Here is a 144,179-nt window from a genome sequence, read left to right as displayed (position 1 = left end):
CTTTTTAAAATTGAACTTGAACAAACTTTCCAATGCAGCCGTCTTCAATGTGGTTTTAATACAATAACGAAAACAATAATGTAGCCTGAATGAAAAGGTCTAGAATTAGGCAAGCTGTGATTTAGTTCAGGAAATGTCTTGTCAAAGAGTACATAAACAAAACTTAGAATCTCACCAAGCATTAATGGCCTATTTTGGTCACACTCAAAAAGTACTGAGGTTGGATAGAGACGCCTTAAACATCATTGATGAAAGGAGAAGCAAATTTTAACTTCCCTCTCTCTTTCTCTATGCACCCCTCTGAGAGTAGGGCTGAATGATTTTGGAAAATAATCTAATTGCGATTTTTTTTTACCAATATTGCGATTTAATATGCAATAAATTTTTAAGCTCTTTACCTTCTGTATTATTCACAACGGACCAGCAACAAATCATTGTATGGTATGACCAACATAATATTAGATAGATTAAACAACACTGTTCTTTCTTGTTACCCAGGCCTGTGTGATGATGAAATTAGGTGATGCATAAATTGCATGAATTATTATTATGAGCAATGGTGGAGAATAAATATCAAATTATAAAAATATGAGAAACATAATTTGAGAGTCAAGTCATGGCATTAAATAATAAGATATTACATCATCGAGTAGGACTACCTACAGACCACAAGAAAAACTAAGTTCACCAGTGTGAACTGTTATAAAGTAAAAGCTCAATACAAAACCACAGTTCAACCACCAATTAGTCCTTATCTCAGTTCAAATGCCCTAGGAGTCTATCTCTCATCAAAAACCTCAAACAATACTCCGTTTCAGGTTCAGTTCAAAAGCTGGCCGACAAAAATAAAACCAAGTGACGCCTCTCGTGTTTAATAGACAAGCTTAGTAATTCTTTGACAACACTGGAGTTCCCCGCCCCTGCAGCCTCCGATGCTGGTGAGCAGCACACCACTGGGCCTCTTTCAGACTTGTGCGTTTGGTTTGAAACGCCGTATCACAGATATTTCCTGAGCTGACTGGTGGCTGTGTGTGTGTGACACACGCGCTGATCGCCACAATATGCTTACCTTACTACACGTGTCTTTCTGTTGTGCATTTTTCCTGTCCATCATAAGTCAAGGTACAGCGTAACGTGCGGAGGTGATGCTTCCTCTGCAGACTGGTTTACTCTCGCGTGTCATGTGACCAGAGCATAATCGCAGCCTTTGCGATTAGAAAATCTTGTTTTATCATATTGCGATAATATCGGCTAATGCAATTAATCGTTCAGCCCTAACTAAAAGCAACACTGTGTTTTGGTCTGCTAACAATTCCCTCTTTGCATCTCTTTGCCTCTCTCACTCTCTGAGATGCCAGCCATAATGGCAGTGCCAGGCAGGTGACGGTGATGCCAAGCTGGAATGACACGCGCGCACACACACACAAGCATGCACAAACGTATCCCTATGGACGCTCTTAATTAGACTCCACCCGTCCCCCACGGTCCCTGTGGCAGGCGAGACAAAGGGAGGCTCACTCGTTTGGACGTGTGAGTGTGTCTCTGTGTGTGTACGTGTGTGTGTGTGTGTGTGTGTGTGTGTGTGTGTGTGTGTGTGTGTGTGTGTGTGTGTGTCTGAGGGGCCTATCTTTAGCAGATGCTCATACCTCTCCCGTCTCTCTGTGTGCGGAGCAGTGGTGCTATCATTAAAGTGTCATTGAGAAGTGGCACCACTTAATTTTAGCTGCTCTCACTGGGGGCACTGAGGGAGACGCTGGAGACGCTGGAGACTGAGTAGGGAGGGAGGGAGGGAGAAGGGAGGAGGAGGGGGAGAAAGAAATGGAGACTGAGAGGTTAGATGGAAGGGATTAGGAGGGACAAAGCATGTAGATTTAAAAGAACCTTGATAGGAAAACTTAGCCCCAGGCTCAACTGTGCTTCCACTGGAGCAATGAAAAAGTGAAAAGTGTTGCTTACCTTGATCATGTCATAGGGTTTGCTTAAACTGCAACATCTTGTATTCTTGCACGTGTTTGCTCCCAAACAACTCTTACACAACTCAGTTTTCTGAATCAATCTCCTTTGCTGTTGCTTTGTAATGAAGTCTGTTTCTGCATTGGCATAGATATTTCATTGCCCCCCCCACACACTTTTCATAATACAATGTTGCATTTAGAAAGCAAATGCAGTGGTGGTGCCCTAATAGCTGAATGGTTAAGGCATGTAAGACATACCCACAATGTCTGTGGTTCAGTTTCAGTTACTTTTTATAGCATGTCATACCCCCTCATTTCCTGTCTGAAGAAAAATGCAGCAAATATAAAACAAGCATATTTTCTAATGCTTCTTTTGTTGACACGTTGCTTATGATGAGCATGCACAGTGCTTTTCACCATTGCAATGTTTCAACCTGAACATAAAAAAAAATCCACTGCTACTGTGGCTAACCATGCTTGCTACCCGCAATTCCCACATACTCTGATTCCCACAGTATACTCCTCCCAGGGGATTCAGAAGGTGTAACCAGTTCTCTGAGCAGAGCCCACGCTGCATAAATCGAGCTTCATCATACTGATTCATGTTTTCTACAAAGTGAATGAAAGAAAGACAAAGAGAATGAAACAAAATATGAAGGACGGGGGAAAAAAGAAAGAGGGAGTTGGAATGAAAGAGGAAAAGAGTGAAAACTACAGTGAGCAAGGGAGTATATTACACCTCTCTCAGCAATTTCCCAAACAACTGATTGCCCTGAGATGCGTTACATGAGACACACACACACACACACACACACACACACACACACACAGCATCCTGGTGGCGTCGGGCTCAGTAATGAATCCATGTCTCAGGGACGTCAGCTGAGAAGCAGCACTTCCTATGGAGGACCTAAAATAACCAAGTAGCCGAATGTTTGGAAGAGAGAGCAGACAGACAGTCAGAGATACCTGTCGAGTGATAGATAGGTGAGTGTATTTTCATCCATGACAGAATGACAATCAAAAGTATTGCAAATGCAGAGGCATGTTATATAATTATGTATATATGTGCATATAACATTTTCATAGGGTCTTCCTGAGTATTCTCATTGATTTATTGACCTTGACCTTGGCATCCCCCTTTCTTTCCCTTCCCTCCTTCACATTTGTCTGTCTGCCCAATGTGTCAGTAAAATGTTAGCACATTGTCGTTGTCTTCAAGAGCAGGTACAGACTTGTTAATCCAGCTCCCATCCACCCTCCACTGCTATTTAGATTTTGTCTGGAAGGCAAATGTGTTTTCATAAGGCAGTTGCCAACACATACAAAACAGTCTTCCACAGTCTCCACAAACTGTTACTTTTACTGGAGGGACTTTTAAAACTTTTTTTAAAACTCCCTATTACCACATAATCTTCTTTTTCTCACCTCTCCAGCCTGCCATCACCTCCTCACTTCCATCTCTATTCAAGGACTTTAAGTTTTTAAAGCTGTTTGATTTTGTGAAGTTTTACAACTTACTCAGCTTTGGAAGAGGCACTGAGCTGCTTAAACTATTATTATTGTTTTTTTAAATTTATATTTAAACTTTAGCTGGCGTGAGCTAAAAGCTATAGCTAAGCTATGTCCTCTTGATGGACCCCTTGAAAACATCTTAATCCACTCCTTTTCTTCCAATAGTGCTATTAAAACACACAGTATCTGCAGTATCAGATGCAAAAGAAAAGCCAAAATGAAACCGGATCTTTTGGATTCTGTTCCAGAGATAAGAAGACTTCATTCAAAATCTCATTAACAATTGTAACAATGCTTATAATTAAATATACAGCCTTTGAACAGAAACTTTCTCAACAGCATATTATGTGGCTCACTTCATGTGTTTAGATAAGGACAGTAGTTTATTTTTAAACAACCTCATTTCATTACTGTTTTTTAGTGACCTTTAACAAACACCATTTCCATAAATCCTAGACTCGCAGGCTTAACGTGACAGCTCAACAAAACGGGCTTGTCTATGTGGGAGTCGAGGGTCAGGTGTGTAATAACAGCAGGACAGAGAGGACAGAGACGTTTTTTGGCAGCATAAATTACAACTACAAAGTTAGAAAAATTACTTTAGCTGCCACATGGGAGCTGTAGTTTTTTGTTTACAAAAGTAATCATTGTTTAACTTTACTGAAATTACAAAGGCTACAGTTTCAAACAGAGAGTGCTGTAGTGGATGTTAACTTGTCTTAGAATATGAAAAGGAAACCAGAGGAATTAGTGTTTGGTGTTACAGAAGCCAGTGGAGAAGAGGCTAGGCTGCATGTGACGCCATGCAGGTTCCCGCGGGGTCTTAAAATTATTAAAAATGTCTTAAATTTCATTACCAAAGTATTAAATTTCACTACCAAAGTATTAAATTTCTTTACCAAAGTATTACATTTTTTCTTGTCCTTTCGTAGAATTTAATTAATGCCGTAACGTCATAAATGAATACTTTGTGTGTGTGAGACTTTATAATATACTCCGTTTGGTGTGACTCTGATGTTATACGGCAGTACAGGTAATGTTACTGTTTACGTCAGTGTTTAGCTTTACGCTCTGAACTGTGAAGTGTTCGCAGTGCTAGAGCTTTGGGATCCAGCTCGCGAATCAGTCAGTTGTTAGAAAAGAAAAGAAAACGTCTCTGACGTGCTACTAACGTTAGCTCGACGACTCAGAATGATCAAGTGTCTGAAATTCAGAAAGCCAGAGATACGAATGAGACGAGGACCATATCTGTAGGCTAATGTTATGTGAATGGAAACATCAAACTAACGCACATTAAACTTACATCACCCAGATGCGCCAATCGCTGGAACGAGGGAAAAACAAACCGGAGCCCAACTCCTTATCCCCGCTGCTTTCAAGCCAATACTATATAATACTATATTTCAAGCAGCCTTTAGATGCTTTAGAAAAACAGAACAGGATGAATAATCACTGAAGCAATTGGCATATTATATTACATTACCTTATCTAGCCAAGGTGTAACTAACTGCAAAAACTCATACCACACAATTTGTTTGTATTTTTGATTTCACCCCTTAAGAGTTCTTAGTGCACAAATATTGGATTCATTTCATAGGTGTCATTTACGCTGTGGATACTGGGGACATGTCTCCATCACTTTTTTTTAAAGCATATGTTCTGAAAAATGGCTTGCAACAAGAAATGTTTTAAAAAAACCAATAAAAATACTTTGAGAAAGGTTTATTTGCACAATAAGAAAACATGCAATGCAATTTAAAGATAAAAGAAACAAATGTGCATTGTTCAAAAAAGTTTAAGCTAAAAAAATCTGAATCACTTTATTTAAATAAAGACAATTCTACCAGAAATTGGTACAGAAAATGTCCAGTACTCAAAAGTGTTTAGTACTCAAAATTTTCTAGGGGACCCCCATTTAAAAATATTTCAGCATTGAACACACCCCAAGCTTTAGTGTGTTAAATATGTATTGTATATATGTATAAAACAGCTAAGATTAGCCAGTGTCACCCAAAAGTCTCACCTTGAGTTCTGCTTGCTTAGACAGCACCTCAACAAACTTTAATTGCATTCTCCGTAATTTCATGTGTCTCAGCTCAGGAAGGGTGTTTTTCTGGATGGCGTTTAATAGCATACAAACTGACTCTAATGAGATGGAACCTAAGCACAAATCAGGGGGACCTAAAGCTTGTTATCTGTCTGCTAGAAAAAGCATTTTCAGTACAAAAACGATATTAGCACTTGAGATGATCCTTTAAAATCAGAATCACTATACAGTATTATTAATACAAAGCATGTCTTAGTGCTCTTCCCAACCAGCATGCCCTTCTCCCTTATTTTAATACACACTTCCCATAGTCTCCTTTCTCTCACCTCTCCTTTCAACCACCCACTGCTCCCTCCACCCTCATTCTCTCCTTGTATGACAGTCACTGTCATACAGTTTTGGCATCTGAACCACCTCCCACATGTCTCCTTACTTTATCCCACCCATTACAACTCCATATATTCCTTTTACTCACTTTACATCTCTGTCCTTCTCCTTTTAAAAAAAAAAAATCTCTGCCTGCATGCTGTGTCTGTGTCTTGTCTCATACCATGTGGTGTACTCAATAGGGCAGCTGACTCCAAAGTCACATGAATCTCTGTGTGTTGTTGGCCAGGGTTTGATTGTAGTACTTTTGGTGCTGGGACCCCTACTGTATTTTAGCCCTTTGTTCCCTCAGCTTGGGATCCTTCTTTAACCCTCTCTGTCAAAACCTTTCTGAGTTTTGCCCAAATCTGCAGCCATTTCTACTTTCAACAATGTGGCTCTTTTGTAGGAGGGTTTGCTTGAAAGCATTTTAATTAACTGTATATTATAGCAAACCAAAATGGTTTTGTGTGTGTGGATAACTATGACCTGGATGACTGAGAACCTTCACAGACATGGTTTTGTGTGATTTCACTACAAATGTTTAATTTATTAAGAAGTATATGTTAAAATATAAGCTCCTTGTACACGTTTTTACATTGCCTCTTTTAAGGTCTCAGTCTGAAAACCACATTGCTCACTTTTTTCACCCCGAGTAAAGGTAGAGAGGCAAGGAAGACAAACATATTTGAAGCTCCATTATTCATTCATACACACTTGTTTCTAGATTGGCTTTTATGAAACATTCATATACAGTAGAATAGAAAACTAAACAGAAAATCAATTAATAGAAAATACAATTTCTTTTCTATAAAACATAGTAATGGTGAGACCTGAAATTGTTATTGCACTAAAAAACGTCATTATCGTGGAAAAGATAAACCTATTTGCAACATAAAATGTAAACAGTTTATGATTAATCTAAATGACACAAAGTTTCTTTTTGCAACTTTACTCACCATTTCTACATGTTTCTTAGATTTTGGTGGGAGTGTAACATAACCTAGAAATGGGAGCAGTTCATCAAATTGTTAGTGTGTTAGCAAACAACTTATAACCTACACAACCCCACTTTACATAGAGCACCATGAGTATCCCACTGGAGTCATGTTTCTAATCACCTAACAAATGTGTCCAGTATTCACTCTTTTAGCTGGTCTCTTCCTTTGCTAGTCACTTGTTAACTTCAGCTTTCTGCCATTTTGTGCTGGGCATGTACTGCCTGAGCTTGTTTGCCTGAAAGGGCAACTTACAATTTACAAGGTGAGGGAGAGGGGTAAAACTCAAGCACACTGTCTAGCTGCCAGAAAAACCAAAGAATGACCTAAAGGCTCGTAAAGCCAGGTGTTGGCACCGTGATCGACCCTTTCACTTTACACAGAGTGGTTTGATTCACTGAAAAATATCAGTTAATGAAGGTCTAATTTTCTAAAAGGCACGACCAGTCCTCAAAGTCACAGGGCTAGTTACAGTAGTGACTGTACCACAACAGTGATGACATCAAGGAAGTGTAATGTAATAAGTCTTCAGATGGTGTTTGACTGCTGTGTTTGTGCATTTGGACCACTAATTAATGGTCCAAAGCATTTCCATTGTACTCACAGCAAACCAGCATTTAATCACTGAGGGTGATTTGTCATGGCTGCAAACATCTGTCTCTTACAAGTATTACTGCACTCTACATCCTCAGTGTGTGTGTGTGTGATTTACAAAGTGGAATAGGGTCATAGGGTTTGTGTTATGGGTGGATCACGATAGTATGCCATGAGAAGAGATGACAGGAAAGGAGAAAAGAACGCACTGTACGAGAAAATAAGAAAGAAAAACTGAAAGGTGAGGAGAAAGCATCAAAAGTATATAATTAAACACTAGAGAAAACAAGGAGAGAAACAAGAAAAATTAGTGAATAGGACAAAACAAGAAGGCACGGGAAGAATATTGCAGATGAGAAAAGAGGTGAGAAGAAAAAGAGAACCGAGAAAAAGGCGATGGGAGGTGAGAGAGGAGATGAGCGGGGGACCTGAAGAAGGGATGAGAAAGAAGAGGATGAGGAGGAAAAAGGAGTGAGGCCCTCTTCATTTATTGCTCCAGTGGAGAAGAACGTAGAGCTCTCTAATGGTGCTGCCGTGGTAATAACAATAAAAACCGGGAGAACAAGAGAAAAAGAGAGACGTAGAAAGAGAGACAAAAAGAGAGGTTAGGACAGAGGGGGAAACATAAAGCATGATTGTTTTCTTTCTACATTTCCATATTTCCCCATCTAGAGCCCCCTCTCTCTTTCTTCGTCTGCACCCTCCACCCAACACACACACTTTCCCTCTCTTCTTCCTTTCTGTCTTTCAGCTGTTGGCGCTGTGTGTCCTTGCTCTATGCTTTGTTAGGCAGGGCAGTGGCACTGCTGTAGTTGCTGTGTCAGGACTTTCTATTGGTGGTGATTAATGTATGGAGATGGACTGATTGTCACCAGCCACCAACAATATTCTCACCTCCGGCACAGTGGAGGTGCACACAGGGGGTAGGGGCCATGGAGACAGGGTGTCAGCAGCAGTGAATGAGAAATGCTTGTTGTACTTGGACAGATATCGTACACGTGCACAAATGCATACGAAAGTGCTTTCCAGTCAATAAAGGAAAAAAAACAAATAACGTCTTTCTTAACTTCTAATTATGAGAAATGATCATCATGTCGATCTCGTCATCATTATGGTGACAAGGCATATATCTTGTAATTATGAGTAGTTTTCTTGTAAGTCTAAGATACATGTTGTTTCTCTCATAATTATGAAATCTTTATCTCGCAATCAAAAGATTCTAAGTCATAATAACAAGTTACAGAAGTTTTTTGTTACAATTGTGTTACACAAAAACATATTCAGCAATGCTCTTGGCTACCTGATCGCTCTGGCTCAGTGAGCTGTCTTACCCGATCTTTTACACCATCATACTTGCTTGTAAGTTTATTTTAATATTTTTTTTGTATGTACTTTCTTTTTCAACCTGCAGTGAGGTTACAACTTGAAAAGCAATACTATACCCAACATGACAAATCTCTCCTTTGGTGATCAATAGGCAGCCCTTGTGTTAAAAACAATCAGTCTTAACTAAAGATGTGTTAATAGCAACATAATTTGACACAACAGACAGTACCAGGCCAGGGGTGGCCTCATTATATCAGATTTTTATGAATGAATCTAAAAAACTGTGTGGTGCTGAAAAACAGAACTATAAAATAAGATGGAGCGCTGAAAACAGTTATTTAATGAGTGTAATTAACAAGTAAAATTTGTGCAATATCTGAGTAGCAGCTTGGCATTTCTGCCCACACTGCATATGTGTGTGTTGTGATTAGGCTACTGAGACAGTAGATAAATTAGCTATGGGAAGAAAATTAAAGTGCAAGATATACTGGATTGTCCTGTGAGAGTTCATGTAGTAAGTAGCCACACACACACACACACACACACACACACACACACACACACACACACACGCATGCACACAAACACACCAAACCTTCCCTCCCTTCCTTCCTATCCACCTTCCCATCCATCAGGCCATCTCAGGGAGCTGCCCGCAGTTCCACTGGCTGGTTTAATTGTTAATGCTAATTGCTATTTATTGGCTGAGATGCAAATGATAGGCTGGCCAAAGTGAAATTTTATGAGGAGTGAACTCCCCCTCTCACACAAATTGAAAAAGTGAAACAAGAGGAAGAGGGAAATGAGGCGAGAAGAGAAGTGCTTAATGGCGGCTCTTTAATGGCAGAGAGCAAAAATTAAGACTGATTTAAGACACGGAGCTAAATCCCCCCCAAAATCTACTGTGATCCCCTCTCAGGGAGACACTCATTTGGCACAGGAGGAGAGTTGACGAGAGGAGAAAAGAGGACAGAAGAGGAGAAATTTGAAATCGATTTAATCTTGAAAACTTGTTGTCAATATTACTTATTAAAATCTGTCAAATCCTTTGGATTTTTAATTTAATGCGAGAGTAAAATTAACGTGTAGTTCTTGAACCTGAAGCCATGAAAAGCCAGAGAACAAATAGATACAAGAAATACACTATTGAGCTCTGGGTCCTGAAATAAATAAATTAGATAGATAGCTAGACAGACATACAGACAGACAGACAGACATACAGACAGACAGACAGACATACAGACAGACAGACAGATAGACAGATAGATAGATAGATAGATAGATAGATAGATAGATAGATAGACACCACTTCCCACTTGATAACTGCATAGACAGTGAAATAATTGTATTACAGGAGAGCATATGGAGAATGACACTGGGCTGAGGTCGAACTTCGCCAGCGGCAGCATCTCACTGGCTCCCTATATACCAACTGAGTGTGCACTTCAACATCATCCACTTTCTAATACACTCTAAAAGGCAAAGCAGTATTTGCACAGCACATTATCTTAATGTAAGTTTGAGAATGTGTGGAAGGCTTGTTTCACAATATTTGTGGGGTCCAAAACCCGGGAGCCTGTTATACTTCTAACAGCTTTGTGGGGACCAAAATACTGGAACCCATAATTTTAAAGGGATGTTTGAGGGTTATGACCTTGTTTTAGGGTTAGGTTTAAGGGAAGTAGGTTAAGGTTAAGGTAGTTGAGATGGACAAGGTTACGGTACAGGTCCCCACAAAGATAGTGACAAAAGGTTGTGTGTGTGTGTGTGTGTGTGTGTGTGTGTGTGTGTGTGTGTGTGTGTGTGTGTGTGTGTGTGTGTGTGTGTGTGTGTGTACTCTACCAGAGCTTTGTGGTCCTGTGTGACAGTGTCCTCTTTTTAGGCTTCCTCATTTGTTTTCCATCCTCCAGTCCTCCCTCATCTCCATCCCTCGCTCCATCACTCCGTCTGATTGAGGGGTCTTCTCTTGATCCTCAAGGTGTGATCGCCCCGCCAATTAAAGACCAATCCAATCGCATCTGAGCTTCTGCGTGTTTATGTGTGGGAGAGCAGCGTGTGCATGTGTGTCTGCATGTGTACACTTTTATGTATGAGAATGCATGCACGTGTGTGTGTGCGTGTGAGATGGGAGATCTGGGAGGTTAATGCAGTTAGGGTTATTTCACAGTCCATTAAGAAGCTTATGTTGACCCCCTGACCTTAAACCCAACAACACAGAATCCATTATCATGACAATAGGACTGTGTGCGCATGCATGTGGATGTGTGTGAGCGTGGACTCCATTTGACATGGTTATGCCGTGTGGAAAAACCTAAGTTAGCATGCATGAGAGACGTGATCAGAGCGGGGGAGAAGTAAGGAGAAAGAGAAAGATATAGATACCATGACAGCAAGAGAGAACAACTTCCAGTTGTCTTGCTCATGCTGGAGGTTTGGTGAGTAGATCCTGTAGAGTAATCTGAACCTTTATAGTTTACAGAGCTGTGGAGGAAGGACAATCAGTGGCCATGCAAAAAAGAACAGAAGATGCTAACACTACACCTTTTTTTGGTGGTGAAAATTTTGAGCGCAAAACCGAGTAGTCACTATACGTGCTGGAGTGAGGTGTGTGATTGTGTGTGTGGTGTGTGTGTGTGTGTGCGAGTGCGTGGTGTATGTGTGTGTGTGTGCTTGTGTGTCCGTGTGTGTGTGTGTGCAGTTGACAGATGAAGCTATAATGGGAAAAAGAAGTTTGTCAGCTGTGAAGGCAACCTAAGTGACTGCTGCAAAAAAAAGCATGACTGTAAAAAGAATGGCATTTTTAACACTTTGTCTATGTAAAAGATTTCTGTGAATCTTTGGATTGTTATATTAATTACTTTGGTTTTTCAAAACCAGTATCATTGGTAATATGATATTATATTACTTTAATACTTTATTTTATTTCAAATCACAAAATGTTCATTAAATAAACAGGAATTTTTTTTACTTTCATGTGGCAATGCACAATCCCACTTTGACTAAATAATTCTCTTTCTCACAATTGCTCTCCTTTAATTAATTTGCTTCTATCTCTCTTTCTCATCTCTTTATCCACTTATTTCCCTAACATTAGGCGGCTAACCCTGAACCTCACCTTGCCCCTCACTATCCACACCTCTAGGATGGTTATTGATCCACACATGCACAAGCACACACACACATGCACACACACACACACACACACACACACACACACACACACACACACACACACACACTCACGCACGCATGCACACACACACACACACACACACACACACAGAGGCCTTGCCACTATGTCCATGGCTAATGGGACAAACAGGGCCAGTCTGGGTCTTGATGGGTTACAGTTTGGAGGACTATAAATAAACTTACAATACCTGAGGGAATGGCTGAATTGAATTTATTACATTTTCGGTCACAGCTTGAAAGATTTTATTTGTGATGAACAAGATTCGCACACAGAATTTAAGGCTAGACAAATGTTCTGACACTATCTGGAGATACAAGTCAGCATGATAGTAAAAAGAAGCAAAACTGAAAATGAACAATGATTGAACAAAATAGATAAACTCATACAGCTGTTACTTCATCAACCTTTTCTTTTTATTGTGTAACATTAGCTCTCTTTCAGCAGAAAACAACTTGACAGCATGAAATCCCACCAAAGACGTTTACAAGGTTCATATTGAGGAGAAAAAACACTTCCCTTCTCTGCTCACCCTTCTGCCTCCCCTGTGCACACAAACCTTAGACTTAGATGTATACTCTATAGACACACCTCTCCCCTTCCCCCTTCACCTCTCCCCTCAGACGTCCTGGAGTTGAGTGTGTGTGGTGTGTGTGCTAAAATATCAGTTACAGTATGTTACACCTTGTGTGGTTATATGTGTCTGATGTTATGTAGTGTGTGTGACAGCACACACAGACAGTTGAAATTGATATCCCCGGCTGTGTCTTTGCGTCCCAGGCAATATGTTTGCCTGTACAGGGACTTATCAAACTGATGGATGGGAGGGGGCAGAGCCCTGGGGACCCCTGCCTTAATCAACCACACACACACACAAACACACACACACACACACTGCACTAACAACTTAAGACAGTATAGCCCTGTGTAAATGGGTCTATTTGAGTGTGTTTAGAATCAAAAACTTTGAACAGCCGTCATGACCACCTGCATGCATTATCATAAAGCACACATGCAAACACTGTTGAGTGGAAGTAAAACATGCGTAGGTGTGCGTGCACAGACACACTTATGAAGCCACACATGAGCATGTAAACATACTGCCCACACACATCCTCATATATACATATGCATATGTTCAAATATGCACAGAAAAAGAAGCATACGCTATTCTCCACACTCGTGCACACAACCTCCTTGTGTGCAAACGTTCTACTTGGAAGAACCTCTGAGAACGGCAGTCCCATGTAGGATGAGAAGTACCGTCAGAAAGAGACAAAAGATGGCAGCAAGGTAACGGGAGAGAGAAAGAGCAATGGTTTTAGAGTATAATGAAAACATTTGCATATGATCTTAAAGTGTACAAAAAAAGTTTGAGATCTGACAAACGAGGCAGATAGTTTTTTTTGCAAATACAGAAATTCTCTTACATATTTATTAGGCTTTAATTTTTACCCAGTTTTCCTGCAAATCTTATATTGTATGTGTTTAAATCAGACTTTAGGATTATCATTTAAAATATGTTGTTTGCATTAAAATATCACCACAGCATATTTATATATGATACATTATTTAACAGTAGTTAAGCAAAACATTCCCAATGTCATTCCTCAGCTAGTTGTCATGAGCATATTTCTCATGGCATAAAGACTCTTAAGATCCTAACGTGTGGAGTGATTGTCATGTTCATCTACTAACCCAAAGCATTCAATAATATTAATTTAATTCCTTCATCATTCCACTATCTGAATAAATCCATCCCTTATTTTAACTTAATATAGAAAATTGAATTTCAGCTATACATTAAGCTGCCATGAAATTTCTATTTGAAACATTTGTCCTCTGCGCCCAAGTGTGTCTGTGTGTGTGCATGCAGGCCAGTGTATGCACACACTAACTCTGTTTTAATGACTCTGGAAGCTGTTTATCAGTGAAGGGTATACAATGCTCTGTTGTCAGTACTGTCCAAAAAAACAACAACATTGGGACAAAGAACACACACATATATAGATGACGGCACTCTCTAAATTGTCCTTCACACGGCTCTCCCTGTATATTGACTGTGTGTCTTTTTTCTCAGGCTGACGTTATTGTCAAATTGTTTCTCAAACGGGACACAATTGAAAAGGCAGACAGTTGTTCAATGGCTCGAGTTTTACCATTGATTACCAATAGGGCCGTCTATTCGTCTGTCGGCTGCAAAAATGGAGAGAAACTCTGCACTACACTCGTCCCACAACCACTCTGTTTTTATTTCAACACACACACACACACACACACACACAAAAAGTGCACATGCATACACACAAACACAGGTAGACATTTATGTGTGTGCATGTGCACATCTCATTTCATTTAAATATTGCCCCTGTCCCAATGCATTCTATTACTTAAAGTATGATACCCACAGATCAATTGAAGCCAAGGAGACACCAAACACACATGCACACACACACACACACACACACACACACCAGACTGTGTGTAGCCTGCAGGCAGATGGTATCTGCAGTAGATGCTTGTTATTCTCAACAACTCTGATATGGAGATCATTAGCACAAGGAAAACACTAAAATACGTTGAAACACCTGAAGCGCATACGCAAGATAAAACTTTTCACTTTAGAAATCACCATATTAAAGCAGCTGTGTGTGATTTTTCTCTGTAATATATTGCTGCTAAATCACTGAACACACATGCCACAGCTGAAAACAACAGATATGGAGATTATAAGGGTGTCAGGAGCATTTTAAAACGGATGGAAAAGCAGACATGCAGAACCTAGAAAATGTTATTCAAAATGTAAATTTTAAACATAAAGAGAAAATTTCCAAGATAGAAGGTCCCCCATGATGTTCCCCTTGAGACACATATCATTGGTGTTCAACAGTAAAAAGAAATATTGGTGTACCCACAAACTTTTGTGAAAATCTGTAATATAAAAAACAACAAATTATTGAAATGTGCTACTGTAGAATGTCCTTGGAGTAAGCCAGTGAAAAAAAGGGATAAATATAACTACAGTGTACATTATGCTTTGTAACAGGAAATTATGTTTTGTTTCACGTGTATTAGATCTGAAAACAACTAATGTGCTTTACTTTCATGACTGCAAAGATGTGAAATAACTTAACAATCAAAATCATATCTTAAACCACAAATCCACCCTAATCTGTGTGATTTTAACATATTTTGTAATGTCTTCAATTATCTTATCGTTTTACAGTTTTAATTGTCTATTTTTTCTGTTTTTCTTAAGAGGTCTTGCTGCACAAAAGAAATTCCTCTTGTCTGACAATAAAGATTTGAATTGAACTGAATTGTTAAATCCCAACATGCAATGTACATTGTGTCCTGTGTAATATTATTCTGGTCACTAATTTAGTATTTAAAGCAAATTAGAATCAAGATATATGAAAGGAGATAAAGTAGCATAAAAACAAGAAAAATGCTGTGAAGAAGAGGATGAACATTATTTTTCTCCTTCTGTGTCCCTTTCTCCTTGGTGGCACTTCCCAACAGTAAATAAATTAGACAAAGGAAGTGTGTGTGTGTGTGTGTGTGTGTGTGTATGTGAGTGAGAGAGAGAGTGAGTGAGAGAGAGAGAGAGAGAAATAGCGCAAGAAGATAGCGCAAGATACATTACAAGGCCCATGGTGTGTGTGCGTATATGTTTGTACAAAACCCTCACTGCTCTCCTGTGTTCCTCCCTCTGTCTGTTTGTGAGTGTGCATGAAAGAGACAGTATCTGAGGGAGCGTGCGGTCCTAGATTGATGTATACCGCCGGCGTGGCCGTTTCTACTGAGAACGGCCACACTCCTCTGCCTAATGATGCCACATCCATCCTGGAGCGCAGAGTGCTACGCGGGTAGGTGTGTGTGAGTTGCGTATGTGTCCACAAGGCGTCTATCCTGGGGGCTACAACGCAGCACCTTACACAGCCTCTGATCACTCTTTATTTGGCACCGAGCATGTGTGTGTCCTCGTGTGTGTGAGTGTGAGAGTGAAGGGTCCTATGCGCCCATTAATAATAAATATAGATACCCTTGTCAGTGAATTACATCCTCTGATCCCATATCCTCCTCTCAGGGAAGAGAGGTGAGGAGGGAGGAGACATGGGAGGTGAAGGAAGGGAGAGATAAAGTGAGGATGGGAGAGGAGGAGGAAAGGAGGTGAAGTGGAGAGAGAGAGAGGAAGGTGGAGAGGGGGGTGAGGAATGGTTTAGCATGGGAGGAGAGGGGGGAGTGAGGAGAGAGGAAAGAGAGTGAGGATGTAGAGGGTGGAGGAGAAGCAGGAAAGGGCATGATGAGGAGATGAGGAGTTTAAATGGGAGGAGATGAGTTAGAAGGAAAGGAAAGGGAGGTAGAGGACATGGAGAGGATTATGGCAGACTTGTCTTGTTAAAAGCCGGTCATAAATGTTTAACTTGACCAGAGAAAGGAAGAGGAAAGGAAGATCGAGAAAGGGAGGTATACGTGAGTGTAGAAGGAGAAGAGAAAATGGAGGAAAAGAAGTGATTAGATGGAGTTGAGCGAGACAGAGGAAGTGCAGGAAGCTACAGAAGAGAAGGGAAGGGATGCAAAGGTAGTAGGTAGGGGTGTGTGTGTGTGGGGGGGGGGGACTGGAGAAAATCGGGGGAAATCGGGACTACAGAGGGGACTAAGGGGTTTAGGGATGGATGGGGGGAGGGAGAAGGGACCAGCTGACTGATTGTGCAGAGTGTTGGAGACTTGAGGAGAGGGGGAAAGGGAAAAGAAAACAGAGGACTGAATCCATCACTTTGAGGGAGGAAGAGAGAGGAAAGCATTGGCATGCAAAGACAGTGAAAAGAGTGTTAGAGAAGATCAGAAAAAGAGAAAAAGAGGCATGGATAAGGCAATAAAAATGAGCTAGAGATAGAGTGAAATGCAGAGAAATAGACTAGACAGACAGAGATGAAGAGAGACATCAACAGACAGAGATTTGTTGGATGAAGATGTAAGAGAGCAAGATGTGATTGAGTGATGACGGATGGAGGAAAAACAACGGAGTGAACGGCGGCAGCTTTGACCTGTCATCTGTCTGTAATGAAGGAGGGAAGGGAGGAAGAGAAGAAAGGAGGAGTGACAGTTTGATTTTCCTAGCCAGGCGTTCATTCCCATATTCCCTGGCAAGCTCTCACCTGATGGAAAGATGGCAGAAAATCAATAGTCCATGTGCGTAATGGAGTAATGACTCTGAGTGTATGTGTGTGGATAATGATAAGTGTGTGTGTATCTGCCCGATCCCTAAGCAATCACACACAGCTTAAGCCAGTCCCAAGGGTTGGGGGCCACTTTAACTAACAACTTCATTACTGCAGCCCCCCACACACACACCAGCTCACACTCACACACCAAACCATGACCTAACACAAACACTGTTGATCATCGAAAATAGAATTTTTTCTTTTTACAAATATCATTCAGTCAGAAAGTTTTACAGGGCTTATACGCACACACATGTACACACACACACATTCACCCACACTCACACAGACACACACAGTCTCACACATAGACACAAACAAATTTAGGTTGTCCCTGGTAGAATTATTCCTGGTGCTTTTCTTTCAGTTACTTATTTAAATTAATTGTTATTATTCCAGCTCTCGTGGCTGTGCTGTGTTGCTTATTTAGTGTGCTGGACTGTTTCTTGTTTTCATTTTTCTCTTAGTTGTCTTACTATGTCAGCTGTTTATTGCTGCTGTTCAGCTGGTTGTCTTTTACTATTACTATTATTTTTATTGTTTGTTTTTGTTTGTGTTTGTTTGTTGTTGTTTTTCTCCTCCCCAAGCCCCACTCTCTGTTCTATTGCATGTTTTGTTGCTTTTTGCAATTGGTGTTTCCCACTGCTTTTCCCTGTTGTCCCCACCTTCCATCCCCCTTCTCTTACAGGTCTTGTCCTTTCTCTGTGCTGTCTGTTTGTGCCCCCCCATCCCCGTGTCTGCCCCCCTGTCCGGCCCGCTGACAAATCAATACATAATTAAATAAATAATAAAACAGACAAAGGAGTATATTAATACTCTCTTGTTAAAGTAAAATCTGTCTGGCATAATATGGTATCCAGGTCATCATACTTTATACCAGGCTGCTGGGCAGGACAGGTTTAAAAAAAGAAAAAAAGAAAAAAAAAGAGGAAAGTTTTACAGTTTGACTTTTACTTTGAAAAATTTGATTTGTTTGTTGATTTGTTGAAATTTGACATAGAGTTTACTCCACCTACAGTCATCAGTGATTCACAGTGAATGTGACACGTTTGTTATCATGGACATAAAAATGATAAAATGTAATATGAACATACTCAAATACTTTGGTGGTGAGAAAATTACTAATTTTAGGGTTACAAATCCAGTCCAGGTGTATCAACATGGTGTGCTTTCCAGTGTGTGTATGTGTGTGTGTTTGTGTGTTTATCCAAACGGCTCTCAAAGTGTTTCCAGTCTCAGCCAAGTTGTTCTGAGGCTGTGAAAACATTCCCAGTTCTGGGAATGCAAGGCCCTGGCACACACACACACACACACACACACACACACACAGATGCACCTCAATCAACCAATTAGGTCATCAAGGGGATCTCTCATCACAAAAACAGGCTCATTGCCATGTCCAAATGATGGGGTGCTGACATACAAACACACACATGCATGTGCACACAAACACAGTCGTGATCTTCGTCTGGCTCCAAACTCATGAGACGCTGATCCACAGAATACACATGCATGTGCGCACAGTTACACTCACACCGCCCCTCTGGAAACTCAAACACACGTGGCCCCTACTCATTATGGGTCCACTGATCAAAAAGAATGATGCTCCCTGTAACTATCTACCAGAGGATGGTGAGAAAAGAGGAATTTGGACAAAAGGCGGCCCGTTGCGGCTCGGCGGCGGCACAGACCGGCAGCTCATGGCGGCAGCCCCCTCTGTTTACTAGCGGCTAATTAATTCGCCACATATGCTGAGAACATCTGTCGCTAGTGACCTGCCGGGAGAGCAGAGGACGCACTGCTGCGACGGCCCGCTCCCCCCCCCCACTCTCATTAGCACACACACATACAGTTTCATATACACATACACGTACACATAGACATGGATGAAATGTATGCACTTGTGTGTGCAGACTCACATTGCTTTACATGCCAAGATATAGCCTAACTATGTTGAGACACATACACAAACTTTGATCTGTCTTTAGTTTAGGATTGTTTAAGTTGTTTCCCTGCAAGATTATTAGAAATTAGAGAGAGTTGAACAATGCATAACACATGATGACTATACTCATGAATATGTATATGACTATACATACAGGAATCACCGGTGCAGTTATCTACAACATCAATTTTGACTACAAATGCTCAAATATGTACTATATTTTATCTCCATAGATATTAAGAGATTTTGGGGAAGCGTTTTGATTTCTGGATATTTACCTAAAAGGCACGATGATGCTGAACAGAAAATATGAAGCATTAACTTAAATTCATAGTTGTCCAAACAATGTAATATTTGTATTATGCAAAGGTGTAGTCCGTTAAAGGACAGCCAACATTCAAAGTTGTCAAAAAGCTATCTGATGTAGGCAGATATTAGTAAAGACAGATTCAAGGACTTTCATGATGCCTATCATTTTTACTGGTTTTATCTAAATTTCTAATAAAAATCTAAACAAATACAAAACATTTCAGAACATTTTCAGTTTATGCATTTCAGAATAACATTCCAAATTCCAAAATATTGATCCAAATTCTCATGTGGCCCAGTGTTTGTGTGTATTTGGAGAGTTGTAGCTGAAACACAGTAAACACATAAAATACCAATCAACACCACAGTTACATTGATCCTAATAAAAGATGGAGGAAAGAAGACTCTATTTATCATAAACACAATACTTCTCTCATGTCACTGGCTGTGCTATGTATATTTTATTGGTGAAATAAAAAAATTTAAATAATGTAAAAATATTGCCAGATCTAACTAATTTGGTACAACATTTTGTTCTTTGCCTTATGTCATTGACTTTGTTTATTAGTTTGTAAGTAAGTAAGTAAGTGTAAACTGTATGTTTTTGCACCTGTAATTCAGCGCCTCTACAGAATCAAACCTATTCCACAACTTCAGTACAATGTTGCACGCCTTTTGTCTGCCGCTCTGCCCTTCATGCTGCGCTGTGCCAAAGCCAAAGTTGGTGAAATAAAAAAGTGAAGCCCTGCGAGTGTGCAAACCGCAGCACCAGCAGAAAAACTCCCACCAACCAATCAGATTCATTAACCTCCACTATCCCACATCCCCCCGGGGGGACCTACAGAGACAAAGACAAACTCTCTCCCCCTTGTGTCCTGCGTGTCCCGCTCTTTCCTCCTCCCACACCACATAACACCCACCCAGTCCCCCCACCCTCTCTCACACGCCACCCGACAACCAGGTTTCAACACAGGAATTAACAGGAACATAATTAACAAAGTACAGGTCTAACTTCTTGCCACAAAATATTAAAGACAGAGAATCATGAATATGGGCCACTTTTTGAGGAGTTTGCACTCTATTAAAGTACTGCCAGTCAGGAAATTACTATTAGTCTTAGTTCTCATAACTGGGGAGTTGGGCTGGAATGACATTTTGATTATAGCTACCGATAGCTGGTAAGTAATTCCATTATTATTTCCATATAAAGATATTTGAATTTCATTATATTTATTTAAAGACAGTCAGCAGTTCAATTAGGTTGTCACCTCACCCATCCCAGTTAATCCGGTGAGGTATTAATTAGTTCTCCTCAACCTTCAGCTCCACTGAAGGCCTCTAAGGCAGCCAGCCGGTCAGTAAACCAATCACTCAGTCAACTACTCTTGCCATAACTCAGTCAACCGACCACCAAACAAGTCAACAAGTCAGCCACTCAGTGAAGCAGCCGACCAAGCATCCAGTCAGTCAAGCAGCCACGCAGCCAGTGAGCCCCCCCCACCTGTCCCTGCTAATTTGGTGAGGAATCAATTAAGCCTGTGTTTGCTGAGTTCTCCTTGCCTTCAGCTCATCTGCTCCTCTCTAATGCAATTGTCCTGTGTGCTGCGTGCAGAGCGGCATAATAAAGTGATAAGGCTAATCAGGTTGGCTGCTCCTCTCCTCTCCCCATACGCACACTACACTTATTCTATTAGATGTGTAATGAGATTCTGCACTCCATCAACACGATGCCGCTATGTGCGTGTGTGCACGAGAACAAGTGTGTGTCCTTACGTGTGTGTGTGTGTGTGTGTGTGTGTGTGTGTTTGTGCCGGAAAGTATGAATGTGTGTGTGTTTGAGCGGGAGAGCTTCTGTTGCAGAGGAAATTTGCTCCATTTACATTCTATCATTAGCTTGAAACAAATGTGCCCTTGAGCTTAGCGCCCCTGTCTCTCTCGGCGGCAAACACTTTACTTTGGCAGGCGATCATAGTAACATGCGCATGCACCAACAGACGCGCACAGACTCACGCTCCTGAGTAAGACACTTCAGTGTATAATCGAATACAGAAATGCACAAACACGCGCTTAAATGAATCTAACGGCACAAAATATTACTCAAATGAACGTGTAATGCTGCATGTGCGGGTGTGAGATCATTAGCTTAGGAATCATCTTACTTTTCATTATGTGCGCACGCACGAAAGCAAATATGAATACAAACACACACACATTTTCACTTCTATCCATCCACTCATCCCTTCATTTATCCATCTAACTACCACATCTTACCTATCACACACACACACACCAGTCCATTCAACCAACTACCAACTGACACACACATACACATACAGCCCCACTCCCCTTCATCCAGATAAGGAGAGAGAATGATGGTGGCGTAGATGTAGAGGACACGGGGCTCTATGATGTGTAGAACAGTTCTGGTCAATGGGCCAGATAATGAGTTGCCATAAACAGCAGCAGTCTTCCACTGTCCAGCTCAGCTCATTACCGTAGCTAGCATATGTAATCAGTGTGTTGCTGGGGCGTGTCTTAATGTACTCTACTCTGCTGTTTCTCAAAGACAGGGTTGGGCCCACAGGGTGGGTCACAAGAAGGTATGAATGGATCAGTGGATCATCCTCGGGAAACATGGTGATTGGTATTCAAAGCCTCGAACGCTGGCCGAGTTATGAGTCTTCCCAGTTCCTATTAATGTAATTTAGGCTAAATAAGCTACTAAAGAGTACATTATGTGGTGCACTATAATCCATTTTAGTTGCCCATAATGGTTGTATTTGTAAGAAATTAAAATTAAAATGGAAAACAATGTTGAAGCATGAAGTCAATGTGGCTGAAATGGTTTTATCTCAAGCAATATATAAAGCACAAGCTTATATATTCCCTCTTTTGTGATTGACTTCATTAACATAAATCAGTGTGAAGACAACACAACAGAGGGTACGCAGTATTTGGGTATTTTGGAGGCCAGAAAGCTGTCGCAGAGACATAATTAGAAAACGCACACACACACACACACACACACATACAAACACAATATCAAGCTGTGCACATCCTCATTAACTCCTCGAGTATGATAAAACATGGTTCTATCTCATCCCACCCAAGATTCCATAAAGAGGAGATAGTATTTCAAGCTGCCGACACTAAATCTCTAATTATAACTTTATTTGAAGAAAACAAGGGAGCACTTAATAAGCAAATGAGAGTGATAATAACTGGGAATATGGATTGGACCTAACAGACTAGATTATAGGGGTGAACCCCTGCTGAGAAACAGAGAGAGAGAGAGAGAGTTGTAAATAATGTGAAAGAACAAGTAAATTATGAGGCTAAATACTCAAAGCTGTAATTATGCCTTTCTTTGAATAGACAGAGATGAGTGGGTATGAGGATGATCGGATGAAAAAAAGTTAACTGCCTTCCTCATTTGCTGTCATTCACACACAACAGACGTTCATTTTGCATTTCTATGTTGCCTCATACTTTTTCTTTGTAGGTTTTTCATTGTGTTTTGTTCACCCAGATTTTAAAAAGAGACAGTTAAATTCATTCAGATGTGCAGATGAAGATGCAGGTTTATTTAAACTCATAAAAGGGGCCCTCTACTGATTTTACAGGTGAAGATCAGTTCACTCATCATGGGGAGTACTCCTCAGGCTGTGAAAACAGTACAATATAACAATTCAATACAATTTCTCAAGTCTTGGAAAATAACCTGATCGTGCCATTAGGGTTATTTTCACTTAGAGATTTTTAAATTTTTAACAGAAAGACTGTGGAATAGACTGCGGTAAAGAAGCATTATGGGAAGTGTAGGTGTTTTTGGAGCATACTAAGGACTAAATTTAGGATATCCTGGCCTTGGTGGCATCGATTTGGAGCGTTCATTTATTAATCTATCTCTTACAAGTCCTCCTTTATGGGAATATAACACTGCATCACTGGATTTCTTTAAAGGCAGGGTAGGTAAGTTTGAGAAACTAGCCAGAAACTGCTGGATTTTGAAAGTATCCAACAGAGAAACTCCCACCTAATCCCTTCTGGGCTCCTTCCAAAGCCACGCCCCTAAAACACGTGAATGCGCGTTGCCGACATCACAGGAGGACGAGGACAGTGTGACGAGCAGAGAGCAGCGGCTCACATCAGGGATAAGAAAACATCTAACTTTATCATTATGAAAATAAACAACTAACCCGGCTGTTAGTACTCACTATCAAGCTAGCATGTTAATATTGGATAGGTTTAAAAAGACCAGTAATCAGTAATGAGCTGGCTAGCTAAGTGTTAGCAACAGGTAGCTGTGCCAACAGCTGCGGGAACATTGGGCAAAGCTAAAAACAGGCTGATACACATTTTCCTGTTTCCATCAGTTACACTACACGAACGTGTATTTCGTGTAAGACTCATAACATGTACGTTGTTTTGCATGTTAGAGCTTCCATGGTGACAGCATTATTGTCTCTGATGAGGACTGCACCTCAGAGCCAAGCACAAACCGGGACAGGCCCGGGGTCGAGGCAAAGCAGAGGAGGGAGGGGTGCCGGGGTCCGAGGAAGAACAGGCAGAACGGGGAGGACGAGGTGCAAGCTTCACGCTCCAACAACAGCATATTAACAGGTATATCTATACATATATATTTTAATATTAGTCTATTATCTCCCAGTGTACTTGTCTCAAAGTTTCTCTGGTGTTTCCCCCTAAGCCTTTTGATTGTCAAAAATGAAGTGCTTTTTAAATGTAATCCATCACTATTGTTATTACTTTTTTATTATTGTTTACTGATTACAACAACTAACTACAACTCTGCTTCAGCCATCGGATCATCTGTGTCATGTACATTGACCTGGTGTGTAATGTGGACACAGAAGTCCTGTTAGAGAACAACAAAACCCTGTTCAATAAAAATATCTGATCATGTTGATGAATGTTCTGTCCTATTACACCGATCTTTCCAATTTGGGGTTCTAACAACTATATATTCCTTTACAGGCCAGAATCTGAGGACTGTGTACAACCTCCAGACTACAGTGTTTCCATGCACCACACAAGGCTGATCTTCCAGAACCAGGACAGAGTAACAGACAGTTCGTAGTGTGGCAATGTGGAGCACTTGGTCACAGAGTCGTGATACTAAGTTGCTGTTTCTGGAAGATATGCAACTATTCTCCTGATCCACCAGGACAATACAGAGGTTTAATCCTAGCAGGGTGTAAGATATAATGTCACCAACTGCTACACAAATAATTCCCTCCACTGTGTGAATGAATACCTGTACATTGTTTTCTTTTTATGCCAAGGAGGGTAGAGAAAATACAAAGATATTGTTCCCTGTTCTGGATAATATTTTCATTCTTTTTTAAATAAAACATTGAAAATGATAAAGCATAAACAATCAAGCAACTACATTTATGTTTTATGTCTGAAATAATGACATCCAAATGTGATATAACACTTGTTTATTATATACCACTAAAACTACAACCTAAATCACAAATAGATCTTTTTTTTTTTTAAATCAATAAAAATAAGTATATACAGGAAGAGACAAGGTGTGTCCAGATGTATCGACTGATTATGAAGACAGTTCAGACTTTACTCATAGCATCGTATCGCTGCTGTGGAGATGATTAAATATATCACAGTCACCTCTCTAACATGATTACCACATTTCAAAACCAACCATATTACTTTTTGTTTTATATTTTGCTAGCAACACAGTTGGGGCAGGGACACCTGACTGACCACATGGGGTTCCATGTTGACGGGGATCATCAGGTCTCCTGGTTCTGCTTCTAGGCATCTCCTCAGTAGTAGACAACCAGAGGAGGAGGATGGCACTCCGGAGGTCTGCGATGTAACTGTAGTCCTTCTCCACCTTCAATGAATACAAGCTCCACTTCCTGGACTTTTTTTTGTACACCTTGCTGTACCTGATAATACAGAAAGGAGGATCAGCTTAGCGAAAATTTTGCCCACCTGACATTGTTCTCTTATAGAGTAATTAGTAAACTATTTCCACATAAAATGCAATCAATAACAATAAGTCAGCACCATCTATCTGTATTCCTCATACTGTTTAATATTTTTTGACTCATCACTTATAAATGTATTGAGTAAAATGCACAAGAGTACTCACAATGCAACATACCGAATTGTGTCATCAGCTTTTCTCCTGACTGGTCTGTGGACACGGTGGTTGTAATCCAGGCCAGCCAGCATGGTCCGATCAGTGTACTGGTGAGAAGCACAGGGTGTTGGGAGACTGCAGGTGACCTGAGGGCGCAGTAGAAATAATACATACAGGATTTTTTACTTCTGGTAAAATAAGTAATGGCATAACAGCACCAATTACAGTAAAAGGTTTTCACACAGTAGGTTTAGCTACGAACAATGTCAAACTATATTATAGGAAGCTTATACACCAGAAACACAGATACTTGGGGACCTTTAGCCATCATTGTTTATGTATACTAACGTTGAAATGTCTTTCTCATAACTTCAAACACACAGCTAAATCATTTGTAAAAGAGTAACATACAGATAAACAACGCCTGCAGACACAAGATAATTACACAAACAGATTAGATACAAGGTGTAAAGATAGGTATAAAAATAGTATAAAAATAAACCTAGATGGTGAATATCTAAACCGGCGCAGTCTACACCTACATTGTCTTACCTTATATTAGCATTGGAAAACACAGCTTGTGCTGCTATTTTCCAGCTCACCTACAGCTAGATATAATTCATCGTCTCTACTCTGGCTCCTACACCAGCCTGCACTCGGAGCAACCGTTAGCTGTATGCTAAGTAGGTAGCTACGTTTGCTAGCGATGAAAGTAACAAATTACCATCAAAATGATAAAAGCCAGATTACCTGTCCAGCAGAAATAGTTGTCAATCGTTGAAAAGCCACGCAGGTATTACCTCCACCGGTCTGACCGCTTCGCTCGTCAGGTCTGACAGAGCTTACCGGGTGCGCGGCAGGGGCAGCTCCGTAGCAGCCAGGTAGCAGCACGGCTGGTAGCCATGGCAGCGAGGAAGCGTGAAAGTCACCCAGCCAATCATTGCATTCGGTCCGAATGAAACGAGTGGCTGCCGCCCTGAGAGGACAACAGACAGCCGATTTTTATTCTCTCTTTTTCAGAGCACCTAACTTTATAATATGCATTGGTGTATAAAGACAATTCAACAAATATGACAAAAAGTGTTTCAGATGCAACTTGCCTACCCTGCCTTTAAAATGTTAAATACTACAGTAAAGTACCTAATTTTCATAATTAGCCTGGAATGAAGGCATTTTACTATAATAGATAATATGATGTCATTCATATACATAATAATGTATTTTACCTAAATATTAATATATTATGACCGAATAAAAACACTGTAGTTCATTGTTGGAGAACTGTTATAAATCCTCCAACCACAAACATCGTTTGTAGCTGCCCTTTACAACTACACATAAAAATGTTTTCTGATCTCACGCCGCTATCAGCAGGGCCATATCATTTGCCATTGCCTTCCAAATGGAAAAAGAAATCTGTCTTATGATGTGACAGGGCTATGGATAGGTTTAGGCAGAAACATGACTTGCGGTCACTTAAGTTAAAGTCTGATGTTTTGTTGACCCATCAACCTCGCCCCCCCTCCTCTGACCTCAACCTTCAAGGTCTCCGTCAGGACCGTCAAACATTCTTGTGAACAAAAAACAGTCTAATCGACAAAAAATGACTCCACCTACAATTAAAGGGTCACATGATACAAAATGACCCCCTTATGAATTTGCTATATACCTTGCAGGTCAAAACGAGTTTGGAAATTTCAGTGTGGACAGCCTCTCCTTTCCCTTTGTCTGTGTTTTTTTTGTCCTGCACCTATATCCAACTAAGGTTGGATGGTCACACTATTCACCATTTTTCACAGGATTATTTTACCCATCGCTAAAAGACACACCAGCCATTTAAAGGCAAATTGTTATTCATTTTGACAGCCTGACAAAACGGCAAAGACCTCAAACCCACAACATGATTAAATAATGTCATGTGTCTTAACCCACTGTGCTGTCTGAAAGAATACCAGCCCTATCTAATCTTGTGGTAGAAGTCATTGCAGTTGTAGTTATGAATTAGTGGTACTGTTAAGACTTTTTCACCCCAATTTAACATACGATCCAAGCTCTCACCAAGGTCTCCCTCCCTCTTTGTCTATCACACTCTCTTTCACTTTCTCTCTGTAACCCCTTTTATTCAACTCCGTCTGTTTCCACACTGTTACCAAATCTCTTTAGATTTGTCTGGAGCTACAGGATATGAAATTGACTTGTAAAGAGGAGACAAGTATTCACAGAGGGTTTCGCCATTCAAGGTTGATTTCATTTTATTCGCTATCAGGGCTGTCTGTCTGTTTGCATGTTAAAGATATGAGCTGGGTGTGCATGTGTGTGTGCGTGTGTTGCTCTGGTGCTTTGTGTCTCTGCCATTCAGCCAGCTGTACATATGTCACACAATCTCACTTTCTATACATGGTTATATTTGACATATGCTTAACGGGGGCCAGGGGGATCACTCGCAGCGTTGTGTGCTTATGTAGGTGTGTGTCCCTGAGCAGCAGTCTGTGCTCCTGCACCAATCCAATGAAGTTGTCTGAGATGACAGCTTCATTATCTTGTATAAAAGTGGAAAAAATGGAGGCTTGTCTCTCTATCACTCTGAGTGTAAGTATGCTGAAAAACAAAACCTTAACACAGGCCCACCGCACACACACAAAGTGGGACAGACAGCTTTATTCTTTCTTTTCTTTTTCTTTCCTAACTTGTCTCAGGTGTGTGGTTCAATCTCTTTCTCACACTCTTTCTCCTGTGTGTGTGTGTGTGTGTGTGTGTGTGTTTGTGTGTGTGTGTGTTGGCAGCTGGGACCAGTAAGTGATGACTGTGTCTAAATGTTGATCACTGGGAGATGCTCTGTTGTTCTGAAATGAGGTGGTAGGGGAGATGTGTGTGTGTGTGTGTGTGTTTATGTGTGTGTTTTGGGGGGTCGCTGGCAGATGTCAAACAGTTGAAGCCTCACACAGCCGTGCTGACAACTCTCTTAGTAACTGGGCACCTTAGGGGGGCCAGACAGGTGTGTGTGTGTGTGTGTGTTAGAGAGAGAGAGAGAGGGAGGGGAACAGACGTGACCTACACCCCTCCATCCCATCCCATCTGCATCCTGACATCTGACAGGGGCATCACACCAGGCCAATCCACCAATCTATGTGTGTGTGGTGCCTCATATCCAATAGAAAGGTAATAGTATGTAAATGACCCCACACATGTCATCCATGGGAAGATGGGGATGGACACACACACACTTTCTTCCCCTCTCTTTTACACACACACACACACACACTTCATGCCCTCAGGGTTGGGGGAGTCTCGGCCCCTGTCTGATTTCTTTGGGTCAGTTTCTCACACTTCTGACAGGGTCACACACCTCTCCTCTCATTATTAACCTGCAGTAAAACGCCACACAGCCAAACATTGAGTGCATAAATTGTTGTGTGTGAGTGATTTCAAGAGCAGAGAAGTGTGTATGAAGAGAAAAATGACAAACTGTTCATGTGTATGTGGGAGGGAGATTGAGACAGGTGGAGATGGAGTAACTGAGGTGTGTGTAGGAGTGACAGATAGAAAGAGAGTCACTCCGTTGTGTGTGCGTGTGTGTGTGTGTGTCCTCGGGGCATTACCTATCACATTAGCGATATGACAGACTGCCCAGCCTCCTCTCTCATTTCCTGTCAATCAAGCACAGTACATCACATCATTCAGCCAACAATACCTCACTTTAAAGAGAAGAACCACCCAATTACAGTTTTAACATGCTACCCCTGTGCTTCAGGATAGTTTAATGTATATCTGTGAGCATTCAGCACCATTTAGTAGCCTTCACCTTTACGGCTCCCATCTGCAGCCATATCCCCGCGGTGATTTCTAGTCCCACATAGGCTGCTTTCACTTTCATTTGGTTATAATATGCAAAATTGCCATGAGGGAGAAGATTGTTTGTGAAAAAAAATGGATGCAGTGAATATATTTAGGTTGTCACCTGTTATTGAGGCTTTTGTACAGACTACAAACTGCAATAGGGGAAGAACAGAGGCAAGGGGATCAAAGTGACATGAAAACACACTGCAGAAAGAATAGTAAAGAGTCAGTGTGTGTGTGTGTGTGTGTGTGCAGGTGTGTATACACACATGTCCAGGACCTTACTTTCTGCTCCCATGATTCACAGTGTGCTGTAGAGATAAAAAAAAAGAAAGAAATCCCCTCTAAATTCCATCAGAGTTACTGACAGGATTATGGTGCGTGTGTGTGTGTGTGTGTGTGTGAGGTGACAGGTGATGAGAGTCCTGCACTGTGGTCACTGCTGATATACAATAGGATTATGATCAACACCTATCTGTGTGTGTGTGTGTGGTCTTCTTTTACTATATTGGTGGGATCCAGAAGCTGGGAGCCCACTATTCTTGTGGGGTCCAACAGCTTTGTGGGAACCAAAATGCTGGACCTCACAAGTTTAAAGTAAATGTAAATGCTCCGTATTTGTATATCGCCTTTCTAGTCTTTCGACCACTCAAAGCGCTTTTACACTACATCTGCATTCACCATTCACACACATGTGGCAACCCGCTCTACCTCCTGAGCCACAGCAGCCCCTGGGCTGTTTGAGGGTTAAGACTTGGTTTTAGGGTTAAGGGTAGGGTTAGGGTTAGGGTAAGGGGCTAGGCAATGCATTATGTCTTTTTATTATTCTTATATAACTTGCATTGTTTATTCCATATTTCTAGATTTATTCATGTCAACTGTATGTTTGTCTACGTGTAGCACCTTATCACCAAAGCAAATTCCTCGTATGTGTAAAACACTACTTGGCAATAAAGCTCCTTCTGATTCTGATGTCAATAACGGGTCCTTACTAAGAGAGTGACACTGTGTGTGTGTGTGTGAGTGTGTGTGTGTGTGTGTGTGTGTGTGTGTGTGTGTGTGTGTGTGTGGAAGCAGAGCAGTGACCAATGGGAGACTCTCAGTGACTACATCTGTCTTTGTTCCCTCTTTCTTTGTCTTTATCTATCACTCCATCTATCTCTCCAACCATCTGGACCTTCTGTCCAACTCTCCCACCCATCAGCCCCCAGCCCCTCAGCCCTAACACACACACATGTTGAACAGTTCACATGTTTACATGTGTGAATTTCTCAACATATGCACAGATGTAATGGGTAAATATGGCTTAGACACGTGTGTGTGTGTGTGGTTTATGTACAGTAGAAATTATTTTTTTGTTAAATGCTAAAAGTACACACTTTGTATCTTATGCTTCAAATTAGTATAAACTAAACCTAATTCCAAAGATAAATGATGAACATTGACAGAGACTGTTGAGTGGACACACACTGCACGGCCAGAGTGCACATAACAAATTGGACAATGTGAAGCTGGACAAGTGTGCGCTTATAAAGATCATTCTAAAAATGCTACTACGCCTGCCCAACAAAGACATATTGAAGGGACAATTCAGCACTTTTTATGTGGATGTCCAATAAGTAATGATGGTAAATGCATTGGACTTAAACAATAAATTGTTCAGTGCATACTATATTGGCCCGAGAATGCTGACTTCACCAAGTAGATCTTCTTGCCACCACTACCACCGTCATTTAAAGTAGTTGGTAGCATGGCACACCTACAAGCTCCTTCAGCTTGGATTTCTAGCTTCTGCCTCTGGGTAGCCCGGAGATGCCTAGATGGTGCTGTCCTCGCTTGTATTGCAAACTAGCTGCTTCCAACAGCAAAAATGGCATCCCAAAATATCAGTGCAGAGGATATTATGGATGAGGATACATTTTACATTGTTTTGACTGACTCGGATATTCAAGCCAAATTTATTCGAGCCAGAGATGTAATACAGCAGTGCTGGAGATCTTACAGATCTTACGGATCCTACAGATCAGGGCCTTTGTAGAGCGTGCAAGGGCCTGTGCAAACTTGATGTGCGAGGCCCTGCTGCATGCGCATGAATCACTCTCCCATGCAGATAGAAATTCTAGATCTAGTGCACGTGTAATCTCTGTGCAGTACATTTTTAACAAGTCGAATTGCACAGCATCATCATGCTATGAGCTATGACTTTCTGCCATTCTCTTCTTTCAAAGGAAAAAAAAATCAACTGTAAAACTACATGCTTTACATCAAGTCAGCCCAGCTGTCACTTTATTTAGGCAAGTTGAAGTATGACAGTGTGTTACAATTCAATATTTCAGGTCTACAGCCTACATTTCATTCAGATTTTAGATCATTTTTCAGACTGTTCATTACACATCACCTATGGTGACAGTCACATGCACATGGCTATTCTAGGTCCAGTGCAGACTGTGGAATACTGTAATATTTAGGCAATACATTTTTAACAAGCAGGCTACATTAATACAACATGTGTACATTGTCTCAGCTAATGCCCTGTTGCTATAGTCTTTCAAAGGTAAAAAATCAACTGTAAAAACTAGCCCAGTGGCTTTACACCCACCGATAACAATTCAATATTTAGAGAATACATTTCATTACCATATAGGATAATTTTTTCCCTCTGGTCAGGTCATACACTGCCTTGCCTACTGTAGTGTGCACTGTACTGTAACTCAAACAAATGAAATGGACTCTGTCCGACTCACCACACATAAATGGATTAAGTGAAAGTCACTTTCCTTGCCTTCTTGGCAACTCAGCAATAAATTCCTTGTAATCCAGCTTGAATGCAACATCCTTTTCAACTGATAGGAGGGCGACCCACATACTGTAGTCTGTCCTGAGACATGGATGTGCGCAAGTAGTTTCAACTCTGAAAAGCTTTGCTTGCCCAATGCCACTTTTACTGGGATAGTCAATAGGATTCTGAACGCAATCTCACAGGAAAGGTTCCTCCAATCCTTTGAGGCAAATAAGCAGTCAAAAAATTTAGATAGTTAAAAAAACTGCAGGCCAAGTGCAAGGCCCTGTGTGGATGAACACTTAGCCCAGTCCATGCAATGATTCTGCCGAAGATAAACTGGAAAACACAACAAAGCCAATAGGGCAGATGACCGTTTAGTTGTCACCTAACACTATATTTTGGCCAACAAAGTAATAGCTGTCGTTATGGGCTAACAGGCTGAGGTGATGTTGGACTAATATTGTAATACTGAAGTACAGTAAAGAGAAAATGTGTAAACATTAAGTCTCATTCGAAGCCGAGTACTGGATGCCGGTTTTTCATGTTGATTCTCGTGGAACGTTTTACTGCAGCGCTAGCGTTAGCTTTGATGTTACGCAGAAGCTGTTCTGCCAGTATGTGTGTTTGTATGTTGCTGCTGTATGTAAATTTACTTGATACACATAACCTGACAGTAGCGATATAGCTGCGTGTAAAAAAGAAATGGTCAAATGCAGGAATTAATTTGCTTAGTAACAATGCGTACCATCCAGCAACTAGCATCCACAGTGCAGTAGAGGCCCACTAGATGGGTGTGGGCGTCAGAAGCTCACGTGCAGCCGCATCTGCATGGCTCCGCAAGCAAGAGAACTTGGCTTTCTCTGCCAATAAAGTACGTACTAAGGCATTTATTGCTTAAATGGACTACACTTACCATCAACAATGTCTGAACATCCACATAAAAGGTGCTCAATCATCCCTTTTATGTACACGCAACACCATGTTTAGTGTGTACATGCATTGTCATTAAAACTTAAAATCTACTGTATCTGATGTGTTTTTATGCATACACATACAGTATATTTAGTTTGAGTCTCTATATATTGTTATAAAGACAGTGGCTGCACATGTGTGAAAGTGTAGCAATGTAAGTGTGTGTGTTTGTGTGCCTGTGGCCCCCCAGGCTCACTCCATCAACCTCCCTTCACCACCAGCTGTCTCCCCTCATTTACATACTCTCTCCTCCCACTAATGGAATTAGCCACAAGTTTCCTGAGGTGAGGCAACACACACACAGACACACGCACAGACTGATAGAGACAAATGTGTGTACTGTATGTGTGTGTATGCGTACAAGATATTTTGGTGGTGATGTGATTGGTGTGTGTGTCTACTGGGGATGGGCTGCGAAGGTCAATCAGAAGACACACAAAGATCGTGGCTCAGTCCAAAACTACTCTGAGAAACAATGAGAAAGTAAAATGTGAATTATCAGAGCTTTCCTGCTCAACAAAGACATGATGCCTTTCAGTTTAGAGTTTATAGGATTAATAAACCAATGACAGCGAGCTAATGAGCAAACTCGAAAGTAAACCAATGTTTGTTAGTTACTGTATCTGTAATGTTATATGCCTGATTTTGTACTCAGACACTCAGAATAAATTTGCACATTTGATATGTATATAATATATGTAACAGATACGATATGTAACTCCAAGGGTCGGTCCAACCAAAAAACAACAAAGCAACGATGACAAAAAGTTTTACCACTTGAACAGTAGCTGTTTGTTTGGAAGGGGACACAATTTAACAACAATTTAAGTGGAGGCCGAATGCATTTCTAGGCCTTTTTCGCAGAAGACACTTTGACATGTCACAATTGGAAAAGTACAGGTGTAAGTAATAAAAGGCTTACTGGAACGCTTGAATAGAAAGGAGCCAAAATTAATATTATTACTAACAACTATGCTTTTCCAACTAGGGTGGCATGGTGGTGCAGTGGTTGGCACTGTTACCTCATAGCAAGAAGGTTGTGGGTTAAAACCCCAGCCTTTCTGTGAGGAGTTTGCATGTTCTCCCCGTGCCTGTGTGGTTTCTCTCTGGGTGCTCAGACTTCCTCCCACCATCCAAAGACATGCAGGCTAGGTTAATTGGTGTCTCCAAAATTGTCCTTAGTGTCTGACAAATGAATGTAATGTAATGCACAAAAATTACTATAGTATCACATTTTTAACTATTAATGTTAACAATGTCTCAATTTCTGATTCAGTGAATTAACAAATGTTCAATAGTATAAACAAGTGTTAACATAGTGTCTAAATATGTATTATTGAAGTAAATTCAGTCACTTAGAAATGTAAATCTAAATGGCATATCCTGTCATGTTCGGGTGAGCAAATCCTTAAGATGAACAATTTGGACTTCTTAAGAAAATGTACTCATGTGACTGAGCTGAATGGCAACTGAACCACAACTTTCCTTCCTTCTCCTCTTCCACTCTCTCCTTACCATGACCTTGAGAAAGTTTCATAGGTCCCAGTCAGCGTCCTCCGCTGGTCTTTTCTCACCTCTTTGCGGTTTCCTCAGCCCCTCTCCACCAACGGTGCTCTGTTTCCTTTTGTTTTGTCCTCCATCTCTCTGTCAGCAGGTCCCGTCCATCAATACAGAACTGTCAGTCACTAGAGTGACAATTGGCAGCTGTCGATACAGTGTAGAGGGCCTCCAGTCTGTATATAGGCTTCAACTCTGAAAATGCTATCAGCAGCCAATACATAAACACACCCCCACACACACAAGCACATGCACAACTTGATATGCACAGAAGCACAAAAACACACACATACACACACCCACAGACCTTATTCTCTTTGCATCCTCATCACACTTCATCATCGCTGACGCAGGAAAATTTGGTTTGGTAGCAATGAGATCAGATCAGATGAGGAAACAAAGAACCACCTTCTGACTATTCAGTCTTTGGCAGCACACACACACACACACACACACACACACACACACACACAGTGCATTCACACACTCAATTGTACTGATAAAGGTCTTTGACACAGACTGGAGTCACTGACACATGGCTCCCCCTACTGGAGACCTATAAGACCTTTGGCAATGACATTCCAGTCCCTGGTTACACTGTAGCACATTAACATGCATTAATTGATTCAATCATCCATCTATTCATTTAATCACTCCTCCCTCTCCCTGCCATCCTTTCCCCCCCATTTTATCAAACACTTCCTTCATTCTTTCCTGCCGTCTTCTCTTATTCATTTAGTTGTTCTTTGTAATTCTGTGGTGCGAGATCAAAGCATCTTCCTAGATTCAGTGTAGGAGCTGAAAAATGTTAAGTGTGTTTAGAAAGGGATGTCATAAAAGTAAAGTGTAGGTGTCCCAGTACTTTTCTCCATATAGTGTACATATATATTTACTAGTAACTAACAAGAAACAGCAGTACAGAAATGCCAAAGAATATGTTTCAGGTGTAAGAAACGGTGTTGCAATTACATAGTTTGTCTGCTAGGGAGCAAGTTTATTTTAAATGTAAAATGTCCCCTCAGTACATGTGTTAGTTGCAATTCTGTAAAAAGGTAGGTTAAAGTTGAACCAGAAAGTTGGCCTGTCTGAAAGCAGTGTAGCAGCGAAGATGTGAGACACAAGTCTTAGACATATGTGATTGGAGTGTTTATGGAACATGTTTGAACATATGGAACATAAAATGACTTCTGTGTCTGCCTGAACTACCGCAAGGCTCCATTTGCTTGTGTTCTCCCTTCGAAACAAGTGTAGCCAGGGGGTGTGTTTAAAACCTTTATGATCCTCAAACTGCCTGTGTTTCTCTCTCTATTGTATTTCATATTAATCCTATTGCACTTTTTAGATCTTAACAAATAAAGTGGTCAGTCCAAAGTTACTAGAATGATAAACACTCCTTTTCCTTGAAGTTGCATTCAATAATGACAGTTTATGTTTGCATTTTCATACCGCTACATCCCTGCAAAAAACATTAAAACACTTCTGTTGCTGCCTAAGGCCGTACATTTAAAGAGCTGAGTGCAGCAGACCCATATAAAAATAAACAGGACAGAGAAATAAGGATAGAGCCGACAAGAAGAATATACTGACAGGAGATGAGAGGGGAAATGCCTGTCTGTCTGCTTTCTCTCTTTTACGCACATGGCGTCCATCCGTATGAGAAATGTGATTACAAATGAGAGTGTGAGTGAGAGAGCGGAGTGCCACAGCTGGCATGGCATCTGGCTTGGCATATCGTTGCCCGGCCTCACCCGCTGCCTGTGCGCTCTAATGTGGCTGTCGACAAGCCCATTAAGAAGCCATTACTAAATGCTCTGTCTCTGCTCCTCTTCCACGCCTTATAGAACAGGCCCGGGGGGATGCCAGCAACATGGAGGAGAGGGAGAGGAGAAGAGAGAAGAGATGCGCAGAAAGGAAATAAAGAAAGGAATAATAGGTGGATGAAAAAAATGAAGATTGTGGAAGATTGTGTAGATTTTATGATAAAACTTTGGTGTCCTGTGTCTGTGGCTGTGCCAGAGACAGAAAGTGATGAAAGCAGAGACTCACTTTATAGTTCACCATCAAAACAGACAACTATGTGAGGAAGTTCTTCCCTCAGGGCCTCATAGGAGAAGGTGTCAGTTGAAGTCTTCACTTACAGGAAAAGTTCAATGCCGGTCTAAATAATTTAGACTGTAATTTTTAATCAGTTACAAAAGTATTTCAAAAGGTGTCAGAATAGAGAAAGATGATACATTTGTGGAAGATATTAACATATTTTTTAGAGCTGAAACAATAAGTTGATGTTGACCAGTCACTGGTTTTAGCCTATCAAAAGTGAACATTTTATGGTTTTCTTAGTATTCTGTGTATTGGTCAGACAAAACCAAGAGCTTTGAAGGTGGGCTCTGGGACATTTCATTAACCATTAGACCATCGTTATTCAACAAAGGTTTTTGGCTCTCTTGCCTTCACCCCCACTGATAAATAAAGCATGGTGTACTGGAGAATAGTCGTGTAACATGTTTTACTTTTAATGGACTTGCATTGAAGCACACGCTGATCTGCATTTAACTGCGTATGTAAGAAATTGTTACATTTCATAGACCAAACAGTTTTTCATGAAAATAATAGATAGATTCATCAAATTCATGTCCTAATTATGTAATTATAAAATGATATTTTAGCATGGTGTGGTCTCAAATTTATGTGACATCTATAAAGACACAAAACCCTGGCATCCTGTATCATGTCATAAAAATACTATATTTATAATACTTCCTCATCCAAACTGATCGTAGTATTTAAAAATGTTTATAAATGATTTTGTTGACTGTGTTAACAATACATTTATGGTTGTAAAATCGCCAAATTATTATGAAGTACCAGTGCTGCTTTATCAAGATATTTGGCCTTTTATTGCTGGAGACGACACTGAATGTCTGCTATTAAAAATAATGAATGTGATATGGGTGTTTCTCTCCTGACACAAACTCTGTTATGATACAGAATCAACAGACCTAAGACACAACTACGTCTCATGCACACGCCCGCCCACTGCCAGAGTTGTCTAGGAACTTTTTTTACTATGGAACGCACAGTGCATCAATGGACGAGAGACTGATTCTTGCTGTCTGTGAGTTTCCTGAATTATTAAGTGTTTCCTTAACAGTTATATAGTTATGCATAAACATGTACCCTTCTTGAAGTCAGGATAGGATGTGCCCACAATGACCTTTAGTGCTTTGTCTTATTCTTAAAAAATAATCAAATAATTTACACAGCTGAAGCACCACTCTTTAACACCAGTCCAAAGCTAAACTAAACACCAACAGAGATCTAGTTAGCATACTCAACTAAACTAAACTCACGTGTAAACTTACTTCTTAACAGAAATATTTTGGAAGTTAGTAGTTATATTACACTGAACAAAATTATAAATGCAACACTTTTGTTTTTGCCCCCATTCATCATGAGCTGAACTCAAAGATCTAAGACTTTCTTGATGTACACAAAAGGCCTATTTCTCTCAAAATCTGTGTGAGTACTTCTCCTTTGCTGAGATAATCCATCCACCTCACAGATGTGGCATATCAAGATGCTGACCAGACAGCATGGGTATTGCACAGGTGTGCCTTAGGCTGGCCACAATAAAAGGATGTGCAGTTCCATCACACAGCACAATGCCACAGATGTCGCAAGTTTTGAGGGAGCGTGCAATTGGCATGCTGACTGCAGGAATGTCCACCAGAGCTGTTACCCTTGAATTGAATGTTCATTTCTCTACCATAAGCCATCTCCAAAGGTGTTTCAGAGAATTTGGCAGTATATCCAACCGGCCCAGGACCTCCACATCCAGCATCTTCACCTCCAAGATCGTCTGACATCAGCCACCCAGACAGCTGCTGCATCAGTTGGTTTACATAACCAAAGAATTTCTGCACAAACTGTCAGGAACCGTCTCAGGGAAGCTCATCTGCATGCTCGTTGTCCTCATCGGGATCTCAACCTGACTGTAGCTCATCATCATAACCGACTTTAGTGGGCAGATGCTCACATTCGATCGTGTCCGGCACTTGGAAAGGTGTTCTCTTCACCGATGAATCCCGGTTTTCATTGTACAGGGCAGATGGCAGACAGCGTCGTGTGGGTGAGCGATTATCTGATGTCAACGTTGTGGATCAAGTGGCCCATGGTGGCACTGGGGTTATGGTATGGGCAGGCCTGTGTTATGGACAATGGACACAGGTGCATTTTATTGATGCCATTTTGAGATATCGTGACGAGATCCTGAGGCCCATTGTTGTGCCATTCATCCACGACCATCACCTCACGTTCAAGTATGATAATGCATGGCCCCATTGTTTTACACAATTCCTGGAAGCTGAAAACATCCCAGTTCTTACATAGCCAGCATACTCACCGGACATGTCACCCATTGAGCATGTTTGAGATGCTCTGGATTGGCGTATATGACAGCATGTTCCAGGTCCTGCCAATATCCAACAACTTCGCACAGCCATTGAAGAGGAGTAGATCAACCACAGGCCACAATCAACAACAAGATCAACTCTATGCGTGAGGCAAATGGCGGTCACACAAGACACTGACTGGTTTCCCGACCCCCCCGGCCCCCCAGTGAAACTGCACATTTTCAAGTGGCTTTTTCTTGTGGCCAGCCTAAGGCACACCTGTGCAATACCCATGCTGTCTGGTCAGCATCTTGATATGCCACACCTGTGAGGTGGATGGATTATCTCGCCAAAGGTGAGGTGTACATAGAGAAAGTCTTAGATCTTTGAGTTCAGCTCATGATGAATAGAGGCCAAAGTGTTGTGTTTATAATTTTGTTCAGTGTATTTAGTTATAGACTTTTTCAATAATTTCTGGAAGATCTTAATCTTAATTTTTTTTACAGCCTATTAAGAAAACAGTTGTAGCGGCAGGGATAAATTGGGAGGAAAAGCCATTTTCCATGGTTACTACCCATAGAGTGCCTGGTGTTTACTTACAGTGTGCTTGTCTGCCTGTCTGTTCACATGAGGAGCACAGTGCAACCCCATAGAGCCAAACGAATATGCAGCTGGAGTGTGAAATAAAAACAATATAATAAATACAATAAATCTTTGCTTTATTTGTACTTCTCTTCATTTTCTCAGGCCAGGAGGAGGTGTGTCATTCTTGGAGTGCCTGACTTGGAGTACACAGGAGGAAACGTATCAAAGACGTTGTAGGTGGTGAACACTGTCTTGAACAGCTGGAGGGGAGGAGAGGTAAAGCAGAGAGGACACAAAAAGGAGGGACAGAGAGAAAAATACAGAAAAGGGGGGACATTAAGTATGTTTTGCCTTGATTTAGTTAAAATAGTTCAAACATAAGGCAAAACCATAGTTAGCTGAAGAACACTGAGGCTCATAAATGGGAATGAATACATTTTTATTCACAAATACACTCACCAAGACCGCGTGCAACTTCCTGCTGTGTGTGTGTGTGTGTGTGTGTGCGCGTGTGTGTGTGGGGAGCGGTGAATTGCTCTTTTCATGAGTGACTGTGACAGGTTTCTCATCGGGCCCTGAAGCCTCCTCGCAGTTAGAGACCATGTACAGCACAGCCCCCGAACTACAACCCCCCCCCCCACACACACACACAAACGCATGCTGAACTGGGTGATGGTGTAAAAGAGAGAGTTTTCTGTTCAACCACCGAGTACAAGAGACGTTGTTGGTACCACACGTGAGTGTGTGTTCCTGTGTTTTTATGCGTCTGCACCGGCTGCTGGAACTAAGCGGGGCTCTTAATCACGGTTGTAACGGGCAACATTACCGGCAGCGGCAGAAGGCTAATGATGAATGCCTGAGTCTCCATGCAAACCCTGACCTCCTTTTCTGCTGCGATGCACAAAAAGCTCTAGCTCTCTCTCACGAAAACACACACATACACATGTATTTGTGTACACACACAAACAGGCATAAGTTTGCATCAACACAAACATCTTGACAAAAAAAAAAACACTGCTGAGGCATATGAACTTAACACAAAAATGCTTGTGCACACAGACACACACACACACAAACACACTTTGCTGTTCTATAGGCGGGCTATGGGACCACTTTTATGATACAACCTGTTCTCCTATTAGCTCTCTTAACCAGTCACTTAGATTACCTAGAAAGCAGTGCGATGTCCAACCTCCCCCCCCAAAAAAACATATGTTAAGCTTGTCATTGGAGGAAGACAGTGAGAGATAAATTGAGATGTAAATGACAGAGAGACAAAGAAAGAAAGAAAAAAGGAGACGTAAGAGCATTAAATGAAATGTAAATGAGAGCGAAAGAGCCAGAGAAATAGAAATAAAAAAGAGGAAGAGAGATCAGTACATGAGAGAGACAGATGGTAATAAAAAAAGAAGTAAATGAGAGAGATTTTGCAACAGAGGGAGTGAGTAGTTATAAACGAGTGTAAAGTTTTGATGAAGGACAAACTAATGTCAGGGACTGGGGCGGTTCGGGCTTCCTGCTCCCCGGCTACCACATGTGATCCCGCCTGTCACTCACACTCCATCGCCATGACAATCATTGTAATGCCGACGCCTGGGGGCGGGGACAAGCCTGTCCTTGTAACAAACAGAAACCCTCCGCGATCTGACGCCAACAACTGCCGAGAAGATCTCACTCAAACACACACACACACACACACACACACAACCATCACACGGTGGTGCCACACAAACAGAAACTCTTGCACACTCCTGTTTAAATTCAGCTACATTTTTCGGTAACAATGATGTTATGTGATGTGTTACTGTCACAGTGTCCATGTTTTGTCCACCACATTCATTGTGTAATATGCAGCATTTTGTAGCCTGTGCATCTGGATGTGTGTGTGTGCTTTTAAATGTATATTTATTGTATGCATTCATACAGTGCATGCCAGTCTGTGATCACATATATGTGTGTGACAGAGGAGTGAGACAGAGACAGAGAGACTGTGTGTGTGTTTGTGTGTGTCTATGTGTGTGTGTTAGCCATGGGGTAGGGAGCAGGGACTTGTCAAACTGAGGAAGAGATGGCAAACTGGATGGTGATGCCAGCCCTGTGTGACAGCTCCTTCACACACATATGCACATACTCGCGCGCACACACATACACACATGCTGTAGCCCCCCAAACCTACCCTAGCCCACACTCTAGAGCTGTGAAAGCTGGGACGCAGAGAGAAAACGAAACTGGTTGAACCTCCTTTTAACTGGGGGCTGATTGGTGTGTGTGTGTGTGTGTGTGTGTGTGTGTTTATAGTCTATGGTGGGAGGTGGTGGGCTGGCGGGGAGGGAGGGTGGAGGTTCAAAGTGTCACATCAATTTGTGGCTGTGCTGTTTCTGAAAGAGGCTAACCCCACTGCCACATAGGCTTAGCACAACAGTGAATAGCATACTGGCAGACAGGACACATGCATACAATACAGACATGCACACACACTTATACACGTGTGGTATACTTGAAGACCTACACAGAAATGCAGACGCAGACATTTATACAGTTTCTACTGTAGTCAAATTCGAAATCCTTCTCAAGATGTAAGTGTACTTTTGTTATTTTGAATTGCTCCTTCAGTCATAAAAGATGTGTTCATTCAGCACCATGTGCCATAACACAAGATAACAATTGTTAAACAGGCCTTGATTCCTTCGAAGACTGCGCGTACACACATAATTGAGTTGAATGCCATTTTCTGCAAATCTATCAAAGCGCTTGCCTGAAATTGTATTTTGGTGGAATGCTCCATTGTGCCTCTGAGCCCAGAGCGCAAGGAGCCAACTGAGGTGAGGTTGCTGGTTAAAAACCCCCAGGGGTGACCTGGCCAGGGCCCCAGACCACTTTAACCACTCGTCTCCATTAACAGGCTCCCCGATATCATTATGCTCCCTGGGGACCAGGCGTGCTCTAACCAACCATTTACCCTCTCTCCTCTATTTCTCTCTCTCGTCTCTCCCTCTCTCTGCCATGATGTTACTCAATGAAAAAAGACAGCGAGGTGAAAAAATATGAGATTGATTTATTTGCTTCAGTGTTCTTTGGGATGGAGTCCTCTCCCTCTCTTTCTTTCCCATTTCTCTACCTCTCTGCAAACTGAAACCAATTAGTGAGCAGAGCACTTGTAGCAGGGAATGTAGGGCAAGCGAGGAGTAATAAAAAAGTATTGACTTTTCTGTGACTGTACGCGGCGTGAAAGGGGTGCTGCGGCCTTGTCCGACATGAAAGGAGCTCCATTAATTTCACTTATTTCACCCAGGCCCCTGTCAGGAGGCCCTAATGTGTCCCAGGCGCACTTCTCACATGCAGGCACTCAGACAGCGCAACGCAGCTCCAGCCTGGTTACCAAATGAGTTTACATTATATATCGGAGCAAGAGAGAGAGGGAAGCACAAGAGAAAGGAGTAATTTCTAATTCCCTGGTGGGATACAAAGCGAGGCCTTTCATACGTAGCTAATTTTGCCACAGCTTCAACTCCTCATCCGCCTCGCTTTCGCACTCTCGTTCTGCATCATGTAAAGGCCACAGTTCCAGGAAAATGACCTACAGTACCTAAACAGGACCACAACATACCAGCCTGAGAATAAGACAGTAAGACACGTTAGTTTCAATTTCATAGCGACCACTCAGTCCACCAGTAGACAACATACATGCTGGTATAAACTGTAAAAACAATGCTTATCCTTTTTAGAAATAACCTTATTTTAAGATACAAAAGAATGGCCTTTTTATTAATACATAAGAATATCAATTTCCTCCAAATAATAATTAATTTGCTAGAACATGACTGCAAAAGGTAAAAAATATATATACATCATACGCCCCACTTTGATGTCTTAAAATAAAATGTGCAAACCTCAACAGTTTATCAGCTAGACTCTGCTTTCTTGTCACACTGGTTGCATGTTTTCTTATATAGACATACTTATTTGTAATTTGTGCCATTTAGAACACATAACCACCACTGATGTACATTTTGTTTGGGGAATGTGCATTTCTCATGGTTTTACCACAATTCTCTGGAAGGTGGGTTATGCCTTGATTAAGTAAAACCAGTTAGCAATGAGAAGCTCCTTGAACTTTTCTCATCAGACACTTGGGGTTGGCCTACTGTCACCAGGTAAATTCTATTTACCTGGAATTTTAGCAGTAGTGTGTGCGTGCGTGCATGCGTGTGAGAGTGAGACTGTGAGATAGATGCAATGTCTGAGATTCTGTGTGTTTATGTGTGTGTGTGAAAAAGAGTGAAGAGTGAGAGGCTATCTGCAGACAGAAACTAATCAGTGTGTGTGAGATAAGAAAGCAGCCTTTATGGTGTATGGTAATCACCCCCCCAGCCTGCCACCGCCATGCATAATCACCACGACTTATTCACATGATTGATGAAATATGCGTCTGTGAAATCTGAGCTGCTTTTGTTATCATCCTGTTTTCCCCTCTCCCCCCTCTTTCCTTTTCTCTCAATCTTTTTTTTGTCTTGTTCAACCTCTCTGTCTCTCTAAATATCTCTCCCCTGCTCTGCAGCGGCCAAAGATGTTTGGAACCATGTACAAACAAGAAATTAAACCCACAGCACGGGGTCCCTCTTGAAACTATGCACATGCACACATTGTCATTCTATACATACTTTTCTCTCATATGAGGCATGCAAAATGCATGAGAAAAGCAACATCATCTGAAGAGGAATATGAAGAAAGGGAATAGGGGTAAAAAGATAAAGATAAGGGTAAGAGAGAGCCAGTAAACGAGACACATTAATTGTTCTGTCCTGCAGAGAGAAATGTTGGCTGGATTAGAGGGGGATGAGAGGAGAGAGAGATGGAGTGATAGATGGAATTAGATGGATAGATGCTTCAGAGAGCTCTTGTCATTGACACTCAATCGCATTAATCAGGGAACGGATGCAGAATTCACAACTAAAGCAACATGAAAAAACAGAGTTTTTTGTTTTTAAAAATAAGCAGCAAGTCCATACTAGGGCACAACTACTGAAGGAATGAGTTCATGTGTCTGTACACGGTGAAAAAAAAAGTAATTACAGTAATAATCAGGAAAGCAGTGCTATACATGAACCACCATCAGAACTGAGAAACATGACTCTAAAAACATAATCTTTAATGTTTATTTCTAAAGTGGGGCATTTTATGTGACTGACTCGCATTTGGAGCCAGCCTCAAAGTGGCCATTTGAAGAACTGCAATATTTGGCACTTCAGAATTGGCATTATTTTTCGGCCCCAGAGATTGCCATCTTAGAAACACTCCCTTATTCCTTCCACAGCACCATAAGTGAGTTGGGTCTGTGTTTTACCTACCAAGCCCCATTGTTGCCTGCATGTATTCTGTCTGCATGTACTTTGTCTGATATATATATATATCAATGTTTCCCACACAAAGACTTTACTTGGGCGGGCCGGCCAGGTAGATTAACAGTGGGCCCAAGTAAATTTGGCGACCCATTTTAAAATCATTTTTGATTGCAGCGCTGTGCAGCGCATATTCGCTCCACATATCCTCTCACTCAGTCGCGCTCTCTCTCTCTCTCTCTCGCAAACACGGACAACAGACCCGTCTGTGAATTGAACGGTTAGTATCATAAACACCGCTGCACAAATCTGTCCAACACAACTCTGTCAATGTCGGAGACCCATCTTCAAAACAGTTATTAGCAAGCATGTAAGGAGCCTAGCTAATAAGGATAGCTATGTTAACTATGGAAAACAGCTGTTTAAGTTAGCACGCTGTGTAACTGATAGTCAGTAGGTGCGTTCCAGATAACTGGCTGACTTTTGCCGACTTGATAGGGTAATAAAAACAGCGCCGTCAAGTCAGTGACATCTTGCAGCGCAGGTGTTGTGCCGAATTCTGCATGCCTGCCGTGAATTGCATACACCTCGCGGGAGGTAACGCTCTTTTACACTAAGAGGTGGATGCAAATCTCGGCAGGTAGCCTACAACATCCGTTTTGCCGAATTACAACACTTTTTAAGGTCCTTTTCAGACACTTTGCTGTTCACATTGTTTGAACAGGGGTAACGCAACATGTTTTTGCTGAATCTCAAGAAATGGTAGGCTACTTTTACTAAGTGTAATAATATATTAACGATTGTTAAAAAATAGTATAGCGTTTAAAAGCAGAACTTTAATGCATTTTCACGTAATTCTCGGCAGGCATAAATATTCGGCATAACCCCCCCCCCGTTATCTGTGGGAAACACTGTATATATATATATGCTGTAGCCACTCTCCCAGTGCTCCGATCACCACTGGCACCACCGTTGCTCTTACTTTCCACATCTTTTCTAGCTCCTCTTTCAGCCCTTGGTATTTCTCAAGCTTCTCGTGTTCCTTCTTCTTGATGTTGCTGTCGCTTGGGATTGCCACATCTATCACTGCAGCCTTCTTCTGCTGTTTGTCGATCAACACGATGTCTGGTTGGTTAGCCACCAGTTTGTCAGTCTGGATCTTGAAGTCCCACAGGATCTTAACTCGATCATTCTCAACTACCTTAGGAGGTGTCTTCCATTTTGACTTCCAGCCCATACTCATGGCAGATGTTCCTGTACACTATGCCAGCTACCTAGTTATGGCGTTCCGTGTACGCACTTCCTGCCTGCATCTTACACCCTGCTGTTATGTGCTGTACTGTCTCCGAGGCATCCTTGCACAGTCTGCACCTGGGGTCCTGCCTGGTGTGGTAGACCCCAGCCTCTATTGATCTTGTACTGAGTGCCTGTTCTTGGGGTGGAACCCTCCATGCGTTGTAAGGAGCTTTCTTGTCTTGATGTTAGTGGCCTCTATCTCCTCCTTTGGCCAGTTTATTATACCAGCAGGGTATCTGATGACTGGCAAGGGTGTATGTGTTGATGGCTCGGATCTTGTTCTTCCCATTCAGCTGACTTTTCAGGACCTGCCTTACTCTCTGTAGGTATCTTGCTGTGGCGGACTTCCTTGCTGCCTCTTCATGGTTTCCGTTAGCCTGCAGCACCCCAAGGTATTTGTAGCTGTCCTGAACATCTGCAATGTGGCCTTCTGATAGTTCAGTCCCCTTGGTTCTGATCATTTTCCCTCTTTTTGATACCATGCAACCACACTTGTCCAGTCCGAATGACATTCCAATGTCATTGCTGTAGATCCTTGTAGTGTGAATCAGTGAGTCGATGTCTCGTTCATTTCTGGCCTACAGCTTGATGTCAACCATGTAGAGGAGGTGACTGATGGTGACTTTGGAACCGGTATCCGTAGCCAGTCTTTGTGATGATCTGGCTGAGGGGGTTCAGGCCTATGCAGAACAGCAGCAGGGATAGTGTATCGCCTTGGTATATGCCGCACTTGATGGTGACTTGTTGAATTGGCTTTGAGATGGCTTCCAGACTTGTTTTCCACAGCCCAATTGAGTTCTTGATAAAGGCTATTAGTGGTCTGTTGATCTTGTACATTTCCAAGCATTCCAGTATCCATGTATGTGGCATTGAGTCATCAGCTTTCTTTTAGTCAACACAGATTGCTCTGCCTGGGCTTGCAGTCTCGAGTGACAGCTCTGCCAACAGTTTTTGGTACCGTATTTGTTGTGGTGGCAGCCCGGCTGACAGTGAGTGTCCTGTTTTTTTTCTCCTTTTTATCAGTTATTCTGCTTTTTCCTTGGTTTTCTGTTCCCTGCCTGCCTCCCTGTGTTTTCTCCCCGGTGTGTGCTCTCTCTCCCTCTGCTCCTGAGCCCAGCCAACGACCCGCACCTGCACCTCATCAGCCACCTCATCAGCCTGCCACACCTGCCACTAGTCAACCTCATCCCTGCCTGTATTTCAACCCCGGTTCTCCACACCATTCTTGCTTGATCGTCGTTGCTCTATACCCGGTGTCACCTCAGCGTTCAGGCTCTCATGTTTCTCAGTTTCTCTGTGCTTTGTCACTGCTGTCACTAACCCTGTCCCTTTGTCTGTTTTCCCCCCAGGTTCGCTCACCCTCGTCCTCCGTTTTGTCGGCTGGGCTCACCCTCCGGTCCTCTCCTCCTCGGACTTCCCTCGCGGTGTCCTCCCAGTCCTTCCTTGCCTCCCCGCTTCTTCGGCCCCAGTGTTCCCCGGCTCCCTGGTCCCAGTCCCGTCGGTTTCCCTGTGCCAGTGTTTCCCCGGGCGTCCACCTCTCCCTCCACTCCAGTCCCTCACCCCCCTTTTCCTTCAATAAACCTCCTTCCCTCTGAGCTCTGCATTTGTGTCCTCTCTGTCGGTCCCCACACCACACCACCGTAACAGTGTTCTTCAATACATAATTTGAGGCATTCTACACAATACTTCTTTTTCGCTCCTATAGTCAAAAAAGCAATAGGAAAGACAGCGTTTATGTTTAAGGCTCCTTCAGACTGGAATAACTTACCTTCAAACATACGATCTTTAACATCATTTCACATTTAAAAAAAATATTTTGTCTTATTTTGAATTTAATTGTTCATGTTTCAGATGATGCTAGATCTACATATAATTTACAAGTCACTATATTCTTTATTCTATGTTATGTTTTTGTGGGCAAGTATTTGTTCACAGCCTCTATGTGGCTATCAAGTGGCTGTATTAACTTAAATACTTGTTGTAGTGTGTTGATTGTAGTATTGTCTGTGTCTTATTACTGTAATGTGTTTGATTTGTTCTTTATTGTATTGTATATTAGGACCCCCTCGAAAACGAGATGGTTCATCTCAAGGGGTTTATCCTATTCAATAAACTTATTCCAACTATACTCAAACTGGCCTTCTTGGATCACATTTCATTGCGTTGTTTTAACACCGGGCTTCTTCCTGAATGAACAGCCGCTTAAAAGGGTAAAAAGGCTTTGGCCCATGACTTGCAGGGCTAAGACTAAGGGACAATGTAGGAAAGGACTAGGACAGACAAAGACTGGGAAGAGGGCTGGGACTAGGACTGATTTGGGTTCAGAGGAGGCACTGAGGGAAGGAGGGGGCTGAGATTGAGGGTAAGTTTAAGACTGGGGTTGGGGCTGGTGAATTAAGGCCCCCAGCCTCAGGGTGCTATTACACATCTATAATGAGAAACAGAGAAGAGGGGGGCTTGTCTTTGCACCTCAGCACACCTTAGATTAAATATGCACAATTCTCATGCAAAATGGGCCAGGAACAGCCGGGACCAGCGTTGCTGTCTAATCCCCTGTACTGGAGTTGTTTCAGCCAGGGTTAACAGGCTCATCAGTCAACACAGGCTGCTTAGCACAGGATATCAAGGCCATTTGCAGGTTTAAGTGTTTGTGATTGCTTCCCTTTCCAGATCCCACCGCCACCCCAACCCCCCGCACATGCTCCCTGTGCTGGCTAGTGAGAATATGAGCCTGCAATAAGACACACAGACGTGCATATATATCAACCATCTAATAGCATAGGTAAAAGTGTGGCTTTCACATAAACATCAGCCTGCTTACCAAGTGTACAAAATAAAGTATACAAATCACAAACACACACATTGGAAAGACTAGATTCTCACACAGTGACACATACACACCTGTATCACCAAAAGACACTTGGGTCAGAGAAAAAGGGATAGAGCAATAGAGAGACAGACAGACCGATAGATCAATAAAAAAAATTGAGGGAATCTCATTATCAAAAATTATAAAAAGGAGTTTAGAGTAAAACAATGGACTAGAATTCCTCAGGAGAAACAGGACATACAAAATGTAAGAGGAAACAGGAAACGTAACAGAATAAAAACACATCTTCTACCTGCTATTAGAAAATGTATTCGTTCACTTTTTTGACAGCAAAACACACCTGTAAGTCTATGTATGCTGTCTGCTCCATCCTCTGTGTCCGTCTACACCGTAGCTTCATCTTAATCCATCTGCATATCACAGCCTGGTTTGACTTCTATCACCAACACACTGCTGTATGAGAGGGCTGTAGTGTGTGTGTGTGTGTGTGTGTGTGTGTGTGTGTGTGTGTGTGTGTGTGTGTGCTATCAAATGGCTGAGTGCACAATACACACACACACACACACACACACACACACACACACACACACACACACACACACACACACCAATAGTTTTCAACAAAATGGGGGTGGGGGTGGGCAGAAAAAAGTTGCAGCTAGGTATTGCAGATGAAGAGGACAGAGAAAAAGAGAACAAGTGTGCAAATAAACAAGACAGCAAGGGAAAGAAAGAGTGATGGCAGGAGACAGAGATAGGCAGTGATTATACCACACTACATACAGTATGGTTCAGTGGAGCATATCTGCACAGGGACAGGCGGTCCATTAAAAGCACAGACATTCTTATTCTGCTTGTCTGCCTGTTTTCTCTTACATCCATGTATACATGGAGTGGAAACTGGAAATAAACCTGAAAAAAAATCTCTGATCTTGACTTTGCTTCAAAATAACCATGATGACAATGCATTTTATACAGTGCCTTTCTTTTTTTGCATGGCTTATACACATATATATACACTGCTCAAAAAATAAAGGGAACAGTAAAATAACACATCCTAGATCTGAATGAATGAAATAATCTCATTAAATACTCCTTTCTTTACGTAGTTGAGTGTGCTGACAACAAAATCACACAAAAATTATCAATAGAAATCAAATTTATCAACCCATGGAGGTCTGGCTTTGGAGTCACACTCAAAATCAAAGTGGAAAACCACACTACAGGCCGATCCAACTTTGATGTAATGTCCTTAAAACAAGTCAAAATGAGGCTCAGTAGTGTGTGTGGCCTCCACGTGCCTGTATGACCTCCCTACGACGCCTGGGCATGCTCCTAATGAGGTGGCGGATAGTCTCCTGAGGGATCTCCTCCCAGACCTGGACTAAAGCATCCGCCAACTCCTGGACAGTCTGTGGTGGATGGAGCGAGACATGATGTCCCAGATGTGCTCAATTGGATTCAGGTCTGGGGAACGGGCGGGCCAGTCCATAGCATCAATGCCTTCCTCTTGCAGGAACTGCTGACACACTCCAGCCACATAAGGTCTAGCATTGTCTTGCATTAGGGGGAACCCAGGGCCAACCGCACCAGCATATGGTCTCACAAGGGGTCTGAGGATCTCACCTCGGTACCTAATGGCAGTCAGGCTACCTCTGGCGAGCACATGAAGGGCTGTGCGGTCCTCCATGCCACCCCACACCATTACTGACCGCCAAACCGGTCATGCTGGAGGATGTTGCAGGCAGCAGAACGTTCTCCACGGGGTCTCCAGACTCTGTCACGTCTGTCACATGTGCTCAGTGTGAACCTGCTTTCATCTGTGAAGAGCACAGGACTCCAGTGGCGAATTTGCCAATCTTTGTGTTCTCTGGCAAATGCCAAACATCCTGCACGGTGTTGGGCTGTAAGCACAACCCCCACCTGTGGACGTCGGGCCTTCATACCACCCTCATGGAGTCTGTTTCTGACCGTTTGAGCAGACAAATGCACATTTGTGGCCTGCTGGAGGTCATTTTGCAGGGCTCTGGCAGTGCTCCTCCTGCTCCTCCTTGCACAAAGGCGGAGGTAGCGGTCCTGATGCTGGGTTGTTGCCCTCCTACGGCCTCCTCCACGTCTCCTGATGTACTGGCCTGTCTCCTGGTAGCGCCTCCACGCTCTGGACACTACGCTGACAGACACAGCAAACCTTCTTACCACAGCTCGCATTGATGTGCCATCCTGGATGAGCTGCACTACCTGAGCCACTTGTGTGGGTTGTAGACTCCGTCTCATGCTACCACTAGAGTGAAAGCACTAACAGCATTCAGAAGTGACTAAAACATCAGCCAGGAAGCACAGGAACTGAGAAGTGGTCTCTGGTCACCACCTGCAGAACCACTCCTTTACTGGGGGTGACTTGCTAATTGCCTATAATTTCCACCTGTTGTCTATTCCATTTGCACAACAGCATGTGAAATTGATTGTCAATCAGTGTTGCTTCTTAAGTGGACAGTTTGATTTCACAGGAGTGTGACTGACTTGGAGTTACATTGTGTTGTTTAAGTGTTCCCTTTATTTCCCTTTATTTGAGCAGTATATATATATATATAAAATTTATGTTTGGAATGTACTCATGTACTTAGATGAATTTAGACTGACACAAGTGCATTGCAAATGTAATGCATCATTACTAAAGCGCTATCTTTCTAAATTTTCTTTCTTAGTCTTTACTGTGTTATATCTAAACCGCATAATTTACTGCTGAATTGTAGTACTTGTGTCTCACTAAACTCATGCTATAGTAAGATAATATAATCCTTATATACAAGGATAGCAAAATTGAATAAAAACTCTGAATAAGACATTTTACTTGTCAAGCACTACCAGTTATGGTAGTCTATTAATGTAAAGAGAAATATTAATGTCAATTAGCGCATCTAAAGGATTACGTAAATTACTTTAAAAAAACAAAGTCTCAGATGAACCTTTAAACTATACATTTGTTTCAGACTTTGTGTGAAAAGGCTTTGACTTAGAGTTGGCCTGGAGGTTACATTCAGGCCTAAAGAAACAAATCTTAACCTACTATTGGATCCTACTCAAGGCAAAAGTTGTGAATATTTTTAATAACTATTAATAATAGTTATTATTATAACAGCATTTTTATTTATTAGTTTTAAACAGAAGCTTGACACAAATTCATATGATTAAGTCAAAAAAAAATTGGCCTGAAGTGACCTGAGTTAATCTGGTCAAGTCGGGTCCAAGAGCTTTTAACATAAATAATAAAGTCTAATGTCATTAATTTTCTTATGTCACACCAAAATATGATTGCTAATCATTTAATTGAGACTGTCCATTTAATATCATGCTGTGTGCACTCGGCCCTCATCGTTACTCTGTATGCAGGCCTCGCAGTGCAAAATGCCACCGTAATGGAAGAGAAGTGTTAGGTTAATTGATAAATCTGAGGTCCAGAGTAGGAAGGAGTGTGGCAGGGGGAATGTTTTATGGCTGTGCAAATGAAGGGGCTGCAGAGTTTTACACAAGCCGTAAAATTGTTATGGAGAATTAGCGTTCTTTCTTTCTCACTGCAGTAACCTGGACACTAATGCAGCAGAGCTGGAGAAATGGGTAGACATGATATCATAAGAAATACATACACTGACAGACACACATAAAAGGTGGACACATTTGAGTTCATGCATTTGCTGCCTACCCCACCTAATTCCTTTGTCTCTTCTTGTGGCCTATTTCAGTTTAGGTATTAATTGCTAATGAATACTGTTACCATTAAAAAGACCCATCATACATCAGTTGTATGCAACACGGTGATACATTATGGCTGATGCCATTTAGAGTGAACCACCAGGTGTCTGTATGTGTGTAGATACACTTTTCCTGTCCCTGTTGCCTGAAGCTTTGCACCCACAATGCCATAATGACAATAGTAAAGCTACACTGTAGTAGTTGGGAATAGACTATGTTGTGTGTCTCTGTGGGGGTAAGAAGGGGTGTGTGTTTTGAGTATGTGTTACGGTGAGAGGCGGTGATAAGGACAATACTGGGGCAACATTAAAGGGTATGTAGGGTTGGGCTATCGGCAATGGCCAGTGTATGCACGTATTCATGTGTATATATGCAATTGTATATGTCTATGTGCATGTGTTCAGGAAAGCAGGGATTCCTGTGCAAACGTGTGTTCTGTTATGTATCATTGTCAGTTGGTTCTGATCAGTCGCTAGCTTTTGAAAGAGAGGACGACTGACGAGTGTCAGTCTAATGCGAGGGGAAGGAAAGGCTTGGAGCGCAGACAGACACAGACGTGACCACTCACTGTAGTGTACTTGATTAGCACGAAGCCTCCTAATTAGCAATCCTCTGTGGTTACAGGCAGTACCGCTGGTGACATGGCTAATAACACAACCACAAAATTAGCATGGACAGAGAGGGCTTTCCCATATCTGCATTTGAAATTAGTCATTGTTGGTGCAGAAGCCAAAAAAACTTTGAGTATTTCATTTAACAATGAACATTACAGTGTTGGCTATATTAAACTTGTTAAAGATGTTTAGGCATTGTTCACTCATAAAACCTAGCCTTTCATAGCCTTCTTTAGATTTTTTCCTAACAAACAATTCAAAAAAGAGTTCACATTCTTGCCACCCTTGAGTGAGAAGTGTGATTACACCCTCAGCTTGAGCAAGATAACACCAGTACCCTCTTTCTTTACAGTCAGATCACAGTAGTTCCAATTTTTCTGATACAATGGTGTTTGATGAGCTCTATTAAACACATGTTCAACTTGTTTCAACATGTTTGACCCATTGATATCAACCCAATGATTGATATGCAACTGCAGTTGCAGAATGGACAGCACCTAACCTACAAACCTAACCTACCTAAGGAGAGTTGAAACAACAGAAAAACACTTATGTTCTTATAAATAATAATGCCAAAGCTACATAGTGTGAGGCCCTGGTCTGGAGGAGGGTCAGATCATGCATGTTGAGCTATTTAGGTCGACATCGAGTTATTAGTCAAAAACAATAAAGCCAGAGCTACAACTCTCAAGGAGAGCTCTGAAATTTAGGCTGGTATTGAGAGTTACATTAGAGATGAGGAATGTGAATGAATGGAGAACAGAGCTGTGAAAGAGGGTCTGAGGTCTCTGAAACTAATATTTGGTGGGGAACCTGGGAAGTCATGCAAGGGCACACAGGAGCTGTAGAAAGGAGCAACCACCTGTTGGCCTAAGACAAGGCCACTGAGCTCCTGGAGAAGTGGGGACTGGTCATCTGTGTGATTATGTGTACATACTGCCAACAGCTGTGATGGTCAAGCCAGAGTTAGCCATGGTCTGGAACTAGGAAAAAACTGGGCTATGTTAATGATGAAGCTTCAGGCTGTGTAGAGGGCTGAAGCAAGGCTTAGGGTGATGATTGCAAGCAGGGCTAGATAATGTGGCAGAAGCTGGGTGAGAGGACTGTGGCTAGGATTTGAAAATAATTAGAAGCATGGCTGGATAACATAGCTAGATAATGTGGCTGGGGGGAGGATGGCTGGGCACGGTACTAAGATGATGAGTACCAGGGTTGAGCTGTCCACTCCTTTGGCCTGCTGAGCTGTGACAAGAAGCTCTGCTGGCTGCTGCTGTAGCTCAGGGTCATGCCAACGATAGGACTAATGCACTAATTACCACAGAGCGAGAGAAGAGAGAGTAAATAGAGGAAGAGAGAGATACAGAAACACGAAGCGTCCACAGAGACAAAAAGTATAATCTGAGGTCTGATGAGCTCTGAGTGTCAGCAGTATGACATGACTGGGTTGACAGCAGGCACAGCTATCTTCATCTTCTTCTTCAATAACATCCTATGCAGCAGCAAATTTCACAGAGACCACAGAGCTCAAGTTTAGCTAGCACGTATAAACGTGTGTCTGGGTGGTATGTGTATGCATGAGCAAGTGTGTATGTGTTAGATATTGACTTTCGGCCTGCAATGCTTTTCGGCTTTGGCGAATATCTGCGAGTAGGTTTCAAATTTGAACAATGAGCTAAATTATCCCTGATGGCTTTAATTTTGGTGGTGTCGGTGAAAACCTTCATTTAACACACATGCTCAAAAACACAAACAACCTACAACGTTCTCTTCAATCTTGTCTTTTACAAATACTGTATAGCATAGATCCACCAAGCAAAACTGATCTTGCGCCTCTGGCCCCTGTTGTCAGCTGCAGGAGACCCCATTCCCCCGCCCACTCACTCCTCATACTTATTTATCTCCAGTTCCTGGGGCCGTGTTAGTTCATTCCCCTGTCGCTGCTCTCTCCTTCTTCCCTTGCTCCTCTCTCTCTCTCGTTTCACTCCTCGTTTCCGGGCAATTGGGTCTGGGTGCTGGTGGTGGGGGGTAAGAGGTTGGGGTGGAGCTGCTGGGAACTTTGTGTGTGTGTGTGTGTGTGTGTGTGTGTGTGTGTGTGTGTGCGTGCTGGGAAGTGAGCTAATAAAGGACGGTGATCCATGAAAGGCCTTGAGCAAAGACACAGTCAATTACCTAATGCCTGGACCAGACCGCAGGGCCTACGCACACACATTCTCTCTCTATCAGACTCACTCTCACACACACACACACACACACACACACACAAATTCGTGCATGCACCTCATTTACGTATACATGGAGAGGGGGCAGTGGAGGGCATAACTGGGAATTGTGTGTATGTGTGTGGGGGGGTGCATATGCGTGTGATGGAGAGCTCCGATTTATTAAATTGCTGTCACTTTTGACAAATTTGTGCAACTCAAGTTGAAAGGGTTAGCCTGCACTGCTTCTCTTTTTTTCTTCTCGTCTTTTCTTTTAGAGGAGAATAATACCTTTAAGACTAAAACCCGGGCAACTACAGAATAAACTGGTGGCTGCCATCAGTGTGCATGGGTTGACAGGTGTGGTCTGACCTGGCTTCATGTCCTAGCTCTAGACGAGGGTTTATCATGGATCGGATGTTGATTGTCTGTGATGTGAAAGGGCAAACACGGGTTTCTATAATAACAGTATGATCGCTTTAATTATTAATATAATTATAGGATTAGTATCTACTATAGGTTTATAGTAGTCATTCCTTCCTGTTCAACAATACATTTAGCTTTGCTTGCTTCTCAGTCTCAGAGACTTTTGACTGTACAGTTTAGGTTGTTGCATTAACATGACCTACACAATCATGTTAAATCTCCAGCAGAAATATTGTAGCAACCTACTGTTGCTACAATAATGTAACCTACTGTTTAAAAGAAGTGAAACACAATAGCCCTGTTTAGGCAGAAAGATACATTTATACACGGTCTTGTACTGTATAATCGTGTGTTTAAGCTGTAATGTGCTCATCTTTGCTGAAAGATGTTGACCATATGTGACAGCAGTCTGAAATAAATGGCTCATATTGAGGTTTTATCACTTCTTCATTATCCTGCATAACACAGAGGGCTTGTGGGCTGATGAAGCATTCATCAGCTATGCATCTCTGCACAGGATGATGGCTAGGTGGGTATGTGGTCTCCAACGATGACTTAATTTAGGTACATAGTAGGCATACCTGATAACTAAGTGTTTATTAATAATAATAATAATGTTTGTGTTTGCAGTTTTCAACCTACCTCCTCTTGGAGTCAGTGTGTAATCTACTATCTGAAGTTCTTGGTGTAGGCTGGCTGAGCAAAGGAACTGCTGCTGTGGCTCAGATGGTGGAGTGTACTTCCTGTTCCTCTGGTTGGCGGAGAGCAAACACCTCAGGTTAGTCTTTACTAAAATATCAAACAGTGATTAGTTTGTGCAGGAATCCACAATGCAGAAAATGGGGCAAATATAAAAAAAACACAAAATACACAGACAAGACAGGGAGAAATCTGCAGATATGCAAGTTCCTTTAAATGTCTAAAAAAGGTTGGAGTGGCAAGCACACTGGGAGGTCTTCTCTGTAGTCACAGAAATTATTATTGTACAAGACAGATCAAACAGGAGGTTAATAACAGTACTTCACACTTACACAGCTGAGTAGATTAGCCTGTGAGTGGTGAGGTTATAGTCAAGTGTTTTAGCCAAGACACATAGACACGCACAATTCCCACTAAAAATTAATACAAGTATTGAAATAAAGCAGGGAGAGACTGTTTATAACAAACCCGGTCTGAAGTCTGAAAATTATCTCCAGGCCAACACCCGTTGTTTTTCATAATAAGGATGTGCAAATTTGCTACTTAATGTTACATGAATTTGCTTGCCTATATTTGTGTCCACTCATGTATGTGTTCACAAGCATGTATTCATTGATATATATGAAAGAAAAAAATGACATTAATTAATTGTTATTGTAGTTTAATTTTGTGTGTGGGTGTTTTTGCGTGTGTTATGTGTCTGCATATCATTCTCACAGAGTGCCACTGTGAAGTCGTACAGACTTATGTCGTCGTAGCTGATTCTGGGCCTCCTCCAGGTGTGTGTAAGAGGTCTGCAGACGCAACGTCAGGTCAGGACAATGCACGCGTTGCTCCCACACTTCCCCCGGTTCTCTAAACAGACCCTGAAATAACCACAACCACCAACACACACAGAAGGACACACACACACACACACACACACACACATCAGATAACTGTTTCAGACCCCTACCTCTTTCTTTCTCTGATCCCTCTCCCACAGGTAGTGATGGCTTACTGCTAAAACCAGAGGCCAATCCTCTTCATATCGCCTCCTGTGACACAGAGACTAAGAGAGAGTGAGAAAGAGAGAGAAAGCAAGTGAAGAAAATGATATCAGGAGAAAGAGAGAAGGGAGAACAAAAAAAAAAATATGCCAGACTAAAAGGAACACAGAGAGAGGGGAGAGGAGCGACAAAAAGTAAGCAAGATAGCAAAAAACTACTATATTGTCTGATCAACCTCATGTGGTTTAATCAGGCTTTATCTTCCCATGGACAATTATTAAGTAAAAAAATGTTTTCAAGACAACACATAACAACAATGATGGAATATATCACCCACTACCAGAGATCTTTTTATGTGTTTTTAACAAGATTAAAGTTCACTTTATTAGGCAGTGGCTACACACACAGTGTCTCTAACAGGTGAAACACATTGTTGGTTTTGGGCTTTTCTGGGGATTTGTCTGGGGAAAAGATAAAGGAACACCACCATTATCTTTAATTCTTTGTAAAGTGCTTGAATTGCATTTGCATAAAACATATATCATGTTTTCTCTCTAACTGTATTCATCCAACTGTTTTTTTCAAAACTCACAAACAAGTCTGTTAAACTTTAAACAGCTGTCTGTCAATTTCATTCCTTGTACTTCTTCTTGACATTGTGGCTCCTACCCTGGAGTGATGGGTTTCTGATGTCTACTGACATATCAAAGTTGCAAAGACAAAGAAATGTCATTTATAGCGAAAATTCTTGTGCCATTCCCTGTCTAACCTCACTTCCCCCCTTACATCCCCTTGAGACTTCATCATCCTCGTCATACCCTTGTACTGAAGGCATTGGATACATCTGAAACATACAGTGGTTAATGTCTTAACCATTAAATTAAAAAGTGATCGCATTGGAAGCTTTTGTAATTTCTGGTTACAGAAATGTATTTCTTAAAACTCAACACTCAGTGATTTTTATTCATTCTAGTTTTGATGATGTAGAGGGAAAATTAGGTTAATGGTTCATTAACCTGTCATGTTACTTTACATAATATGCAAAATTATGCAAAAATTCCATTCAGTTACAAATACTAAACAAATATTGAAACTTTTATGTGTGATCAAAGTCTGATTTTACATAGAACTACAAGTTTTCTCCCAATAAATGAATATACTGCCTATTAAAATATAAATTTCAACATATAATGCTGTTATTAAACATGTAAAAAATAAAAAGTTAAATAAATGTTTTTAAAGTGCATGAATAAATCCAAAATTGTACACCTAACCCCGGGGGCGTCAGTGCATGTGTGTAGTTGCAGAAGGGGAACACTTGCTGTTGAGACGGAGCCCCAGCTTCCCAGGTGTTGTCCCGAGTTGTCCGCACCTAGCGGGACGTTCAGATCATTTATCACCGTAGATGAAACACACAAAGAATATTATATCATTTTTAAATCGCAGGCTACTTGAACTAGACCCGTGAGGAACCGTGACGTGCATGTAAAGTTAGTTGCCACACGGCATGCACACAAAACTCTGCACAAGACCGGTGATCAGAGAGAAAATGGTCAACAATAAGCCTCAGTTTAGCTGTAAATGTACAGTGTAAGTTACACTGACTAATGAATAGAGACTGCAGCGCTGCAGCTTCTCAAGATTAAAGCAGAGCTACCGTGTATAAACCCCCCCCCCCCCTCCAGCCGCTTGCAATTGCCGCGCACAAAAACACACATTTTCAGTCGACTGCAGGCAAGACTTGGCAATTCTGATTGGATTATGTAAATCCTTAGTCGGGGACAGCCCTACTTCTAAACATGCATTACCATGTAACTGTATGTAAGTGTATATGCTCTTTTCTGAGGGTAGTGTGTAAACTTTGTGCAGTGCCGATTAACTTAAATGTTGTTGCTTTGTTTGAGGTGACCTTCAGTTGTTGTTTGGTGTTAAAAAAAGAGGGAGGATGAAGGGGGAGAGATAGAGGGAGGGACGGGAACCCTGTCCTTGCTCCTATCACGACGGGATCAGTGGCCTGGCCTGACCACTTCCACAGCCAGCACCTCAACCTTATCCATCACCACAAGATAGTTATCACACCAGGGAGGGAGGGGTTGTGGGGTTGAGTGCAAAAGAAAGAAAGGGGGACTTCCTGCACTAATCATACACACACTCATTCTCAAAACAGAGAAACACAGGAGGCAGAGACAGAGAAAGACAGACGTATATAAATATAGATAAATAAGGAATTATTCTCCATGTCAGCACCAAGACACTTTCCTGACACCTTTAATGCATATGGTTCTGAAACCTTTTCAAATTAGACCGCGGACCCCCATTTGATAAGATTTTGTTCCAGGATCGCCCATATGGTAGGATTTTGGCTTTTAGATATTTTATTCCAGAAAGTGTATGGAATCCATGACCAAAAATTCGTCACTATGTCACTTATGGATGGACTTGAATGAATGAAAATTCATTGATGAAATGATTGACAATAAATGATTCCCCTTTTTGCTGGGGACCCCCTGGAACTCCCTCAAGGACCCCTGGGGGTCCCCGGACCACACTTTGAGAACCACTGCTTTAATGAACTCACTCTAACTACAGCCAGCTGGTCACATGTCTGCGAGTATGTGTGTGTGAAGTGCAGCTAATAAAATGAGACAGATCCACGCCTCATTTCTGCTCACTTATGTTTTACATTACTAGAAACTAATAATAGGGAAAGCACTTTGCCATAAAGAGCTACAGAGCGTAAATAACACAAATGGTGAAATGGCTCCTCATCAAATCATCACCATACACACACATATGCACACAATCCCATACGTACACACATGCATAAATGCACAGCTGGACCATGATAAATTGTAAATTGACAGCAATTGAAAGGATCCTTCAACAGTTTAACTGTTGCATTGCTTTAAAGCTACATTAATAGTTTTGAGTACTGAATTAGAAGCGGACCTTGAGACAATTCCCCCACTCAGATCAACTGGACAAGGCACAACGGTTGGTGCTGTGATTGCCCCAGAGGAGAGGAAAGAGAGCCCGGATAGGCACGAAGCTGGCTTGGACTTGCTCTTGGCTAAGGTCTGGTCTGGACGAAATGGGACTCAGGTTGGCCAAACGACAGGGAATCATCTTTACAGACACCTGCTCCCATCAACATCCAGATCAAGCACTCACCAGGCAGACCTTGATACGAGCAGCCAGAGTGCAAGACTCCGCCGAGACAAGAGTAGGCAGACTCTGTGTTTGACATCGATGATGCTTGGTGCACAAATGCAGCCAAAGTGGACACAGTTTCAGAAATGTAAGATTTTTTATGTGAAGATGAAAACCATTTTATCATCACTAACTTGTTGCTACTTTTTACATTATTGCGAACACAAATTCAAAAAATGCACTGCAGAATGCATAATGTTTAGGTATAATAACTTACTATCTAAACTGATATGTATGTCAAGACAGTGTTCTTGTGAGTGTGCCTTTTTCAGAAATGACTGTGGTCAAAAGTTGCTAATGCAGCATTAATATGGTCAGATGGAGGTCCCTAAATACACAAAATGACATAGTTATATCTGTTTCTCTGATGCAAAATATGCATTGACTATTCTCTTCCAGTGCCCCAATACATTAAAAAAAAACTAATGATATAATACAACAGACTACTACAGTGGTGCAGTGGTTAGCACTGTCGCCTCACAGCAAGAAGGTCATGGGTTCAAACCCTGTGTGTTGTTTGCATGTTTTCCCTGTGTACTCCGGCTTACTCCCACCATCCAAAGACATGCAGGCTAGGTTAATTGGTGTCTCCAAAATTGTCCTTAGGTGTGGATATGAGTCTGAGTGGTTGTTTGTCTATGTGTGGCCCTGCGATGGACTGGCAACGTGTACCCTGCCTTTTGCCTGATGTAAGCTGAGATTGGCTCCAGCCCCCCGCGACCCTATACGCAGGATAAGCGGTTGACGATGGATGGATCTTTGTGCACTGATGAACTGATGAGGAACACAAATGAGAGCTGCACATGGGACCCACTTTTAATACACACACTGTGGTACACAAGTATTTGACAGTAACAGTCACATCCTCAGTCAGAAATCCAGACAATAAACCACTCTGTGCAGTATCCCCCAAGAGGGCTGTCTGCCATGTTTTAATGATGTCATTCTTTTTTAGAAAATGTTTTAAAGGCCCTCTGCTTGCATAAAGAACCACCTCCAACAAGACAAGAAGGGGATGTTGGGGGGCTCTAATAATTAGTCAGACACATTAGTTAGACACTTTCTAAAACAAAAAAAAAAAAAAACTGGAAAAAAAAAACTGGTGAATGCTTTATTGCTTTCTTTTTAATCTTTCTGTCTACAGGTGCTGGTCATATAATTAGAATATCATCAAAAAGTTGATTTATTTCAGTAATTCCATTCAAAAAGTGAAACTTGGATATTATATTCATTCATTACACACAGACTGATATATTTCAAATCTTTATTTCATTTAACTGTGATGATTAAAACTGACAACTAATGAAAATCCCAAATTCAGTATCTCCGAAAATAAGAATATTACTTAAGACCAATACAAAAAAAGGATTTTTAGAAATGTTGGCCAACTGAAAAGTATGAACATGAAAACTATGAGCATGTACAGCTCAATACTTAGTTGGGGCTCCTTTTGCCTGAATTACTGCAGCAATGCGGCGTGGCATGGAGTCGACCAGTCTGTGGCACTGCTCAGGTGTTATGAGAGCCCAGGTTGCTCTGATAGTGGCCTTCAGCTCTTCTGCATTGTTGGGTCTGGCATATCGCATCTTCCTCTTCAAAATACCCCATAGGTTTTCTATAGGGTTAAGGTCAGGCGAGTTTGCTGGCCAATTAAGAACAGGGATACCATGGTCCTTAAACCAGCTACTGGTAGCTTTGGCACTGTGTGCAGGTGCCAAGTCCTGTTGGAAAATGAAATCTGCATCTCCATAAAGTTGGTCAGCAGCAGGAAGCATGAAGTGCTCTAAAACTTCCTGGTAGACAGCTGCGTTGACCATGAACCTCAGAAAACACAGTGGACCAACACCAGCAGATGACATGGTACCCCAAACCATCACTGACTCTGGAAACTTTACACTGGACTTCAAGCAACGTGGATTCTGTGCCTCTCCTCTCTTCCTCCAGACTCTGGGACCTTGATTTCCAAAGGAAATGCAAAATTTACTTTCATCAGAGAACATAACTTTGGACCACTCAGCAGCAGTCCAGTCCTTTTTGTCTTTAGCCCAGGCGAGACGCTTCTGACGCTGTGTCTTGTTCAAGAGTGGCTTGACACAAGGAATGTGACAGCTGAAACCCATGTCTTGCATACATCTGTGCGTGGTGGTTCTTGAAGTACTGACTCCAGCTGCACTCCACTCTTTGTGAATCTCCCACTTTCACAATCGTCTCCAGGGTGTGGTTATCCCTATTGCTTGTACACTTTTTTCTACCACATCTTTTCCTTCCCTTCGCCTCTCTATTAATGTGCTTGGACACAGAACTCTGTGAACAGACAGCCTCTTTGGCAATGACCTTTTGTGTCTTGCCCTCCTTATGCAAGGTGTCAATGGTCGTCTTTTGGACAGCAGTCTTCCCCATGATTGTGTAGCCTACAGAACTAGACTGAGAGACCATTTAAAGGCCTTTGCAGGAGTTTTGACTTAATTAGCTGATTAGAGTGTGGCACCAGGTGTCTTCAATATTGAACCTTTTCACAATATTCTAATTTTCTGAGATACTGATTTTGGGGTTTTGATTAGTTGTCAGTTATAATCATCAAAATTAAAGGAATGAACACTTGAAATATATCAGTCTGTGTGGAATGAATGTATACATTATACAAGTTTCACTTTTTGAATGGAATTACTGAAATAAATCAACTTTTTGATGATATTCTAATTATATAACCAGCACCTGTATTATATATATATATTTTATATTGTTGTGCTCGGTTACTTTACTCTGTCTCCACCTGCTTATGTCTGTCATGGTTGCACCTTTTACCATCTCACCTGCTGTTTCTTGCTGGAAATCGGGGGCAATATGGGCCTGTAGGAGTTGCAGGTTCTAGTGGTTTTCATCCATGGGGATCCAGGAGTCCCAGGGAAACTGGGGGCTGTTGGGCGAGGCATGCCTAAGAGACAAGCCTTGCCTCTCGGGGCCAGTCTAGTAGGGGTCTGGTACTTGACCTGCCTCAGCAGTTGTTCCATCTCATGGGGGGCTGGCTTGAATGGAGAGTTGAAAACCCCTGGGCACTGAAGAAAGAGAGCGAGAAAGAGAGAGAGGGATAAAGGTCAACTCTATATTATAGATATAGTGAAAGACACAGTATAAGTATAAGAAATGTAATATAAGTAGATGCATACGTGTATTTCTGACTGGCTATGAGGATATTACTCTTACTTAAGGTTCCTAGTCGGGTCGCCACCCAAATTCAAACCAAGGACGTTGCAGTTGGATTATACTTTTTTGAGGCACCAGGATGTCCTAGGTGTTTAACTCCCCAAACACTATAATGTATTAAAATACTATATGGAGTTTGGGAAAACCAAATATTAGGGGATCATTAAATAACCTCCTGGGACAGCTTAAAATGAAACTAACAACTGCTAGCCACTATTAGAGTCAATATTCTGAGGTAATTTGAAACATCAGTTTTGTTGACAACTTTTTCATACAGTTTTTCATCAAAGTTTATCAAGTTTATTGCCCTTCATATTATCCATAATAAACTTTGTGAAATTCACCATTCTGTATCCCTTCTGACAACAGTTCAGTTCATCTTCACTGCCTCAAATGCATACACCATGGCTCTTAGCCAATCAGAGGCTTTTGCCAGGTTACATATTTGGCTGGAGCATTTAGATAACAAAAAATGACTACAGCGACAACCTAGCTGCATCTGTCTCAAATTTGGCATTATACAAGACTTGTTCATTAGAACAACACATGCACAAATACACAAATGTACACACATACAAAACTGTGCCTCCCTGTTCTGAAGTGGGGTAGAGATTTGCCACAGACTCAATAATAATTATTCAAATCACAGTGATCCTTTTGCCTGTGTGTTAATTGCCAGACCAAAGCTTTGAGTTTGAGGACTCTGTATCTACTCTATATGCTAATAACACTGCTTGCTATTTAGGGCACTCTAAAACACTGGGACAACGGAGAGAAAGGGCATAAGTGGGAAATTGCTCCAACTATATTGACCCGAACCTCACTCTTTTCTAAAATAACATATTAACAGACTGGTTAATTAGTAAATGTTTCATTATTAGACCATGAGCACTTTTGATGGAAGTGTTTCAGAACGAGTAGAGATAATTAATTCCACTTCACTGACCCTGATTTCTCTAACCATGGGTTGTAGACAGAACTGGATAACAGCAGATTTTTAACGATGAGTCCTTATCTTGGTGCAATTTTTTTGTGCTAGCACAAAGCGGACAGTAGAGCAAATGCATTATTTTCATTGGGTCAAATGAGTGGACCGCCTCTTAAAACTAGAACAATTTAATGACTCCAGCAGAGGCACAAATACAATTTTAATGTGATCAAGCCACAACTGGTTTATATTAATGGGTGTTTCTTTCCAATAATGCCATCTACAGCTACTTGGTGAACATATAAGCTCCCTTCCTTTCAAGTTATGAAAGAAAGGGACCTTAGGCATCATACACCAGCAAGAATTGAATTATTATGGTTCTCATTCACTGTTTATGTAATTACGTAAGCGGCCAGCATTATTGTGCGCATGTATATCCAAATATGACTAATGCAATGCAACCTTTTAAATCACTACAGTAAATAAAAATAAATATTGGCAACAGACAAAAGTTAATAATATATAATCAAAAACTAAAAGATAAATTCTACTAAAATTAATTGTATTTGCCTTCTTGTGTTAACTGGAGCATAAATTCAACTATAAAAATGGGATATTGTATGTCCATGAAAGAATATTTTGGTACTGTATATTTGTGGCCTGGCCTCCAGAGTACCATTACTGAAGCTTGTGCAAACTCCACACGCTGATCATATATCGCTCCTACAACTGTATTACTGCACTACTAGAGCAGGACTGCTCTTGTTCCTTTGCATTCACAGATTCCTTTCAGAGCTTCTAATAGAGGACCTAGCCCATAAAAATATCACAATAGTACAGGGTACAGTACATGACTGTGATTAAGAGTGTTATGGCTGAATAAAATGTATTCTCAAAATCTCCAACATCTTAAGAAGTGTCTGGCACTCTAAATATTCTAAACACAAACCCAAAATCAGGATTTTCAGTGTTTTTAATGACATTTCTTCAGTGTTCAGGATCAGTCTATTCAATGCATTAGGTTTGAGAGTACACACCTAACTCAAACAGGAAGGTACAGACTGCTGGGGACACACATCACATACATAAACGTAATCCTCGCCACTCTTAAAGACACACACACGCACGCAAACACACACATGCGCACATGCAAGCCCAAATGTACCAACCTAGCTACGGGAAGAGCAATGATGTTGACCCCAGGAACACACCATCTCTATCTCTGTCATAGGGACTTGGGGCCTTTTGGTAAGCTGTGTGTGTGTGAGCATGTGTGTGTGTGGGTGTGTGTGGGCTGGGGTCCGAGAAGTGAGGAAGGATGAACTGTGTGGGAGAGCCATCTATTCACTGCTGACAAGGTCAGAGCTACGAAGGGAAAGAGTCCCCTGCCATATGCAGAGAGAGAGAGAGATATATAGAGAGGAAGAGATGGACAGAGGGCGGGGAAGAGCACACAAAGTTTTCTTCTTGCTTTCTTTCCTTCTTGGTTTATTCATAAAATATCCAAAATAGTTGATATGATAAAAACAGTGAACATATGGGCATACAGCCAATCCAAAGCATTTGGAGAGTCAAACATGATCTGACAAAATGCAGACTCTACTACACTCCAGCTTACACCACCTTCATAGTAGAATGTATGAAAGTTTTGTGTATGTGAGCATCTTAGGTGAACATGGGACACCTGCAGGAAATAGAGAGTGAGCCAGATGATGACGATGCTGGGCGTGCAGGCATTAAGGGGGGGGGGGGGGGGGGGGGGGGGGGAGCAGTAGTGGTGCTGAATCAACAGTGACCAGTGTGCTTTGTCTTCATTATGATCCCAGTGGGGAGTCACAGAGATACGTGGATGCCACACACACACACACACACGGGTATGCACACCTGTCCCAGGGGAAACACTAAAATACTCCGCTCAGCACATCAGAAGAGTCATGTGGACACATACTTACTCATGTGTGCACACACACCCCAACTCCACACAGCCCATCTGTGTTAACAAAAGAAGGAAAGAAAGAAGGCTCTTCCTTTCTTTCTCTCTGTGGCCTGTCTCTAGAGGAACTCCCTATCTGTACATTTCCGACAAAACACAGTGAAACCAGATGACCAAAAATTAGCTGTACATATAAATGTGTTCCCAGTGTGTTATCGGATGTGGCTTCACACCCACACTCCTTAGCTGAGGTCACTACTGCACTTTATGGTGACCAACGGTTTCAACAAGAATAACTAAATGATTACTACTGTATTGGAATTATTACCTAAAATTATTAGTTATTAGAGTATTGTAACAAGTGTGAAGAGTGTAAGAATTTCAACCATAAATTGCTCTTTCAAACTTTTCTGTCTCAGAGATACTGTATACGCATGACTGTGCGTTGCTTTGTTAACTTTCTATATGTATTTAAATCAAAAAGATACAACACTATTGTGCTATTTGCCATGTAGAATCTGAAGTTCAAGCACATGAAATGTATTTTTACAAAGTCTGATATAATTCTAGGTTTAAATATTGTATAGAGATTTTTATTGAAGAGCAATGACCAGGGATGAATTTAAATCATTCCCTGGCAATTTAATGTCAGGAAATATGAATTTACTACTTTAAAGTGACATTGAACTATTTTTCACAAGAGAGAAAACACAAACAAATATTTTGTAAATATAATTGTGTAGACCAGTGGTTGTCAAACCCCTACTTTTATGGCCCCCTCGAGAAGCCGTAAAAAAGTTCATGCCCCCCCACCACATGTAAATGGATTGAATTTGTGTCAATCATTAACAACACTGGAGCAACAAACAAAAAGGGAGGAAAGTTGAATTTGATTAAAATAAAATAAATTATTCAGGCTAGCGTGTTGGCATCAGCAATTTGCACCACTGAGTTTAAAGTATCATCACCTGATCACCCAAAGTACCACCCACAACCCACTCCTTCCCATTCATCCCACTGCAATGACTGGACAGCTGAAAACATAATCTACTGTTATTAGTTTTGACACTCAGTCCTACATGCACTGATACAAGGTCCTGTTATATGATATGAGTTTTTGTTATAGCTTTAGAGTTTTTTTCTCTAATGTGCACAAAATGACACTGATTTCGGATTAAACATACAAGCTAAATATAAATATAATAGTTGTTTAGAAGGAATCAACATTTAATATTGTCCTATGTCTATCTATGTCAAATATGTGCAATAGTGTTCCTAGACCAACCTGCTTCGTACTGATGAGGTGGTGTAATCGGTGAGCTTGGTAGACATTGACTGCGTACTCTTTCACCATCTCCAGACAGTCTCTCTCTCTCTTCTGGAGTTCCTCAAGTTCATCCAGCTCCCTCCTACAGGGCACACACACACCATATACATATATGTTTGCACTTCAAAAATTCCATTTAATTAATTTACATGATGGGTTTTTGACAGGGATCAGTCAGATATAAATATAATAAATATGCACTGTACAATAAAAAAATTAACATTTAAAGGTTAAGTGTGTAAGTTTTAGTGGCATTTAGTGGTGAGAGCTGCAAATTGCACCCCCCCCTCCCCTATCCAAGCGAGTTGTGTAGCTAGGGTGCCTGAGACAGGAAAAGATGTCCTCTGTGAGAAAGCAGAGAGTTGCCAGTCAAGAAATGAGCAATCTTTAGATAGATATATTAAGAAATTATATTTACTTGATTATTCAGTAAAACCATATTTATTGTGAATATTCGTGTTACTTGTTCATTAAACAACAGTCACATCAAGAAATAAAGTGTTACATGATGTCTTATTCTCCTGTAATACATTATTTTACTGTACTGTAATCGTACTTTTTGTTACATCTTGGGAGGGTTGGCTCATCTGGACTAACATCATCAGAACATCTCAAAAACTATCACATCTAGTGCATCAAGTATGACCACTGACAGATAACAGGAAAATGTAAGCCTCACTGTTTCTGCACAGTCCATTATAAACCACATAATACGTGAATTTTACAAATGCATTGTCAGTTGAGGATCAAGGCTCCTCTTGTTTTGCTTAATTAATTAGATAAGCAATCTGCAAATCTTACCAAAATGTCTTTTTCAATTTTTTGAAAGTACTGACAGCCATAATTTCAGCTTGTGGTAAAACGGAGCAACGTTTTTAATGGGCATTTAGCATGTGAAAGTACAAATTACACATTTGTGTGCACAGTGGCAAAGTTTTTTTTAAGCAAATTCGGAAAGTATTCATTATTGGTCACTTGATAGGCACACGGTTATGTTGTGTCCCTATTAGCAGTAAAATAAATGTTACTGTGTTTTCCACATGTTTTCCACCAGGGCAGTATTCAACAGAATTTCAACAGAAATTTAGCTGCTGATCTGAGCTTCCATGCTGTTACCGTTTTATTGCCAATAATATTCATCAGCGGTTTGTCTCAGGAAGATAACGGCACATTTCTATCCATGTTGCAAAGCCATTACAGAGCGCTGTAGAATAACTACATTAAATTACAATCCAACAACATATTTTTTTCTACCAGGGCAGTAAAGGTTTAGCTGGCTGATCTGAGCTTTCATGCTGAAAGCTACTGATTTATTGCCAATTTGTGATCAGCTGATTGTCTCAACATAGCGCTGAAGAGAGTGTAACTATATGAAATTAATCCAACAACATACTTTACACCACAAGCCAAAGCACAGCGCTGGAGAATAAATACATGAAACTAATCCAACTAAATGTTTTTTCTACCAGAGCAGCAAAGGTTTAGCTGACTGATCGCTTACATGCGTAAGCTAAGGTTACCGTTTTATTGACGATTACAGATCAGCTGATTGTCTCGCTAATGTACCTGGAAAAGCCAAACCACAGACTGGAGAATAACAAGGCTACATGAAATTAATCCAACTACACATTTTACACCACTGACAGGAGAAACGTGTCACTTCTCTCAGTGATTATGGCCTGCTTCTAGCTAAAGCTATCAAACAACAGCTTTTATTTGCACCGCTAAAGTCCGACTAACTTAATTACCTGTCCAGCTGAAAACAGACAACTTCAGTTCCACTTTGAAAACATCTGTCCCACATCAAAGCCTTCGATCTGGGAAAATCCACACCTATTATGTCCGTGATTTTTTGCCATCATCTGTCTGTATCTGTCCCGACTACCTCTGGCTTCATCTTATTAAGATTCACATGCTGTCAGCTCGTGCTAAATAACAGGTGTGCGCCTTCATTTGTCCAAATGTCACTTCTCCTGCTACACTGCTGAAATTATACAAGCATAAGAACGCCGTTATGACGAAACGCGCTCTGTAGCGCTGTTTGTCTGTTGTCGGCTACGGTAGAAACATGACGACACAATACTGCAACATCCATGGAAGGGGGTGTCCGCAGTTATGTAGATATAAATGGCTCATTTATATATATATATAGTATGGATATTATTACATTTCTGTCAATAAATCCTCAGAAATATTACACACAAACCAAAGTTTATTCATCATTTTGCACCAACTTATAAGAAATAATTTCCAGTCTTCATAAGTAGTCTAATCAATCTAAATACAATAGTTTGTCTCACTAATGTATGTTTGCTGAATGACAATGACTGCCTGATTACTGCCACTACATTTTGTTTAATTTAACTCACTTCTTGAAACAATCATATCAGACTAATGATTTTGACAATACCTTCTCTAGAACAAATAGACCAGTAATGTTACACATTACCGAGACATTCTGACCATATATCTTAATATTATTTAAATGAAAGACTTGTGCACAAGGTAAAAAAGCAAGTACATTTGTGCACGTGTTAGTGTGTATTTGGAGCACAGTGCCGAATAGCTGACAGTTCCCTGGAGTGTCCTTCAGATGGATAAAAAACGTCCTAATGATAAAAGGGAGACTGGGACAGACATGGAAAGACAGAGGAGCTGTGGGAGAAAAACAAGAGAATGAGAGTGCTTGGACGGAAAAAAGCAAAGTGAGCAAGAGGCTATAAGTGGGAGGATGATGGATATATTTCATCACCGCAGCCAGGACAGGTCTGTGTGTGACATCTGTTAAGCGAAGCTGGCTAAATGGGATGCATTAAAAGCCCATACACAGCAATTTCATTCCGCAATCACGCAGCCTTATACTTACAAGGGGGTAATAACTTAAAAAGGGAATTGGAAACAATTACTAAAACACACATGCCAAGGAAATGTGAAAATACACACACACACACAGCTAAGAATAAAGCCATAGCTCTTCAACAATCCAACTTCTCTTTTTCTATCCCTTTTTTCTTTCCTTCTCTCTTGCTTCTTTCTCTACTCAACTTCTGTTTTGAATTACAAGCCTCCACAAAGGAACCGGAATATTCATAGTGTGTCTGTAATGTGAGGTTAACACATTCTGCGGGTACTGACATTTAAAAAGAAATCACAACACCGTTCCCGTTGCCTTTGCATTCTCATTCCTTCCTCAGCAGCACCAGATTAAATTACAAAATAAATGAAATATGCAGAGCACTGTGTGTGTGTGTGTGTGTGTGTGTGTGTGTGTGTGTGTGTGTGTGTGTGTTTGTGTGTGTGTGTGTGGCAAGAATGAGAGCAAGTCTAAATGTGTGTGTGTGTGTGTAATATTAAGCACAGTAATTTAAGACTGTGTATATGAATGTGCGGCTGTGTGTCTATATATGCTTGTGTGCGTGACTGTGTGGGTAAATATAGAGGTTGCTTGGCCCCTATTTATCCACCTGGCTAAAAGGGATATTACTTATTAATGTAAAATATAAAGTTCTGGTTTATGATGGGACAGTCTGGTTCCCAAACCAATGTGCACCAATTGTGCCTGTGTGTATTTACAGTATATGTGTGTATTGCTGTTTGTTTATGCATTAATACCACCTTAACAACTGACTGGCAATGTTTCTGGGGGTCGGGACCTGTTTTCATATGTCTATGTTGGTCTGAGCTGAGAATGTTTAAGCGTGGCTTTATGTGTGTGTGTGTCTGTGTGTGTGTGTGTGTGTGTGTGTGTGTGTGTGTGTATATCAGCAATATGTATGTGTGTCTCAATGTTCATACTATGTGTTCACACACTTTTGCTTATATTTGTGTCCATATGTGCGAGTGTGTGTGCATGTCAGGCTGAATGGGTGACCTTTGCTTCCTTGCCCCCAGATCCAGTGTTATTAATTGCTATGTAGTGGACAAAAGCCAAACAGATTTGTAACGGCTGAAGGCACCTCGATCTGTGTCGACCCAACCAGCCGCCACAACATACAACCCTCATTAGCCCTGTTCGGCACGCAGCACGTGCCCTGTGCTTGTGTGTGTGTGTGTGTTTGACTGAAAGAAAGAAAGAAAGAGTGTGGTAAAACACAGGATTGTAATTCTATTATATGTTTTGTTTTTTACATCTGGATAATTAACCTACACTGATGCCTTAGAAATCATCTTGGTATACCTTGACTTCTATATCTGAACAAAAGTGTATAGGTACAAAAAACAAACATTTGGTATTTTGTGAGTCATACTTTGGGTTACAACATTTTCATTCAAAATTTTACCATCCATCCATCCATCCATCATCAACCGCATATCCTGCGTACAGGGTCGCGGGGGGCTGGAGCCAATCCCAGCTGACATCGGGCGAAAGGTGGGGAACACCCTGGACAGGTCGCCAGTCCATCGCAGACAATTTTACTTACCATCAATTATATACTAAGAATACAGACAATATACTGATTGACCATATTGGTGAAATGTTGATAAAGTCATGGTTGTATCTCCCTTGAGTGAGAAGGTTGGAAAGCAAAATGTAAATTTGAGTCTATGTATATTCTTTTAAAAACACGTATTCCTACTACCACTGCCACTCAAACTTCTTTACTGTTTAAGCTCATTATTGTATTTTACACTTAACAGCTTTTTGAGTCTATGCTAAGTTAGACAAATCAAATGGGTATCTTCCACTATTACAGTCTTTTTATATAAAATACCCTATTTGTGTTGTAGGGGAAGCAGAGTAACAAAAAGAGGGAATTTACATTATATTTTTCAAAGGAAGGAGGACTGTCACCCATCTCTTACACTGCATGAGGAAGTGGTCTCTTCACTGCAAGTATGAGCAGGAGGAATGATTACAGCAAGCAAAACCTGTTTCAATGTACATGTAGTTATTGTTTTAAACACAATCCTGTCCTTTAAGGCATTGTGTTTACTGGAAGGGATATTTAGAGCTGATATAGTTTTCCTTGACAGTCAAGTAAAAATGTGTTACTTTTACTTTTTCATCATCTTCATTTCAAACATCTATGATTGTAATTTGATATATACATTTATATATTTAATATTTAAAGTTATTTTGCACAGTTTAGTATTACTTTATTATTGCGTGTACTCCATTATAATGATTATTGGCATATAATATGCCATATAATGCAGTGTGAGCACTCTGACTATACTTCTGATGGCTGCTGAACTGTTGGACAAGCTAATCAAGCACACATTTCAAATTATTGAAACTCTAACTGACATTTTCACCCTGGACTGTTAAGTTATTTAAATGGCTAATATCATATAACTAAATGTCTCACTTCTTCTTCTATTATTTACTCCATGGTTCACAACGGGGTGTCAAGGTCTGACGGGATATCAGAGACTGATGCATTGTGGGACAGCAGGCCACACCTGCGGTCATCCAGGCCAGCTAATTGGAAAGGTTCTAAATATTTAATGGAGGCTTGACCTGATTGGCTGTTTTAAATGCGCCAATTGAATGATTCAATAGCTGGCAAGGAGTGGGTAGTCAGCCAGTCAATTTAGACAGTGGCCGGCTCAATGTATTGAGCCTTCAACAACCTTATAACACAGCGTTTCCATTTAAATGACTGACTGATTGATTAACTAATTCACTAAAGTAGTAAAACTGATGCCAGTACGATTCCACTGTTGAAATGATCTCCAATGAATATTGCTAATATTCAAAACTTCATACATTTTACATACTTTCCTCCGATTGTTTTACTTTGAAAAGTTATTTCCTAAGAAGGCAGGGGGAGCACAGCACCCAGATTATACTTTAACACACACACACACACACACACACACACACACACACACACACACACACAGAATATACAAATCCAATCAGACTGAAGGAGTGAACTTGTCTCCACCCAAACTGGATCAGAAAGAGAGAGCAGCAAAAGAAAGACTGACGCATAGAAGCGGAGAGTGATCGTAGGGCAGGCGTGCAGGCAGGCCCGCGCACTCTCCACCATAGCAGCTCTCCTTTCATGAATGTCCTTGAAAGGGACACAAGAGAGGGAGGAATGAAGAAGGCTGGATTAAGGAGAGACAGGGAAAAAAGTAGATAGAGGAAGAGAGACAGCATGGCACAAAAAGAGAAGAATAAAAAATTACACTAGTGCTGCTCAGCCTAGCAATGAATTCTCGGTTGTTCTCTACGGGAGAAGTTAAAAGATTTTGCCATGTCGTTGCAACATCACAAGGAGAAGTATTTATCTGATTATGGCAGTAATAATTACCCAGCTGTTTATTGCAGATAGAGGAATAATTCATGCAGTCAACAGGCCGTGTTGGTGGTGGCAGCAATGACACCAGCACATTTAGTAAATATGCAAAGCGGACTTGCTCCGCTTGCCTAATTGCCCCCATCGTCCCACTGCATGCCCTTATTAAAACCAAGGAACTTTAAGTGTCTCCCTGACAAAGTGATAAATTGTTGGGGTATCAAGGAAAACTGTGGCAGAGTGGGGACTGCACTAGGGTCCTGACTTCATTAGGCTATGCAGAAGGAGAGGAAGGATGAATGAGGATGGACACTGAAGCACAGTAAACCGGTGGCAGAGAGAGAGGGAGAGAAAGATACAGAGCAAAACAGATTGAGAAAGAGAAGGGGAAAGGCAGAGATTGAGGGAGGGAGGCAGAGTGAGGGCAGGGGATAGAAGAGGGTAGTGTAAGTAGCGTGTATTAGCTGGATGCTGTACCTAATGAAATGACACGTGCGAGGGAGATCTGTCATGAGAGAGAAAGAGAGACTGAAACAAGAGTCAGAGAGAGAGAGAGAAGAGAGAGAGGTTCAGCAGTGTATGTATTACTCCTATATCATTACCATGCACAGCCGATCAGCCTGCACTAAATGGGGACCATTAGTCCAACTTTGAATAATTTATGCAGCAGGTTTGGACAGACAGACAGACTTACAAGAGGGAGGGAGCAGGTGGATTAAAAAGCGGACCTTTGCGGGGTGAGTGATCAAGCAGCGTGCGATCCAAGGGCTCAGCGGCTAACACAGAAAGGATATTTTAAATAAATGCCGGCACGGCGTTAATTGATCGTGACCCTGGCAGCACTAAATAAACATGTGATTAACTGGAGAGAGAGTGACCTCAACACCCCAAACCACTGTGAAGGAGGGGCTGTGTGTGTGTGTGTGTGTGTGTGTGTGTGTGTGTGTGTGTGTGTGTGTAAATGGGGATGTCACACAGTTGATAATGAAGCAGTAAAACCAAACCAGTAAAATGACATCACATCTTGTGCTCCTTGAATTTAGTTTTACAATAATCTTTCATTACTACATTTCTCTAATCTAGTCTAACTCTGCTCTTTGTGTTTAATTGTTTTAATATATACAAGAAGGTAAAAAAAGATCGGAAAACTGTGACCGCATAGTAATGTATGTAACCTTTGTTCTAATTACACTTACAAATATATTTTTGCTATGACTTCTGTAAGTTCATTCTATTTACTTTTTAGTCAAGTTTGATAAATCATAGCAGCATATTATATATATATATACATACATACATACACACACACACACACTTATATTGTGGCTAAGACCCCTGTTTTAGACAAAGCATAGTGGAAAAGAAAAAACAGTATGAGCAGGATTTTACCAGTTTTAAACATGTATTGTGTGAAAACACTTGACAAAGTCCTGTGTGTCTGTCTTTGTGTTATTATAATACTAAAGTGGTAACACTTCCTTAATGGACTTACACAGCCTAGCTCCCCCTACCTCTGAAAGGGGCAAGGAGTGTGGAGGAAAGGTGGAACGCTGGTGGGGAAGTGAGGGGGGGAAGTCAGTGATCCAAGGAGCACTTTAACAAATTTACATTTAATTTTAGCAGAAGCCTAAAGATATTTTGTGGTAAAATATATTAGCAACATTAAAAATGTGACTATTAGCTAAACGTGATGTTTTTTTTGTCAAAAATAAAAGATGGCGTATCTCTAGCAGTAAGCCCTGGAGCACAGGATGTTTTATTAATGCACGAGCTGCGGTTCAAATCAGAGGCTAATTTTTAATTTCTTCACATCGTTCACTTCTCTCGCTCTTAGCCTGGAGCACTTTAGAGGACTTCTCTCTCTCTCTCTCTCTCTCTCTCTCTCTTCTTTCCGCTCGTAGTCTCTCCGTCTCTTTCATTCCTTCACTTTTCCATTCCTGTCCCCATTCTACTTCTGAGGTAACAACTATGCAAGTACAGATCTTACAACACACTCTTTCCTCTCTCACACACAGATACATATATTTTAAGGTTATGGGCACACAAGCACACCTTTTAACCAACTGCCTTTACACTAATCTAATCAAATCAATTCATCTTGACTGACGAGTCCCTTTGCGGTTATGTAGTGGTCCCTGGGCAAAGATATGATTTACCACAATACGTAAAAGGGAAAATGGTACAAAAACATCAAAACAGCAAGACAGGGAGTGAGTGAGACATATGAGAGAAATGGGAAAAGACAGGAGAAGCAGTGAAGTATTGTAGTTAACATTTTTTACAAAAAGGGTACAGCTTGCTTACTTCTTGTTGCTGTCGTACTGTGCATTATGAAGAGCAGGCATTCATTCTATTGCAATGACGTCAAACTGTAATATACAGCACCATTTGTTTTGGATTTTTTTTTTACCTGACAAGTTCATTTTTCCTGGAGAGTGCTTCCAGATAGCTCTTGCGTGCGTAGAAATTATGAATATACTTTCTCACAAAGAATCCTCTCCATCTCCGCTGGATCTGTGATGGATTAGAGCATGACAGAGGTTTTCTTCAGAGGTTTGCCAACAACATGGGGAGATGAGGAAGCTGGGAAATATGGTAGTGTGGCAATTTGCTTAATTCTTAGCATATGAAAGAAATAATTAGCTTCACATAGCCATTATTTCAATGACTAATACCAAATAGGATTGCTCTTCACAGACAGTTAAGTAAAGCATTATGGCATGTTTTTTTTGTTTCTTTTGCTCTAGCAACATACAATATTAACACAAGTACCAGCATATCCAAGGAAGGATAAAATCAAGGGCAACTGGACTTGGTGGAGAACCTTGAAGACGTTTCGCCACTCATCCAAGGGGCTTCTTCAGGCCTTCTTCAAGCCACTAGGATGAGAGGCACAACGTCTTCAAGTATCTTTAACCAAGTCTAGCTGCCCTTGATTTTAACCTTCCTTGGACAACTATGACCTGGATGACTGAGAATCTTCACAGACAAGTACCAGCGTAATACTACATCACAGAGACAAAGACATTGCTATAGGTCCCATCATTGTATTTGCTGTCTAAATACAGTCTTGCCAAGCCTTTAGACATTACTTTAAACATAATAAAATAATGGTATTAGGATGATGGTATTAGCATATATGGGAGAACGCTTTAAACCATGTATGCACCAGCAGTTTTTTTACCCTGTAGTGATAGAGGAACAATCCAAGGGGGGACAAACAGCTGTCACACCTCCATACGTTTAACTGTATCAGTCCACATTGATTGTGGAGGCCGCAGATTAGCTAGCACACACACACCCACACACTCACCAGTGGACCATTTTAAAGCAAGGGGGCGGATGTCCTTCAGACTAATTAGGAGATTAAAACAATGGCAGGTAAAAGAATAATCACACTATGAGAAGAGGGGAGAGAGGAAAGGAGGAGAAGTGGAGGATGGGGAAAAACAACAAAGAGCAAAATAAGAATTAGCATTGATCTGCCAGTCAATAGATAATTTTAAATAAAGTAATTGCCGCCTCCCGAGTTCTTGCTGACCTTTGTTGACTAGTGCAATCGATGCTGTTGAATCTAATACAAATCCGAGGTGCGGCATGTAAACACTGGTTTCTATTATGGCCCTAATACATTATCCTCTGTTAGCTACCACGCCATGATAAAGACAACAGGAGGGGAGAGAAAAAAAAGAAAAGATTCTAAATTGATTCAAAGGAAGTGTCACAAGGGGATTCTCAGATGATTGTTTCTCCTTATTTTCCCCCATTCACTCTTTCTCTCTATTTACACATTGAATATTTCTTTGGTATAAGATGGTCTGCGAGTACAGGCCCTTCACTCTCTGTCTTGCCAATACTTTGCCGGAGAAATTTAATACTAACTTCACTGCTGTTTAAAATTATTATTTATTCATTTTAAGCCCGAGAAAATTATTTACAAAGTTACATAAATTTAATAAAACATTTTATTATAATACATTCATATTTAACACACTATAGCTTGGGGTGTGTTTGTACTTTGATAAGATAAGATGAATCAAGGATGTCACTTTTTGTTGAAAAGTGGTGGGGACATAAGGGTTCAGATTAGGGGTGTGACGATACACTTAGCTCACATACACAATTCACAATATTGGGTTCACGAGAACAAGATAAGAAGATATTTTAACACCTTCTGATGAAGATTCAATGCTGAAATATATTTAAATGGGGGTCTGGGGGTCCCCTAGAAAATCTTGAGCACTAAACACTTAATTTCCTGCATTCTGGAGACATTTTCTGCACAAATTTATGGTAGAATTGTCTTTATTTAAATAAAGTGATTCAGATTTTTTTTGCGTAAACTTTTTTGAACAATGCACATTTGTTTCTTTTATCTTTAAATTGCATTTTCTTATTTAAGAAAACATGCAATGCAAATAAACCTTTCTCAAAGTATTTTTATTTGTTTTTTTTTAACATTTCTTGTTGCAAGCCATTTTTCAGAACATATTTAACAAATGCTTTAAAAAAAGTGATGGAGACATGTCCCCAGTATCCACAGCATAAATGACACCTATGAAATGAATCCAATATTTGTGCACTAAGAACTCTTAAGGGGTGAAATCAAAAATACAAACAAATTGTAGGTAATGTAATATAATATGCCAATTGCTTCAGTGATTATTCATCCTGTTCTGTTTTTCTAAAGCATCTAAAGGCTGTTTGAAATATAGTATTATATAGTATTGGCTTGAAAGCAGCGGGGATAAGGAGTTGGGCTCCAGTTTGTTTTTCCTTCGTTCCCGTGATCGGCGCATCTGGGTGATGTAAGTTTATTGTGCGTTAGTTTGATGTTTCCATTCACATAACGTTGGCCTACAACAGCGGCGCAACGCTGACACACAGACCCGTCCTCGTCTCATACACACTTGTCTCTCCGTTGCTGTTGTATCATTCACTGACCAGTAACCTTCAGTGGGTCTTCCAGCTCTGCTGTTCCATTAGCGCTCGAAATTTAATACTTTGGTAATGAAATTTACTTACTTTTAAGACCCCGGGGGTACCCTGAGGGGGCATTATTAAAAAAAAACGAGATATTTCACAGTATCCTTTCATTATTCATAACAAGTTTGAACCTTTTTATGTGTTACAAATTTGTGTCTGCATTTGCCCAATGATATTTCTTTAGGAGAAGTGGGCAGTACACAGTGCAGCGCTCAGGGAGGCCAAAGCCTTGGTCAAGGACAGTGGCAGGAGTGTTCCTAAAACCTTCATGTATGTCTTATGTGGTGGGAGAAAAGTGAAGCACCAAGAGAAAACCCAGACAAGCACACAGAATAAAATGCACTCTGCACAGAAGAGCCTCATTTGGCCCTTGTGGGTTTTCAAACCCAGTACTTTCTTGAATTCCTAACCACAGAGCCACTTGGATGCCCTGTTCACATATATTTCATTTTCCATTAAAATTCCTATTGCTTCCTTTCGGAAACTGTGGTTATTTTATATGGGTAAAAAAGGTCTCTTTTCTCTAACTTCAGAAGCTCCTGCTCTGCTCTACATGCAGACATCAAGACCCCTAACGTTAAAGTACCTGGGTCAAACACTACCCCAGAATCTATTATTTCTCTTATTATGTGACATTTATTGAAATGACAGGGTGGTCAACTTCAAATTTGTTTGGGTTTCTATTAAGTGTAAAACTTGAAGCCCTCAATTTCCAAGCTTTTCCACCAATATGAAAATTTTGCAGTCATCTCTGTCCAGCTGGATAGTGACACACCCTCTTCAATAAACACAAGTGGATCTTTTGTAGGCCTATAAAACACTTTAATGGTTTAGGCAGAGTGAAACTGTTAGCCAAAAGAGTAGGCTATATGGAATTGTAAAAATATAGGGTTTCTGTGCAATATCCTTGTGTAAAAGTGCCAGAACATCAGTCACAGCCATGGTGGTGTGATTTATGAGTTGAGCATTAGTAGCTGCTGAGGGGAGAAAGGGAACTTTTGATGGGCATGAGCGCTGAGGAAAAATCCAAAATATATACAGCATATATAAATGCATTCCTAAAAATTGTTTTTTCTTTTGTTTATTATACCTGATTTTAATAGGCCTAAATTACGTATGCAATTGAATTGTGCTGGAATGTCAACAATATGCCACATCAAAAGTAGGGAAAAAACACTGCATTATAAGATTTAAAAAGTTGCTATGATGGACAGTCATTGCGATGAAGTGGTGAGATGAAGTGCTTACAGGCTGCAATTCATGGGGCCTCCCATTCACAGCAGACACACAGAGAAACAGAGTGTCCCCCCACCACGACGCTCCATTTGCTAAAACAAGACACTGTGGTGATATTTACCCTGACCGCCATCTCCTCGTAGAAATTCATCTTCATGATAAAATATGCCGCCTGTGAACACAAAGGAAAAGATGGCGTTACATCTTGTCTCCCAGCCCTCTGATCTGTCCACAGCAGGCGTCAAAGATAAAGAGCTCTTTATACATAATACATTGCACAGAGGCAGCACAGATAGGGCCACTGTAGAGGGGAAGGAAGGGGGCAGAAAAGGAGGGAAGGAAAGCAAGAAAGACAAGAGGAACAAGAGGAAAATGTCAGTAGGATGGAGAGAGAAAGGGAGAGAGGAAAGAGAGAGAGCAAGAGAGAGTGGTTAGCGGGGCTTTGTATCAAGGGGAGGACGGTACTCTCTTAATACACCAACGCAGACAAGGGCCAAGAAAATCTATGGTAGTCAAGCAGCGAGCTAATGGAGATGTATGACGGCCAAACGCTCTCCTCTGGATTTCATAATCAATGACAGCACTGCCAGAAGTGACAAACAAAAGGCCAGAGAATATTCAGCGGCGCACTCAACGAGCCGTCGCACACCAAACATGCCGGCCGACCACTGGGGGCACATTTCAGGAGCAAACTGGAGAGTCGGCAATAAAAGGGGATTCATATCTCAGCACGTCTATTTTAATAACGACACGGCGGAGGGAAAGGGGAAGGAAGACAAAGACTTGAAAGGAGGTTGTAAATTCAGCTTGATGTTTTGAGATGAAGCTTTGTGCACGTCACATTACACATGATAAGGTCCACAAGAGTGAGAGAGAAAAAGACAGAGAGAAGGAGTGAGAGAGAGAGAGGGGAAAAAAATAGAATCTCTCAGGGCTGATTTAAAATAGTGCACTGTGGTGATTTTGAGTGATTCTAATTAGTACTCGTCTGTTTCCAAATGAGACCAAACAGCCTCTTTTTAGCCCATATGTGTGTTATGACACATCCTTCATCGTTTATTTCAACACCCCTCAACCCCACCCCCACCATCCACCCCCCTCCACCCCACCCCTCCTCCATTTCTTGAACGCCTCCCAAACGGTGGCTGGCAGTTATGCTTTAGCAAACAGTCAATTTACAGGCATGATAAATAGCTTGTTGTGATACGTTTACAAAACTCAATCCAGGGGAAAATTATACGTGAGAGCACTGGGTATTGGATCCGGTATCAACAATCTGTTCAATTAAGAAGCAGTTGGAGGCAATATGCTGAAAATGGAGCCTTGTTTTACTAAAGCACATACATACACACACACACACACACACACCCCACACACACAGACCATGCGCACAAACTCCTCTACTCTTTCCTTGTTTCTATTCCTCTCCACAGTCTTTCCACGCATATCCCAGGAGTTGTGATATAGATGAAATTCCTTATCATACTGCATCATATTCCTAAGTGCTAATTTCCCAATGTGTAATGAGTGAATTATATCTCTTAAGGTCAGACGCAGGGACTCAGGAATATAGCAATTGAATTCTAATGCATGCTATCATAACATAATCAATATATCTATAGCTGTTCCAGGCGCTGGCTTACCTTCACCATTTGTCTGAAACGTGCCCTTGCTGTGAAGCCCCGCCATATCTTCTGTATAATGATTGCCTTCTTGTGCAGATGGCTGTATAAAAAAAAGTCATTTTGAGGACAGGGTTGGATAGGTTTTAGTAGTTGAAATGAAGCAAAACACTGAAAAAAGTTATTCCGATACATATGGAAGGAAATTAAATTGTGGATTTCTTTGTTTGATCTTTAGGTAGTCGGTTTATGCTCAGAAATTTTCTAATTGAATACAAGAAATCTAAAACCTAAAAAGCAAGAACATTAAAACCTTCTAGAAATATGAGGGAGCTTTAAATAAAAAAAAAACTAAAAGCTAAAAGAATTGCATTCCTGTATGTAATGCATTTTTTATTAATTTAATCACAAAACTCTCTAAAGCCACTACTGCTATAATAAACTATAATCTCTGTTTTTTTAAAACAATAAAGACAAGAGTGGGTTTTTTTTCTGCATACAAAATGTTGTTTTGTAAAGGACTTCAATTAAAAGGTCAGGGAAACATTATGCTTACAAACACACTCTCTCACGAAGACACACACACAGAACATTTCTGCTCCTCCAGGCTTTTCGATCATGTCTGATGAGCCTTTCACCCCCTTTAGTCAGCAGCACACATTTGTATTCATCTTCAAACATACTCTAAATGCAAGTCCACTGTGATTCTCTGCCTCCAATGAGGCCATCAATTTCCAAAAGGCCATTCATATGCCTAGAAAATCAATGCTTATAGTGGGGATAGCACAACCCCGGAGTTGCACTTAGGCAGCTAAAATTGTTGCTAATTATCCACTTAATGCATTGATCAATTAACTAAAGTAATCTGAATTAACCTACTGTCTGGAAGTTTGTCTGCTGACCCTGCAGAATGGTGCTGGGGTCACAGTATAGGAACAAGCACGGAGATAGAGACATTTATTTCTCTGTGTGTGAGAAAGAGCACAGAGTGCAAGCCACATTTATTCCTGGAGGCCATTTGCAAAGCTCTAGAAGTGGGATAATTATGAGAGTGAGCTAGTATCAGGGTTTCCCTTGAAATTAACTCTTAGAATGCTGCCTGAATGTTTTTCAACCCCTGAAGGAAAATTCAAACCTCAAATTGGTATATAAAATATTAAGACGTGTATGCTTTTATGCCTATGGCATATGAAGGAGTAAAAAACGTCTATTTTTCTGGTTTACAGACTCAAATTGGACTCACCACACATACACATTATACCTGAGATACGCCCGCACCTTGCAGGCTCTGAACCAGCTCTGAATCCGGGTGGCTGCCTGGTTTTCCTTCTGTCTGTTCTCCTCAGCTTGACTAACACAGACACATAAAAATAACACTGTAGGCATAAACTTACTGTAGCTTCAATATCTCACTGTGATATATATATATATACACACACACACACACACACCATATAACCAGGTAAACAATACCTATCTGTACTTTACGTACACAAAGCACTGTCTTTGCTAATAACACGACAAACATCTCAGTTGTCTGCACTAACACCGTTTTTTGCAACTAGCAACGGCTGTTTGCTGGTAAGTATGGAGTCAGTGATAGTTAACTCTAAGCACAAACACGGTGCTAGTTAAGTTAGCCAGTATAACTAACAAAAGCATGACACGAGCGTTAGATGACGTCTCGAGTCACGTTAGCTAGCTAATTGGTGTAAGTTTGGTTTTGACTGCCATGCGCCACAATGGTGGTTCATATCTGAATATTATACTATGATACTACCTATTACACTATTACCTGTTTCTGTGGAAGAATTCCCTTTGAAACTCTTCGACCTCACTTTTTATTTTCAGCACCTCCGCCATGTCTACTCGGGCCAGAGTTTACCTGTTGTCTTGACAACACCCTGTTTCCCAAGGTGGTGGAGATGCGTTCAAAGCAGCTAGAAAGTAGGATTTCTGTTCTCAACCCAGTGAATAGTGCTAACCCCACTCTATAGTCTAACAAAAAAGACGCATTTAAAAACAGTTGATGTCCAAGTGTCCATGACATTATTTGTGAGGTTAATTTTGGGGGATGATTTTGTTTTAATCATTTGGAGTGTTTGTACATGATAAAGCACCTCTCCTGTACCCTTTAGATTTCACTTTCTGTCTAAATGTATAATCCTGTTGTAAGTGGGGGGAAAATATGATATAGCATTAGGCCTACACATTTCTGTTAAGAGTTTAATAAACAATGAGTAATTGTTAACTGCCATGTTTTTATTTTGTTGCCATTAAAGTTTATATTAACATATATTCTTGTGGCCTAAACAAATTTTTATGGGATGAAAGTATGATCTAGAAAAAGCCTTATTTACCATTTGCTAGTCTCCATAATAAATTATAAACACCAAAATTCCTTTGGTGTCCTTACTAGTTCAGATGCACTTACTGAAATACACCACATGCCATCTTGTTTATTTCTTCCTCTGCTTCTTCCTCCACCTTATCTACTGTAGTAACTCAGAAATACAGTGTAAATAATATAAGAATGGGAGGGGGAAAAATCCCAGAGAAGACATTAATAAAATGCCTGCTCTCTGGATGCAGATTGTGGATCTGAGTATTGATCTGCCAGCTGCCTCACTACTTCCATCCATATTCCTGCTTTCCTGACGTTATCACCCTTCATCAGTTATCAGTTTATTTCTCCCCACGCTTCCATCCTCATTTCCCCTCCTCGTCACTCCTCCACTGCTCTTCAGCCATATTCACCTGTCAAAATGATCACCTCAGCAGGGTGGGTGTGTGTATGTGTGTGCACTTGTGTATCTGTGCGAGGAAAGATATCTGTCTGGCCAGTGGTCAGAAGAAAAGACTGTCTGTATTATAAATTACTCCTTTGAGACTGGCAAATGACAAATAAAAAAGTGAAAGTGAATGTGTGTGTGTGTGTGTGTGTGTGTGTGTGTGTGTGTGTGTGTATCCATCTCCATGTCTTTCATGTCTGTGCACTAGCATTCCTACTTCTCTGTGAGCCAGGCTGTGTTCTTGTTTAAGTATATTTTTCTGTCTCTCTGTCTTTCTCGCAGGCCAATTTGCTGTCTGAGGGCCACCACAGTGGTGAAGAGCAGTAGGCAGACGTCCTAGGTAGAGTTATGGCTGGAGGGGCGAACCCATGGTGGCTCAGCCCATCCATCGAGGAGCGGCAGGAGGGCGGCCACCCTGGTAATTACCGGAGAAATGTTGTTGTGACAAGAAGGTATGAACAGCGCATGTGAGTGAGAGAGACAGAGAGGTTTTTAGGGAAGTGTTGTTTTTGACAAGACTGTAAGGACGGCTGGAAGCCATTCGTCCTGCCACAACACTGATTAGGTGTCACCAGCAGTGTATCTGTGAGAGAACCACACAACAAGGAGAGAGAGAGCACTTCATAAAAAGACATGCTGTTTACACACTGTCTAATGACCCACTTCTAGACCCAGCTGACCACCATCTTCTCCACGTCCCTCTACTCCTGTAATAAACTCTTCCATCAAGTTCCTCCCCTTTCAGCTCTTTGGATATCTCCCCCTTTTGTGCCTCCTCACCTTCCTTTTTCTTTCCCCATCCTCTCTCCCTTCTCAATCAAAACATTTTTGTTGCTCAGCGAGGCAACCATTCCTTATCCAGGATTAACCATGTAGACATCTCTCTCTCTTTCTCTCTCTGTCTCTCGCTCCATCTCTCCATACGGGGCATGTCATTTAACATGCCTCCAGTCACCTCTCACAGTCAGGAAGCTCATCCAACCAGTCATTCTCCATGCCCATTGTTCCTAAATGAGGGCCATATGCGCTGTGGCCAGCGCTGGTCATAAAGACACACACATACACACCAGTTCCCAGTGTCTATGGGTGAATGTGTATGTGAGATTGTCACACATTGCTCTGCAGAGTGCGTGTGTATGAATCATTATTGTGTGTGTCAGTGTATGTGGGCTTGTCTGTGTGTTTCTCTCGGTGTTTCTGTGTGTGTGTGTGTGTGTGTGTTCCTGTAGCCACAGTAGGGTGCAGCTGATGGAATGTGTGTTTCTCGGCAGGACCAGTTCGGCCATTATTATTAAACATCTGTCCGCAGCACATTAATTCCCCCACTCTGACGCATCCCTCTCTGCCCAGGGATCACTTAATTGAAAACCATAATGACTCTTTCTTCTCTTCCCTCTCACACTAAGCAAAGTGAAGCTGGAAAATATATTTTAGACAAAAAAGGAGTTTTCTCTCAGCCATTATCAAATCATTCTACCTTCTATTGTCATATTTTTAAACAGCCTGATACACTTAAGGTAACACACAACATCTTGATTTTGTCTAAACCAAAGAAATTATGCTGATTGTATTTCCTGAAACATTCCACTAATTAACCAAGTTAATGTGTTGAATTGTGTGGATTTGTTGGTCTATTAGTCTCTATGCAGTTTAAATAAAAAGAAGAAATTAAATGTAAAATAACAAAGTGAAAAATTGTGATTAGTTGGCATAAGATTAATGATGAAATTGTCTTTGAGGATCAATTATATTGAAGCCTAGCACCAAAAACATGTTCAGCTCACATGTATGACTGTATGATGGATGATTGTACGTTATTTTGGTCCAGGCCAGCCTAGAGCATCAGCAAACAAGGAAAAAGATACAGCCTGCAAAGCTTATTTTTAGTTTTTTGGTATAGCTTACTTTCAGTTGGCACCCGGTGCAAACTATAGATCAGCATTTAACAATGTCCAGATCCAAATGTTTGCAAAGATCCAAACATTGTACTGGCTCTGATTTTAATGACAATACAGTATGCCAAATTTATGCCAATTCAAATTCCTATCCCAAAAACTAAATGTATATATATACTGGGGATGTGGCTAGTTGTGCCCTTTTTAAATAGGTGGAAGGTGTTAATTTAACTCTCAATATTCCTATAATATAACTCTCATTCCCATAGCCCACTACAGTTAAAAGCAAGCTATGTGAATCATTAGATAACTACAAATATTCAGAATAAACTTTGTTTTAAACTTTAGCACAAGGATGAATACAAAGTGAGTTTAGCATTTAATAAACTACTAAGCTCAAAGTTTTATTGAAGCTTCTTCATAGGATAATTCAGGGTATTTTCACTCTAGGCCTTATTTTTGCAGTTTTTGTCATCAAGACAATTAAAATTCCCTGTCACACCCACAAGGCTAATTCTGTAACATGATTAAATATTAAAGATTCTATAATGTGATTAAAGCACTTTGAGCTGATCTCATCTGTGTGACACTAAAATGTTGATGAAGTTATGGAGGGGAGCGTCAAACTTAAAGCTCACCTAGGACCTGAAAAGGCCAGAGGCTGGCCCTTGCCTTCTTAGCAAAACTATATTTGCTACCTGGGACTGCTGTTACTTTTTACAGTGGCAATGCTTTTAAACCAATTTGAATGTCTTTTTCCCTCTCCATCCCATCCCCTCCCTCCAACATTTCCTCATTCCCCATCCTAATATCCTACTAATGGATAAAAACTATGATTGTGCCGGTAGAGGAGAAATATCATACCTTTATTAGCTCACCTATACCCGCAGAGAGAGGCAGAGAGAGAGAGAGAGAGAAGTAATGAATTGAGCATTGTGTAAAATAGTTTAATGCAGGGGTGGTTCATCATTATTTGTGGCGGATTGCGTGCAGACAGGGGTGATCCATTAGTGTGGTCGTTTCCATCTGTGTATATGTGTCTCAGTGTGTGTGTGTGTGTGTGTGTGTGTGTGTGTGTGTGTGTATGTCCCACCCAGAAGGACATTCGCTGCTGCCGGCCCCACTGTCACAATGAGAGATTCATCACCACACACACACGCGCGGTCTACAGTACACATGTGGCATTATTGTTCCATCATTACTCCTCTCGTTCTTCTTTTCAACAATTTGTCATTTTGCTGTCTGTGTTGACACACACACACACACACACAGATTAAAATGGCAGCATGCTTTCTCCGCAGACCGTCAGGGTCACAATTACAAACATTAAATTGGATTTTAAAAAATCTAAATGTAGTGATGCCAAAATACAAATAATTATTAAATGAATGGGGCGGCAGTAGCTGAGTCTGTTAGGACTTGGCTTGGAAACTGGTGGGTTGCCGGATCAAGTCCAGCACCACCCATGCCAAAGGCCTTACAATGGCAGCCCACTGCTCTTAAAGGACGGGTTAAATGCAGAGAACAAATATCCCCTTCTCTTCACATTGAACATGTTTGTTGTTAATTGCTAATCGTTGTTGTTTTATATTTTTATATTGTCATTTTATATATGTATGTACACAGTATTCTCTTCTGTTGCAATACGTCTGCACAACACAAACCGAAGTAATGCATTATTTTTCTCTATTATTTTATTATTCTTATATAACTTGCATTTGTTTGTTCCATATTTGTATTTCTGCATCTATTTATGTAAATTTTATGTTTGTCTATGTGTAGCACAGCAAATTCCTCGTATGTGTAAAACACTACTTGGCAAAGCTTCTTCTGATTCTGATTCTGATATAGCATTACAAAACTTTTGCTGTAGTTCGGTTTCAACTAAATTATTCAAATGTCTATTGGCATCATATGAGCAATTATATATCCTTGTAACTTTTACATTTCTGACCACAACTTTTCTTTCTTTCTTTCAAAAAATCCAAACCATCACAAATTGTATCACACTTGTCACACTTATATCTTATCAGTATCGTTTTTTGTCCCTCAAATGAATGCAAAATTAAGAAAAGTGCATATCAATCCAGAAACAAAGGCTTAGTAAATGTGGCTGCAAGAGTTTCTTCATCATATCTTTGTATTTATTACACGTTTTATAGAAAGGAGGGAAAAACAGAACAGAACAGCAATCAAAGAGGAAAAAAAGAGTAAAGATAAGGATGGACGTTTTTAGTTGCATTATTGCCACATCTGATGGCCAGTCCTTCTGCCCCCACACATCCACACCCACAATCATATTCTCCTTTCAAAATAAAGCCCTCAGTAGTTTAATAGAATGAAGGTTTTTTTTTTTTTTTTTTTTTTTTGGGACTCAATATTGGAGAGGGAAAATAAATCATCCAGTGCATACTCTGATCATGGCAGGGTGTAGGCATGCATCTGAGGATTCTCCATCTTCTCTCTCTCTGTATCACTTCACTTGCACTTCACTTGTTCTTTTCATCTCCCCCTACCCACTATTTCGCTATTACACTCATCTCTCTTGTTCTGATTTGCATCTGTCTTTTGCTTGCTCTGTCTGGTTTGCATTGCTTGCTAGCTTCTAGCCCGGGCTTTTTAACATTTCTGTTTCTCTCTTCTTTTCCTCTGTTTCTTTGACATTAACCTTACACTTAGAATTATCCCCCCTCCTTCATCTTCTTCTTAATCTATTTCTTTAATGCTGCACCCATCTGTCACTTCAAGCACAAATGACACATAACATTTCATGTTAGCAGTGATGGCAACAACCTCTTTGACTGTAGGTACGCGTGACCTGAAAATTTCCATGTGGGAACTGTAGGATCACCCAGCTTTCCAGATCCACTAACAATAATAAATTCATGCCACTGAAATCAACCAATTGTTCTGATCTCTTTTTGTTTTCCAGTTGTGCTCCAGGAATGGTCCTGGAGCTCCAGGAATGGTCCTGGAGCACAACTTTTCATATATCTCCAAAGTTGTTTTTACATTTATGACATTCTGAACACGCACACTCTATTGCATCTGTGTGAAGTATAACAAACCGTTAGCACGCCTGTGTCTGTGTGTATGTCCTGTCACCACAGGAGCTAGTGTATTTCTTTTTCCCAGCTAATTGGTTGGACCATGAGAGAGGCAGGCTGGAGAGGTGGCCAGACCTGACAGTAAGTGTGTGAGCGTGTGTGTGTCAGATGTCCTCTGGCATGCCTCGGGGAGCTAATCATAACCACACTGCAGAGATTAATGAAGTCAAGAGCAATCATCCCTGACACACAAACAGGGACACACACACTCAAGTGCATGCACACACACAGGAATATATAGGGGCTCTGTTTCAGATACATTGGACCTTGTTTAGTTGAGGCAGTGACATGTGGAGTGACTGAATGATTAATTGAATCTCTTCTCGTGTGAACATCTGTACCTACATATGTTGTTATTAATGTTTCCTTTTCATGCTTGCTTAAATGTACAATGTGTAAGATTTGGACAGAAATTTAGTTTCAAACATTAAAAAATTAGAATTATAACCAGAATGTGAAGTATGCTGACCACCTAGCCCTGTCCCATCCTGTGTTGTAATACCATGATGTGTTAAATTGGCTGCTTTATTTGCTACTTTAACCAAGCTCTCTTGTTTTTTTTGGCAAATAAATAACCAAAATAAACTCACAAAATGTCAAGAAACAAAAAATATTCTTATATTTTCATTATTAAACAGAAAAATACAACTGTACATCTTCTGAATTCAAGTTTCTCTCTTTCGCCAAATGAATTGCCTTGTTAACTCATTGTAACGCAAACTTCATTCAAACTTGACTGAAACAAAATTAAACTCACCAAGACCATCTTGGTTAGTCTTTCCACTGTTCCAACAGTCACCAATTCTGGTTTGGTTGAAATAAACCCTTTATTCACCATGTTAGATGTGAAAATATTCTGGCTGTTGCTGCCTCTGATGGCCAAGCTCCATTCCGCTCCTCTCCTTTTTCACGCCGCTTCTGTCCCCACCTGAACCCGCTGTGTCTTTGTCATCCCTGGAGTCAGAGTCCTGGCCAGAGCTGCAGTAAATCACCTTGATACTCTCTTTCTCGTCATCAAACTGGCCTCAATCAGGTGGGGAGGCTATGTTAGGTTCACTGGGAAGCTTCTGAGGCTGGTTCTGTTGCCCCCTTACCCAGCTCCAGTTCTGGTTCCCATTACAGACTCAGTCAGCTAATAGGACTGAAAAGTTAACTGCACTGCTAACTGAGCTAACAAGCTAATGGCAGTTAGCAGCAGTTCTGACCTGCTATGTGCTGCATCCTTTTTGGAGTATGAATTCGACAGATGGAGAGTAGTCTCAATTCTTACATGCTGTACCTTTAACTTGTGCTCAGCCCCTCTGGTGGAGTAGTTTTTTTTAATCCTTGTAGAATATTATATTATTAGGCTGTATGGGGAAAAGCAGATGATTTATACTACGGCAACAGTATACAGTGTAATGCTGGACAGATGCAGGGTTGGGGAACTTAGTACAAAAGTAGGACTGTGTACGCTATCATTGTACATCTACTCTAATATATCTAATGAGGCATGATAGATGGAGGATGGAGTACCTCTAAAGAACTTTGTAGAGAGCTGTGTTACCTTCAACACCAGGTTTAAGCCTCTTCATTGACAAGCATAATTATTTTTGTAAAATCCTTACTCAAGTAAGCTTGAGTATGGAAGTGAGTGGTTGATTTACCAATAACCTGTGGTGCCATTACTGAGTTAAATAGCAAGTTTGGTGCCATCATACATGTAAAAAGGGAAAGGGGAGTTACAACAATATAGCAATGCAGACATGACTCCTAATTAACAAATCACTATCTTCTGCTTCCCAGACTAATACCAAAAACTCTCTTAGCCCGGTGAATGATAATCCCGGTGAGTGAAGAATTTAGCAATTGTTCAACAGTGGGACACTTTGACCTTCTTAAATGCCTGCCGACACTGCTCTGTTTACTGGACTGGATCAGGCAAGCAGGGGACTGATCAACACCAAGAAGTTGAGAATGAAGAACCAGTACAACAACCAAAAGCTATGCCAGCCATGTTAACCACCTCACATAATTTTGAAGTCTGGGCCTCAGGCAGGTGGTAATGGCAATGGACTTATCTAGCTGGGGGCGCACCTGCCTTTGGGCCAGGAGGTTCCCCAGACACTGAATCTCCCCCCCCACCCAATTACACACTTTTTAGGGGTTGGCCATGAGTCCTGCCTTGGGGACTCCAGGACCGCAGCCACCATCTGCAGACCCTGCTCCTGGTTGTCAGCCACAATGATGACATCATCTGCGTAGGCTGCAGAAAACACCTTATGTTAAAGTTATTTTTTCAGAGACTGCCACTGCGTTTCACAGAGAGGTCCATCCATGCATCTCCTTCAGTCCTTTAGTATTCAGTTTTCCTTCAATTGGCCACCACTTCAACTGGGTGCACTTTCATTTGGGGATACCAGAGCACAAAGGGAGTTGCACGCCTCAATTGGATTATTTAACCGTTACTTGTTTCTGGGTCCATGAGGTGTACAGACGACATCAGTGGTCAGAGGAAAACAGACTTCTAGCCTTTCTGTGAGACAGATGAATGGACATGAGCACTAATTACCAACTGACAGCAGCTGCGACTATAACGCCATGCCAGCCATTGCCTCAAATCCCAGACTGATAACAAAACCACACCCTCTGCCACAACAACCATCACCCCATGGATGGATAGAGCTTTTTTCTTCCTGAATTATCTTGTAATTGTGTGGCTCTTATCTGACCAGAGAGAGAGAAAGAACAGAGAAAAGGAGGGTGCAAAAGGTACATTACATCCTTTTGTTTCAGAGCAGGGGTCTTTCAGCTCCTCATAAAGACCTTGACCTTTGGCCCCTATGGGCCTCTGTGCATGATTCATGGGCTATGGAGGCCCCTGATCCCATTTATCTGTTAGTGGTGTGTGTGGGTGTGCACATGTGGGAGAGTACATTATGTGTTGTTAGTGTGCATCTAATGTTTGTATGTGTGTACTGTACATGTTCATGGTCAGGTAGAGGTAGGTTTCAGTTGTGCAATGTGTGGCCCTAGTGCTCCACATGGCCATAACCAAACAAATAAAGTTGCCCTGTGTCCAGCACACAAAGCTTACAATAGCCAACTTCATACTATACATAAACATCAAAACATTTATAATCCAAGAGGAGGGATGAATCTGAACAGCAACAAAAATGTAATGTAATGTAATGTGATGTTATCCTTGAATGTTGGATGTGTCATATGAATGATGCCATGTAAGTGTGCATGGTAATTGCTCAGTCTTAAGATAAAGTAACCCTGTTTGGCAGTTTAATTCTGGATCCTTTTCAATGTGTTTAGCATATGGGACCATGCGTAGTGAACTTTGGTGGTCACACGATTATGCTTTTACATAGTCTGTACTTGACTCAGGCCATGCTTCTGAATGTGAAGTACTAACTGGTTGCCAGTGACCACACTATAACACGCATCAACACACTTGTATTTGTGGTTCATTGTGTGTGTCCAAAGAACTTTGACTGGGTTTGGCCTTTGGCCATTAAATCCACTGATTTGTTTTTCCACTTCCATTACTGCTAACTGATTGTCATGATTGGACTATTACTTTAAAATGTTTTTTGTAAAGTATGCCGTATAAATGTAAAGGGAGTCCACTGGATTGCTCCAAATAGAATAACTAAATCATTACTTAACATACCTTTTTTCACTTTGTTTGCAGCTAAAAAGGTCAGGAAAAGAACTTTCCTCCACATTTACTTTATCTTCTTTAGCTATATAATACGGTACTCCAACTTTTAAATTGCGTTCCCTATCTTTTCTTCAACTACAGAAAACTCTAATAGTGGTCATAATGTAATGAGATCACTGTATTATATTTATGTAGTTCATAACACTATCACTTTGCCTACTCACAAACAAAAGCCTCATTCATCACACAACCAATCGAACTTTCAAATCAACAGAAATCAGCCCTGGCCACAGGTGACTGGCCTGGCCAAATAGCCTTTTATTACGTGTGAGTGAGTGTGTGTGTGTGTGTGTGTGTGTGTGTGTGTGTGTGTGTGTGTGTGTGTGTGTGTGTGTGTGTGTGTGTGTGTGTGTGTGTGTTGGTCTACCAATTTGATTAGCAGCACATTTTCCTTCATGTTTTACTGACAGTGCTCCTGAAAACTGTTCCTGACAGTCACCCAAAATGTATCAATCTATTTTACCTTTAGTTAATGAGGTTACACCTTCAAATAGTATTCATTTCTGTACATAACATCACACTTATATAATGTCTTTACATCAATTACGGTCTTTCTGTGAAGTATAAAATGTTTTTTTGCTAATGTCATTGTTTTCCATTAAAGCTGGGGAAGGTGATGTTGGAGACATTAGCAAGAGCCAGATAGAGTTTGAAAGTATCCAACTGAAAAAATCCCACCCCGTCCCTTCAGGCCTCACTCCAAATCCACTGCCCCAAAATACATTTTCATGAGCAATGAGTAAATGGGCATGGGAGTGTACGCAGGAAGACAGGCAGGTAGGCCAGCCAATAATTTCATTCAGACCATTAACGTGTGTGTGTGTGTGTGTGTGTGTGTGTGTGTGTTGGCTTGTGTCTTTTGACATGTTAAGACATCTTAACAGATTGTCAAAGTATGTCTTATTTTATGCTTTTCTGGATTTACAGAACACATTAAAAACATACACACAAAAAAACACAATATAAACCATAATAATATTGTAATAATTTTAATATTGTTTACCCAGGACTTCTTGGAACGCAGTATTGCTAATTAGTGGCTTATCCTGATGGAAATAAGTAAATGAAGGTGGGTTAAAATTGAAATGGACAATGCAACGTACAGCCGTAGTAGATCTTGAAAAAACTTAGATAGATGATAAATGAAAAATGGAGAAAGGCATGCAAACCAACCCATGGCAATAATAAGACATACAGAAAGATGGTGGTGTAGCTTTAAATAGAAAAACTGCAAAAACTAAAAAACCTCAAGAGACCAAGTCAAAGACTAAACCATGAGCTAGACAGAGCAGAAACCAAGCAGTTGGTGCTAAGGCAAACAGTACATCATTTACAGGCATTACCATACCAACTGATAGCAGAGTGAATGTGTAAACCTGGTGATGATGGGCTTGTCTCTTCACATGTCAGAGGCAGCTGCAAAGGTCACTGAGCACTGAGGAAGTATGAGGCTTTTAGGGATGAGGAAAACACTGAATACTCCTAATCCCTAGTTTATTTGCCGCATGGATGGTTAAAAGCTACTCTCAGCCTCATAAAATTAAAACCAAGCGTGCACCGAACTGTGGAAAAGAGGCATGGATATAGAAAGATAGCAGGAAAGGAAGGGAAGCGAAAAAGACTTAGATGATGAGGCGAGAAAGATGGAGAGAGAAAGAGCGAGAGGGAGGTGGGGAAAGAAGAAGAAGAAAGGGGAATTGAGAAGCGGTGATGTGCAGCTTCAAAACATTCTTTAGCAGAATGAGCTGTCACCTGTACCTCCTTTTCCTGGCGATCTATGGTTCACACCGGGTGCCTTTGATTAATACATCCTACCTAAATCATCGAAAGTTCCCCTTTCCTTCTTACCCATAAAATGCAATACACAACACAAATCAGCCCCTTAAACAGTGAAGCCTGATAACAATCGGAAAATAATGCATCTTACCTGGGCCATCCCGATAAATTGTTCCTTATAACACCCTCCCTTAAACCAAAATCAATTCATCCGCCTCCATTTTTATTAAAATCCCCAGTAATAAATCTTCCCCCAATGTTTGTTCATCTGTTTTTTGATACATTTATATCACTTTCAGTTCTGCTCCAGTGTTTCCTCTGCCTCTACAGCGTAAAATGGGAAAATCTATTTGGGGCCAATAGAATAGTTAAAGGGGTGTTATGGGTGCCTGTTCTTGTGGTGAAAATGGGTGTCAATTTGTGTGTGCTTGTGGGTGTGTGTGTGTGTGTGTGTGTGTGTGTGTGTTTAAATGGAATCAATAAATGTGGCAGTGTGGTGAGTAGAAAGCAACTTTCCCCTTGCCTTTCTGATCAACCCACACCACTGAAAACCTGGTGTTGGTGTGTTGGTGTTTGTGTGTGAGTGCAGTGCTGAGCTAATCTGCCTATACGTCTGTGTGTATGTGTGTGTGTGTGTGTGAGTGTATAGTATTCATTTCTGTACATAACATCACCCTTATACAATGTCTTTACTTCAATTATGGTCTTTCTGTGAATTATAAAATGTTTTCTTGCTAATGTCATTGTTTTCCATTAAAGCTGGGGAAGGTGATGTTGGAGAAACTGGGAAGAGCCAGATAGAGTTTGAAAGTATCCAACTGAAAAAATCCCACCCCTTCCCTTCAGGCCTCACTCCAAATCCACTGCCCCAGAATACATTTTCATCCGCACTTCATCCATTGAGTACATGGGCAGAGTGCACGCAGGTAGACAGGCAGGTAGGCCAGCCAATAATTTCATTCAGACAAACACACAAACTAAACTATCATAATAAATAAACTTTTCTTCTTCTTTTTTTTACAGCAATGGCAGATTGTGGAGTTCTCTACATCGCTCTGGGTCGCTCCCCACTTTAGCTCTTGCAAATCAATCTTTTCTGGTTGTGCAGGAATATCGCCACAGACACCAGATTTTAAAACTCTGGTATACTGCGAAATACAGCATTATGTGAACTCATTGATTGATTTTTAACACATGTCTACATGTCTCTGTATGTTTCTTTACCGTTCTGATGTTCTTAGCTTTTTGCAGAAACATATTGCATTACCTTGAAATTAAATATGGAAAATAAATAAAGTTTTGCCTCCTTGCTATTTTTAAATGTTGTCTATATTTATTTTACCAAGTTCTAATCACAATCTATCTGTTTGTGGCAGGGCAATGATGGACGATGTAAGAACTGAGACTGCAGAATACAATAGGAATACAATACAATAAGCCTCATCGCCCTGCATTGTCTCATTTGTTGGGTGATCAATGAATGCTTTGCAGAGTGCTGGATCAGTCAGTGCAGAGAAATGGAGAGATGTGCTGTGATTTATTCTATGTGTTAAAAAATAATTTGTTTGGATTGATTAACGTTAATTAATTATGCTAATTGAGCAGGATGAAAACAGATGTCTAAAGTGCCCTCCTACTCATCCCTCGATAAAACTGGTCCTTTAATTACAGATGCTATTGGTTTATCTAAAAATAACTCATAATACATGCATTACAAGTGTTTGCACGCAGTACACACATGAACACAGACACATGCTCCCTCCGAGCGTGCATGCTTGTTCACACTAACACAGACGCAGGACACAAACAGAGTGTAGGACACATGGAAAGTTTAGATTTGATTTGATTATCTTTGATAACATCATACTCTTATTTTGAAATGAGCAAACATGCTGACTTTTGTCCACATTTGAAGGCCATTTGAAGAGTCCGTCTTTCAATTCAAACATTCTCTAATGTGGTGAATTTTGTCCTTCTGTTCCAAATGTTATTTTCATGAGTTTTCAGATTTTTATTTCTGTTATGTTACTAAATTAATGGCTATTCTACATGATTCTGGTTGGTTGCACTTTGAAGGTGATATTCTAAAGTTTGTAATTCTAAAGTGATCTGTTTTGTTTTGTTTAGATTTTTTTAAATCTTGGATGTGTTTTAAATGTCTTTTGTGTAGAAAATTGAAAATTCGAAAACCTCTGACTTTTGGGACTCGTATCTATAAGAAACTGTGGCAGACAGCAAAGCACAATGATGGTCTCCAAGATATCTAATGTAAAATCTGTGGGCTGAAAGCAACATGTCCACTGCACCGATTTTCACTGGAATGTCATACATTTCATTATGACAGCATTTCAGGATTTTATTTAAGGTTTTTGTCACACCCAAAGTCAAGATCATTTGTAGTGCCTGCCCACTGCAACAAATCATTCTCTTTTTGTTTAGTTGATTGTTTTCATGATATTGTTACTTTTTTTTACAGTATACATCTTGACTTAGCAACCTGTGGTTCTGAATCTTTTTCTGTCATGCCGCCTTCAGAAAACAAAAAATAGTTAAGCCCCTCCACTCCAGCAAAAGTGGATTTAATTTTTATCAGTCATTAACAATTCAGGTGATTGCAATAAACAAGATTCAGGTTAGCAATGCAACCTTGCCAACTTTAGGTCCGCTCAACATCCACAACCCCTCTGAACTGAACTATGCATGTATACCTGCATACAACCGCTGGTGACAGGGAGGCTCACATTGTAGTCATGAATATCATCTGAATTTTGTGCATGTGTGTGTGTGTGTGTGTGTGTGTGTGTGTGCTGTGATCAAGCAAACTGAGTTGCTATCTTTCTCAACCAAACCCTGTGTGTGCAATGCACATGTCTGTATGTGTAAGTATCTGTGAGCTCAGATGGGGCAAGAGGCTGCGCTGAGCCGCATGGATTTGCTGCTAAAGTTTGAACAGTTTTAAATTAAAATGTATTGCCCATTCTCAATGTATTGATCTCAGACCCAGCTGTGTCAATACGCCGCCCCGGCTATTTTTCCAATAACTTATAAAGATCTGCCAGCCAGGCATAAATTCATTACATAGCTCTGAGTTTATATTCGTTTCACTCCCATCACTTTTCCCTCCCCTACTCTTTTCACCATCTCTCTCTCCTACATTTTTTTTCGCTGTCTTCTTCTTCTTTTTCTTGTTGTCCCAGCACTCTTTTCTCTGTTTAAGTGTTAACTCAGGAGGCTGCTTTTGCTGCTGTTTCAGGTGTGATAGTTATCGACCACCAACACTCCCTGTTGGGATTATGAAACCAGTCCTAAAGGGCTCCACCCACCACTTAATGAAACCCAAGGTGAAAACAAACAGTGACCAGTGCTGTTTGATCTTATTTACATCATAAGGTGCTTTACTTTTCAGTAACTTATTCAAATTCAAATTTATTTTTCCATTTTCCATTTTGCTATTTTTGCAGCATGTAAATAATTTTTGCCAAAGCTAAAGCTTTTTTCACTTTCTGAATAAGCTAAAATCATCATGTTATTTGTCACTGTATGAAAGTGAGATTCAATCAAAAACGTCTTGGCATCAATACCTTTCACCATACAAACATTAAAAGATCATTTGAATCTCTGATACCTTGCATCATTCATTTCTCTTCTTTTCTCTTGTCACTCTACTTCAGCCGAGATTACATTTCCTCATGTCCCGCTCTCTTCCTTTCCTTCAGCCGATATCTCTTCTCTTGCACTTCTTTCTCCATTCTCCTGCTCCTCCCTTCTGTCCTTTCCCATTCTTTTTTTATACTCATTTTCTCCTTCTCATCTCTCATCTCTTACCACCTTCCTCTCTTCTCCTCTCCTCCCTCCTCCTTCCTCTGCTCTTTCCATCTCTCTCCCTAATCTCCCTCCACCTCCTCTCATTGTCAATACCTATCTAATTCCACTTTAGCACCAGTAATTGGCTGATGGATAGAAGCTATGGATTGGCCTCTTCCTGATGACTGCATGACATTTTTCCCCCTCCTCTACAGCTGGTAATACTAATAGAATTCCAAATCCGCGGCACTGGGATCCTGTCATGAGTAGGTCAACCGCTGTGTCAAGGTCCTATTGGAAAGCTGGCATCCAACATCTTAATTTAGACTTAGCCTTTTTTCTATGTCTCTCTGCCTTGCTGAATGATCACTGTGTATTCCTGTGTCTCTGTTTCTGTAGTTGTCCCCTGCTATGCACTTCTACTTTGCTCTCTGTAAGTTTATTTTTATATGTCTCAATAACTTCTCTTGCAGATAGCTGTGGTCAGTCAGGCAAAGCAAGCAAATAACTTCAGCTAGCTAATGAAGACTTTGTGATCATTTTCAAAACTTCTAACATTTAAAAAGTTGTGCTGTGCTCACACTTGATCTGAGGCTGTCTGTGATGGGAACTGGGACTTAGGACATCTATATTGGAATTATCAAAGTTTAAGGACGTTCTTCCACTTCTACCCGAGTACTTCTTTTTGCAAAGTTACAGTATTTTTCCTTGAGTACAGTGTTTGGCTACTCTACCCATCTCTGAAAATGACACACACAAAACAAAAAGGTATTGTGATAACACACAAAATGACTTCATATGACATTTGATGATACCAGGCTGATGTGTCATATGTAAAACCTTCCAAAGTTCAGTTGAAGCTAAGAGGAGACTTCATCAGTGTGAGTGTTCAAACAAATATGCTGTTTCAAAAACACCACTGCTACCAAAGCAGAAGCACTCCCCAAATTAAACTCGTCAAAGATTCACACATAAGAAAATACACTAACAAGAAAGTGGAGCCCAGAAACATGATGCTACATTGAAACTTTCTTTGTTGGATGTTTCTTTTATGGAAACCACAATTTGGAAAAGCCAAAAGTCAAAACACAAAAATACTGCACTCACCGTTATGAAGATAATGATACCTGAACCTCAAGCAGTCGACCTGTGAATAGTACGTGTGTTTGTGTCTTTGTTCAAACATATACAGGCATGTCTTGAGTATGTGTGGGCTTTTGTGTGTTTGTGTACACATGTATGCATGCACTATGTATATATCAAGGCATACACAGTTCTGGCAACACAACTCATTTATATCTGTCTATAGACTTTGAATTGAATTTCTGATCAATGAAGAGGACATCTTGTCCCCAACTCCCCACCCCTCTTGTCTCTCTGGACTATGAACTTCAGCAGCTGCCAACAAACACAGAAAGTTTATTGGATTAAATTCCTCTGGGCATGAGGTACCTTTGTGCTGTTCTGTCTATCTATCTATCTATCTATCTATCTATCTATCTAGCTATCTATCTATCTGTTTGACCTTTCTAGATCCAATTACAATTACAATTGTATCGCTAAAGCAGCCTATGTGTGCTTGTGAGTGTGTTTGCGTAACAGTTATGAATTGGGGAAAAGAGGTTGGCTAAATCGGGTTGTCATGCTAATTCCGTCAGCTGACTGCATAATGCAATGCATCAGGGAGAGGACTGAACTTGACCCTGTTAAACCTGACCTTGGCCTGCCTCTTTCTCTTTCCCCTCTCCTTCACATATGTGGGTGCAGGGGTCAGAAAATTAAGCCAATAAATCTGTTTTGTGTGTTCTGAGCTTCTAGGGTAACGTAGTGAGCTTCTTTGTATAAAAAAACATGCACACTGACACACGCATACAGAAACGTTTCAATAAGACTGAATTGTTATTGTGCATTCAAGTATATTCAAGTTACGCGGGTTTGGTGAGCTTCATTTTAAAATAGTCTGAACAGCGATTAATTACCTTATTCTGAAGCACTACTCTCTGGAACGTTTTCTATATACAGTGAGGTAATAGACTTAGTTTGATGATTCGTTGACTGAATTTGTTGACTTGGCATTTTGTTTTGCATGTATTTAGCTGCTCTTTTGGTTGACATGTTAAATGAAGCACAGCAATGGACTGCGATTTAGTCAACAGTAATGTCAGTGTTTGCTGTGCAGGAATTGATTCTGTTAACTCACTGAAACAAGAACACAATTTGGTGTTTGATTTGGTCGAAGGTCTCTGTAGGTGCTTTACAGCAGGTTCAAAAGGTGCCAGAAGTTTCTGCTGAGATTTATGAGATGATACTGTACATTTTATGTTATTGCTTCACACATAATCTTAACTCCACCTGCTGTATACTGAATGTAATTGTATACAGTTGTGCAGTTTTATTTTACTTTGGTGTATCCAGTTCATTACAGTAATTATACTTTACTTTACTTTACATATATGGGCACATAAAATTCAGTTTCTATGAGGAATGACTCACACACACCTCTCTGCCTTTGACCTTCAGGTCTGAAAAAGACTGAGATTAGAAAACAAATTACCCTGTTGAATATCTTATTCTTTAGATAAAAACTCCTTCATGTATGAAAAGCAAATTAAATGATAAATAACTTAAAAAATAATAAAAGTTGAAAAATACACAAGCAACACATGGTTTGAATCAGCCATTCACCTGAAGTCAAGAGTAACGATTGTTTATTTTAGCTCGGTGTTAGAAGGTGGGGTTACAAGTCTGTGTGGAATGTCCCTTTAAATTATTCAAAGCCCAATCAGGTGTCTTTTTCTCCTCTGATCTAAAGATGGGTATCAGAGGTCATTCATTCTTCCTTCCAGGGTCACCTTTCCCACTTTTCCTTTTAGCACTGACACTCTCACGCACTTCCACTTCCTATCTCTTTCACTAATGTTATATAGGACACTGTCATGGTCACATGCAGGTACATATGTGCATGCACGCAGACATTAAGAAACAAAGCAGCCTTGTGCACATCTGCACATGCATAGACACTCTCGCCTAGTGGTGCACACATGGCATGCACATACCTACACACACACACACACACACACACACACACACACACACACATACACTGAATAGGCCATCCTGGCTCTACTGCAGTGTGCTCTATTGTGTGTGTCAGGACATTGTTCGTTCTCCTTCTGTGTTTCCATGTATCTGAATACTTCCTGACCTTCTCATAAACTACAAGGATGCGAAGCAGTATTGCTCTTCATGCAACTTGCTTTTGTATGGTACCAACAATAGGTGACAAAAGTGGATGGCAGACTGTGGAAAGGAAGAAGGGAAACAAGGAGGAGGTAAGGATACTGTTAAGAATTTGCTTGGTCTTTTGACTTTGCATCTTTCGCTGTTCACATAACAATGTTGAATAAAACCAGTAACAAATGCACCATACAGTATGCTGTGCTGTGTGCAGGTAGTCTATTTATATAAAAAGGTTTTCTTAAATAAAATGGAGGATAAAACAAGTGTCCTAATGTAACATACATACATTTATGTTCGTGTACACATTCATGATTGCCTTCTCCTCCATATGCATACAGTTTCTTGTTGTTATGTGTGCATACTTTTGCATAATACAAGTGATGGCTGGCTTGTGTGTGAAATCCTATGTACAGTATGTGTGTCTGTGTATGCGTGCTCACCGCTGGGGGCTTGTTGTCAGAGCTTTTCTCGACTGGCCAATTAATTATGATGGCCTACTTATGATGTGTAATGGGATGATTTATTAGTAAACACGCAATCAGAGCAGGGACACAGACAGTCAGGTAGCAGCACTGCATTCTGTGGTCTGGGATCATATACTGGGGCAAGATCACAAGCCACCTCTGGCTGTGTCCTACTGGATCAGAGTGAAGATTATGGTACAGCAGAGGAGCTGTGCATCTTCGAAAAGTCGATCTATACTTTATTGCAGTATGACTGTTAGCTCTGTACATACACCTTTTCTCTTTCTCTTTTCAATCTGGGAAAGTCAAGTGAGTATGTTGCTCTTATCAAGCAACGCCCTGCTTCACATATAGTACGTTCACAGGCAAACAAAAAAAAACAGGTTATTCAGAGGAATCAGGTCATGCACGTAATTGGAGAGCATGTTTACATAATGTAGTAGCCTGATTACTGTAAATCTAAATATAATGCAGCAGGTCAGTAAGTAGATTTCACTTATGAGCTATGGCGTATTAATTTTAAATGCATTTTAGTGATTATAGTGTAGTTTGACGATACAAGAAGACTGATTTCTATGTGTCTCTGTGTCAGAGCTGTAAAATGGACAGGCCCTAGAGAGGAGGTTCACAGCTTCTCACATTGTGAATGTGTCTGGTGGAATGATCAACAGAGAAAATTTACTTATTTAAATTTAATGAGGGTACTTTGAGTTGAATTATTTTAAACGCAAAGATTCTTTCCAAGAAGCTAATAATCAACCTTCTACCATATTGAAACCGTATTGGTACTTTCCTGACCGAAATCATGTGCATATGCGCACATATTTAAAAAGAAAACGAGAGACCAAGTAATCATCATTTCTCCAAGAGAAATGTCACTGGTTTCTCCAATACAATTGGGGAAACAAAGTTTCATGACTTTTTAGAAATGGGATTACTGCAGAAGGCCGAGTGTAACCCGGCTATTTAGGTGCATGAAAATTGATTCACAGAGCTACTTACATTCATAACTTGGATATACTCTATTCACCCAGTCTTCTTCTGCCAGCTCCTGCATGCAGTGTCTTGCTGATGGGAACATAGCTGTAGTTGCTGACCATTATTACCACCTGCACAGATTCAAATAATATGTTATAATTCTGTTTCTTTATCTTCTAGTCCACCTTCACTCTTTGTTTCTTTCTGCCTTTTTCTTTCCTCACAGTTACAATGAAACTCATCCAACTTCTTCTACCTCTCCCTTCCTTTTCTCTAACATCCTTATCTGTTTAGCTTAAAATATTAATAAATACATGTCCTCTCTTTCCCTCTCTCTCTCTCTCTCTCCCTCTCTCTCTTTCTCGCAGGTACTGTTCCTCTGTTGTTGTGTGAAGTCTTACATTTTCACCCTGAAGTATTTATTTGCTGAAGTATTTATTTGCTGGTGTAGCATGCGTCTTTCAGACTGTGTATTCGCACAGTCAGTGTGTGTCTGTGTGTGTGGGCAGCATTAGGCGTGGCTGGTATAGGTGCAGCAGGTCTGTCCTGGTAGTGAGAAGAGCATTTTTTTTCCTTGGCTGGCTGTCTGACTAGCTGGGTGGGTGTCCTATTTCTGGATGACACACACATACACACCAAACCCCATGCCCCCTCTGCTATACGTTGTGGGATATAATTTATGATGGCTTGGTAACATATGGACTTTTCATCACTCAGTGGCAACAAAGTCTCTCCACTCAGTGTAACAGCATATTGTCTTTCTCCCTCCACTTTCACATTTGTTTTCTTGCATCTCTGTCTCTCTTTTTTACTTCGTTTTTTTCTTCCCTGTTTTATTTCTTCTTTTTCCATTTTCTGTGTTATGGATCTTTCACAACTTGATCTCTGTCTGAGATGGAAGCCAATATCTTTTCCACGTATCAGCCTTTCTTTACACCTGGAATTTAAATCAAATTAGAGATAAACAGCTTCTTGCTTGTCATTTTTGAATTTCTTCTTTGATTTTGGTTATAATTGGCAAATACACATCCTCCCTTTCTGTCATGCCCCTTTCCCTCTATTTTTAAGACTGCTTTTGTATGTAATTCTTATTTATACTTAAGTACTTATTTACATTGACCTTGAGGCTTTTTGCCTCCTTTTGATGATCTAGTAATTGAAGCATTTGCTGTATGTATGTGTTTATATGGGAGCAACATTTATGCTGTAAATGTTCTGCAATTATTAGTCGTGATAGTGTGTATGGTTCTGATATATAGTGACTGCCTAATAATTTGGTATGGACAGGTGTGTATATGTGCATGTGTGTACAGGCATGTTCGACACCTCATGGTCATGCAAAGCCGTGGTGATTATAATAAAACACCTGCTAAGTGCATAAAGGCTGGGATCGTTACAGTTTTATTAGCAAACACACACACAAACGCGCGCACACACACACCCACACACAGTACAAAAGTCCCCATTTAGGATTTATCATGGAGTCTTCTAGAAATTCTATAAAGAGCAAAGGTGGTGATTACAATGTTGACCAATGTTGATTTTTCCAGAATAAGTCTATTTATCACTGAGCCAACTGCGCTGTTGGTATGTGACTAAGAGTGTGTGTGTGTGTGTGTGTGTGTGTGTGTGTGTGTGTGTGTGTGTGTGTGTGTGTGTGTCTGTGTGTGCTATTAGGCTGAAAATATCTAAGAGATGCAACGACAGAGACACTACAGTTAAGGCTTACTTTTACATGAGTGATTTAAGAGAAATATACATGTGTATGTGCATATGTACAGGCACAACATCCATATTTCAAGCATTATAATATATGTTAAATATTTAGGATATATGTTGACTTTGGACATTGCAGACTGCAAAATACGTAGTGTATTATGGGACTACTGTATTGTAATAAATTTTATTTATTACAATTTAAGCTTTTTGAGGCTTTAGTTGTTGAAGTATGTTATATTATAAGGTGATTCTATAAATGTTTTATTCAATTTATTAAATTTAAGGGCATTACAAAGCAGTCTCCAGAAAAGTTTTACATTTTAAAAAGTAGTTCATCACTACAAACATTTTAAATCTCATTGACATCATACAGTTGTTTTACAGTTTGTTTGTTTTTTCTGGACACTTACTGTACTGTAGCTTTCATACAGTATGTGTTTTGTGGAAGTATAGAGTGAAAACTATATTTATATGTATATAATCACATGTATTTTATTTTTTTGTATTTACCCAACATGTCATCTACTGTCACATCCCTGACTTTATTCCTTTCTATTCTTTTCTATTCTTAACCACCATGCTGGCACTCTCTCTGCAACTATTGATGCTACTTTGTCCTAGTGATGAAGCAAGCAGGCCGTTGTTGGGTCGATGTGTGTCATTGTTATATTGATGTGAGGACAGACCCCTGGGGCCTGCAGCCTTCTACTCTCCTGAAAGCAATAAATCTATGGCCTACTGTTCCCTGTACTGTACCCGACATAGCTTCTCTCAAAAACACACACATTCAGAATTCTGTATATATGCACAAGGAAACATATACAAAAAGATAACTTTACGGCCTTCTGTACTACACGGCAAGCAGCGTAATCTCATACATAAAGAGGGTATTTGCATTTTTAATTGCCGTCTTCCATGCATTACACCTTTTTTGTCTTGTGTGTGCATGGGTGTTTGTGGTTAAGCGGTCCTATGTGAGTTTCTATGAATCATTTTTAATTCCCTTCAGTCAGCCAGTAGAGGCCACTCACAGCATTCAGTACAGACAGACAGCACACACACAGACTCACTCACTCACACATGAACACACACACAGACGACAGCTGTCCATTACAAAGCAAGGCAGAGGTTAGACAAGTGAGAGCGCAGGATGCAGCAGTGGAAAGAGAGGATGTGAGATGTAGGGAATGGGAGTGAGAAAAAGCAGGCTAAATATTTGAAATAAAATTTGAGAAAAAAAGAGAGAAGAGTAAATGGAAAAGAGTGGGAAACATAGGCATACAGAAAGAAAGGTAGAGACCGTGACGATGAATGTGTCTTATTTTGTTTGGTTATGTTTACTCCTATCAACTCAGCTTAACTCACATTCACAGTTTTTGACTGAGGCAGAGAGAGAAATTGGTAAGAAAGTGGAATTGACACTCATCCAGTATTCCCTGTGAGAAGTGAACTGGGGAGTTTAATTTAGTTTAGTTGTTGTTGTGCAATCGCACTACAGATATATATATGTATACATTTTATCCTTTATATGCCCCTTACTGGCTACAGGTGAAGGAAAAAGGAAGAAAGAATAATAAACAGAAGAGGAACAACCTGGAAAGAGAGAAGATCTAAACAAGTAAGCAGAAAGAGCAAAAATTTTACTATTTACAACAATGTGCACATACTGAGAACTACCTCAGTGTTTTAACCCAATGAAATGTCATGCTGTGCCACTCGCCTTTTCTATGCTTCTCTTTTTATTAATCAATGTCCATAAACAATATAAACCATTTAATATTTATTTCTTACACCATTCAGCACAGTTTCATTTAAAAAATATGAAACTGTGATTTTTTTTGCTTGCATTCTGTGTATCATAACAAAGACAATAAGATAATAAGATAATGCTAAACACTGTACAAAATATCAAAAATAGTATCGTCATCCTGAGATACAAAAGAACTAAAACTGACACACATTAAAGAAAGAATATAAACTTTCATTAATCCATCTGTTTGAAGAATGTAAATAAGTGTTCAATGATAAATAAATGGTCTCACATAAATTTTTTTGTCTGGCTGACGTTGTTTGCCCTTAGTGTGCTGGAGTCAGTGCACACAACTGATGAAGAACTTCACTGGGAGCAAAGGTGTGTGCGTGTGTGTGTGTGTGTGTGTGTGTGTAATCTGGGGGTTTAAGGGGGAAGTCGCAGAGGATAGTTAATGAAATCAACTTAATCCTTCTAGCTGCTTGCTTCTCTCCCAGTAAAGAAATCTTTATTTCTGGGTCCTCCTTTTCCATTTCCTCTGCATCTTTCTTACTTTCTCTATTTTTTTCTTTTTGTCTTGCGCTCCACAATCATCTCCCCCTCTCTTTCGCTCCTCCACAATCACTAATTATTTCATCTTGAGCATGGAAAGGAGACGCCAAATCAATAAGTCTCCTCTGTGGAAGCAGAGGGGAGGAAGGATGGAGGGGGAGGAGAAGGTGAAGGGGAGGGTTGCTAAAAGAGACAGACTAAATGCTGAAAAAAGTGTTTTCCACATCTTTATTGTCTTGATATTTACAATATGGAAAAAGCCCTAAATTTACTTTACAGGTAAAATCATCAATTAATTGATTTCATGGTAGATTCACATTACTTTCAACTTAGAATTGTTTACACTAGAATTGCTTACTCTGCAGGATCTCTGTAGGAAGAAGGAATCAATTTTTTCCACATGTTTCCTTTTATTTTAGCCTGTTCATGACACTTTTTATGCATGATGCAGTTGTTGCCCAACATTTTATGGCAAAATGTCCATCAGCATTTGGGAGTCAGGTAGCCTGGCAGTGATGGCACAAAAGGAATAAAAGTACAATGGGCTGAAGGAAAAAATGCACAGCAATGTTTTAAACTGCACGTTGACCTTCATGAACCAGAAAGGACACAGAAGTTTGGAGGATTACAGCTTCAATATTCTTTTGGTTATATTTCTCCTTGCTGTGACTAAAGTGATGTTTGTCGAATCCAAACTTTCTCCTGCTGCCCCCCACCTGCTCGCAGCCCTCACATGGACAAGTTCTTTCTCTCTTTTCAGCTGTTGTTTTTCTTGATTCACTCTTTTTTTTATTGTTTGTTTTGTTTGGCTGTTTTCTCCTGACTGGCCCACCTGCAGGTAAACAGGCAATTGTATTCTTGTGACCAGCATCTGTGTAACTGTGTGTGTGTGTTTGCATGTCTCCAGTTCATTGCTCCTCCCGGTCCAAATGTGGTTTGTGATATTATATGTGTGTGTGTACCTGTGGAGGTGCTATCTGTGCTGAGATAAGACTGTAAACCAGATTAATCTGGCGTGGAAGAGCTTGTCAGCAGGACCACTGTGCGCGCATGTGTGTGTTAGTGTGTGTGTGTGTGGGTGCTGCTCTCCTCCCTGCATCTCAGCCAGCCCATCAGGTGAGCCATTGGTTCTTATAGTGTGTGTGTGTGTGTGTGTGTGTGTGTGTGTGTGTGTGTGTGTGTGAAGGAAATCAACAGAGAATGCTGTATAAGTGAATGAGTGTGTAGGGTCCAGCGCTAGATAATGTGATCACGGCTCCATGTAACACAGCATGACAACCGCTTGTGTGTGTGAGTGCGTGTGTGTGTGTTTGTGTGTGTGTGAAACATGCCATGACAACAGTGTCTCTCCATACCACTGTGGAGAGAATGGATTACTCTGCTCTCCGAGTCGAAACGCCAACACACGCACACACACACACACACACACACTCAGAAACACACTTTCCTCATCTCACTACCTACTTCTGATATACACACCATCATATGCCCTGCTTGTGTGTGGTATGCTACCTGATGGCTTTCATGCATATACATGCTAAAATACACCTTAATGAGGATTTCATAAACTATCCTGTAAATAAAATTCAGGATGGACAGCAGTGTTATTCTCTCACTGTTCTGTGTATGTGGCCTTGTGTGTGGATTTGTAATGGTTAAGGGAAAAATCTAACCTAAAACATTGTTTATACTTTTGGGTTTGTCTCCAAACTTCACATGCTGTAACATTCATATTACCAGCACGACAACAATACATTTTAACATCAGAAAATTCCAACATAAAAATTATCAGTATTATCAGGAAGGGGTTTTTTTTCAGTGCCATTGTTTGTGCTGTTCCTCAACAGTCATATTTTCATGGAGTAAAGACTCTGTGATGTAAGATAAGATGCTATTTTGAAAAATGTCTTGCTATCACTGTTGTTCTCTCCACCCACATATTAAGTACAACACTTAGCTGGTGCATGAAGCTCTGGTTTGTTTACTGGGAGTTTACCAAATGTGGAAACACTAACTAAAGTTACAATTGGAGAGAGGAGTTTGTTGTGTAGAGTATTCTAAAGTTACTCCAACACAAAAAACTCCTCTCTACAAGAGGGCTCTGAAATCTTGTGAGAAGCGAGTTTTTGCAGGAAGACGCCGGTGGAAATGTGAGTCAGGGTTGGAGAAATAAGCAAGAGGAAAGTGCTGTAAAAGGGGATCAAAAATTATTCCAGCTTTGCAGTGATACTCTCCTTTTTTTATACAACAAACTCTTTAAGGAAAAAAAGACAGTGATAATGTTTTCTACCCCCTTTACTTGCACTGAAATCATAGCACATGTGAAGACCCTTAAGTATTTTTCCTTTCCATGACGTTGTTAGACAGCTTGGATGACAGTCTAAGCCTGTCTGTGGCTGCAATACATTATTTTCTAAATATGTGAAAATAGGGCCCAGGTTTAAAAATACTAAAATTACCCTTTAATTTGGAGGACTTGCTGGGACTTGAATGTAGAATAAAGTTATGTGAATCAGAACAATGTTTGGCCATTCAACATGCCTTTGGAATAATGACTTCCCACTCAAACAAATGCAGTTGAAGAAGTTCAGATTGATTTAAATTTACTGTAAACAGGTAGCTGCAATAATCCTTTTCTTCAGTCTTTCCAACCACATATGCAGCCCCTCTATATATTTGCATTTCATCTGAGATGCTGGAGGCCACCTGCATTGCAGTGTGGGACTCTGTGTCTTATTCAAGGGCATCGCTAGTGAGAACTTTAGAAGTAATACCAGCATCCTCCAGCTGCCAGCTCACAGCCAGAAAACACCCCTGTCTGTGGCGGGGATCAACCTAACAACCTTTAGGTTATCAGTCAGCCTCTGCATCCAGGCCAACCTAGGGAGCAGTGGTGGGTGGGTGGGTGTGGGATTGAAGCCAAATGTGCGCATGTGAGTGTGTGTGTGGTTGAGTGGGTGGGGGTGTTGCTTCCCCAGTGTAAGGAGCACACTGCATCTTCCCCGACCACTCTCTGACAGGCCTACATACATCACCACCCCCAACACCTCTGTTTCTCTCTCCTCTCCCTCTTCATCATCTCTATTCCCTCTCTCCCTCCCTCCATCCATCCACCTCTCCTCCCACCCTACCTCTCACCTGCTCCCATCTCTCATGAGTACTGGTGTCTCTCTCAGCTGCCCACATCTCTCTCTTTTTCTCTCTTTTACCTGCTCGCAGCTCCCTCCCACCACACACACACACCTCTCGCCAGGCCTCCCTGAGTATCATTTACATCGATGATGCCTCATCATTACCCCTGCCCTACTTTATCTATCACCCAGCAGCTCTGCAATAGGGCCTGTTCCTGCGCCGTAGGCCTTATTCCTATAGTCTGTCAGAGTACTGTAGATCTGAACCACTGATGCAAGGCGTGAAAACAACTGACTATTGTTTTCACAGAGTCGGTGTGAAGTTTGGCTTTGAGATAGATGCTAATCTCTAGAATATCTACAAAAAGCCTACAGAAAACAAAGGCAACCTCATTTTTACCTAGAGTATTCCTTCATTTTCTGCAAGTGCAATTTGTCCATTGAAACTGGACACTCCAGTTTGATATTGTCATTGCTTCAAATGTATTATCAAACCCCTCATGCTTCACGGTTGTATGCAATTGGGTGTTTCAGACTAGCAATCTGATTGGTTAAAAGGGTTTTCCAGTTTTGACTTCAATTAAGTACAGTAAGACTAGCTTAACTTATGTCTGTTGATAGGGTGTATAAATACTGTTTAGATACTGTACACAGTGTTTACCACACTATATTCTGTTTAGATATTATCCTCTACACAAAGGGAAGATAATAGCAGCAGTCAATAAAACCACAATGACATGTATTTATCAATTCATTAAATTTGTTTAGAAGTTTTATTACTCCTCTACATATGAGTAGAAATCTATTACAAAGAAAAAAAGACTCAAGGGACAAAAGCCTTTGATTGATTGTTTAAGGTTGATATTTTAGCAGCAATAAATGAAGGACAATTGTATTGTTACAAGGGGTTAAAGCATCATCTCAGTAATCATTCAACCACAGAGCCCACGTCATACTCCTGGGCCTGAACCTTGGATGCTCCAATGTACATATTCCTTATGTACCAATTGCTTTTATGAGGCCTGAAAGAGCAGAGCAGAGTTGAGGTCATTTCAAGTTGGCAACATTTCCTCAGCGATGTGTAAATCCTTTGGATTAATTCATAATGAATTAATTTAAGATTGTGATGATGAGAGAGTAATACTGCCCTGCCAATATATACTTGGACCTAATCCTTAAAGTATATATTCCATACATTGACAGTTTTACAATACGTTGTACATTTAATGAGGGTAATTATGAAATAAAGTTGGCAACACATGGACATACAAGTTTCATCACTTACTAACAGTATGAAAAGTGTAATACATCTGCAGTCTATATTTGTCTGGTATATACACTGTTGTGTAGTGTGTACAGTGAGTATGTGAATGCATTCTATAAGTATTAGTATTAAGGTATTCATAAAGCATGTGTATGTAAAACATGTGGTATGGGCGGAATAGATCAAAGTAAAACTAATGTGTTTTTGGTATAATTTTAAATGAATTACCATAACACTTCAGACATGTTATCATGTAAACTTCAGGACTCTTGCATAGGAGTCATTACATAAATAGTTATGGTTTTGTTTACAGGTCTGTAAATTTCTAATAATTTCCTAGGAAGTTTCCTGAGAATATGAACCATCTAATTTGGCACAATGTCTGTGCGAGACCTAAAGGAATAATATACCATCAGTCAGGGAAAAATCATCATACCTTGAGCTACTTAAATAACTGCAAGCGCTCACTGACGTTTATTGACATACAGATTTCTCCTGGTGAGATTAGTAACATTACCTTGACCTTGGTATATTGATTTTTGCATCGTCTTCTCTTATTTAAAGAGGAATGGGATGTCCAGCTAGTATCACTCAACAGCAAAGTGTACTCAGGGAATGTTGCGTTAGCTCAGCGCGCTAAGGACCTCACCACTAAACTTGTTATGGGTGATGTGCCTGGCTTATGACCTCTGCAAGATGTCATTTATTCATTTTTCCGTTAAGTTCAGTTGTCTATTATTGCAGCAATGACCTGAATAAAAGGAAAAATATGCCTTGAATAAGCATCCTCATGGTGCAAGCTACTGTACATACTGTACTCACAAGTACAGCAATGGGTTCAATTTCAGTCTATGAACTTTGCATCAGGTCATATTTTGCACATTTCTCATATTTCTTGTTATTGTCCACTGTACTTAACAAAAACACAACCAAAAAAGCCTGGAATTATTGCAATATTAAAATAAATCAAAAATTTAAGTTTGTGTGAAAATAGTGAAATGACAGCCAACATAAGGGAAAGGTATGCGTAAGTTGTCAGTTGTATGTAATTAAAAGTGGCAAAGTTTCAATCTCACAAACTCACCATATACCAGAATTCGTGTCTTCTCTCTGATTCTCTTTCCGCTCTTACCTTTGCCCTCATATCTTCTTAAGCCATGAGATATATCAGATCAGTCTGTGTGTGGATGGAGTGTGCAGGGCTCTCAGGGTTAAGTCCCTCACTGTTGCTTCGCCGCGCTAAACCAAAGGAATCACGCATGCAAGTGCAGTAGAGGAGGACTTAATAATATGAAAGAAAATTGATTTTCTGGAACGAGATTTCTCCTTTGATAAGGTATTAGCTGGGAGGGGAAAATGTTGTGAATCTTCATTAAGAGCCTCTGATATGCACTGGGATAATCGCAGGGAGAAGAGTACAAATGAAAAATGAACACAAAGGGAAAAAGAAGAGAGTCATACATTAGGGACAGACAGAGAGAAAGAAAGATACCAAGAGTGAGAGAAGGAGCAGAGAGAGAGAGAGAGAGAGAGAGAGAGAGAGAATACCCCTCCACCCCTGCCCATGCACCAACACGTATGCACATACTCGTATCAGAGACTTAAGCAGGAGTAGGCCTCCCTTAATAAGAGTGAAAATTGATTTCTTTCCACTTCCATAAGATGAGATCTAAAGATGATGAAGGTGGGGATTGGGCTGCAGTTCATTATGGAAAATTAGACTACATTCAAGCTAGCAGTATATCCCTAATATATCTACCCTGGCTTTATCCAACACTTCTTCACACACGCTGAATAAACAGAGGGAGAAGTTAAGAGGGGGGAAGCAGACAGAAGAGGAGCGATGAGGAAAAAGAGGGAAAGAAAGGATGTGTTATACAGCAGAGTAAAGCTGAGATAATGAGACAGGAAGACAGAAGAAGAAGCAACAGACAAGCAGAAGACAGAGATTGTGGAAGTCAGGTGAAGGAAGACAATACAAGTGAAGCAGCCAGTAAAAACGAGGGAGATGAGAGCAGGGAAAGAGAAAAGTTTGCCAAAAGGCTCGCTTCCACAGCAGTGAGTATTAGGCAGAGCTGAGGTGGGGATGAGAACAGAGTTAGAAGGGATAACAGGCAGATGGACTGACTGTGGAGAGCAGAATTGAATACAGCCTAACCTCAGCTAATACCACTGACAGAAATTTATGACAGGCCAGCAGAAAACTATAGATCAACTGCAGTAAGGGATCCTTTTGTTGAGTCAGAAAAATTGCACCCACAAGACTAAACAGAGAGGTGGACTGACAGAATGGAAAGTAATAGTTTGGAGCTGAAACCGAAGTGACATTCTGCTCAAAGTTCAGTTCTGAAGACTAAAAGCATGGATCCACTGATGGGGACGATGAGAAAATAACCCTAATTAACTGCAACAAGCGAGCAGATTTTTTCGTGAAGTGTGTCTACCTGATCCTGTTTGCGCATGGCTGTGTGTGTACACGCCTGTCATCATTATGAAATCTCTGAATGCAACATTCAGACTGTGATGTCTCTGTTTCCTCTGCATGTGTGTCTTCTGCTCTCTCTCTGTTTCAGCCTGCAGGCTGTCTGTTAATGTGTGAAAGCAGAAGGTGGAAAAGATCAAATCCAACTGACCTGAGAATAGTACTGACACCTTCTCGCTCTCTGCCACACACGACTGTCTGCATTTGTGTGTGTGCTCATTCGCGTGTGTACGCATGAGTGAGAGAGAGAGAAAGTGGAAGTAGAATACAGGAAATGTCACAAAAGCAAAAGAGAAATAAAGGAAACAGAGAACAACTAAGACGTTGAAACTTTAGACAACAAAAAGAAAAAAGACAACAGAGAGCATGACAGAGAAAAAGTGTGCATGAAAGAAAGACAGAAAGTGGAACTCAGAGAGAGACGGGGGAAGGTGAGCGGTAGAGAACATTTATTATGCCGATGCTTCATCTACAGATACAAATCACAGGCTGTTATCACACTGAAGCAAACCCTGCAAGGGCCGAACACTTGGATCCATCTCCACCATGACACACACACATACCTGCACCTAGACACACACAGATGTGCGAGGTGTGTGTATATGTGTGTGTGCTCTTAGTGATAGGATTATAAATAGAGCCATGGACAGACTCTGTGAAAGGTGAGAACATCCAGCGGGCATTATCAGGGACAGACCAGCAGGTTTCTGTGAGTGTTTGTGTGTATCAGTATTTGTTGCTTTCTGTTTTTTTTCACGTGTGTGTGTGTGTGTGTGTGTGTGTGTGTGTGTTTGTGTATACGTGCGTGTCTGTGTGTACCAAGGTATATGTTATTGTTTGACCAAATCTATAAGACAGAGGAGAGAAAAAACACACCTGCATGAATTGTTGATGCCGCAGTCATTTCAGCAGCTGTCACCGCCAGATTAAGTCAAGTTATTATTTTTTTTAGGGCAAAGACTACTTTGACAAACAGACAAATTAAAGTTTTTTTTATCTTACTTAATTTGACCATAATAAGGTTGTGTATTATAGCACGGCAGCGAGATGAAACTCTGACTGTTCATATTATTTTGTGGTGTATGGTTTTTAGAATTGTGCAAATATTCTTTTGTTTAACTTAGTTTGTTTGTTTAACTCATATATCTTTTCGTATAACGCTCCTAACATGAAGGTAAATTAGTTACTTTACTGTTCATTTCTCTCTGTTCAGTTCAGTTCGTGAACATTTTCAGCACCATGGACAGCGAACATGCTCTCACACTAAAGGCCGCTGGTCCTTCATAGGTTCAAGTCAGGTGATGTTGTTCCCACTACCATAACTGCCATCTCAATAGTAAAGCAAATGTACATGTTTGAATGAAATTGGTAGAAATACAAATCGGTGATACAGTGCCTCAAAAAAAGTCACAGATTTGTTTTAGATGCGTTCTGCTTGTATAATCAAGCCTTTAAGGTTTGTAATTCTATTATGTACTTATTAAAGATTGAAATTATATCAGTCAAAACAACAAATTACAGCAAAATAAACACAAATTAGCTTTTATAGATAATCAATCATAAACGTTGTTTTAATGCCAGTTTAATAAAAATAATAGGAGAATCCAATAATCTTTAAGTGCATACAAATTGAAAATGATAATGAAACAAATTTCGACAAATGACATTATAATGCACATAAGAAACATTGTAAGTTCAAGTACAACACATATCCAACTTTACCATTATAGTATTATAGGTGTGTGTAAGAGCATGGTGTACTGACAGCAATGCCGGTTTAAGTCCACATTATATTAAGCACATCTGTTTTTACAATGAAGCTCTTTTTTGTAAGGTCCATCCATCCATCCATTGTCAACCGCTTATCCTGCGTACAAGGTCACGGGGGTCTGGAGCCAATCCCAGCTACCTTTTTTGCAAGGTATAGTTTTTAATTAGTGTACATTTGTACACTAATTTGTACACTAATTAAAGTTGTTTAACTTATTTAAGTTGTTTAGGGAAGATAAAATCATTAAACCTGATACAAAGCATTAGTTTATCATCTTTTCTAAAGTCATTGAGAACCTCCTATTTTGGACAAGTGGATTTCTACATTTGAAGGCCTAAACTATTGTCCTGCTTGACTGTGTTTAAAACCTGATAGAAGCTGTTAGTTCCACAACACAATTGTAAATGATAGAAAATTGTACTAATGTCTTGGTTCACATTTTTTTTTAATGCTTATCAAATGTATTATCAAAGCTGCATTAAAGATTTGGTTCTATTACAAAACTCTGAAATAAAACCTGATTGGTGACATTTTAGCAGCAGGATCCGTTTGTTCCCTATAATTTACTATAAGATGAATGTACAACAGAAAGGTGTCTAAGTCAAAGCTGATCTCTTCACACACACACAACCTGAGTTAGAGTCAAATGCATTATACATTGACTGCTTAAAATGACTGCTGCTGAACCACCCACATGCTCGCTTCCCATTGCTAATGCCTTCATTTGTACTGCATATTGTATGTCCTGTGTTAAAATACTGTGACTTTGAAAATGCATTTAAAAGCTAAGGCACAGGCTCAAGGTGATTCATTTAATCACTTACCATGTTCTTGGGCGGGTGTTACCTCTCACACAGACACACACACACACACACACACACACAAAGGCATATAATAACGCACAAGTGTTAAAAGAGGGACATGAGCATAGGAGACCACCATGCAAGCATACACATTTGATACAAGCTCACAGTCTCTGGAGTGCCCAGTAGAATAACAAAAGACCTTTATCCAAGTTATTCTATGTATTTATTATAAAACATAGGCCCTCAATTTTAAAATCCAAACCAGCTTGACCTTTCCTCTCCGCCCCCTTCCTCCTTACCTTCCCTCCCTCTTAACTAACTACCTATAGTATGTGCCCCAGCACCACTGCCAGCCCTCCCTCTCTGGGTGAGAGCGTATAATTCAGTATCTAATAAGGGTGGATATGCGACGCCTCACATTGGGGAAAGGGGATAAGGAGAGAGGAGAAGGGTGAGGAGGGGGGCAGGACTTCACCCTGTCTGCATTTAAAGAGGTGACGCACATAACCCCCCCCCCCCCCCCACACACACACACACACACACACACACACACCCACCACTGTTTTACTCCCTTGCTTCACTTGCTCTTTCTTTTACTCCCTCTCTGCAGTCGTTAACAGGCTACACCTTTCTGCTCTCACCCCAGGCAAGTGTAAGGGTTAAACACCTGAACTTAACTCACAGCGACAGCATGGAGGATGGGAAGAGTTTGTTCTTTTCCCATGTCTTTTTCACCCATGGTCTTGGGGTATTGATAAAATGTTTACATTTTGTCATTGAAATTTGCTGGTATAAAAGAAGAAATGCTTGACACAGGAAAAAAAGAAACAAACAGCTAACAATGAAGTAGAAAAGGTATGGGGGAAACAGTCAGATTTCAATTCAAGTAAGAGTTGGGAACCACAAAGATTAGGTGATGTTTCCTTTAAAAGGGCTTTAGTTAAGAAAATGAGTCTGTATTGAACTGGGTGGACTCTACTTGTCCCAATTCAAAAAGGTGCTCTGACACCATCTTTAAGACCCTTGCTGTCAAAAGACAACCATTTTTGTTGATACTCCATTGGAGTAGAAGAGGTCAGGAGTACATTAGCTGAAATATATCTACTGTCAGAAAGAGAGAGAACGAGAGACAGATAGAGATGGAGAGAGAGACCCTAGCTGGCAGCAGTGCTGTCTTTTCACCCCTAATTTTTTCCACCTTGTTAGGCACTCTGCCGTGGGCCGGGCAAATATAAACACCCTGGCAGGGAGAGGGAGAGAGGCAGTCAAAAGGATGTAAAGGAATGGTAGAGGAGAGGGAGTGAAGAGAGAGGAGGAGAGACAAAATGATGCAAATAAAAGTATGAAGAGCAAAAAATTAAAGGAAGAGAGGAAACTAATATTATGGACATATGGTGAGAGAATGTAAGGTAAAAAGTAGGAGGACACCAGTCATGTAAAGCCTGGGTATAGAGTGGAGGAATAGAGGTTTGCATAGACAGTACATTTCCAATACATTAAAAATGCATTAAATTAAGCTGAACTTGCTCATAATAAAGTGCTTGTGATTGTGTCTTGCTTTGAGTTCTCTGTAAGCTTGAATGCTCTGTTATTGACAGAAATTATTAGATACTAGTTGAAAGATATCAGAAATCAATCAATGGAGTTCCTTTATGTGTGCCCATACCATTCATATTTAGATGTAGAATGAAATGTACTTGAGAATGTTTATGGTCTGATATCAGTGTGTGTTTTTAGAAATTTTGGTTGTTTGTATTTGAATGAATTGCCTTTACAAACGGAAATACACTGTAAGCTTTCAGAGTTGTTGTCGGCAAAGTTATCTGACATACGAAGAAGTATGTGATAAAATATATGGCGTGTGTGTAAAAAGATATCCCAAAATTAAAATCACTATACTATCATTAGCTTTATTTTTATACCCATTGGCAAATCTTGGATATGATCTAATTGTGTCACTTTTCTTTTACAGTACCCAATAGTAATATTACACATATTACTAAGAGTCTCCATGTTTTTTGATGCCATCAAAACATACTTGGTTAGTTATAATGTGCTTTCTCTACACTATGTTTAGTGCAGTTTAGTGACACTTTTTTTTTCATGCAGTCAATCAAAAGCAGGTTTCTTTGGTAACATCCAAGCAAACCAAGAGAAAGAGGCCTAAACATGAACCCTAAGCTTGTAAAATATTTTGTTCCTGTAACAGACTCTGTCTCTCTCATTCTCTTTCTGTGCCACCCGCTGTTGCCCCCTGGTCGTGTGCTGGTTGTCGTGCAGACTTTGGCAGTATCGCCGTGGCGACGGAGACAGGAGCAGATGTGACTCTGGTTGCCGGGCGTTTGGCAGGAGCACTCATCGTCACAGTGATGGAAATGCAGCTGGACGGCACATCATCTGTAGCTTTGCGTAGAGATGGGTGTGTGGGTGGGTGTGTGGGTGTGTGTGTGGGGGGAGTGTGGATGGTTGAAGGGGGGATTGGCATTGGGTGAACTCCCCTCACCCACTAGCACCAGACACACACACACACACACACACACACACACACACACACACAGAGTGACCCCACACACCCTAGAGGGACTGCAAGTGCACAGCCAGTAACCAGACAAGACGGGGGGTGATGTTTGTGTGTGTGCGCTAACCAGGCAGCAAAAAGTGCCGTCAAACATACAAGATGTCTTTTTTCCTCCCACTCTCCCTCTCTCTCTCGTCTTTATTTCTTGAGGTATTTTCTTCTATTATGGTCTCTGTCTGCTATGTTGGAGACAAATGGCTGTTTGGGGGCTAAATGTTTGAACTTGAGCAAGGAGACCCAAATTGACACACTTAAGGAAAACTGAGTCCTGGGGATAGCAGAGAGAGAGAGAGCAGAGAGCAGAGCGATTACAGATGGAGGCATTACTCAAGACATCTGTAATGTGTACACGCCACGAAAGAAAACAAACATAAGAACTGGCCAGCGGACATAAACTGCTGCTGTGCTCATCCCTCCATGCCATCTCTCCGTTTTCCCCTGCAAACCTCTTTTTTCTGTCTCTGGCTGCATTTTCATTGTGACACATTCAAGTACCACAAAACTTTTAGGAACGCCGATAAATACACATTGATGGAATTATGAAATTATCCTTTCATGAAATTAAATTCATATTTAATTTTAAAAAATGTGAATTGGTGGATCTGCATCCTTTGATGAACACAATATTTCATGTTGAATCCAAAAAAAGGTTTGTCCATTTGTGCGTGTGTGTGTGTGCGTGTGCCTGTCAGGGGTGTGTACCACAGCGGTTTGGCAGTGGTCTGACATTTCCTGCTCTGACATCTTGTCTCAGTTCATCTCCCCTGCCAGTGGATGGACGGAAGCCCTGGAGGGACACACCAGCACCAGCAACGCAAACTTGTCTTTTTCGTCAGCACCAGTGAATAGCTCTCCAGTACATTAGTCACGGACACACACACACAAATGCACACATACATACGTTTTTTTCTCCATACTCCTCCTTTTTGATGTGAAATGACACAGTGACTGTGAAGTGCAGACTGTCGGCTTTAATTTGTGGCTATTTAAGGATACATTCGATGAACAGCTTAAGAACTAAAGCATTTTTTCCCACTTCAGTATGTTTACTTAATATTTAAAGAATTATTAAAGTATTTATGTTTTAATATCCTCTGCTGATTCATTTTACATACATGAAACATGAAACCATAGAGTTTAATTAACTTTAATCACAATGTCAACTAAAACTGAATGTTGATTTACTAACAAAAAGAATGAATGTTCAGTCTTCACAAATATAGTTTTATTTGTTGGAGATGTTATAGTAGCATTAGACTGTATTGTGTTCCCCACATATTATATCTATTTTCCTTTGGAGGACATTGTGGTTCAAACACTTAATTGAAAGTACATGAACACATTACTTTAAAAATCAGGGCACCATATCAACCAATGATGTTTCTCTCTTTGCTGAGAAGAGAGACTGTACCTGTATGCAGGCAGAGTTACTTGATGGAACAATCTGTTGCAAAATAACTGCTCTTGTGTTTACACAGAAAGTACAGCTGAGGCTGATGGTAATGCCAATTTTTTGTCTCGTCATAAACCAAAGTTGTGGACAAACTGAAATTTTCATGATGTTCTGATGATGGCGTTAGATGCAAAGTCAGTAGATCACTAAAGTTATTACAGTTCATACATATACAATGGTTGTTGAGACATTTCACTCAAAAAGACAAATGTCAACCTTAATGGTGGGGTTAGTGAGTTACATTGACAAAGGCGAGCCATAAATAGCAGCCATAGGCTACATTATCACTTTTTGTTCCCCATTCCCAAGTCTTTTTTTCTTAATTACACTTTATTCAAACTGATTTCCACACAATTCACCTTGCACAGTGATATGAGCTCACACAGATATAAGTCACAATACCAGACAAGTTTGGTCGTAAATCCAAAAGCAAAGTATCATGCGTTTTTAAATCCATGTTGGTAAAGTTGAATTAGTTGCCTCTCAGACTACTACCAGGCGTGCCATCTTCAGTTATCCCCCTCCTCTCCCAAGCTCTGCCATCTCTACCTTTCCCATCTCTCGTTGTCTCCTACAATCTTTACGAGGCTCAGGAGAGCTTTGACATTCCTAAATGAAAAGTCTCTCTTTGCAGCATTGCAACAGCTGACGATTTATGACAACAGGGCCTCGCTAGAATCTTAGCTGCTGTCAGCCGGCATAATGATGTTTTGATATAAAGATGATTGGTGGGACTGCATGCACCGCACTGTGCATCAGGCCTGAGAGTGTGTGTGTGTGTGTGTGGGGGGGGGGGGGGGGGGATTGGGTGATTTAAGGTGGACACTCATGCGTCGTTTACTTGTTGTTGTGTATTGTTTAGCTGTTTACTCCTTTAGTTGCTTTTTTTATTAGATTTTTTTTCAACTTGACATTTAGAGTCCCCTTCAACTGGGTTCCCCTCTCTCTCTCTCTCTCTCTCTCTCTAGCTTTCCTGTGTTTGTCTCTCTGCCTCTCAAGCTTTCTAGCTAGCCCTCTTTGTTTTTCTGTCCATCTCTCCATAGTTCGCTTTTATTTTGGATCATCCCCGTCTTATCTCTGCCCTCATGCTCTTGTGGTTAGCTTCTCTTTCTGTCATTTCAGAACAGGTCATTTTTCAACTTCCTCTTCTTTTCCCTTCTTTTCTTTTTCTACTTCCCTCCACACCACTGCAACACACATTCTCACACACACCTCCCCCAACCCCCGTCATAGGTGACAGGCGTATAGTTTGCTATACTTTCTATTAGAGGACCATTGCATGCTTGAGGGCCCCCACAGATTGGTTACATTTTGTTCGGTGGGGCATTAGTGGGCCCCGTCGAAGGGCCCCATCATCATCAGTGTGTCTGCCATCTTCCGGCGGTGATCTATGATTCACCCATCAGACGTACATAAATCAGAGCGCTAAAAGGATTTCTACTCTACCCCCCAACCCCCCTCCTGTTAAATTTATGCTGCCGTAAAAGAAAGGAAAATTAGTCATTGAGGAGCCCCCCCTCTGTCTTTTTCTATCTCTTTCTCCCTCTCTCCACGCGATGTGTAGCAGTAAAAAAAAGAAAGAGGAAAGACAGGGTGAACAATCGCATGTGGCGCCCATCATCCTCTCCTCTCCTTCCTCCTCCCCTTCCTCTTCTCTCTAATATCATCATTATCAGAATCGTAAAGCGAAAAATAACACGCTGGCGAAAAAAAAGATGTGAGGAGAGAGGGTTTTGAGAGGGGTGAGTGTATTCCCTCCAACCTCTAATCATTCTTCTTTCTCCTTCCTCTCTCCAATCATCTCTCTCTCACACACACACACACACATTCAGACTACTTGAATATGAGAGGGGTTAATAATTACTTCACAACAAAAGTGTGTGTGCTCCTACATTGTTGCATGTGTGTCTGATTACAAACAAGTTTGGGGTTTTTTTGCAATGTGCATGTGCTTTTGCGACTGTGTGTGTTTGTGTGGCTCCACTGTTGAATGCAAATCAGTGAGTCGCCCATGCAGAACGCCTTTCAAATCCCATCGCCGCTCCGCTCTGCCCTTCCACTCCCAGAATGCAGTGCAGCAAGGCAGACAGGTAAGGAGTACGGGCAGTGCGTTGTTGTGGGTGACTGGTTATGTTATTGGCTCACAATCTACTCATTAACTTCCTGCTTTCCTCTCTGTCTATCACTACTGCCTCGGTGAGAGGTCTGTCTGTCACTACGTATTGTCATGTATGTAAATATGTCTGCCCATCCATCAGTTCACGTGTCTCCTGATCTGGTCTTTTGATGTGACTCTTAAGGCCCCCCCCACTCCCCGTTTCCCCTTTCTCCCTTGTCTTTGTGTCTCCAGCTTTGTATTAGTAGTCTTAGCTTCTCTGCTGAGACATATTCATAAGCCTTTGCATATTCCTCTAAGATCTTTGCTTCATTACTGGTGTCACAGCTGCTCTGTCACACAGTTGCTGGTCTCACATCCATGAGGAAGAAAGTACAGAAAATAAACTAGATGACAATGATGTAGCTATTTCAAAACTAATTCTGGTGGAACAAAAGGCCATTCACCAGGTTCGTGCCATATATCTGTACTGGTGCAAGTACAAAGTCGTCAGTCGGTGACTTTAATCACTTATTTCCATCCTTGTAATGTGTAAGTGCTGTAAACCTTTTGCTCTATACAACATAAGTTGAACATAAGTTGCTTTTATGGCAAAAGCATTTAGGTGTTTCATTTACACATGTTGCTTTGAAAGTCAACAAAACATTGGAAAACAAACAGTTCTATCTCACACAGGCTCTGCCCTCTACTGGACTCTATGGGTACTACTTCATCCAATCACACGCACGCACTTGCCCACTGAAATTTTATCTAGGGAAGGAAGTAAGAATTAACAAAAAGTGCAATCAAAACAAAAAGTGCAATCAATACAAGATCATTGTAGGGGATAGAAAAAGAACAGCACAGGAAGTGCATGTTAGAGGTTAGGAGTTAGAGGTGTTATAAGAGGAAGTGTTCTCGGAAGAGATGAGTTTTCAAGAGCTTCTTGAAGTTAGAGAGGGACGCCCATGCTGTGATGGCGTGTGGTAGCTCGTTCCGCCATCGTGGTGTCACAGATGAGAATAGCCGGGACATGGATTGCTTTGTGTGAAGGGATGGCAGAGCCAGGCGGCGTTTGTTGGAGGAGCGTAGCGGCTAAGAAGGAACGTAAGTTTGTATTATGGAGTTTAGGTAGATGGGTGCAGACCCAGTAGTCACTCTGTATGCAAGCATTAGTGACTTGAATTTGATTCTGGAGGCCACGGGGAGCCAGTGGAGGTCACTGAGTAATGGAGTGACATGAGTCCTTTTGGGCTGATCAAAAACCAGACGTGCTGCTGCGTTCTGAACCATTTGTAAAGGTTTCACCGCACAAGCTGGGAGACCTGCTAGGAGGGCATTGCAATAGTCGATGCGAGAGATAACCATGGCCTGTACCAGAAGCTGGGTGGCGTACTGAGTGAGGTAGGCCACCCAGCATCTGGTGCAGTTATTAGAAACACATTACATTCTTAGAAATGCTAATTCCCCACCCACCACCAACCCCATCTCATTGAGCTAGCCGTGTTGAACGCGCCACGTGTTAGATCCCGAGTTACCCCTGTTTAGGAGGTACTGGACCAGCTCTCCGTCTTAAAGGGTCCGATCATCTAGGCCTTTGGGTATCACCCTATTAGGTATAACTGAGGACTGTTTAAGCTGGTGTCGAAGAGATTCGCCTAGCTTCTCACTGTCTTCTTACAAATGCCTACCCTGCTTACTCTGAAATGGCACCTGACTGAATAGCCCTAGAGCCAAATACCACCCCAGCCACGCCCGTTAAGGACAGCTCTCTTCTCATTGATCAGTGCACTTGGTATAGTTGCTAGGATTGTATTTAGTGGCCAGGAAAATAGGCCCCAAGGATAAGTTAATTTCGTTGGCTATTCCCGCATTAAAAACTCTTAAAACTACTATATGTGACACAACAGCAGTATTATAAGTTACAGAGTTTTCTCGTCCGACATTTCCGCTTTTTGGCGGCGAAATGCATATCTGGCGATCCGAAGTCCACACAAGTCACCACCGAAGCAGGCTCGGTAAAATGGCCTTGGAAAAAGTCTAAGCTTTATTATTTATTTTAAAAAAATAATAACAATAATAAAATAAAAAGAAGGGTGACAGAGGCTGATGCACACCATCAGACCTCCTCCCTCCGTTATGTGTCCAGCATGCATTTATTTATGTTTCATGTGCTGCTGTGTACACACTGCAAATGCTGTGAATGTTCAACTGATTAAATACAGTACATTCCTAAAGAGCATTCTCCTCCATCATCGGCTTGGTGTGTAACATGCTTCAGTCTCCACAAAACTGCACGTTCACCGATGCTAAGCTAATGATCCGACCTACGGCTCACACTGCTCTGCTTGCTAAGCTCAAGAGAGAGAGAGAGAGACAGTGGGAGGCCCGGTCTTTGCTGTGCTATTCAAACCACTGGGACAAAAGCCCATGTCCCACGTCGCTCTCCTGCTGGCATCCGAGCGAAACGGTAGTAGGACCTGGGCTTCCTCCTTGCTAGACGGCTGTCCGGCCCGCGCAACGGGTCGCCTACATCGCCTGGCAGCCGAATGAAGGGCTGCTGCCATGGCAGTGACACAATGCAGCAATGTGAGCTAACTCCGCGTTCCCCGTGCACTCACAATCAACTCCAAGCTGTGTTTCTAGTTTGGTGGTGCATTTACTCCACCGCATACATCAACAGACAGGGCGAAGTCCAATCCACGGCTCTGTTGGCGCTGGCAGGGAACCTATAGACGTGGGCATCAGAACACCTGCTGTCTTTGAAAGCCCTTCACGTCCCAGGCTTGGAGAACGGCGGTGGCTGACCTCATGTTGAGGGCTGGCCCCCAACCGAGCGAGTGGAGACTGCACAACAATGTGGTTCAGCAGATCTGAGCTCCCTTCGGGAGAGCGGAGGTGGATCTGTTTTTCAACACCCACTGCCCGCTGTGGTTCTCAATTCAGCCACAGGACAGCCCACCCTTGGGGATGGACGTGTTACACACGCGCCATTGCCAGAAGGGCAGCTGTTTGGCTCCTTCTCGGGATCCAGCTCACAAGTGCGACCTAGGATATGAAAAGTGAGGATCTAGTGACTACTGGGTGTAGAGGGGGAACATACACTGGCAGTGCCTGACGTTTCAGTGAGAAGTCAGGTCAGTCCAGGTGTTAATGGTCAGGCCAAGCTCCTATTGGTCCAGCGACCTTCTCAGGGGTGTCCCACCATTCTGTCACTAGGTGATGTGGTGGTCGGGGCTTTGGCCGGCCTGTGGCCGACCGGATTGGTGTGGTGTACTTTGGCGTGTCGCGGCTAGGGCGGACAGTCATCGGGCATCAGCCTGTGTGAGATAGAATGAAGGTTACGATATGGTAACCCTAGTTCTATAAGCACAGGCGGAGCCCTCTACCGATGAGCCCTGCCGCCCTGTCTTCTAAAGAGGGGGTCGGATGCTGAGGCAGTAGGGACACTGCTATTTATACGTCACGCACCTATCAGTAGCGACGTCCTATTGGTCGGCTACATGCGCGATAAAGTTTAAGTGGGCAAGTGCGTGGGTGTGATTGGAGGAGGTAGTACCCGTAGAGTCCAGTAGAGGGCTCCGCCTGTGCTTATAGAACTAGGGTTACCATATCGTAACCTTTGTTTCTACTAACCTTTATAGGCTGCTGTACTGTATACCGTATCTTTAGATCAGATGAGCGGGTTCACCCAAACATCAATTGATCCACCTCAGGATCCAAATTGCTTAACAAGCTGCCAATTAGGCCTGCAGTCAGTCCACACACACACGCACACACACACACACAAAAACAACCAACTGTCATTTCTAATTATACACGTGAATTACTCTCCTACTGACTGTGAATTTGATTCTTTGTGCATGAGGTTTTTTTGTACAGCAAAAAAGAGAAACAAAAGTTCACAGAGGTATGAGACTTAATCTGAAAATAAATCTCCATTTCAACAAGTCATTTGGAATCATTCTTTAAATACTGCTGCACTTAAGAGTCTTATTCTCTCTGTTTCTAATCTACTGGCACACATTTTAACCTGCACTGGGAGGTTTTAAGGTAAATGTTGAACATGTTCGTTGCAGTGCAGGTGTGGCTGTGTTTCTGTAGGACTCAGTTGAAGCTTAAATTAAAGATTAACTACAGTGTTAAGGTACAGCAATTACAGAGAAAAAAAGGTGAATATAAGACTGTAGGTGAGCCATTATTTAAATAATTTTCAAAAAAAAACAAACTATAATTCTTTTCGAAGCAACTGGCTATACCACTGCCACATTCACCCCTACACCCTGCCAAGTTAAATAAACTGAATACAATACTGCAAATCAATGGATAATAGGTGAATAATGACTGATGATACACGTTCTTAAGTGACATTTTCATGCAGTCGATAATTTACACCGCATCATTTTGGGTAATCAATGTTAGTTTAGAGTGGCAAGGTGTCTTGTTGTGTTCACCAAGCACTGAATGACTGCTTGTCCTCTTAAATCCTCACTCGTATTTCCTGCAACTCTTCACAGCATAACTTCCATTCAGAAGCCCATCTACTAAAAATGCCATTAAATAATCAATAATCTTTCATGTGTTTCAATGTGCTTTTAGATGATAATGTGTCACTGAAGATTGCCAGTGTAAAGAAACAGGTGTAGATCCTGCAGAAACAAAATTACCCAATGGACTCATTAGACGACATATCAAGAGGTTAATCTATTATCATGTGAAAGTGTCACTGATTTAATGAGGAAAGGTTACAAATATTGTTTTGTCACAATTATACCTGGCACTAGGCAAGAAATATGGTCTCAATAAAAATATTACAGTGATTAAACAGTAATCTGTTTGCATAGAGAGATCAAGTGATGGTAACGTACCTTGGCTCACTACACTCTCGACTTGAGAGCATAAATTGAAAGAGAAAGAAAATAAAATGGACAGGGAGAACAGGGAATCAAAACAGACTCCTGAAAATAGGAGTGATTTTTATTGAAAAACTTATGGCTGTTCAGCATGAGTCATTTTTCATCATGCCTCCAAGTCTCCTTTCCATTTGTTGTTATTATCGTGTTATCATGTCTGCTTCAGAAGAAATGTACACACTGTCAGCTTTTGTCACTGTGGCTTGATGGAGAGAAGAAAATACTTCCAACAGGCTGTGACTGTTAGGTGAGCATCAGTGAGAGAGCAGTGTTAACTTATGTCAAGGCTCTTTGAATCAAGACAAGGAGAACGAGACAGGGAGAGGGGAAAGGCTTCTTCTCAACTACTTGTGGTAATCCCGTCTTTGTATGACGCTAATCATATGTAAATCCGCGTTGTAAAGTGATTTGGTTTTCCTCGTGTTTGAAATAATTACACAGGCTGCGCTTATGGAGGAAAACCTCTTCACTTTCAATTGGTACATGGCTTTTGTGTTGTCACTGCAGAGGAGTATACTGGCTGGTGTCTTAATCCACCAGACCTGCTTGTTTACCAACAACAAGAGAATAATATCATTGTCATTGTCAGACACACTTATTGTTCATTTGACTCAATCAGGTTTTGGGAAGGTTACTTTGAAGATGTAGTTCATTGCGGAATACTGATTGCCTGCTTAATACCACTTTCTGATTACTTTCCCACTTACTTTAGAACTGCTCTTTAAACTTCACAATAAATTGATGTTTATCTTACAATATACTACTGGATAATATTAAATAAATCAAACTGTGGATGAATAGATATACAGTTTACATCATATATGAGATATTTCCTGACCCAAAAAGCAGCAAATTCAGCTGTTCATTAGTCCAGTAAAGCTATATTTGTAAAAACAGAAGAAAGTTTGGTTTTTATTTCCCTGCCCTTTGAGGAAATTGAAGTTTTTGGAATTCAATGTAATTTACTTGAATGGAAAAAAATGACAATGAAATGTTTTTAAACCCTGTTTTAAAGTAAGTCAGTGCAATGGACATAAATGATTAGAAATAAGAGGAGAATTACTCAAACAGTAAAAAGGCCAGATGGGAAAGTGTATGAATTACTTTCATAGCCTACATTGATTTACTTGCAGTTGTTTCTTGCACATTTAGGGGCCCCTGTCCATCAAAGCGTTTTTTGCCAGCTGAAAACGCCACCTGCTGTTCTGAAAACGCCAAGCTGGGAGCGCTAGGGTGCGTTTTGGAGGCGCAGTGTTTTTTTTCGAGACGTTGTGGTTGCTATGATTCATAATTTCCGTCGAGGCGATGTTGCAAGTAGGGTAGCCTACTTAATTTCACTGAATGTAAAAAATTCACCACAAAGTATGTAGGCCTACTTGCTCTGGCCCTTGCTCTTCATGAAGAGAAGGCTGAAACATGAGAGCACAGACTGTCCGTACGTGGGTTCATGAGATTTTGCGGGCGAGGAAACACCTCGGCGAGTAGGCACATCGCTTCGTTCAAGATCGGATGTGCTCGGTGCGGTGTTTGTCCCGCCCATCCTGCACTGTGATTGGACGGCTGGGTAAAAAGTGACAGTGACGAGCACAGCATTTTTAACAAAGTTGAACATTTTTCAACTGTCGACGACCGGAAAAAAAACGCTCAGCGACCAGCACGGAAAAGACGCTCAGCGCCTCGTCACGCTCATGCCGTTTTTACCTGCTAGTAAAAACGCGGCACTCCCATTGGAATGAATTGAAAAAATAGGCTGGCTTCAGAAAAAAACGCTTTGGTGGACATGGGCCCTAAACCTCTTGGAAACAGACACGTATTTCCAGGAAAAACTCCTAAACCGTTGGGCTTAGGTGCATAATTCTGGTCTCCTATTTTTCAATAAAGAGTAAATGGAGATGCAGTAAATGAAAATACGATATTTTCATCTGGTATTAAATCAAAATTTTAATAGCAATATCACCATCATCCTGTAGATTATAATGCAACTATATATCTTCTAATACACCTAATACAAGTGTAGGCTAACTGTTAATTTGATGAAAAGAAACTAATATACACCAGTTATAACACAATTTTTCAAAAATATATCAGCTGAATGTCCATGTTTTGGCTATATTTATTATTTATATGTTCACTTTTACTGTGAGTTTTACTCCGGGAGTTTTGTGATTTGAATGATATGAGTTACACAGCTGATCAGAGCTGGAGCTGAGCTTTCTTTAGAGTGGTCAGACTGCGTTGTAAGATGAGGCAATAACTGGCAAAAACTGCAGCCATGTACAGTGATTACAGAGCGATTTATATTGTGATATAAGTTCATTTAGATGCTTGGCGTTTGATGTGTGTTTGGTGTGGTTAAAAATGGTTGGTTTGACTTTCAGGCTGAGCCTCCTAGCTTCACAGAGGTGTGAGGCATGCATTGGGGACAAAATACTAGGATCATACATGGATTTCCCTTTTGCAAAAATCAATCGTCTCCGTGCTTAACAGGTACAGTGTAGCTCCTGTAATATGTGTGTGGGTGTGTTTTGTTAGTGTTTTCTGTGTGCTTTGGTCTTGCCTATCCAACAGAGGTGGAAAGTTTTGTGAGTTTGCTTAAGTGCTAAAGAAATCGTGTATGCATGTGTGTTTGTGTGTGTGTGTTTGTGTGTCTTTGTTGAGTGTGTTTCCAGACTGTGAATTGCTTCTGTGCGGGGACCATATTAGATGTAACTCCCGCGGCCCAAACCCGACAGGATCTTTTTACACCTTCTGATTAGAGAACTGACTCTGACATGGAGCCCTGTTTGTCTGTGTGTGTGTGTGTGTGTGTCTGTGAGCGTGAATCTGTATGTATGAGTGTATTCATACAAGTTTCTGCAGAAAAAAGAAATTGGGCAGACAGAACGAGGGATGGGACTGTAAAAGAGAGAGATAGAGTCAAAAAGGATATAAGCAGGCAAATAAGGAGAAGGGTTGACAGAAAACAGACAACATAAGAAAGAAGATGAAGAAGAAATGAGGCAGCAAAAAGGCAGAATAATATGAAGAACATGAAGAATGAAATGATGTAGAGAAAAATAAAACCAGATCCAAAAAATTAAAGAAAGGGAGAATAGAAAGGAAACCCAATGCAAGAACAAGTCCTGTAGGAGGAGTGAAGGAAGAAGAGGAGGAAAATGAAAAAGAGACATGTCTGTCAGCAAGAAGTCAATCAGGAGCACAATGATGAACAGAAGAAGAGAGACAGTGAAGAAAATGACTCAATAACTCATCAACTGGCTGAATCAAACAAACAAGAAAGGGAGCGAAGGGAAAGAGTTGAAAAGAAAGAAAGCTGCTAAGTGTGTGTTGATCCAGATGAGGACACATTTTGATAGCCACTTCTGAATCCTTCCCTATATCTTTCCCCTTCCCCAGGACACACATAATATACAACCATGTGCACACACACTCACACACATGGCCTCATTTTAACATGAATTTCAACCCTTTACGCAAACAGAATTGAAAGAAAAGCACTTAAACTTCAGGTGAAAGTTTATCGGTCTATGATTGAATGGATGAAATTAACGTTAGCTAGCTGGCTAGCTAGTTAATTCACTCAAGTGAAGCTAATTAGCCGACATCATGATGGATGGCCACAGATTAATGTTGCGCAATGTAAGCTAATCGTCAGATGATCTCTGGGGATGAATGGCATTGAACTACAAGCAGTCCACTAGTAAAATTCTCTAGTTACCTTTGTCACGCTTTGCATGGATTCAGCTGCCTGTCCAGTTTCCTCAACTTGTTGATCAAAGAACCAATGTGTTGACACAAATCCTTTCAGTAACGACATGATAATCCAATCCCACACACAAGCAATGACGGTGATCAGATCATCATCAGTGGCGTTGTATTATATCTTTGTTGCACCAAAGTTATTTTAACAACTTTTTATTATAAACACCTGGGAAACTATACAGAGGTCTGGCCCTCTGTGACCCCGCTGGTAGGTATGGCCATGCTCACAACACATAAAAACACAGGGAGAGAAGGGAAGATGACATGGAGGACAGTATAAAACATCAGGGAAAGTGGATGGGGATATAGAGAGGGCATGAAGAGAAGCAATGCAGAGATTGTTCATGGGATTGTGTCAGCGGTGTAGGGATGGCAGGAGGGGGAAGCCAAGTTCATACACACACACTCAGGGTGTGGCTTTTATTTACCTGTGAGAAAAAGGCTTATCTCACCCACAGCTGTGAGGCTAAAGAGAGGTCTGACCTCGCCTCCTCTCTGCTCATTGTCTTCTCCTCCTCCTATCTTCTCACCTGTGGCTTGAGGGTGTGTGTGTGTTTTCTCAGTAACACACCAAGGGCTCAACCTCCGACCTGCAGCACATGGCACGTACAAATGATACACAATCTTCTCTGTGTGGCGCTGTTAAAAGGTTTTGTCTTTTATAACTTTGTTCAAGGAGAACATATTTCACTCCATAGACCAGTGAACAATGAAAATGTTGTGACTGAAGACTGCAAACAGCATTCTAAATTGGCTCCCTTTCTGTTCAAATCATTTTTCAAGCAACAGTCAGTGTGTGTAACCAAATATAAATACAACAAATTTTGTGCTATACACACACACACAATTCATAGCACATATGACACACAGGTGGGACAGATTTTAAGATTCCACCAAGTTTAAACAAAGTGCCTGATTGAGACTCATTCTGAAAAAGGTAAACAAATACTTCCATTATTCAGAATCCAAACAGTAAACCTAAAGCTGGGGTAGGCAATTTATTTCAAAAGCATTTTTTGTTATAATTCTTGAAATTATCTTTACATCCCACTGCAATCAATAAATCCAGTATCTGCAGCTATCACAGGACTGTAATAACATCCTACCTACCTGCCTGCCTGCCTGCCTACCTGCCAACCTGTGCGCACTCTTCCCTTGCACTGCGCATGGCAATGTGTTTTGGAGGAGTGGCTTTGGAGGGAGGCATGAAGGGAGGGGGTGTTTTTTTTTATTATTAGATATTCAAAATGTAGCTGTCCTTGCAAGGTCTCTAACGTTGCCTACAGCTTTAACTAGGTCTACACTTATGTATTGGGAATAATGCCACTAAGGCAGAGATTTTAGTGAGCCATAGTTTAATAAGTAATTCAGACTCATTTTGCCATTTTGTCTCATATCTTCAATGTCTTGTTGACTGCAGTCCTTCTCTTTCAGCTGATCAAATTCAGGTGAAGTCAAGTATGTGTGTTCCAGTTACACAAAGAGATCCTTTGTAAATAATGCTCTAAAAGTAATTTTCATCACCTTTTTAACCCACAAGTTACTTTGCTGGCTGAATTACCTGCCAGACACCCAAACTAAATTCATTCATTTGCAGGAACCTCTGTCCGCCTGTGAACATGCAGGTGGGTCCAGAGTATAACTGGATCATGTGGCCTGCTGACAGACATGTCCTGGTTTCTCTGTAGTGTCCGAGTGTTTTTGGAGTTTCAGTGGACCCAAAGATTGCTATGAACCTGAGTACAGACTAGCTAAAGAGGGTAGATTAAGTGTACTTCTCTGTTTATTCTCTTTTCAAAATAATTGTAACTCAATTATTAGCTCAACCCCTCAGCCTGTTTTTATTTTCCATTTAACTCTTAACCCTGATTATACACTGCAATGTAACTTTTACTGTCCTGTTTTAACCTGTTTTAATGTGTGTTTTTTTATTTTTTTATTTCCTTATGTTGCTTTAAAACTTTTTATATTTCCCTGTTGCTTTTATGTTTTATGTAAAGCACTTTGAATTGCCTTGTTGTTGAAATGTGCTATACAAATAAACTTGCCTTGCCTTGCCTTACATTCGACATGTCACTCCAGGCAAGAAGGTCCCGGATTCGTACCCCGGTCGTCCCGGCCTTCCTGTGGGGAGTCTGCATGTTCTCCCCGTGTCTGCTGGGTGCTCTGGCTTCCTCCCACCATCCAAAGACATGCGGACTAGGTTGATCGGTGACCCTAAATTGTCCTTAGGTGTGACTGTGACTGTTTGTCTGTCTATGTGTGGCCCTGCGATGGCCTGGCAACCTGGCCAGGGTGTACCCAGCCTTTCACCCGATGTCAGCTGGGATTGGCTCCAGCACCCTGTGACCATGTCGCAGGATAAGCGGATGACGATGGATGGATGGATGGATGGAAATGTCACTCACTCACTCACAAAATGCATAGGTCTAAATTATTTGCAAATGGCAAATGTCAGTGTCAAGATCAAAAAAATACAGTAGCAAAGATATATGTATGGTAGCTTTTGAGAACTACATTTAGTTAAATATGTATTTCTCAGTGGGAAAGTCTAATTGGTTAAAATCATATGTTTGAACACATGTTTTCGAATTCTGAAGTTAATGTTTGTGTTGATGTAAAAAAGCAGGAAAGAAAATGATAGTGACCGAGAAATGAATTAATTAACAATAAAAGAAACAAAGAACCAAAACAGATAATTGCTTCAGTACTCTCCACGGTGTCACTCTTCTTCTCCGTCGCCTTTATTTATTATTTCCTTTCATGTTTCTCTGTCTCTGTCTGACTGTAGGACCAATTGTGCGGCCGCCAGTGACAGATGTGCTGTATCGCTGCTTCTCTGCATAAAAGGGGGGGGGGGTCATGTCTTGTCCTCCACATGTCTGCTCTCTTTTTAGAGCTACTGAGGTCTTGGCCCCATTACACTGATTTACACACACACTCTCCCTTTCTGTCTCTCTCTGTACATCTCTCCAAGTTAATAGCAGAATGCAGATGAGCACTTTTTCACAAGGAGCTGGCTGACTGTGTGAGGTATATATGTGTGTGTGAATGTGTGTGTGCGCATGAGTCCTTCTGGCCAAGGGGATGAGAGGGTAGTGACAGGGGTCTTGACATGCTAAAGAGGCAGAGTAAATGGGTTTTTCTAAAGCAGTAGAGGAAATATCACCATTTTATACCAGGCCAATTTATGTCCCCTTATCTCTTCCTCAAACATGTCACTTTAGCTACTGCTGAATGGTAATTACCACTCTCTCAACACTCAGTCACTCTCTAACACACACACACACACTTAGAGAGACAGACACGTAGTTAAGAACACATTCAAGTGCACACGCGTAGGCCAGATGAATAAGTACACTTGTGCACATTCTGGGTAGATAAATGTTGTGCATGCATATAACACACACATCACACCTTTTCAGACTACAAACACACACGCACACACACACACACACACACACACACACACATTAGTCTTCCTTATAAAAACATACAGACCATACAGACACACTATTACTATATGGAAACATTTTGATATTTTGGTATTTGAACAGATTTTAATGTTTAAGGTTTATCTGTGTGTGTGTGTGTGTGTGTGTGTGTGTGTTTCAGGCATGCTGTGAGGTCTGCTTCATGCGTTTCAGATAGCCTCACCAATCCGTTAATCCACATAAATAGCCATTCATGACAGATAGGCACACACACACAGGGGATAAATAGCCATTTATGCTCATCTCATTCTAATTCTGATGGCCCTCCCTGCCCCATAAACTGTCTCAGGAATTGGATCGCCCTAGGCAGATTATGATTATGGTTATCAAAAAATCACATCACAGATTGCCTCTGTGCTCCTCTCTTCCTCTTTGTTTTTTTCTCTGTCTCTCTCTCTGTCTGTTTGTGCTCTTGCAGAAACCTTTCATGTCCCAAACGTCAACTGTTGACTGGAGCAAAATATCAGATTTTACCATAAAGTTTTATACATTCACCAGTAAGGACAGTTATCCGTTTAAGAGAAATTAACCGCAGAGATGTGAAATGTCTAATTAAATGTGGTCTCTGCGGTTTACAGATTGAATTAAACGGGGAATGGAAATCTTAACTTTGCAGATGACAGATGGCACCACACTGCTCTGAGGGTCTGAGGTTTAGCCATATCCTACCTATACACGACAACAGAAGAAGCATCTTCTCCCGCTTTCTCTCATTTTTCACACAACAGATGACTTAGTGTTGTCATTAGCAGCGGGCTGGGTCGAGTTAATACCGAACACAGCTGATGCTGCCTGCATAAATAATGTCTTAATGAGGTCCTGCAAGCTGATTAGCCAGTAGCCATGCAGTACTCGACTGCTGATGACACACTGCATCAGCCGTTTAGCATGTTTACTTGTTTTTTCCTGCTTGGATGCACCACAAATCTTGAATGGATGGAACGGCCGTTCTCAAACAATCTATAATTTTGAGTGGTAATTAAGCACTGCTTCAGCAGCATTAATTGTCAGGTACCCTGGAGTATTTAGTAATGCTGCTTCAGTTAATCTTTTAATATGGAAAATGAATATTTGATCACCATGTGTTTGTAGTCATGTGAACTCTGTACATGTACTGTATGTCTGAGGGAATAATGTGCATCTGTTTGTATGTTACTGTAGTTTGTTGTTGTTGGTGTTGGTGTGTGAGTGTGTGTGTGTGTGTATTTGTGAGAGTTTGTAAAAGTTTGCTTAGAGCTCTGAGGCATGTGGTGACTGAACGGAAATTGTTCCTGAAAATCAAGTCTGATTGATACATTCCACTAAATGTATCAATCAGACTTTACATGTATGACATGTCACAGTAGGAAAAGCACACGTGTAAATAATACAGTTACTGTTGGCTGAATTGCATGTAGTGGGACACTTGAATAAAACTGAGCCATCGCTAATGTTATTAGTAAGACCTGTGCTTTTCAGTCAGACAAAAATGTCTTCTGCGAGAAAGGCCTATTACTTTTCAGTTTAGATACTCACTTATCTCACTGATATAACTCAGTCAGTAAGTACAAGTAATTTTATTATGTAATAGTGGCAAGTACTTATTAGATTACTTTTCCCATCAGCAAGTGTATGGAATAGGGATGAAACGGTATGAAAATTTCAAATCACGATTATAGTGACCAAAATTATCACGGTTATCAGTATTATCACGGTATTGTAAAAATGTGCCAAAAAATGTTAAAATGTACTGATACACACACTGAAACCATTTCTAAAAGTTTTATATTGAAAGCTATAAATACAATTTCCATTTTCTTTGCATAAAAAATTAAATAACAGCAAATACCTTTTGTAAACATTATCAAGATTATATATTATATTATATAGGTAATACAATGACCCCGTGGACAATTACATGAAAACAAATAAGTCTTTAGAAGAGAGTGATAGTAACTGTAATAAGCCCAAAAACTGAAATAAATACATTGACCCAAACAAACCCACGTTGCATTCTGCGCATGCGCTCCTGCTTCTGGGAGACGCTGGACAGTGTTTGCCGTGAGATTATGATAGCGCGGTTAACATGTGTATGGTAATAATAACCGTCAGGAATTTTACCATGGTATACCGTTAAACTGGTAATCGTTTCATCCCTAGTATGGAAAAGTGTTGGATTCCAGATCAGGGTTTACAGAGTATTTTGTCCCTTAGATTTTTATGTTGCCTGGTTGGTGAATTTAACAACCATCTTAGTTTGCGTGCAGATTCTCATGTAATGGCCAATGTCTTCGCTCTGCAGTGATTTCTCATTAACAACAAACCAAATGGGAACAAAATCCTGTGCTTAACCATAAAATGGTTACTGAAAAACCAAAAATCTTATTATTTGCTATATTGTACTGATGTGGTGATGCAGTTATGAAACCTACTTTATGAATAACTACTTATCCACAATCTGTAGTTGTTCAAGTGGATGTACTGTAATCAATCTCACTATGTAAATCCACTTAATGTAACCATTTCCAGAATTAACTCACAGAAAATTTTAATTTGTGTAACCTATCTTGAATTCGTGTTAAGGCCTGCAATAGCTTGCTTTCTTCTGTTTGGACAAATTCTTCATTGATGTGTTAGTATGTATCTCAGTGTGTATTTGTGTCAGTGTGTACCAGAGTGTTTGGATCTGCCCGTGCATAAGAATGCCTGAGTGTGTGTTGAATAGATTCTATGATTGTGTGTGTGTGTGTGTGTGTGTGTGTGTGTGTGTGTAGTCGTGGCCCATGGTAGTGTGTGCCCCTCCTGACCTTGAGAACAGAGCTCTGGGTTGTCAGTCTGAGAGCTATAGCTAATGCTAATGCAGAGAGAATAGCCCCATAAAGTGCAGCTCTCTCACCCACTGTGGTTTGAAGTCTTTCACTTACTGGGAGGAAGAGCTGTCCAATGTCTCTTTTTGTTTCATTCAATATCTTCCTTTCACTCTTTATTCCCTGTCTTACTGTAACTTTGTTGAATGTCTCTCTCTTTTTCTCTCTCTCTCTCTCTCCCCCTCTCTCTTTCTGTCTTCTTCAGTTTTAATCCATGTCTCTGTGTAATCTCTCTTTTGTCTTTCTGGCAGTGTCTTTCTTTTGTTTCCTCTGTCTGTCCTCCCTTGACCCTGTAGAGTGTCTTCTCTTTCCTTCTCTGTTTTACTAACTTTCTATGAAATACTGTATTTCCTTGTGTGCAATCATAAACATTTGAAATGTGCTTAACTCCATGGTGCATTTACATGTATGCATATGTTTTTATGGTGTATTACAAATGCTATGAGCATTTTCTGTTTATCTGTGCCCTTGCCATATGTATTTCTAACTCGCCACATAACATCATCAGATGTCTGTCTCCATCCTCATTCCTTCATTTTGTCTCTTCTTCTGCTATTTAAACTTGAGTCTGCCACATGTCATATATCTCCCTCTCCTTTTTTGTTTTCCATTTTCTTAGTGTGTTTTATTACATGCCATGTTCTTTACAAGCCTTCTCATTCTGTGTCCCAAAAGTTAAGAAAAGCTAATGAACAGGGTGATGACCTGCTAAAGAATTCTTTTCATATTAATCTGCTTGAAGAAATATTTCAATTCCCTCATTCTTCTTGTTCTTGCATTCTTCTGACTTCATTCTTTCTTTATTTGTCTCCGCCTCTGTGTGTATCTTGATACTGAAGCTGTAATTGCTCTTTCCTGCTTTGTGTTATTGCTGCTTGTCTTCCCCACTGTTTGATACTAAGAGACACAATGCAGGCTTCAGAATCGAGGAACTGTAGAATTAAACTGCAGCTGTATATCCATTGAGTCCTGAACTGTGAGGAAGAGGAGAGAGAGACAGTAATAGAATATCAGGGAGAAAGAAAAAGAGAAAGATGCCATATTGTGAGTGGGTATGCCCAGCAATCCTGTTAGAGACTACGTCTATATTCTCATTCTGTTTGATTGTATTTTCAGAGCAGCCAGAGTGTCTTTCACTGAGAAACTCAAAATTTAATTTGGGCCCATTGTTTAGTCTGCTTCAAATCCACAATCCTTAATTGTATGAAATGTGCTAAAGCTGTGATCCATGATTGTGCGAGTGAGTCAAATTATCTGGTCTGACCTGGCTTGGTTTTGTAAGGGCTGAACTCCATCTACAGGAATAAAAAGGAGACTTGAGGCGCGTGTGTGTATCATTAAATGCAGCTATTATGGTGAGATAATACTATTGCCGCTTATGTGGCGTCTGCATATTGTGCATTGCTATGAGCCTGTAAGTCATACTCAGTAAAGTGCTGATAACTTTGGCGTGACATTGACCAGAATCTGTACAAAACTCATGAAAGTGCCTGCTGGTTTTTGATATCCTATTCAATCTGATGGCATTAATTAATTTGAATTATTGTTGTTTTCTAAAGGCAATATACAGGATTTCTGCTGTGACAGATAGTGCTTAGTGGAGACTGACGGGAAATATAGGGAGGAGAGAGGGCGATGTTCCAGTTTTATGGCACCTGTCTTCTGATCAAGGAAACTCTTACATAACTGACATTTTTCACTTAAAAACAAAGATAAACAAGCATTGGAGCATTTTTGACTACTGAATTAGGCTATACCTTTATTGAAAAAGTAGCCAATTTGGACCTTTTCTACTTTTAAAAACAATTTTTCTTGAAATTCTTTATTATACTTTCTTCTGTGCATGTGCATATGAGTTCAGCGACTGAGTATTAAACTATGTGGCCCGTTTTGATTTTATCACTGTGTATGTGTGTGTCTGTTTGTGTGTGTGTTTCTTGACGTGATGATAGTGGACAAAGTGCTGGGAGCTTGAGCTGTCAACCTGTCACACACTGACAGATATGCTGCTCGTTCACCGTCCAGGCAACGCCACATGGATGCACACAATGCATGTGCGCGTGTCTGTGCATGTTGGTCATGTGCAGTCTAGGCGTCGCCAGAATACTCAGGCACATACTTTATACCCAAACTCCTGTATGTGTGTCAGAGTAAGAAAACACTGTGACGGATAAGGCCTTTGATATATCATCTATCATCAGACATTGCATATTGCATGCAATAAAAGATCTATCTATCTATATATCTATCTACCCAGTAATATACAGTATATGTTCATTTATTTACGTGTGTTGTGATTTAGTGATATGTTAGAGACACACCATGGACACAGTACCCATTTAGTACTTACACACACACACACACACACAGAAACACACGTGTCTCTGATCTCATGTAGGTCCAGTAGGCTGACAACATGCTGGTTTCCCTTTGGCTGAACCCTCATAGCTAAGCAATCTGGGTAGAGCCAGGATTATCAACTGTCCGGGAGTGTGAGAGAGTGTGTGTGTGTGTGTGTGTGTGTGTGTGTGTGAGTGCATGTATTTTTTTCATGTGCGTGTCTGCTTGCATAGTATTTTTGTCAGCATCAGTCTTTGCATACAAACATCTTTTTGCATGAGAATGAGAATGTCCATTTTTTATCCCCAGTGACTACTACAAGACTGTGTGTGTGTGTGTGTGTGTGTGTGTGTGTGTGTGTGTGTGTGTGTGTGTGATTTTTCTGGGTACATTTGTGTGTGTGTGTGCTGGCAGAACAGATGGCATCGGGCTGAGAGACCCAGTGTGAGGTGAGACATCTCCCACTGAACTCTTGTGCACACACACACATTTGCAAAGATCCATCATTAATATCATTATCATAATACTCTCAGTGCCACGCAGCCTGTCTGTCACAAATATGATCATTCCTATCATTCTCACTGTTACAATGTAATTATTTAACTACCTTTGTGTAAGGAATCATCTATGGCATAATTTGTACCTGCCACAGCATTGTAAAAATGTGTTATTATCGTTCATAATTGCTCTTTTAGTATAATTAATCACTTTTATTGCTTTCATTACAGTATTTTTATTTTAATAGTTGAAGGTGATTTGCCATCAGCTTGCCTGAAGAAATAATAGAGAACCAAGTGTAAAGAGTTTATATGCACTATTATAATATACTATTATATTAGAGTATCTTTTTTTTTTGTATAATTTTCCCATGAAACATAAAAAACACAGTGCACAGTCGAGGAAACACACACCCTTCTTTAAAAAACAAAATCCTCTTTTAAAGCTCACATAGCAGACACTTCTGTTCAATTTTATTGACAATTTCATTTCTAACTCCTGCCTCTTCATGTCTGTCAAGTTCTGACACATCACACACACACTGCATACACGTGAGATGCAACTCTATGACAAACTCCTGACTAACTCGATGACAAACCTGGTCTATTCCTGTCTTCCTGTCTTCCGCAGACTACAACCTTCGTCTGCAAAAGTAAGTTAGAACAAACAATTTGAATGTTTTAATCGCTTACTTGTGATGGTGATGCTTGGTAGCTTGAAGGCTGAGACAGCAAAGTGCTGGCTGATCATAATTTACTGTTTGGCTGACTGACTAATATAATATATAATTATATATAATTTAAAAAAACTAGCAGGCTGGATAGGTTGTTGTTGGGGTGACTGACTGGCCACCTGCCTCTGTTGCAGTCTGACTGATTAACAGGGTGACTGACTGAAGTACATTCACAGATGGTTGCATACATGCATATAGGCAAGTGGCCTAAACACACAAAGAAATTAATTTTACTGCACGTTTTTAATAAAAATAAAAGGTGGTTAGTATGTGACAGTGTGTTAAGGATGTGTGTGTGTGTGTGTGTGTGTGTGTGTGTGTGTGTGTGTGTGTGTGTGTGTGTGTGTGTGAGAGAGAGAGAGAGAGTTTCTGTGTAAGAGAGAAATATTATTTACAGTGCAGCTATTTAAACATAAGTCCTTTTTATTATTTCAAGACTAGCTTCACATCACAGGAGTATCATTCATTACACCTTAATAGTCTTGTTGTCTGTGTGGTTTTGTAGTGTGTATCTGTGTCTGTTGTGTCTTGTGTGTGCCTGTAATGGTGTTGTTTTCCTCATTTAGCTGGCTGGAGCTCTTCTGTCTTTAAATGATCCACTCAGCTCTCGCAGTTTAAATGGTAATTAAACAGTAGTTTCGCTGTCAACATCACACACACACACACACGAACAGTCACCTACACACAGACTCTCTCTCTCTCTCTCACACACACACACAGCCCCTGCTGTTTGAATGGTAATTAAAGAGCCATTCCAGTATCAACATCTGGGCATACTTATAAAGAATGACATTAGATAACATACACACACACACACACACACACAAACACACACACAAATGCAAGCTGCTTGTAAGGATATTACAGGATTTCTCTGTCACAGTTGTACTCAGCTCATACATATGAACAAATACTGTGCATGCAGCTCAGTGACAAATATTTAATTTAGTCAAAGGGTTGAAGCTACCAAAATATGTCCATGCAGGCTGAGAAGCTCCATTAACACACACGCACATATACAGTATTCACATTTACAGAAACACACACACGCGCACGGGCGCGGTTAAGGGCGGCTCCTCTGGTGCTTATTAGAGAGGATTATCATGCAGACATGTCTTCATTAATCACAGAATCAGACAGAAGGACTCACACATACACACACACAGTGGAGGTGTGACTCAGGTGCCTGCCAGCCCGTGGGCCCCCTATGGAAAGCCCAGCTTCCCCTTGTCTTTTTGTCGCTCCTCTCCTTCACTCTTCATCTATCCTTTCATTCATTTCGCTCTTCCCTCTATGTGATCTTCATCCCTGCTGCAACCCAATCACATCATCTTCCCATCTCTCACTTCATCTCTTTTCCCGTCTTTCCCTACTTTCCAACAACTTTTGCTATATCTGTGATATATTTAATGTATCTCTTATTTAGTCAGCAAAAGCTGCAAATGTAACTTCTGTTCTGCTTTGACCCCCCCTGACTACAAAACTCCTCCAACATCTACTCTCCTAAGCCCATTATCATAGATTTTTTTCTCTCCATGGTCCACAGTGTGTTCAGTGGGATAAGGCACGTGAAAAGACAGAAGAAGATGACAAATGTCACAGGAGAATGAGCATGAGAATGTATGACCAATCACAGTAATTGCATTTCATTGCAATATA

At 40.8% G+C, this 144,179-nt stretch overlaps 1 protein-coding gene across 5 annotated transcripts; it reads right to left on the bottom strand.

Moving 5' to 3' along the window:
- Positions 1-39,847: 39,847 nt before the first annotated feature.
- spata17 (spermatogenesis associated 17) lies at positions 39,848-84,641 on the bottom strand. 5 transcript variants are annotated; one of them, XM_038702183.1, is made up of 10 exons: positions 84,361-84,641; positions 83,809-83,916; positions 82,587-82,668; positions 81,065-81,115; positions 77,132-77,235; positions 68,432-68,555; positions 63,895-64,137; positions 57,623-57,748; positions 56,826-56,934; positions 39,848-39,990 (listed from the first exon to the last, which is right to left on the bottom strand). In XM_038702183.1, the coding sequence occupies exons 1-10, from the start codon at positions 84,426-84,428 to the stop codon at positions 39,953-39,955; spliced, it is 1,053 nt and encodes a 350-aa protein (XP_038558111.1). In that variant the 5' UTR covers positions 84,429-84,641; the 3' UTR covers positions 39,848-39,952. The 5 variants fall into 5 exon arrangements, with proteins under 5 accessions (XP_038558111.1, XP_038558115.1, XP_038558112.1 ...); XM_038702187.1 differs by having other exon boundaries at positions 57,627-57,748; positions 84,361-84,639; XM_038702184.1 differs by having other exon boundaries at positions 83,827-83,916; positions 84,361-84,637.
- Positions 84,642-144,179: the final 59,538 nt, after the last annotated feature.

The sequence above is a fragment of the Micropterus salmoides genome, unplaced genomic scaffold (genome assembly GCF_014851395.1).
Source record: "Micropterus salmoides isolate LMB-PRFRI ecotype aquatic unplaced genomic scaffold, ASM1485139v1 Ms_hic_scaffold_6, whole genome shotgun sequence".
In the NCBI taxonomy this organism is placed as follows: Eukaryota; Metazoa; Chordata; class Actinopteri; order Centrarchiformes; family Centrarchidae; genus Micropterus; species Micropterus salmoides.
Note: the sequence above shows the minus strand (reverse complement) of the source record. Positions and strands in the feature narration are given on the sequence as shown.

Excerpts from the sequence above, each read along its gene's own strand:
- spata17 (XM_038702183.1), bottom strand. The coding sequence starts at position 84,428 with ATGGCGGAGGTGCTGAAAATAAAAAGTGAGGTCGAAGAGTTTCAAAGG. Across the intron at positions 81,116-82,586 it reads GTTTCAGACAAATGGTGAAG|GCGGCATATTTTATCATGAA; the intron begins GTAAGCCAGCGC and ends TTGTGTTCACAG. Across the intron at positions 56,935-57,622 it reads AGCTACGACGACATAAGTCT|AGGAACAGGAAGTACACTCC; the intron begins GTACGACTTCAC and ends TCCGCCAACCAG.